Genomic DNA, 144,179 nt, shown 5'->3' with positions numbered 1-144,179 from the left:
CCCTCCACTAATGAGTGCATTCCCATCTAAATCCAAGGGGGGTGGGATCCTTCAATGAAGAAATCTGCAAGAAATCTAACCTGTGCAGCTAAGTAGTTTTTTTTAAGATATGGAAATCCTCCCAGCCTGTAGTCCCATGCCTGTTTTTCCAGTGTGATTCTTGGTACCTTATTACTCCAAAGGAACTGCCTCATATGATTGTTCAGTACAGTACAACTCTGATTATCCAAAATGGTCAGGCCCATTTGGATAAACATTTTTTGGAGAACCTGTCACTTAAAAAAAAAGCCAAGTAGCAACAGCAAACCACTTGTAACAGTGTTTATACAACAGTCAGGCTTTTAAAGCATTTAAATAAAGTTAAAATCTCGCCAAAAATATCCTGGCCATCGCCGATCACCAATACCTTCTCACCGAGGCCCCACTCATGCCGTGAGCCTGAGGGTCCCACTCCTTGAGGTACCTGCTTCCCCCAGTTCAGCTCAGAAACTTTTTTGGATAACTGAGGATTTCAGAGAATCTGATTTTGGATAATTAGAGTGGACTGTAGCTTAAAGAAGTTTTTATGTAATGGAATAGGCAGTGATTGAAAAGGTACTTCAGTCTTGGCATCACTTTAATTTTGACACAATTAACTCTTCCCACTAGAGTAATCAGTAAGTTTCTCCATTTCTGTAGGTCCCTCTCTATCTTCCCAAGAAGGGGAACATAATTTAGTTTATACAGATTTTGTAAGTTGTTGTCAGTCGCTATTCAAAGATACTTTATTCCATCTGTTTTGCATTTAAATTTACTTCCTTTTCGGTATCTTTCATATTCAAAATTTGTTAATTGCATTATCTTGCTTTTGTCCTTATTTATTTTATAACCTGATGTTCTTCCATATTTTTCAAGTGTTCCTTGTAATTTTTCCAAAGATTTAGCTGGGTCTGACAGGCAGAGTAGCACATCATTAGCAAATAATTTGATGTTCTTGCCCAATTTTGAAGCCTTTATATCTGGATCCCTCTTATTATCTCCACCAGTGGTTCAAGCTCCAAAATAAAAAGCACTGGGGACAGGGGGCATACCTGTCTACTCGATCTACACAAGGGCAACACCACTGATATCTGATTATTGGTTATAATTTTAGCTTGTGGTTTATGGTATAAAGTTTTATCAAGTTTATAAATGTTGCACCTATGCCAAATTTTTCTGTGTTTTAATTAGGAAGGGCCACTACAAATGGTTGAATGCTTTTTCCATGTCCAGGGAGACTGTAATATTTCAATTCTGTTCAAATTTTGCCATGTATATTATACTAAATAATCTTCCTAGACTATTTGAGGAATATCTTTAACACATCCTGCTTGATCTGTATGTATCAAATTTTGTAAATATTCTCCTAACCTATTACCCAATGCTTTCACTAGTATCTTATAATCAGCATTTAACAGGGATATTAGTCTAGATGATAAAGTTTTTAATGGGTCCCTTTTTTTTTGGTAACACTAATAATCGTGGTTGAGAATGATTCCAGGAGAGTCTATGTTTCTACTGCTTGGTCTAGAACATCCATTAACAAGGGCTTTAATAGTTTCTTAAATTGTCTTTTTAAATTTAAATTTTCTTAAATTGTGTGCTCAGGTAGGAATCCATCCTCCCCCCAGTGATTTATTAGCCTATGGGGTTTTTCAATTTCTTCCCTTGCAAAAGGAAGTGTCTAGTTCTATCCTTTCTCTTTCTTCTAGTTTTGGAAGTTCAACATTCAGCAAAAATTCTTCCATTACATTCTCGCCTACTAGTAATTCTGATTTGTATAATTTTGTGCAATATTGTCCAAAAATATTATTGATTTCCTTTTGTTTATATGCTAGAGTATCTGTATCTGTTTTATAGTATTTAATAGCTTTAATCTGCCCATTCACCTAGTATTGATGTTTAATTTTTAATAGAGCTTTTTCTGTTCTATATATTTGCATTGTATTACATCTTAGCTTTTTATTCTCCAGTAATCTGCATTCTTCTTGTAGTCCTGTTCTTTGATTAAAAAAAATTCTAGAGTATCTTTCTCCAGATTGTTTACTTCTGCCATATATTCTCTCTTAAGATTCTTTGTATTGGATATAATTTGTTCCCTCAAATATGCTTTAATTGTGTCCCATATCAAAAACTATTGTTAGTAGATGGCTGAATTGTTTCATAAAATATTTTTATCTGTCTCTATATAAATTCGTAGAAGTCTGTTATTTTAAGTAGCGTGGTATCATGATGCTATCTGTATGCATTTTCTTGCTTTTCCATTATTGTAATAGTCCACGCTGCTGAAGATCCAGCTGCGCTGGATGGGTCACGTCTCCAGAATGGAGGACCATCGCCTTCCCAAGATCGTGTTATATGGCGAGCTCTCCACTGGCCACCGTGACAGAGGTGCACCAAAGAAAAGGTACAAGGACTGCCTAAAGAAATCTCTTGGTGCCTGCCACATTGACCACCGCCAGTGGGCTGATAACGCCTCAAACCGTGCATCTTGGCGCCTCACAGTTTGGCGGGCAGCAACCTCCTTTGAAGAAGACCGCAGAGCCTACCTCACTGACAAAAGGCAAAGGAGGAAAAACCCAACACCCAACCCCAACCAACCAATTTTCCCCTGCAACCGCTGCAATCGTGTCTGCCTGTCCCGCATCGGACTTGTCAGCCACAAACGAGCCTGCAGCTGACGTGGACTTTTTACCCCCTCCATAAATCTTCGTCCGCGAAGCCAAGCCAAAGAATAGTTAATATTAATGGAGAGTGGTTTGATAGAAGCCTCGCTAGATATTCTGTTTTTATCACTTTACTTTTTAACTGGGCAGACATTAAAAATAAGTTAGTACTCGTATGCAAGTTGTGCACCCTTGAGTAAAAGGAGTAGTTTCTCTCTGTGGGATTTAGTTGCCTCAATATATCATTAAGATTTAGATCTTTCATGTATGAAGTTGTGTTTTTTGCTGCTTTTGCTTTTGCCCTCATTACTGTTTTTGTAGATTTATCTCATATTGGGTCCAAGCAAAAATTACAATCTCCTCCAACCAATATATTTTGTCTTCCTTCTGCTGTTTTTTAAGAACATATCCTTCATCAATGCTTCATCATCATAATTTGGAGCATAAATATTTATAAATGTCCATGCTTCCCCCTAAATTTTACAATGTGCTATTACATATCTTCTGCTTGATCAATCAAAGTTTCTTCTATTAACACTGGAGTATTTTTATTTATTAGAATTGCTACCCCTCTTGCCTTTGTCCCAAAGGTCAATGATATCATTTGTTCTACCCATCCTATTTTTAATTTATCAAGTTCCAATTTGGTAAGATGTGATTCCTGCAAAAAGATTATATCTGCTTTTAATTTCTTTAGGTATGCCAAGACCATTTTCCTCCTCACTTTCCCATTTAACCCATCAATATTAATAAACTTTATCGGAGTTTCCACCCTTCTACATTCTCCAGCACTTTGCTTTATTTCCAGACCTCTCCATGTAAATTACTATTATTTTTTTCTTTTAGCAGTAAAAACAAGATGGCTCAGTACTATTAAATATAAATTTAAAAAGATACATCTTTATATTAGTCTTGTTTTAAAATGCCTTATCAGTTTTCTCATCTAGTGACTTAAATCTTTTCATAATTTTATTAAAAATTCTTCCACTTCTTTGTTCTTGAAGATTCATCGATTACCTTCTGAGACATTGTTGGGTAAGCTATTGAATATTTAAAGTTTTTAGATTGCAGTTGTCTCTTTACTTCATCAAATTCCCTTCTTTGTTTGACCAAGGCAGGACTAAAGTCCTGAAAAAAAACATTACTTTTGCATTATCCAGCACTAATGGGCCATTATTATTTTTTGAATGTTCATATGCTGCTCCCAAGTTCGCATCCCTCTCCCAGTAATTTAAAAGTCTTACCAGGACTGGTCATGGTTGCTGTTCACCGTTTCTTCTGGATCTGAGAGTCCGGTGAGCCCTTTCAATTTGTAGCTTTGCATTTAACTTATTTTGTCCCAGAATTTGTGGGATCCATGTTTCAAAGAAATTCACTGTCTATATTCCTTCTCTCAGTCCAATATTTCTTGTATTGTTACATCTGCTGGAATCTTCCATATGATTGATTTTGTTCATCAATCCTTTTCTGTCTGTGACCCATGTTTTTGCTTTTTTTGGTAGAGTCTTTAGCCTGTCTTTTGTTTTGTCCAGCTTAGCCTCCACTTGAGTCATTCATTCCATTAAATCTTCCATGATTTCTTTAACTTACAACATATTTTCTGATATGTCTTTTATTGCTGATTCAACACTCGTTAAACGAGTGCACAAAGCTTTCATCTTGTTCAGGATGGTGGCTGTATATTGGGCTGACCCCCACCCCCCCCAAGGTCTGCTGGATTCAACCAGTCCCAAGGTCCCTCCTGAGCCACTCCTCTTTGGGCTTTCAATCGATGTTCCTGGCTGGGCTGTTGCTTCTTCAATTTTTATTTTTGGTTGCCTCGGTCATTTGGCACTAGTTTTATCCATTTTTGATGATAAAATTATGATTTTTGAGCTTTCAGACTGCCTTTTTAATACTTTTTATGGAGAGCTCTTTCAGATCCTCAGCATGGCAGCTCTTTTGATACTCCCACTACTCTCTGTGTGAAGAACTTCCCCTTGAATATTCCCTCTAACTTCTCCCTTTTGCCCTAAGCCCATGTCCTCTGGTTTGTTTTCACCTAACCTCGGTGGAAAAATCTGACTTTCATATACTCTATCTAGACCCACAATAATTTTGTTTATGCCTATAAAATCTCCCCTCATTCTTCTACATACCAAGAATTAAAGTCCTAACCCACTTAACATTTCCCTGTAACTGAGTTCCATATGTCCCAGCAACATCCAAGTAAATTTTCTCTGCACTCTTTCCTGTAGTTAGATGATCAAAACTGTACACAATTCTCCAAATTTAGCCTCACCAATGTCTTGTATAATTTTACCATAACATCTCAACTCCTGTACTTAATACTTTCATTTATGAAGGCCAGTGTGCCAAAAGCTTTCTTTATCACCCTATCTATCTGTGCCACCACTTTCAGGGAATTATATATCTGAATTTTCAGATCCATCTGCCCTACCCCTTAAGTCTTCTGGTTCCTCATCAATCCTTGATGGGCACCCATTTTTTGTTTGTCTTACCCCTATGTGACTGACTCTCCATGAGTCACCATTAGTGATTAGTTCTCTAATGGCAGATCTCATGATTCTCCCCTGAGAATACACCAATGGCCTTTTAAGCCCGACACCAATAAAATACAATAAGACAATAAGATGCATGAAGTGATCCATTCTCCCATTCAGCCTCATTTCCCTGCCTTTTTCCCATAACCTTTGATACCATGATTATTCAGATATCTCTGCGACAAGGCCTCCAGAGCCACCCATGGCAGCAAATTCCAAAGATTCACCACTCGCTGATGGCCTAGTTGATATAGCAGTTAGCTCAATGCCTTTACAGTGCCAGTGATCAGGATCTGGGTTCGAATCCCGTGCTATCTGTAATGAGTTGTAGATTCTCTCTGTGTCTGCGTGGGTTTTCTCTGGGGGCTCCAGTATCATATAACCATTCAAAATAGGTTAATTGGGTCTAAATTGGGCAGCAGGGACTTGGGAAATGGCATGTTACCATGCTGTAGTCTAAATTTAAAATTTAAAGATATTTCTCTGCCTCTCTGTTTAAAATGGCACCCTTGAATCCTGAAGTTGTGCCCTCTTGTCCTAGACTTCTACAATGGGAAATAACTTTTCCACATTGACTGTCTAGGACTTTTAACATTCAAAATGCTTCCATGAGATCCCCCCTTATTCTTCTGAATTCCAAGGTGTAGAATCCAAGAGGCATCAAATATTCTTCATATGCTAATCACTTCATTCCAGGAATCATTATTGTGAATCTTCTCTGAACCCCAAAGCCAACACATTGTTTCTGAAATAAGATGCTCAAAACTGTATTCCATACTCTGAAATGAGGCCTCATCAGTGCCTTTTAAAACCTCAAAATCATATCCCTGCTTTTACATCATATTCCTCTAAACCTGAATTCCAAAATTGCATTCACCTTCTTCATTATTGATTCATCATGAAGGTTAACTTTGTGTATCCTGCATGAGGAACCCCCGGCCCCTTTGCACCTTTGAATTTTGAATTTTCTCCCCATCCATCTATCCTTTTATTTATCTATTATAGTCTACCAGACCCCCCATATCTCCATCGGGCACACAAAACTCAAAACGATCAAGCAGTTTACATATCTCGGCTGCACAATTTCATCGGATGCAAGGATCGACAACGAGATAGACAATAGACTCGCCAAGGCAAATAGCGCCTTTGGAAGACTACACAAAAGAGTCTGGAAAAACAACCAACTGAAAAACTTCACAAAGATTAGCGTAAACAGAGCCGTTGTCATACCCACACTCCTGTTTGGCTCTGAATCATGGGTCCTTTACTGGTATCACCTACGGCTCCTAGAACGCTTCCACCAGCGTTGTCTCTGCTCCATCCTCAACATTCATTGGAGCGACTTCATCTCCAACATCGAAGTACTCGAGATGGCAGAGGCCGACAGCATCGAATCCACGCTGCTGAAGATCCAACTGCGCTGGGTAGGTCACGTCTCCAGAATGGAGGACCATCGCCTTCTCAAGATCATGTTATGGCGAGCTCTCCACTGGACACCGAGACAGAGGTGCACCATAGATGAGGTACAAGGACTGCCTAAAGAAAGGTCTTGGTGCCTGCCACATTGACCATTGCCAGTGGGCTGATATCACCTCAAACCGTGCATCTTGGCTCCTCACAGTTCGGCAGGCAGCAACCTCCTTTGAAGAAGACCACAGAGCCCACCTCACTGTCAAAAGACAAAGGAGGAAAAACCCAACACCCAACCCCAACCAACCAATTTTCCCTTGCAATCATTGCAACCGTGTCTGCCTGTCCCACATCGGACTTGTCAGCCACAAACGAGCCTGCAGCTGACGTGGACATTACCCCTCCATAAATCTTCATCCGTGAAGCCAAGCCAAAGAGAATGAAGAGATAGTCTATTCTTTTATTTCTTCTACCTCAGTGCATGACCATACAATTTCCAACATTGTAATTCATTGGCCAGTTCTTTTCCCAATCCCCCAATCTAATTCTCTCCGCAGCCTGTCCATTTCACTTCCTACCCCTCCACCAATTTTTGTATCAACTGCAAACTTAGCCATCAAGCCATTTATTCTGCATTCCAAATCATTGATATACGACATAAAAAGAAGTGGTCCCAACAGCGATCCCTGTAGAACACCACTAGTACCTGGTAGCCAAACAGAATAGGATCTCTTAAGTCCCACTCTGTTTCCTGCCAATCAGCTAGTATCCTTCCTGTAATTCCATCGGCTCTCATCTTGTTAAGCAGCCACATGTATGGCACCTTGTCAAAGGCCTTTTGAAAGTTAAAATATACAACAACCACTGTACCTCTTTTGTCTAACCTGCTAGTTGTTTCTTCAAAAAATTGCAGTAGGTTTTTCAGGCAAGATTTTCCCTAAAGGAAACCATTGGCCTATCTTGTCATGCACCTCCTGGTACTCTGTAATTTTAACCTTGACATTCGACTCTAACCACCTGATATCCACTGATGTTAGGCTAACAGGTCTATAATTTCCTTTCTGTTGTCCCCTCCCTTCTTAAATAGTGGAATGACCTTTGAAATTTTCCAGTCCTCCTGAATCATGCCAGAATATATTGCTTCTTGGAAGATCATTACTAATGCCTCCACAATCTTGATAGTTACTGCTTTTAGAACCTGAGGGTACTTTGCTTCTGGTCTGGAAGACTTATCTTCCCTTAGACCTTTCAGTTTCCTAAGGACCTTCACTCTGATTATCGTGACTGCACTCACCTCTTCCCTGACACCCTTGAAAGACTGGAACAATGCTCATGTTTTCCATAGTGAAATCTGATGGAATATACTCATTCAGTTCCTCTGACATCTCCCTATCTCCAATTTTAATTTCTCCAGTATTATTTTCTATTGGTTAAATATCTACTCTTGCTTTTTTTAAAAACCATGTTTAATAAAGCTTATAGTATCCTTTTTGATATTATTTGCCAGCCTCCTTTCAAAGTTCATTGATGACCTTTACTTCCTGATAGTTGCCTTCTGCACACTTTTCAAAGCTCCGCAGTCCAATATCTTTCCCACTATTTTTGGCTTCTTTGTTTTTCCTTTTATTTTGGCTTTGACTTATCTTGACAGCTGCAGTTTTGTTATTTTTCCATTTAAATATATCTTGTATTTTGGAATCTTCCTTTTCTGCACCTTCCTTATTTCTCACAGAAACTCCAGCCATTGGTGCTCTGCAGTCCTCCCCGCTAGTGTGCCTTTCCAATGGACTCTTTCCATTTCCACTCTCATACCTCTTTAGGCCCCTTTATTCTACTGGTATACAGACATCTCTGATTTTAGCTTCTCCCTTTCATACTGCAGGGCAAATTCTATCATATTATGATCACTGCCTCCTAAAGATTCCCTTCAGCTCCTTTGTCAACTCTAATTCGTAACACAATACCCTATCCAGAATTGCCATTTCCCTGGCTGGCTCAGCCACAAACTGTTCTTAGAAGGCATTTGATAAATTCCTTCTCTTGGAATCCAGCACTAACCTCCTTTTCCTAATCAACCTGAATATTGAAACCCGCCATGACTATTGTAACATTGTCCCTTTAGCATGCCTTCTCTATCTTCTTCTGTAGTTTGCAGGCCATATCCTGCCTACTGTTTGGAATCCAGTATGTAACTCCTATCAGGGTCTATTTACTCTTAGTTTCTGAATTCTACCCACAGGGATTCTATATCTTCTGATCCAATGTTTTCACTCTCCAAAGAATTAAATCCATTTTTTTAACCAACGGAAGCACCCCACTCCCTCTGCTCACCTTTCTGATATACTGTGTATCCTCAACTTACAACTTACACAAGTTGTGTCCACCCGCACATTCAATCAAATTTTATTTAAAAAAAAATACTGGACATATGCTGGATTCTTCATTAAAAATTCTTTTGTTGAAATTTGTTTGGAAAAATTGTTTTAAGACCTCGTTAAGACATGCAAATCTGACTTGTGACCAATCCAAATTATGACCAATCCTTCGGTCCCAATTACGGTCGCAAGTTGAGGACTGCCTACAGTTCCCAGCTGTCATGGTCTTTCAGCCATGATACAGTGAAGGCCACAATGTCATACCTGCCTCCTTCCAACTAAGCGACAAGACCAAGCATATTTCTATTCTCTTGTTTAATCTTTTTTTATTTGTTTTTTTTAAATAAGAAATACAATGCAATGAAGAAAAGGGAAATAAACTGAAAATATCACATATGTATGTGTGTGTGTATATAAAGATAAAACTTCAAACAGTATAAACTTGGTTCCCCCCTCCACTGCAATGGGTCTTATTTCTTATACCGCTGTCATTGAAATACAAGACCCTCAGTGCTGTATTCATCACCCTTTTCAATTTTGTTTCCAAAGTACCCCAAGTTAAATCCTCAATCTTATCTTACACTTGCACTTTTGCCCTATTGGTTGCCTTATCCTTCCTCATGATCTGACTACACAATGCATCTACTATTGTATCTTCTGCCCTTTTCACTGCTTTCTCATTCTGATTTTCAACTTTGAACCCTTCCCAACAGCTCGAGTAAACTTACCCACCAGGATGTTCGTCCCCCTCCTGTTCTGGTGCAACCTGTCCTTTTTGTATAGGTCATGCCTTCTCCAAAAGAAACCCCAATGGTCCACAAAACTGAATCCCTGGCCCCTGCATTCATCTGCCACAAGTTCCTATTCCAGCCATCAATGGCATGTGGCACTGGTAGCAATCCAAAAATTACTACACTTGTTGTCCTGCTTTTTACCATCTTTCCCAACTCCCTATATTTCCTCTTCCTATCTATGTCATTGGTACCAATATGGACCATGACAACTGGCTGCTCACCATTTTCTTGAGAATACTGTAGATTTCATCTGAGTTTTCCCTGACCCTGGCAACTGTGAGCAGCATACAATCCAAGAGTCTCAATCTTGTTCACAGTACCTCTATTCCCCTAACTATCAAATAACCAATCACTATACCTCTCCTCCTCTTCCCCCTTGAAGGGCCAGATTCTATGCCAGAGACCTGACCACTATGACATCTCTAGTAAAGCAGTATACAAAACGGTATACATTGCTGAGGGAAATGGCCAGAGGGATACTTTGCACTTACTACCTATTTCCCTTCCCTCTCCTAACAGTTATCCAATTGTCCCTTGCCTTTTGGGTGTGACTGTGAGTGGGAAGAAAAAGGTTGAGAACCACTGCGCTAAATGGTTCAAACTCTTTCTTTAAAATATTTTATTTGTAAATTTTAAATCATATAACATCAATTATAACATTCATACGGACATTATATAAATGAGCAAGCCCCACCCCAACCCCCCTCATCCACCTTCCAGCCACAAAGAAAGTAGAAAGGAGATCATCACTTAAAAACAACAATAATCAACTTTTTAAGTTGTGGAAACCAAGACATCCACCAGAGCAGGTTGAGAGATTAAATCTTCAAACCAAACATTTTTTAATATGGGCTCCATACTTTTACAAAATAAAAATGATATTTATCTCTCAAATTATACATGCTCTTTTCTAAAGGAGTACAGAATTTAATTTCAGTATGCCACCGTTGCATTCCTAAAACAAAATCAGATTTTCCAAGTTGTAGCCAAACATTTTTTTTAGAAATGGCCAAAGCTAAACGTAAAAATTCATTTTAATACTTAGTCACTGTTAGTCCTAAAGCAATTGACTAATGTCCCCTAGTAAAAACAACATTGGACCCAATTGTAGACTCACTTTTAATACTTGTTCCAAAAACATTTTAACTTGTATCCAAAAATTCTTAATTTTAGAACAAATCCTAGTAACTATCCCTTGTCCACATCTAAAACACAAATCCAAGGAAATTAAATCAAATTTCTTTAATTTTTGAGGGGTTAAATACAATTGATGTAAAAAATTATATTGTACTAATCTATATCTTAAGTTTATAACCTTAGACATGCTATCCTTACACAAATTTCTCCAAACATTCTCGTCTTTCTTCCTATTTAATTTAAGTTCCATTTTTATTCTTGATTTATGAACATTCAACCTAGGCATTTTATTTTGTAATAACTTGTACATCTCAGAAATACACTTATTTGTTTCTTCCTTAGCAAGCAATCATTCCAAAGCAGATTGTCTTGGTAATTTTAAACTATGAACTAAATTTCCCAATAAAAGAGTTTTTACCTGATCATAACAAGAAAAAGTATTACTAGGAACTTGAAATTTCTCCTTCATCCGATTAAAAGATACAAACTTCCCTCCTTCAAAACAAGCTTCAACTTTTTAAACCCTCAATTGATTTCATCCGTATCTTTAAAAATTGATGAGTAAAAAGTAAAAGGAAAAAGTTTATTTTGATATAAAGGCATTTTTGCTGAAATCTTTCCTTTTCCACCTATAATCTCTGAGCAATGTTATCCTTCCAGTAGGTTTTGACAAGTGTCAATGCAAATAACTCAACAATGCAAATTTTTTTCACCAATTTGGGGGTAAATTCCCATGGACAAGGGCTTTATTACTGCCATGAGCTTTGGTGTCATTCCAGAATTAATGAGAACAAGGATATCCTACACCAATGATTTTAATACAAAATGGAATCCAGTTACAAAACAGCCAGTGACATTTAGAAACTCTAGAAATTGCTGAAAATAATATAACAAATGAAAAATTTGAAAGCAGTGAAACATTTAGTCTGAGACTTTCCATTAAAACAAATGGAGCAGTTGATTCTTCATGGGTTCTGAGTGGGTAAGTACATGAGACCCATCAAAACTGGATCCGGTAGCTGGAACGGAATGGCAGCTATTCTGATATCCTCCCCTCTGTACCTTCTGGACGTACTGTGGCTTGACTACATGTAGCGTGTCTGAGAATAGCTCAAAGTTGTTAGATGCCTTCACAACATGAGCACAATATTTTAACACCCACTGGCAGCTGCTATGAGGGATCAGAATTACCCCTAAAATTTCCGGATGTGAAATCAGACAGAAGAACTAATGCTCCTGCCAAATATGCAGACAATGACATTAAAAGTGAAACAATAATTGAAAGATAACAATTGTGTGATAAAGGTTATCATCAAAATGCAGTACCATTTTGTCACAGTGTGAAATAAATTGCCAACATGTTTCTTTTAGAAGCCAAACCACAAGGATCAGAAAAATAATCAAATTCTGTGTGTGTGTGGGTGTGTGTATGTGTTTAGTTATGACTATGTTTGGCACTCAATATGTGATTGTATTATATTGTGAAGAGCAAGGTAGTTAATTTTCACCCTGCATTTACACATACTCCGGTTACCTTGATGGAAATTAAGGGTAAATGGTACACTTGAAGCAAGGAAATATTTTTCTAAACCTGATGCTGCTGCCTGTAATGGTGCAGCCTAATGCAATTTAAGCTCTTCACTGGTTGATAATTTAATTTCCTGCATTGCAAAGATAATTGGTTCAAAGTACCCTGGATGATATTAGAGATGCAATAAATGCTTTAAGAGCACTACTTTTAGCAAAAAAAAAACCCGAGCATAATCCTTGAAATAACTGAGAGAATGAAGCAGCAATCTTCACTCATTAAGGCCTTTTGGCAACATACACATTACACAGAAGTAAGAACAATTTGGACCCAAAATGGAAAAGGAGAAGGAATGGAAGGAAAATTTGCAAAGAAACAACAAAATAATGAAAGATATAGTAGGCAAAGAAGCAAATGGATGCACTGTTTCGATTGGGTGGTTGTCGTACCAGCCAAAATAAAAGAAGTAGAGTTGACAAAGGAAATTTAAATTTAGACATATAGCACAGTTACGGACCCATTCATCCCATGAGCCTGTGCCTGCCAAATACACTAATTAACCCCTGCACATTTTTGTAGGGTTGGGGGGGAAACCGGAATACCCAAAGGAAACCGTCGTGGACATGGGAGAAAATACCAACTCCTTACGAATTGCACCGGATTCAAACCTGAGTCACTGGTGCTATAATTTCTTTCTCTGGCTTGGCTTCGCGGACGAAGATTTATGGAGGGGTAAAGTCCACGTCAGCTGCAGGCTCATTGGTGGCTGACAAGTCTGATGCGGGACAGGCAGACACGGTTGCAGTGGTTGCAAGGGAAAATTGGTGGGTTGGGGTTGGGTTTTTCCTCCTTTGTCTTTTGAGAGTGAGGTGGGCTCTGTGGTCTTCTTCAAAGGAGGTTGCTGCCCGCCGAACTGTGAGGCACCAAGATGCACGGTTTGAGGCGATATCAGCCCACTGGCGGTGGTCAATGTGGCAGGCACCAAGACCTTTCTTTAGGCAATCCTTGTACCTCTTCTTTGGTGCACCTCTGTCTCGGTGGCCAGTGGAGAGCTCGCCATATAACATGATCTTGGGAAGGCGATGGTCCTCCATTCTGGAGACGTGACCTACCCAGCGCAGTTGGATCTTCAGCAGCGTGGATTCGATGCTGTCAGCCTCTGCCATCTAGAGTACTTCGATGTTGGAGATGAAGGTGCTCCAATGAATGTTGAGGATGGAGCGGAGACAACGCTGGTGGAAGCGTTCTAGGAGCCGTAGGTGATGCCGGTAAAGGACCCATGATTCGGAGCCAAACAGGAATGTGGGTATGACAACGGCTCTGTATACGCTAATCTTTGTGAGGTTTTTCAGTTGGTTGTTTTTCCAGACTCTTTTGTGTAGTCTTCCAAAGGTGCTATTTGCCTTGGCGAGTCTGTTGTCTATCTCGTTGTCGATCCTTGGATCCGATGAAATGGTGCAGCCGAGATAGGTAAACTGGTTGACCGTTTTGAGTTTTGTGTACCCGATGGAGATGTGGGGGGACTGGTAGTCATGGTGGGGAGCTGGCTGATGGAGGACCTCAGTTTTCTTCAGGCTGACTTCCAGGCCAAACATTTTGGCAGTTTCCTCAAAACAGGATGTCAAGCGCTGAAGAGCTGGCTCTGAATGGGCAACTAAAGCGGCATCGTCTGCAAAGAGTAGTTCACGGACTAGTTGCTCTTTTGTCTTGGTGTGAGCTTGCAGGCACCTCAGATTGAAGAGATTGCCATCCGTGCGGTACTGGATGTAAACAGCGTCTTCATTCTTTCATTCTTTGGAATGATTTCAATAAATTTGTATGTCACAAAATGAGCAAACGCTTGAAGTAATTGATTTAGGAACTGAAAGCTCTGCTTGACTTTTTATATGTTGTAGCAGTGCAGTGACGGAATATGATTTGAGAATTACCCCACAATCAACTGGCAAGGGCTTGATGACAGGTTTTGAAATTTTACTTGTTTTTATTACATTTGAGAGCATCTTTATTTGGCATTTTCATTGGTCTTTGTTCTTTATTCTTCCATTGACACCTGAGGTGTGGCGTTCATCCATCACCTTTTCACCAGATCAAGACTCACCCCATGGATGGACTTGTCCCGACCTTATGGAGTAATCTATATGGCTGCCAAGGAACCTGATGGTTCTGACACTCAACTCTCTTCTTCGCGGGGCTGCAGTTCCTGCCCAGTGGGAAAGAAACAGTGTTCTCTGCTTCTGAAACTGACATGACAAACATTTCGATGAGCCTGTTTTGGGGATGGTTGGAGGGGACCGATTGGATTAGTGGGTCTGATTTTATAACCATCCCCAAAAAAATTTGGGCAGACTTTGGGTGAAAGTTTAAATCAAAAAATGATTGACATCTCATTCTGATTAACAATCTAAATGGTTAGGGATATGAAAATCAACAAAACCATGCCTCCATTAGTCCTGTTATCTCATCATCACAGGCATACATTTACATACAGGCACACACAAATATATGAAAAATGTGCACGCACACACTCTCCCAACCCTTTCTTCCCTGACTTGCGGCCACTGATTTCTCTCAAATTAAACCATCTTTTATCTTAGTGGAGAACTTCCAAATATTTCTTCCTCATCTCAAGTGGTGGATTAATCATTAGACTGAAGCCTAGGGGTAAAGGGACCAGAGAACCAGGCTTCAGACTACTCAGTAATGTGTAGGCACCTGGTCTCTACTTATTGCTCGTGCAAGGGTGAAGCTGATGACTGTGAGCCAGAGTTGGTGTCATGCTATTGCCATTTTTGGGAGCCAACAGCGCCAGGCCAGCGGCCTCAAGATTTGCAGCATGTGTGCGATCCTCCACCTTTCCACCAACTATTAGATTTTTTAACATTCAATTCAGTCAGGGAGACATTAAAATCTAATAGTTTGGTGGGAAGGTGGAGGATGATTGGAGGTTGGGGGTTGAAAGCAGCTCGCCTTGCACAGAGCACCCAGAGGGGGGCAGACAGTTAAGGAATTAGTGACACTCTGGTGGGTGCTTCTTGGTGATGGACTGAGAAGCCCCCTTAGTCAGCCACTCCCCAGCGCCCACCAGAGTGCCACTAATTCCTTAACTGTCCCCAAGTGCTCTGGGTGAGCTGTTTTAATTCAACCCCCACTCCCTAATCCTCCACCTTCCCACCAGCAAACTATTAGATTTTTAATATTCAATTTATCAGAGAGACATTACAAATCTAACAGTTTGGTGGAGGATTGGGGGGTGGGGGTTGAACCCTGCCTGTAATCTCCGTTATGCTGAATAACAAGGAAGAGTTTAGAAGCCCCAGATGAAGACCACAACATGACCTGGCAGCAGGCACTGAATTACCACTTGGGACTCATGGGGGGCTCCTAAACTCTTCCTTGTTATTCCAGCATACTGGATCCCAGCAAGTCGCTCGCTTTTCATACCAAGGGAACACCAATGGAATAAAACATCTGTAATGATTCATATAACTTTCTGATATTTTATTATGCATGTACAACTTTAAACATAGTAGAGGAGTCGTAATTCTCCTCTAGTTGCTCAATCAAGGCGGTGCCTCACAGTCATGGAATCGTGTTCACCCAATCAGCAGTGGGATCTCGGGCTCGGCTGGTACCAATGCTACCTGTCAATCAATGCTCGCGCGAGCCTGAGGTCTGCCTCCTGAAGCAGAGGTCGACATGCTGCAGCAGCGTCACTCATGGAAATGCCGGGGACAACTGATTCAATTGGACTCTCTGCCACAGGAGCTGAGTAAGTGATCACTTTAATTATTTTATTCATGCTGTTTAAATTATGAACGACAGAACAGTTTCTGGAAGTTGTATTATGCACAGAGTTTGCAAATTGCAATGGTCGCTGAATGAGTATTTCAAGGCAAATTGTGTGTGGGTCGTATAACGTCCACTGCTGGCATCCCTATGTCCTTCCATCTTCGTTGTGGGTTAAGAGATCCTGCCCAAGGAGTATTTCTGAGTGGTGGCTGTTGGTGAATGGTTGTGGATTGAATGCCTACCAACCAGGCTGATGTATCATGTATGTTGTCAATTTTCATGAGTGGCAGCAGGTTACGTGATGAGTTAACACACTGCATGATTTGTAGCTTCTCATTCTTGTGCAGAAGACCAAGACACCTCAGTTTCTAATCAATGTTAAACCCCCCTGATGTAGACACTGGGGAATCAGTAACCATTAGGCAATTTACATGGTGTGGAGTGAGAGCTGAATTTCTTGGGTGGTTGGCCTGGTTGTGGCTGGTTCAAGGTGGGTGGGGAGGGGCTGGGCATTGTGCAGAAGGGAGCTGAACAAGGACAAACTTGCCCAAAGGCAGCCCTCTGTCAGAGTCCTGCGATGAGGTCCATGCCAGTGGCTGACACCAAGGCATCCAACCACTGCCCAATACCTCCTCTCCTCATGCACCACTCTCCACTGAGCTATTGCCACCCGGCCTATCAATTCTATCCTGCCACCAGTGAGCACAGCATACACACATACACCCAGAGTACATATCCAATGGATAAATTTAGAATATTTGAGGAGAGGGCATCACCCGAAGGGGCAAGGCCAGGGGAGTCTTACTAATGCTCAGCCTAGGGGTCTGGGTGGTAGTTAATCTGCCCCTGCTTGTCTCCATTCCTCTTGATTTTGTTTTATTGTATACTTTGGGCAATGACAACAATTGATAAGAATATTTGTATTATGAGGTGCTTCAAAAAGCATATTTTAACAAAGAGAGCATTTTATTTCAGAATATACAGTAAACAAACCAATAAATTTACTTAAGTTTTAAAAAATATTTTCTTTGTCCATATTGTCATGAAGCTTACTGGAATACCTTGCAACACGACAGCCATTTTGTGCCTCAATTAGCTAGTACCAGCAGAGGAACATGGAGTTAATCATATGAATTGTGGGCACAAAGTAATCTAACCAGTAATAGCAGAACCAATTTGCTTTATCAGCTCCACAGTTGCAAAACAACTGACTGTTTGGTTTATTATTTGTTTGTAATGTAGGCAAGATTGTTATGGATTCTTCAGATCAATAATAGCATGGTTAGTGACCCATGTGTTGCACGAAACTCTGCAGTTGCTACAAAAAGCAATTTAGTTACAGAATGATTAAGTAGACTTGGTGGCACTTCGTTGTGACCTTCCACCCTCTCACAATAGCCGAAAGATATCACCAAATTGTGCTGTAGTTTCCAATAAAATAGAAGAATGCAGTAAATTACACAACAAAACCTTTCACAACATGATATAGTTTACATACGAGTTACTAGCTGAAAAATATAATGTTGCAATGAATCTCGGCAGATTAAACATGAACAAAGACAATCCAAATTGCAGAGCCCAATTTTCTTGGTTGAATAAGCAGAGCCATTTAAAAGTACTGAAGTGTTTACACAGCAAATTATAATGACATTCTATTTCAGAGAAACAAATGGGTAATAATAAGAGAAATTAATTTGGAATTGACTTAAAATTAATCTGGAAGCAAAAAGATGCAGAAAAGAAACATATCATTTTGTAAATCAAAGGCAGCCCTTTCTATTTAACAGTGCTTGAGGGTGAGTCAAAGATAAAAATGATGGCTAATAGTTGGTGCAGAAAAATCTTCAATTTCACAACATATAAATATTTTATTTTCTAGCACAGTGTTAGACTGGAAAAATCAGGGTAATATCCCCACAAAATGTGGCGAAAGTGCAATCCGAAACATTGGAAAACGAAAGCTGCTGCTGCTCTAACATGGTCATTTTGTACAACAGAACAAACCTATTATTGGAAAAGAAATTCAGTGAATATCATTCCCATGAAGCCAGGACCCTTTGGGATCAGGATCAAGAATGTGGATGTCACTATCTGATAGACTAGTTCTAGATAGGTATTTGAGCTGACAGATGGAGCAGGGAGGACTGAAGGATCTGTTCCTGTGCTCAACAAAAGAGATTGTAGATGCTCAAAAACCTGAGCAACATGCAAAATGGAAAGGCTCGGCTCAAAACAATGACTAGCTATTGCCTTCCAGGGATGCTGCTTGGCCTGGTGGGTTCATTCAGTATTTTGTGCTGTTCCTGTACTTATTGCCTCCATGACTCATTGTGTTCATCTGTAATTGTCACCACTTGCAAACTCTGATTTTCACAAAATACTTTTTAGCTACTTTTTGGCTAGGAATTCTTCATACCACTATCTCCAAATAACACCACCCTCCACCTACCTCCACCGATCAACACCAACTCCCATTCCACCTCCACCGATCAACACCAATTCCTCCTCCAGCTCCACTAAAAGGGCTGGGCCAAGCCTCCACCAATGAGCCCTATCACCACCCCACTTCCAGCCCACTTAACCTCTCTCCCATTTCCTTTCCCAGTGAATGGGAGATGGAGTAAGAATGTGTGACAGCAGTATGTTAGTGGGCCAGTGGTGAGTTGAAGCTTTGGCTCAAGAGGCTTCAGCAAGAAGAGAGGTGATGACCAAGGTGAAACTCTAGCAAGAGGTCATTATTATTTATTATCTGACTTTATATTAGTATCAAATAGAATATTCAGAATAGCAACAGGGTTAGTGAAGTGTTCATCTTGTGAGATCTGGCAATTCTGGGAGACTTGCCACCTCCCTAATAGCTACATCTGCATGAGATGCATCGGGTTGCAGCTCCTTACTTGACCGCATTGGGGAACTAGAGCTACAGGTGGATGACCTTCATTTCAGCTCCTACAGGATAATGAGGAGATAGATAGGAACTGAAGGGAGGCAGTCACACTGAAGCTGCAGAACTCCAGTAGTTGGATGACTGTTAAGAGAGGGAAATCAAATGTAAGCAGGCAGATGGTACAGGGTACCCTTGTGGCGGTTACCATTCAATAATAATTATACTACTTAGAATAATGTTGGGGGACAAAGCTGCAGTGACCGAGTCTCTGGCACGGAGTCTGGGCCTATGGCTCAGAAGGGAAGGAGAGTGGTAGTTATAGAAGATTCAATAGTTAGATGGGCAGGCAGGATATTCTATGGACACAAAAGCAACACATGGATAATTCATAACCACCCAGGATCCAGGGTCAGAGACATCTTCGATTGGGTCATGGCATCCTGAAAAGGGAGGGTGAGCAGCCAAAAGTCATGGTACACATTGATATCAATGACATAGGTGGGAAAAGGGATGAGGTTCTGAAGAGAGAACTCAGGGAGATAGGTAGAAGTTGAAAGACAGGGCCTCAAGGCAGTAATCTCAGGATTACTGAGGGTAAGAAGAGGATGAATGTGTGGCTGTATAATTGGTGCAGGGAGAAGAATTTCAGGTTTCTGGATTATTGAGATCTCTTCTGAGAAAGATAAATTCTGTTGAAAAATTATGTTACACTTGAATTGGAAGGGGACCAATATCCAGGTGGAGATGTTTGCTAGAGCTGATGGGCAGAGTTTATACTATTTTGGCAGAGGGATGGGACTCAGCATGACAGGATAAAGAATAGAACAGATAGTGGAAAGGTTGATGCAATGCGTAGTGAGATTGTGAGGAAGGACAGGCAGTGGATGGGCAAAAAATGAGTCAATTGCAAGGATTGAAATATATTTACTTTAATGCATGAAGATGAGGAATAAGAGAGATGAGCTTAGAGCATTGATCAATGCATGGAATTATAAGGTTGCGGCCATCATAGAGACTTGGCTGATCCAAGGACAGGATTTACTGATGTAGATTCTGGGCTTTAGATGTTTCAAAAGGGAGTGGAAGGGATGTAAAAGTGGAGGGGGAATAGTATTACTAATCAGGGATAGCGTCACAGCTGCTGAAAGGGAGGATGCTGTGGAGGGAGTGTCTACTGAATCGATGTGAGTTGAAGTCAGAAACAGGAAGGGAGCAATCACTCCAATTAGAGTAGTCTACAGGCCCCAACATAGCCCTCAGGACACTGGGGAGCAGATAACCAGGCTCATTTTGGAATGATGCAAAAATAACAGAGTTGAAGTTATGTGAGTCTTCAACTTCCCGCACCTCCTTGCGGCATGGACAGAATTTGTCAGGTGTCCAAGAAGGATTCCTGACACAGTATGTGGATGAGCCAGCTGGGGGAAGGCCATACTAGATCTGGTATTAGATAATGAATCTGATCAGATGACAGACCTCTTGGTGGGGAGCATTTTGGTGACAGTGTCCATATCTCCCTGACCTTTAACAGAGTTATGGCCAAGGATAAGAGTAGGTAAAATGGTAAAGCATTTAATTGGGGATGGAGAAATTATGATGGGATTAGGTACAAATTTAATCCCATTATATGAGTATACGGGCCCTGCATTTTGTAAAAATTACAAGTAATTTTTTTCCAAAGGGATACAATTTTGAACTTCAACGTGGCACCTTGGCACAGTTAAGGATCTATCCAATTTCCAAGTGATTGCAATAACATTTATTTTCTACTGTTAAGACTAATTTCACAAATTTCAATTGATAAGTTGATAATTCCAATTTAGGAGTTGCACTTTCAATATTTCTTAATAAAAACAGACTAGCATTTAATGGAAAAACAGCTCCTGTGACTTGTAAAAAAAACCTTTTGGACATCCAAAAATGTCTCACATTTGGACAAGACCATGTTGACAGTGTGACAGAGTATATAAATATGTTTTTGGGAGATAAATTAGGAAAGGTTTGTTAGAGTAGGTCATATACAAACACTTTAAAACAGATCTTATTTAAAATAGTGGAGCTCTGCTAATGCTAGACATGTCAGGGCCTCACAGCCTTTGCAAGAGCTTTGGATAGTGCCCAAGAGATTTCACTAAAGGATTGTTGTTTACAAAAAGGCAACAGATGAAAGAGCTTGTTGGAGCCACCTTCTGTCTGGAAGGGAACTTGCTATTCTAAAAGGGTCAAGTGGTTTTGCAAGCAGAGAGAGTCAAATAGGTTTTCTCTCTGAGTGAGTGTGTGTGTGTGTGTGTGTGTGTGTGTGTGAGAGAGACAGACAAAGAGACAAATATCATTTCTACAGTGTTACAGACAGCAACAGCAGCTGGGACTGGAACAGGACAAGCTGGAAAGCATGTGGAAAGCCCCATTTGGAAGACAGGATTTGAGTTGTTGGTTCAGCCTGGTCAAAGCCCTTGTGGTTCATGCAAGAGGAGAGGACTGGCTGCCTAATGTTTCACTTGGAATAAAAGTAACAGAAAGGAACTCTTTGGTGACATGAAAGAAAGAGGTTATCATCTGGAGAACCCTGAAAGGGCAAGACACTGAAGTGGCTGATCAAAAAGGAATCAGTTGTGGAGGACCTCAAAAAACAAATCTCTCTCTGAAAACCAACAAGAACCTTTCTGAATGGTAACCATTTACCTTTCAAGCACCAAAGCCTGGCGAATTTTATAAATGTTAAATTCTGTGCACAGTATAAGAATTGCCTGATAGCAGTGAACTTGGAAGAGTGAGAAGTGAGATTGAACTTATACACATTACATATATGTGCACTTAGAATTAGAAGGGGTTTAAGTTAGAGTAGTTGTCAATAGTGATAAGTTAAAGTGTGATTCTGTTTTCATGTTTAAAGATAATTAAAAGCAACTTTTGTTTAAGTAACCATTTGTCTTGGTGAATATCTATTGCTGCTGGGTTTATGGGTCCTCGGGGCTTGTAACAAAGGTATGAAAGATCCTACATCCTCAACACATCTAAAATATTGATCTAATAAATTTGATTTCAATCTTTTCAACTTCTGTTTTGTAAGATATAATTGATGTAAAAAATTGTATTGAATTAATCTGTACCTTAAATTAATAGTATTAGTCATAGAATCTTTACATAAATTTTCCTAAGCTTGTTGATCTATCATAATATTCAAATCTGTTTCCCATCTCTGCCTAGAACTATACAATCGTAATTTAGGAGTTCTACTTACAATAATGAATAAATCAAAGATATAACTTTTTTGACTTTCCAACTCCTAATATTAAGTTGTACCTCAGTACAATTATAGAAAAACATTGCTGGCCCTAATTTATCTCTCAAATATGTCCTTATTTGAAAATAACAATAAAAGAGTAGTACGTGGTGTATTATATTTGTTCATCAATTGTTTAAACAACATTAATTGTCCTCGCTCATAGCAGTCTTCCACATTAACAACTCCTTTATGATACCATATATTTAAGAACTGTTTATCTCTTGAAAAGGCCAAAAGAGAATTAATCAATGGCATTTTAAGTGATATAGATCCTCCCCCAATAACTTGATTCATTTTATTCCAAATGTTGAGTAAATTCTTCAATTGTGGTGTGTCTTTATCAGCAACCAACCATTTTGATTCTCACTTGTATATAAATTCTTTTGATTTCTTCTCCAATTTTTATTCAGTTCTATATTAACCCATGCTGGTTTCACATTTCCAAATAAAGAAGCAAGGAATCTCATTTGTGCCGCTTGATAATAATTTTTAAAATTAGGGAGCTGTAATCCTCCTAATTCATATTTCCACATTAACTTCTCTATAGAAACTCTAGCCATTTTACCTTTCCAAAGAAATTTCCTTAATTGTTTATTTAATTCTTGAAAAATATTTGAGATATTAATATTCATCCTTCCAACTAAAGTTATAGGTAAATTTATCCATTAAAAAAATCTTCCTCAATCTTTTTAAGTAAAGATAAATAATTCAATTTATAAAAATTCTTCAAATTGTTATACGTACATATTCCTAAATACTTAATACCTTCCTTTGGTCATTTAAACAGTGTATCTCTCTGACACTGAGTATAGTTATCTACTGTCAAAGGCATAATTTCACTTTATTCCAATTTATTTTACAACCCAAAACTTCCCCATATTCTTCCAGTTGGGCAAACTATCTATTCAAAGATGACTCAGGTTCTGTCAAATATATTAAAACATTATCTGTAAATAAACTGATTTTGTGTTCCTCTTACCTACTCTAAAGCCCTTAATTTGTAAATCTGAGTGAATCATCTGGGCAAACTGTTCTTTAGCTAACAAATAAACCTAGTGTCAAGAGACATTCCTGTCTACGTGATCTTGTTAAATTAAATGGCATAGATACCTGTCCATTTCTTACTACTTTAGTTTTAGGACTATTATATAATGCTTTAACCCAATTTTAAAAAAAATAATCCAAATCCAAACTTTTCTAATACTTTAAATTAAAAAAATACCATTCTAATCTATCAAATGCCTTTTCTGCATCTAAAGCCACTGCAACACTCAAGTCACCCCTTTTTTATGCAAAATGAATTATGCTAAGCAATCTAGATACATTTTCTGAAGATTGTCTTTTTTTTAACAAACCCTGTCTGATTCATATTAATTAATTTGGGTAACAAATTGTTCATTCTATTTGCCAAAACTTTTGCTATTATTTTATACTAGACATTTAATAATGAAATAGGTCTATAAAATGAAGGCTTCAAATGATCTCTATCTTTTTTAGGAATCACAGTAATTATTGCCATCGAAAATGATTCTGTTGAAGTTTGTGAAGCTTGATCCAATACTTGCATAAATATAGGAATTAATAAATCCTTTATAAAATTCAAATGAGAAACCATCTTCTGGAGATTTATTACTATGTAAAGAATTCATTGCTTCTCTTCTGCATCAGTAAACAGTGCCTCAGGTTTAGTTTGTTCCTCTAAACTTAGCTGAGACAATGTTATCTGTGATAAATAATTATTTATTTTAGTTTCATCTCCTAAAGATTCTGAAATATATAATTTCACATAAGCATTCCTAAAAGATTCATTTATTTCGAGGTTTATATGTAATTACATTAATATCCTTTTTTATTGCATTAATTATTCTCAAAGCTTGCTCTGCTTTTATTTGGCAAGCCAAAACTTTATACAATCTCTCACCCAATTCATAATATCTTTGCCACAACCTAATAATAACTTTCTCAGTCCTATAAGTTTACAAAGTATTATAATGAAGCTTTTTATTAATCAATTGTTTATGTTTGTCTTCAGAAACTAACTTTTTCTCAAACTATAATTTCTTTTTTCAATTGATCAACTTCTTTCATATAATCCTTTTTAATTTTAGATGTAACACATAATTTGCCATCACAAATATGCTTTTAAAGCATCCCTTATAATAAATTTATTATTTTTCAAATTCAAATTTGTATCAAAAAATTGTTGACAAAAGAGGTGAGATAGCTATTCAAGAGGAAGAAGGAAGCATAAATAAGGTTTAGCAAGCAAAAATCAGGAAGGGGTCATGAGAATTATATGGTAGCCAGAAAGGAACTTAAGAAAGGACTTTGAAATGGACACGATAAGGCCTTGGGAAGTAGGATTAAGGAAAACCCTAAGGCCTTCTATGGATTCATGAAAATCAGAAGGATAACCTGACTGAAATTAAGGATAAAGGAGGAAATGTACCTGAAGGTGGAGGAGGTCATAAATGAATACTTTGCTTCAGTGGTCAGCAGAGAGGGGAGCCTTGGTCAATGTGAGGTCAGTATAGACCAAACATGTGCTGGAGAACTTTGAGGTTAAGAAAGAGGAAACGCTAGATCTTTTTAAAGACATTCAGATTGATAAGTTCCCAAGACCGGACTGGATAAAACCCAGTTTACTACTGGAAGCGAGGGAAGAGATTGCTGGGGTGTTGGCCACAGTGGAGGTACCAAAGGATTGGAGAATGGCAAATGTTGTCCTCTTGCTTAATAAAGGTAATGGGGAGAATCTTTGGAATTATAGACCGATGATTCTTACATTAGTGGTAGGCAAACTATTGAAGAAGAATTTTAGGGACAGGATTTATGAGAATTTAAAGCAATATAGTCTTCTCAGGGATAGTTGGCATGGCTTTTTGAGCGGAAAATAGTTCATCATGAGTCTAATTGAGTTTTTGGAGTAAGTGTCAAAAACAATTGATGAAGGTAGGATGGAATATGAGGTATATATAGTTTTTAATGATACATTTGACAAGATCTTCTACAGAAGACTCATTCAGAAGATCATAAGGCATGGGATTCATGGAACCATGGGTGTGTGGATTCAGAATTGGCTTACCTGCAGAAATCAGAGGGTAATAGTAGATGGAACATATTCTGCCTGACGGTCAATAACTAGTGGATTTTTATAAATGATCTGGACAAAGGATTGGAAGGATGGGTCAGTAAGTTTGCAGATGACATGAAGACTGGAGATGTTGTGAATAGTGTAGAAGTTTATTGTAGGTTACGGCAGGAGTATAGTCAGGATGCAGAGTTGAGTGGTGAAATGCCAGATGGCAATCAATAAGTGTGAAGTGATGCATTTTGAAGGGTCGAACTTGAAGGTGGGTTAATGGCAGTACAAGTGCAGAAATGTTGGAGGAACTCAGCAGGTCTCGTAGCATCCATAGAAGGTAAAGATTTATAACCGACGTTTCGGGCCTGATCCTTCTTCAAGAAATGAGCAAAAAGCAGGCAAGTGCCTGAATAAAAAGGGCTGGGGGTGAAGGGAGGAAAGGGCAGGAGGAGTAGCACAGGCCAACAGACTGAAGGCGATAATTGGACATGGGTAGGAGGACTGGAGAATATAGGTGAGAATTGATTGGGTGAAGGGATGAGTATGAATGCAGAACTGGAGGAAAGGAGAGAGGGAAGAAGAGAGTGACAGAGTAAAGGATAAATGAGATAGGGAATGGGGAGAGATGGTGGGGAGGAGGGGACTAATGGAGAGCAGAGAAGTCAATGTATTGAAGTAAAAAATGATGTAAGGTTAAAAATTTGCTTGGTACCTCTCAAATAGCAGAAACAAAATCGATAGTCAAGAACATATAAGGTTGCTCAATCTCTTGTACTGATCCAGTTCACAGACCAAATGGAAATGTCATCACTTATTCTTGGATTGTTCCTTTGGCTCAAGGCTGACTTGCTTTCACAATGGTTTTGCAGGATTTGAGGTGGTGAATATTTTTTTAAATGAGGTAGCAATGGCCATTTTGGCACCATATAACGGTCAAATCCCCTACCCTCCATGTCTTGTTTACCATTGTGAAACACAAAAAGAAATAAGAAACATGACATGGAATTTCTATCTAGAGGATTAGGCTGATAAGCTATTGAATAGTTTTAACTTGCCGAAGCAAGAGAGCCAGACTGCAGTAAATTGCGGAGTGGATCGCTGGAGAGATGGAAGGGAGGCCATCAGAAGTGCTGTGTGAGAAGGCAGAATCGTGGCAAATGGGACAGCATTGAAATTTGACTGAGAATTAACCGGTTAATCTGTGCTCCCCAACAATCTTATTCACAAATGTAAGACAGCTGGAAATAACAATGGATTACCAGAGACTGCATATGGACCAGAAAGGACTACAAGGCTGCTGTGCTCTGGTGATTACAGAAAGGTGGCTCCAGGAATCCAGGCCAGATTCAGCGATCCAGCTGGATGGCCTTAGGGGAGGCAGAGATGCTGCTGCTTCTGGTAAGACTCGAGGAGGGTGTCTGTGTGTTTACATCAGTGAGAACTGGTGCACAAATCCCTCTGTTGTAAAGACTCCACAGAGTTGGAGTACTTGATGGTGAAAGGCCGACCTTTCTACCTGCCCAGGGAATTCACAGCCACACTGATTATAAGAGTTTACATTCTACCTTTGGCAAATGAGGGCGAAGCAATGAAGGATCTTTGGTGCTATTTGTGAAGCTCAGACGTCCAACCCTGATGCTGCCTTAATTGTAGTAGGTGACTTCAATCATGCCAACCTAAAACGTATTCTACCATGTTTTCAACAGCATGTCAAATTCACCACCAGAGGAGGGAACAGCCGAGATCAAGTGTATACCAATGTCCCTGGTGTGTACAAGGCTGCCCCTCGCCTCAACCTTGGATACTTGGACCACTCATAGGATCTGCTAACTCCAACAAAAAAGATTGCTGGCAAAATGAACAAAGTCATTTCGCAGGGCGATCAGGATGCGGCGGGGGTGTGGGGAGGGGCAGGGCCATAGCAGCATTACAGGATTCCTCTGAGACCATGGACTGGAGCTATTTCAGGGTGGAGCCACCCACATTGGCCACATAAATTCAAAGAGTACATGAGCTCAGTGGCAGGCTATACTACCAACTGCACTGAGGCTAACTAGAAACCATGAATGGACTCAGAGGCCCATGCCCTTTTCAGAGCTCGTGATTCTGCCTTCAGGACAGGAGACAAGTTGGCATTAAGATCAGCCAGGGCTGAACTTGCCCATGCATCTGAATGCAAAGCATGAGTATGCATAGAGGAGCCATAGTCAGCTGTGTAACACCAGTGCAATGAGATGCCTGTGGCAAGGGATACTGGACAACACATTTCTTTTCAAAAGGTATGTTTCCTGAAGAAAACATGGGGATTATGATAGACAACTTCAAGCAGAACACAAAGATAATTTCAGATTTGCTATAGGAATTTGGAGAAACACTAAGTTAACTTTTTATTGAACTTAGCATGTTTAATCATATAATGACATGGGTAGGAGGACTGGAGAACCCATTAGTTCAACTGACCTAAAAGTAATTTGCTGCTGATTTTCATTAGTACTTAGCATCTGATGCCTCTTGTGTCAGTGTTCAACAATAGATGGCCAACATCGATGGAATCCAGTTGCCCTGATACCACTTTTCCATGGTCACAATGTCCTGGTGAATCCTTTCACCATTTTTGTCACTGCCTGCACCAAGATCAGCCGGGAAGAAATCCAAGTGCGAATGGACTTTTCAATGATATACTTCCTGGTTTTGTATGCTTGAAAACACTTAAAATATGACAGAAAATCACAAAAAAATAGGTAAGGTCTAAAAAACGATATGTGATGGGAGAGTTTTAAGATGATTTTAATGATCAGCAGCCCAAAATTCATGAAACGTACTCAAAAGTGTTCATGAAGCAAAATCTTTGATGTCCAGTGGTATCAAAACAATAACAGGTCACAAGACAACCTTGTGAGTCGATGATAATGACACCTCACTTCAGGAAAAACTGATCTTCTAAGCAGTTCGACATGAAGAACATGCTGATGCCAAAGAAAGCTTAGTCTCTCCCTAAAGATCAGATCTCTTGCATAGCTGTGGCTAAGGTGAGGAAAATCCTATCCATAGTAAGGCAACGGGACCAGACCACATACCTAGTCAGGCATTGTACAGACTAACCAACAGAAATCCTTATGGAGATCTTTAACACGTCACTGCACCAGTCCATCATCCCCTCTGGTTTTAAGACTATCATCCTGGTATTAAAGAGGGAGACAGTAGCAGGCTTCAATGACTACCACCCAGTGGCACTGACCTCCACTATTTTGAAATGCTTGAAGCATCTGATGGAATGTATAAAAGTGCATCTCCCACAGATACTGACAATACTGTAGGCTTGTCCCTCCACTCCGTCCTGACCCACCTGCAGAATGATGCCTCATTTACTGAATTGACTTTGGCTCAGCATTTAATACAATCAGGCTGGGACTCAACATCTCTCTCTCAAACTAGATTCTGGAATTCCTCACAGAAAAAACAAAGTCTGTCCGGATCGGCAGCAGAATGTTGAGCACCATCATGCTGAGCTCTGGCGCACCTCAGGGCTGTGTGCTCAGCCCACTCCTGTTCATGCTACTGACCTATGTCTGCAATGCCAGATCCAGCTCCAACAGAGTCATCTTGACAATAGTTGATGACACACAGTAGTTGACCTTATCAGCAACAATGAGTCATAATATAGAGATGTGAACAATCTCATGAAATGGTGCGAGAATAATAACCCAAGTCTCGACGTGGACAAGACAAAGGCGATGATTGTGGACTTTAGGAGGACCAGAGATGACCATCCTCCACCACACATTAATAGCTTGCTGGTGGAGAGCAAGGAGAGCACCAAGTTCTTTGGAGTCAACTTAAGAAGTGGCCGATCCTGCACACATGACATCTCCTCATTTGTCAGAAAGGCACAACAGTGACTGCATTTTCTTGGGGTGTGGTTGGCAAGGCTACTGGCCACTATTGTCAACATTTTACAGGTGCTCTATTGAGAACATCTGAGCTGACAGCATTACGGTGTGGTCCAATTGCTGTAAGGCATCAGTTTGGAAGTTAATCCACGGGACTATAATGGCAGCAGAGAGGATTACAAGAGTCTCCCTCACCCCCATCAATGTCATTTACTGGGATTGTCGCAAATTCTGTGAGAACCCATACCACGCCGCATAGGGCATCTTCCAGCTACCCCGGTCAGGAAAGTGATGCAGAAATATTTAGAGCCAGAGCCACCAGGCTGAGGAACAACTTCTTCTCATGGGCAGAGAGACTGCTGAATGACTATTGAACAGTGAAAACAACTCCCTATGACTCTACTAATTAAAATTTATTTTTGATATTTGTATATGACATGTATGTATGCATTTTTTTGTATGGGTGGTATGTTTGTATGTGTGTTTGCACTAATTTTTCACAGTCGTCTGGAGAATGATGCTTTGTTGGGTTGTACTGATGCGACCGGATGATAAATAAACTTCAATTTTAACTTGAATGAGCCCAATTATGGAAGCTGCAGATTCTGTTATTATAATCTTCAAAATGACTTTGTGAAGGGAGTCTCAAATCTGGACCCAGTCTCTTTTTCAAATACATTTTTAATTGATAATATGAAAAAATTGTATTATTATGTATATTGTATTTATCTTTTAGTTGATCAAAAGTTAAGAAAAAAGATCCTAAGAAACAATCTTTTATTCTCTGTAAACCTTTACTATACCAATAATCAAATAAAGAATTATTCAAAGTGAAAGCAAGAAGTTGATTTTATACTGGGAAGAAATATAAATTACTTTCATTCTTCCTTCCATGTATTCATCTATCCAAGTTCATATTCAGGATTGCTTTTCTAAATATGGGTCTGGCACATTTTAGAGGCTTTTTTTTCTCTCTTGTGGCCTTCTGAACGTTGAATGGATTGCATGCTTCTCTTCTACAAACAATCTATACCAAGACAATAATTGCTTATGAAATATGTCATTTTAAAAATCTGAATAGCATTGTTTACAAAGACATGAATAAATGCAAAAATTATTTATCTCATGAGGATGAAAATGCATTCACAATTTATCCTCAGAACTCAATAAAAGACTTAAAGTCTGTTCTAGAATGCATTAAGAAGTCAATTTCATTCTCTTTATGAAGAGCACCATATTGTGGGTGCTGGTAATCTGAAACATGAACAAAAAATTCTGGAAGAACCCAACAGATCAGTAGAGTCTTTCATTAGAAATATTAAAGACATAGAGGAATTAATTACATAGTATTATCAGCCATGAAATATTTTCTTTTGTGTCAGTGCATCTAGAAGTCTTTGATCATTTGCTTCTGTCAGTTTAAAGAGCACACACCAGTAATGTGGATAGTCCAACAACCTGCTGCTGGTATTTTGGGCTACATTGCCCTGTAGGTACACAATGAAGAAAAAGTTTTATCAGGGTGGACTAAGAACTACCAAATTTTAAGAATTATTTTAAAGCAGCTCAGTAGAGGTTTTTGTCCTCCTGTTATCCAGCTTGGATTCAAATAGAAGTGAATAAAATTGGTGAAACTATTCCAGAATTAATTTTGTATAAATAGAATAGTGAGTTGTTTAAAGGAACTAAAGATTTTTCCGTATTGAAACATATTTTAAACATATGGAATAGAATTTATATTGAGAGAGGAATCACCAAAAAAATTGTTAAAACAAAATCAACTTTTTCCTTTTGCTTTGAAGATATAATAACAGATACATTTGTTGTTAAGAAATTTATTTCTAATATGCATATAAAATTACAAGAGATTGTAAAGAAAAAATATTTATAAAAATCAAAAATCTGATGGGAGAAAGATTTAAATGTACAAATTCAGGAGGAGATTTGGTCAAAATTATGTTATGAAAGTGTTCTTTGGCTTGGCTTCGCGGACGAAGATTTATGGAGGGGGTAAATGTCCACGTCAGCTGCAGGCTCGTTTGTGGCTGACAAGTCCGATGCGGGACAGGCAGACGCGGTTGCAGGGGAAAATTGGTGGGTTGGGGTTGGGTGTTGGGTTTTTCCTCCTTTGTCTTTTGTCAGTGAGGTGGGCTCTGCGGTCTTCTTCAAAGGAGGTTGCTGCCCACCGAACTGTGAGGCGCCAAGATGTACAGTTTGAGGCGATATCAGCCCACTGGCGGTGGTCAATGTGGCAGGCACCAAGAGATTTCTTTAGGCAGTCCTTGTACCTCTTCTTTGGTGCACCTCTGTCTCGGTGGCCAGTGGAGAGCTCACCATATAACACGATCTTGGGAAGGTGATGGTCCTCCATTCTGGAGACGTGACCCACCCAGCACAGCTGGATCTTCAGCAGCGTGGAAAGTGTTATGAATACAGTAAGTGTTATATATCAAATGGTTCAATATAATTTTCTTCATCAATTGTATGATACTCCACATAAGTTAAATGGACTTAATCCTAATTATTCAAATAAGTGTTTTCGACGTACGAAAGAAATAGGGACTACTTTGCATTCAGTGTAGTCTTGTGAAAAAGTGGAAAGGTTTTGGAATGAACTGAGTTTATTATTAGGGCAAACTATGAAGATAAAGATACCAAAGGATCCAAGAATATTTTTACTTGGAGATATTTATGAAAACGATATAAAATTGAAATTGGACAAATACCAAGAAATTTTTAAAAGTACTGCAAAGAAATGTATAGCAATATCATGGAAAGATGATTGAGAAGTGTTATTAAGTAGATGGTATAATGAGATGCAAAATTGTATACCTTTGGAAAAAATTAGGCTTAGTTTAAGGAATCGAGTTGAAAATGTTTATAATATTTGGAAACCATATATCGATTTTATGGATAATTTTCCAACCACCTTTTCTATCTTATCCATTCCACTTAATTAGTGATTTTTAATAACAATTAATGATTGCCTATGCTAATATTATTATATATTAAATGGTAGACTTTTCTTTTTCTTACTTTTGGGTGGGAGGGGGATGGCGAGAAAAATATAAAAGTATATTTTTGAATCATTGGATATGGATATTTGATTAATGTTTTATTCATTTTTTTCCTGTAATGATGCAAACAATTAAATAAAATCTAAAAAAAAAAGAAAAAGTTTTGGTGTTGAACAGAAAAGCAATTTGAAGGAAGAAGAGCTGATGATGTCCATTTTTGCAGGGATCCCCATAACTAGAGACATTTGTGGTGTCAGATCAGCCACAATGATGGGTCATATTTCCAATCATTATTCAGGTGAAGTCCTCTGTATTTAATTGAGGGGCTTCTTGTTGCTCTGGTCCTTCTTCTGAGAATCCACCTCTACAGCCAAGATGTCTAATCCAGCAGGAGAGAATATATTGTATAAGGTTTAAGGTTATGTGATGGCATAATTTGATCGGCTGGCTAGAGAGGCCCGGATAAAAGGTTAATTTGTACGATAGGCAGGAGATAAAAGTATGGATAAGACTGATCCAGGTGCCTTGGTATAGTAAGTGTATAATTTGTATCTGAAATATGGTAAAGAATTTCAACAGCTCTCAGCAGCACTTAACAAATCAACTGGGTAACGAGGCATGACCAGTCAGAGGAACATGGTCCATACAGGATACAGAAAAAGCAGAACAGCTATTATGGGGAAAAAAAACATAGGAAAGAATTGGGGAAAGTGCTATGTACAAAGGAGGATGCACCCAAAGACAGAGAAGCCCAACAGGTTGAGTGCGAGTGGTATAACAATCAGGAGAAAAAACAGAGAGGATGAGAGCAGAGCTGGGCACCAAATGGTTAACAAATAGAAGGTGATAAAAGAAGATCCCAGAGATTCATTATTAGGCATGGCAACCCTATTCTTGCAGAATGATGAAGATGAAGAATCAGAAGACTCCTTGTGGACAAGACCACCACCATACATACCCCAGCCATCACCAGAACCCCCCCCCCCCTCACCAAGACCCAGAGGAAATACCCCAAGCCCCGTCTCTCACAAGTTAAAATGGAGAAGGAGGAGTACTAAGGAGGTTGGAGAATTGTTGCTTCTTTTGGAAAAAGAGACGAAGAAGTTTCCCTCCCACCTTCCAGGCTCCTCAAGCACTTTGTGTAACGATATTGTGCAAGATGTGGGGAAGAAGGGAGTTTAAAACAAACTCAAGCTGAATGAACCATTAGCAGCAATTTGAAATCTACCCTCTCACTCGTCATGGAATGAATTTCCTCTTTCACACATAGCAGCATTTTCAATGGGCAGAGTTGATTCTTGGAAAGCACCAGTGGAGCATTCTTTAGCTGACAAAGAGAAGTTTTCTAAAGAGCACTGATGTGCTATGTAACATGCTGTAATGTGTCTGAAACAAAGACAAGATCTGCTGCACAAGAGCTTTGTAGAATTAAATTGGCAGACTAAGTAATGTGACAGAGTATTTAGAACTGTTTTGGGAAGGATTATTAGAGCACATTGCACACAAACATTTTAAAACACAGAATATTTGCAGGACTTTTGCAGAGTGCTTTTTGCAAAAAGAGCAACAAAGTTGCAGCATACAACTTGCCTGGGAGAGCATGTGATTTTTGCAGGCAGACAGAACAGTTTTGCTCTCAGAGAGGGAAAGTGTGAAACAGAGAGTAAGGAGGCAGAAATCAGTTCCAGAAGGACAAAGCTGGCAAACCTTTGGAAGACTGCCTTGTCAAAGGAGAAGATTGGCTGTCTGAAAAGTGACCTGAAAGAAGGAGGATCATCTGGAGAACCCTGAAGGGGGAAAGCTTCATCAGTAAGACTGATTAAACAGGAATCAGATACAGATGTCCTGGAACAAAAAGGAGCCCTCCTGAGTGGTAACCATTTGCCTGTTAAGCACCAAAGACTGGTGAACTTTGTTAATGCTAACTTCTGTGCACAGTACAAGAATTGCCTGCAACCAATGAGATTGGACTGTGATCCAAAGAACTTTTCTAATCTTAAATACACATTACACATACCTGCACTTAGTATTAGAGGTGGGGGAGGGGGGGTTAAGTAGGTTAGGTAGATTAAGTAAGTAGGTTAAGTAATAAGTTAAAGTTTAATTCTGTTTTCATGTTCAAATACAATTAAAAACTACATTTGTTTAAGTAACCCTGTGTTGTGGTGCATATCTATTGCTGCTGGTTTTTGGGGTCCTTGGACTCTGTAACAGTAAGATCACAGGACAACTATCAATTCAACATCAAAGCCAATTCATGCAGCGGCTTCACAGCTATTGGAAATTAAAGTGGCAGTCAAGAAATGATGTTCCCCTCCTTTGGTGTTTACAGTTCCACTTGCAGTCTCAGTTACTAATTTGTACAGCAGAAACGCAGAACAAAGAGAATTAGAAGAGAAAAACTGCACTGAAGAAACAGTTTGAAAGCTATAAATATCAAATTTTTGACCAATTTGAAGATAATTTTAATTTGCTTACATTTTTAATTTGCTTACATTACAAAGCCATGGACATGATATTTTACTTTGCAGCAATTAGGCTAAGAGAGCAAGGAGGAGCAGTCCTGAAATATCTTCTTAAGCAGGTAGAGATAATTAGATTATGAAGCAGGGATGCATGTACCTGAACCAGTGCCACCAGAAGATGCAAGTCAGCTTTTCTGGGAAGAAGAAGCAGTGGTCCCTGAAAACAAATCACACATGCCATTCTGAAGTCATAAGCACGTCTGAGCTGTTGTGAGCTCTGTCTCTTAGTGAACCCTTATCTGACCTTCCATGACTGTACTACTGTCACCCCGACAGCTTTTTCAACACCACCACCAGATGAACTAAGATTGGAGGAGTTGTGGACAGTAAAGAAGGTTTTCAAAGCTTGCAGAGGGATCAGGACCAGCTGGAAAAATGGGGTGAAAAATGGCAGATGGAATTTAATGCAGACTTGTGAGGTGTTGCATTTTGGAAGGACATACACAGTAAATGGTAGGGGACAAAGGAGTGCAATAGAACAGAGGGATCTGGGAATACAGATACATAATCCCCTGAAAGTGGTGTCATTGGTGGATAGGTTTATAAAGAGAGCGTTTGGCATATTGGCCTTCATAAATCAAAGTACTGAGTACAGGAATTGGGATGTTATGTTGAAGTTGTATAAGACATTGGTGTGGCCAAATTTGGAGTATTGTGTGCAGTTTTGTTCGCATCACTACGGGAAAGATATCAATAAGGTAGTGCAGAGAAGATTTACTAGGGTGTTGTCTGGATCCAGGAACTGAGTTACAGGGTAAGGTTAAACAGGTTAGGACTTTATTCCCTAGAGCGTAGAAGACTGAGGGGAGATTTCATAGAGGTGTCTAAATTATGAGGTGGAGGGTCTATATCACCTAAAATGCCATTGATTAACTCTCTTTTAGTTTTTTCAAGAAACAATCAGTTCTTCAATATATGGTGTCATAAAGGGATTGTTAATATTGAAGATTGTTATGAAAGAGGTCAATTAATGTCAATTGAGCAATTGAGAAATAAATTTGCTATACTATATAATACCCTGTTTTACTTTCAGTTAAGAGCCTATTTGAGAGATAATTGGGACCAACAATGCTTTTGTCTAATTGTACTGAGGTAGAACTTCTCATTAGGAGTGGGACTGTTAAAAAATATTTCTTTGATATATTCACTATACAAGCAGGAACTCCTAAACTAGGATTATATAGATCTAGGCAGTTCAGTAGCAGCAGTTGGGACTGGAACATTACCAGCTGGCAAGCTTGTGGAAAAACCCCATTTTGAAGATGGCTTGTGAGTTCTTAGTTCAGCCTGGTCAAAGCCCTTATGGTCTAACAAGAGGAGATGGCTGGCTGTATAATGTTTAACTTGAAATAAGGAAAACAGAAAAGGAACTCTGTGGTGACCTGAAAGAAAAAGATTATCATCTGGAAAACCCTGATAGGGCAAGTTTCTTCAGCAAGAAACTGAGGTGGCTGGTTGTGGGTATCCAACGAGCAATAAATCTCTGCAAACCAACAAGAACCTTCCTGAATGATAACCATTTACCTTTCAAGCACCAAAGCCTGGGGAAATTCATAACTGTTAAATTCTGTGCACAGAATGAATTGCCTGCAACCTGTAAACATGGAGTAATGAGAAGTGAGATTGGACTGTGAATTAAATAACTTTTCTGAACTTACATATTACATACACATGCACTTAGAAATAGAAGGGGGTTAAGTTAGGTTAAGTAAGTTAATAATAATAAGTTAAAGTTTGATCCTGCTTTCATGTTTGAAGATAATTAAAAGCAACTTTTATTTAAGTCACCATTTGTCTTGGTGAATTTCTATTGCTGATGGGTTTTGGCGTCTTCTGGGCTCTTAACAATTCAATTTTTTACATCAATTATATTTTACACCACAGAAGTTGAATAGATTTAAATTGGATATATTGGATCAATGTGTTAGGTGTGGTGAAGATGTACGATCTTTTATACATTCAACGTGGTCTTGTCTCAATGTGAGACCATTTTTGGGTGGCTTTACACAACTTTTTGGAACAAATTACAAAAATTGCTTTTCCACTAAGTCCTGGTTTATTTTTATAAGGAAACATTGAAGGTACAAATCCTAAATTGAATTGATCATTTTATCAATTGAAATTTGTTAAATTAACATTGGCAAGGAAATATATTGTGATTACTTGGAAATCAGATATATTTTTAACTATGCCAAGGTGGCGTGCTGAAATTCAAAGCTGTATTCTTTTGAAAAAAAAACATAATCTTGGAAATGAATGCTCTCCATTTTTACAAATTTAGTACCCATACACTCAAATAATAGGATTAAATTTGTAATGATATCCTTTTTATCCCTCTAGCCCTGCGGAATTCTCCTCTGTATGTTTATGTTAGAACTGATAATGTGTACTGAACGACATCTCTCTCTGCAATCCAATGTTTTTTTCTTTCTCCTTTTATTTTTACACTGATAAAGTTTTTCTTTTTCAGTTTTTTGAGGAGGGTGGTAGGGTGGGAGGGAGGGGTTCTTGGGGCAGGGTGAAGACCATCATGTATATAATCAATTTGTTCTTTTTTGATATCTATAGTATTATAATAGTTACTGCATGTATGGAATATCAAATAAAATATTCAAAACAATTATGAAGAGGAGAGAAGGAGTAAGTGTAGATAGGTTATTTTTTCCACTGAGGGAAGGTGGGATGCAAACCAGAGGACATGGTTATGAATGAAAGAGGAAAGGGTTTAGGGGGAACATGAGGGGGCATTTCTTCACACAGAGAGTGATGGGGGTGCGGAATGAGCATCCAGCTGAAGTGGTGAATGCGGGCTCGATTTTAACGTTTAAGAAGAATTTCGACAGGTACTTGGATAGGAGAGGCATGCAGGACTATGGACTGGGTGGGACTAGACAAAACAAAATGGTTTGGCGTGGACTAGAAGGGCTGAAAAGGCCTGTTTCTGTGCTGTAATGTTCTCTGGTTCTAATCTACCCAGCAGCTTTCTCTTTATTCAGGCAGTGCCTTTGGTTCAGACCTTCCACTTCAACAGCACCCAATGGTTGGCTTGCTATTTCAAGTGACTCAAAAGATAAAAAATGCCATAAATGATCATAATTATGATTCGGAAACATTGTGTGCATAGCACCATGTGCAATGACTTTAAAAAAATCCAGCAGATGCTGGATATCTGAAATAAAAACATTTACTGCTGGGAACACTCAGTAGTTCAAGCAACATCAGTGGAATAAGAAACAGACCTTATGCTCTGATCTGAGTACCATCATTGGAAATAAAACATGGACTCTGTTTCACTTTCCATGGATGCTGTCTGACCCGATGAGTATTTACAGCATTTCTGATTTTGGATGCTGTGTATGAAATACCCACAGGAAAATAACTTTGCACAAAATGCTAGGAGTCTCCACAGAGCATCATTTACCCTTATTCCAGACCAACAAGTTTCAATATTGTAGCATCTTGATGGTGACTTTAAGAAACGTGTTTCTAATGTTCTGCTCCTTCTTTTGGATGGATGATGACACAATTAATGTACCATTTGCTGAACAGTGAGTGCCTCTACTGTATATTTACATGTACTACAGGATATGGTGAATATACGTGGAGTGGCTTCAGCGAAAAAAGTAAACAAAAGGTAAGAGTCATAAATGGTCTAAAAGCAGAAGAAGGTGTAGAGCAGATGGAATTGGTAATAGGACCAGTAGCGGAAACAAAGGTGGGACTGGAGGAGGTGTTAATTTCTGGACTTGGAGAATAGTGACGCGGTTCTGAGCTGTCTGCTGCAGACTCGTGTGGACTTGAGCTACATGTTGTGGACTGGTGTGAACATAAGCTACATGTTGTGGACTGACGTGATCCTATGCTATTTGTTGTGGACTGGAGTGGCCCTGAGCTACATGTTCTGGACTGGTGTGGACCTGAGCTACATGCTGTGGACTGGTGTGGACCTGAGCTACATGTTGTGGACTGGTGTGGACCTGAGCTACATGCTGTGGACTGGTGTGGACATGAGCTATATGATGTGGACTGGTGTGGTCCTGCGCTATATGTTGTGGACTGGTGTGGACATGAGCTACATGTGGTGGACTGGTGTGGTCCTGGGCTACATGTTGTGGACTGGTGTGGACCTGAGCTACATGTGGTGGACTGGTGTGGCCCTGAGCTACATGTTGTAGACTGGTGTGGTCCTCAGCTACATGTGGTGTACTGGTGTTGACCTGAGCTATATGTTGTGGACTGGTGTGGACATGAGCTACATTTTGTGGACTGGTGTGGACATGAGCTACATGTGGACTGGTGTGGTCCTGGGCTACATGTTGTGGACTGGTGTGGTCCTGGGCTACATGTTGTGGACTGGTGTGGCCCTGACCTACATGTTGTAGACTGGTGTGGTCCTCAGCTACATGTTGTATACTGGTGTGGACCTGAGCTATATGTTGTGGACTGGTGTGGCGCTGCGCTACATGTTGTGGACTGGTGTGGACATGAGCTACATGTTGTGGACTGGTGTGGTCCTGGGCTGCATGTTGTGGACTGGTGTGGTCCTGAGTTGCATGTTGTGGACTGATGTGGTTCTGAGTTGCATGTTGTGGACTGGTGTGGTTCTGAGTTGCATGTTGTGGACTGGTGTGGTTCTGAGTTGCATGTTGTGGACTGGTGTGGTTCTGAGTTGCATGTTGTGGACTGGTGTGGTTCTGAGTTGCATGTTGTGGACTGGTGTGGTTCTGAGTTGCATGTTGTGGACTGGTGTTATCCTGAGCTACATGTTGTGAACTGGTGTGGTCTTGGGCTACATGTTGTGGACTGGTGTGGTCCTGGGCTACATGTTGTGGACTGGTGTGGTTCTGAGTTGCATGTTGTGGACTGGTGTGGTCCTGGGCTACATGTTGTGGACTGGTGTGGTCCTGGGCTACATGTTGTGGACTGGTGTGGTCCTGGGCTACATGTTGTGGACTGGTGTGGTTCTGAGTTACATGTTGTGGACTGGTGTGGTCCTGAGCTAAATGTTGTGGACTGGTGTGGACCTGAGCTACATGCTGTGGACCTGCGCTTCATGTTGTGGTCTGATGTGGTCCTGAGCTACAAGCTGTGGACTGGTGTAGATTAATTACCTGAAATGTTTGAATTTATTGCTGCATCAGAATATCTAATCTTGAGGAAAGCCTGGATATTCTTTGGAGCCCAGAATGATTTTTCTGAGGCTCACTACTGTGGCATTCTACTGCATTGAAGGCCCACTGCTATTGCAAAGTAAGTGGAGGAGACAGGTAGGTGGTGCATCCAGTTTGTGGGTCATGAGAACAAAAAGGTGCATGGGGTTTATGGTCTGTCATCCTCTTTTATGAGCTAAGTTTGGTGGTGGTCTAAGACTTCAAGGGTTAACTCAGGACATTAGACTCTGATAGGTGGATGCACACAATCAAATGCATGAGTAGAAAATTCTTGGAATTGTGACTGGAGATCATTGTAGGTGTGGGAATGGGAGTTGAGATTAAGAGCACAGCCATCACAAAGTTGTGAAGCTCTAAAGCACAACTGGCATGTAGTGAGACAGACTTTGCATGTTCTGAGAGAGCTGCTCCTGGATGAGTGGCAGATGTCTGGCATGGGAACTGACATCGGCAAAAACACATTGAGCCATGAAGCATCCAACATTGTACATCATGGCACATGGCCAGGCATCTGTATGGTCAAAGCATGGCTTGCAAGCCACATGCAACTTTGACATATCATATGTGGCTCACAAAAATCCATTGGCTAAGACAGGAATTGTAAGAGCGGGTACTCACCATAGGAGTTTTATTGGGAGTGGCTTGCGGTCATTTCACTGGGTGAAAACCCTGGAACCAACAATCTAACACACAAGAACTGCAGTAGCTCAAGGAGCTTGTTCACCACAACTTTCTCAACCAAATCAAGGATGGTTTAAGTGGAGTTTTGTCACTGATATTTACCATGTGTATTTAAAAAATGTCTTCCTTATGTTACAGAGTTCTGTGTTGTGTATTGGCCTATGTGGTGTGTGGTTTTATCTTAAAAAGTGACAGTTTGCCTTTAAGAGCCAAGGTGAAGGTGGACTGCTGAGAGAGTGGGAGACGAACTGTGCAGAAAATGATTAAAACATTTCTGGACTTAGATGATAAACCACCAATGGGTGGTGCTGTGGAGTGGAAGAAGGCCCAGAGCGTGAGTCATGGTCTGGAGGACAGTTTAGAATGTTGGGATTTCAAAAAGGATGAACATTCCAAAGGTAGCCAGAAGGATCCAGACCTAGCCAGTGGTTCCCCTCTCTGCAAGCAACACAAGAAGACAACTTTGAATTTTGTGCTCTTTCTCTCTCTCTCTCTCTCTCTCTCTCTCTCTCTCTCTCTCTCTCTCAAAGATCTTTTGGCTTCAGTTTACCAAACAAACTGAATTTTGTTTATGATCTTTGCTTCTGTTGAGATCAAATTTTTGTGAGTCTTGACTGTTTTGTGTTTGTTTTGTGTCTAAGTTTTTCTGTGGGCTAGTTGGAAATATAACAGACTTTAATTACATATGATATATTTAGGCTGGGGAATTTATTAGTTTTACACTGTTATAGAAATTTGCATAGTAACCAGTGGGCATTGTTAAAAAGGGGGGATTTTAAATGAAAGTTTGAAAGTGAATTTTTGTTCATAAAGAAATTGTTCATCTTTCATCTTTGGCTTGGCTTTGCGGATGAAGATTTATGGAGGGGTATGTCCACGTCTTCTGCAGGCTCGTTGGTGACTGACAAGTCCGATGCGGGACAGGCAGGCACAGTTGCAGTAGTTGCAAGGGAAAATTGGTTGGTTGCGGTTGGGTGTTGGGTTTTTCCTCTTTTGTATTTTGTCAGTGAGGTGGGCTCTGCGGTCCTCTTCAAAGGAGGTTGCTACCCGCCGAACTGTGAGGCGCCAAGATGCACGGTTGGAGGCGATATCAGCCCACTGGCGATGGTCAATGTGGCAGGCACCAAGAGATTTCTTTAAGCAGTCATTGTACCTCTTCTTTGGTGCACCTCTGTCTCGGTGGCCAGTGGAGAGCTCGCCATATAACACAATCTTGGGAAGGCAGTAGTCCTCCATTCTGGAGACGTGACCCATCCAGCGCAGTTGGGTCTCCAGCAGCGTGGATACGATGCGGACTCTGCCAGCTCGAGTACTTCGATGTTGGTGATGAAGTCACTCCAATGAATGTTGAGGATGGAGCGGAGACAGCGCTGATGGAAGCGTTCTAGGAGCCGTAGGTGATGCCGGTAGAGGACCCATGATTCGGAGCCGAACAGGAGCATGGGTATGACAACGTATCTGTACATGCTGATCTTTGTGTGTTTTTCAGGTGGTTGTTTTTCCAGACTCTTTTGTGTAGTCTTCCAAAGGCGCTATTTGCCTTGGCAAGTCTGTTGTCTATCTCGTTGTCGATCGTTGCATCAGATGAAATGGTGCAGCCGAGGTAGGTAAACTGGTTGACCATTTTGAGTTTTGTGTGCCCGATGGAGATGTGGGGGGGGGGTGGGTCTGGTAGTCATGGTGGGGAGCTGGCTGATGGAGGATCTCAGTTTTCTTCAGGCTGACTTCCAGGCCAAACATTTTGGCAGTTTCCACAAAACAGGATGCCATGCACTGGATAACTGGCTCTGAATGGGCAACTAAAGCGGCATCAACTGCAAAAAGTAGTTCACGGACAAGTTGCTCTTGTGTCTTGGTTTGAGCTTTCAGGCGCCTCAGATTGAAGAGACTGCCATCCGTGCAGTACCAGATGTAAACAGCGTCTTCATTGTTGAGGTCTTTCATGGCTTGTTTCAGCATCATGCTGAAGAAGATAGTAAAGAGGGTTGGTGCGAGGACGCGGCCTTGCTTCACGCCATTGTCAATGGAGAAGGGTTCGGAGAGCTCATTGCTGTATCTGACCCGACCTTGTTGCTTTTTGAGCAGTTGGATAAGCATGTTGAGGAACCTGGGAGGGCATCCGAGGCGCTCTAGTATTTGCCAAAGCCCTTCCCTGCTCACGGTGTCGAAGGCTTTGGTGAGGTCAACAAAAGTGATGTAGAGTCCTTTGTTTTGTTCTCTGCACTTTTCTTGGAGCTGTCTGAGGGCAAAGACCTCTGTTTGCGCGAAAGCCACACTGTGATTCTGGGAGGACATTTTCGGCGACACTAGGATTTAGTCTATTATGGAGAATCCTAGCGAAGATTTTGCCTGCAATGAGGAGCAGTGTGATTCCCGTGTAGTTTGAGCAGTCTGATTTCTCGCCTTTGTTTTTGTACAGGGAGATGATGATGGCATCACAAAGGTCCTGAGGCAGCTTTCCTTGGTCCCAGCAGAGCATGAAAAACTCATGCAGTTTGGTATGCAGAGTTTTGCCGCCAGCCTTCCAGACCTCTGGGGGGGGGGGGGGATTCCATCCATACCTGCTGCTTTGCCACTTTTCAGTTGTTCAATTGCCTTATATGTCTCTTCCCGGGTGAGGACCTCATCCAGCTCTAGACTCAAGGGCTGTTGAGGGAGCTGGAGCAGTGCAGATTCTTGGACTGAGCAGTTGGCACTGAAAAGAGATTGGAAGTGTTCTGACCATCGGTTGAGGATGGAGATCTTGTCGCTGAGGAGGACTTCGCCATCTGAGCTGTGCAGAGGTCTTTGGACTTGGGGTGAGGGGCCGTACACAGCCTTTAGTGTCTCATAAAAACCCCTGAAGTCGCCAATGTCAGCGCTAAGCTGGGTTCATTTGGCGAGGCTAGTCCACCACTTATTTTGGATCTCCCGGAGTTTGCGCTGAAGATGGCTGCATGTGAGATGGAAGGCTCATTTTTTCTCTGGCCTGGAAGGCTTTGTAAGGTGAGCCTTGTGGGCAGATCACTTCTTTGCCAGCAGCTCCTGGATTTCCTGGTTGTTTTCGTCGAACCAGTCCTTGTTTTTCCTGGAGGAGAAGCCCAGTACCTCTTCAGTGGATTGCAGTATGGCCGTTTTCAGCTGATCCCAGAGGGTTTCAGGAGATGTGTCCATGAGGCAGATTGCATCCTCGAGCTTTGCTTGGACGTTAGCCTGGAAGTTTCCTCTCACTTCATCTTTACCCCTGTGTGATATCCCTTCTTTGTGGTTGCTGGTTTGATCTTGTAACACTTAGCAATGTTATATTCAATTTTGGTAATCTGCCTACCTGTAATTAACTGCCAGGGCACAATTATGACTCCACTTTTATATGGTGACTAGGTTAATTCTAAAACTTTTGTGGCCTTTATATCAGAAATAAGTGTTAAAAACTCATGAGACAAAATTACATCTTTCCACTGGGATGGTACATTGCAAGGTGTTAATGCAAACCAAACACAGGTTGGTAGACGCTATTACAGCCCTTCAAAAAAATATACATTGCTGTGGTAATGAGATGTGTGTTTGGGACATGTTTAAAATAAGAAATAGAAATGCAGGTCAAACAATTTTGGTTGTGAACTGCAGTGTTAAGTGCATAAACATTCATACTTCCTTCAGGTTTCCTGAGTTAAAAGCCAAACTAGTGCAGATAGAAAAAAATCTAAAACAAACCAACAGACCCAAAAACAAATAGAAACCAAGGTGGCAGGCATGGAATTGCTCGTGGGCTGAATGTAAGTTTCAAAAAAATGAAAGACCCAGCGACTATCCACTAGTAGTTTGCAGTGCAGGATCAATGAATCAAAACGTTGATGGGGCTTCACTTCTAAACCTTACCCACTTTACACACAGGGCTGATCCATGTACTGGAGTCTAAGAGAAAGGGAGGGTTTCATTTCACAGTCAAGATGGGAGACTGCCTTGAAATGAAATATTGAGAACTGACTGCATACAATTGTCAAAATACTTATCAAATAATCCATGTTATATTTGGGGAAAAATAGGTGGCCTCTGATCAACCTATGCAAAATATGCATGTAAGAATAAAATCGTGGATGCAATATTTTTTCATGCCTTGCAGTTCTTTTGAAGTTTATTGTAAGTGAACCTTGCGTTAAGCAAGTTTGTTGACCCCTGAGCTAGAACATGTACCTGCCAAATTTGCAGATGGGTAATCGTGGATATTCTGTTTGGTGATCCTGTAATGGATCACAATGGCATGATCTGTATAAGCAATCGGCTGGGATTCAGTGGCTTCATTTTGTGCTGAGCTTCAATAGAAGAAAGTAAAAAAGCAAGGATGGAAGGCCAGGTTTGGAATAGTTTTAATTTATTCCACTCTTTTTAGTTGCACCCTTAAAGCAGGAAAATAATATCAAATGAACATGTCTCATTTTGATAATGCTGTTATATATTCAAGCTTGAATTTGGAATCCCAATGCAAACAAGACCTATTTATTTTGGGAGAAGTAAAGCAGACACAAGGGATCAGTGATCACATTACCTGACATCCCCAAATTCATCCAGCCACCCAATCTGAACTCATTCCTCCAACTATCAGCAAAAATGGGACCACGGGAAGAAATAATCAACAGTTGATAATCAGTTTTCTCAAGGGGCAAAAAGAGCGATGAAAGTTCAAATGTAATTCAATTGCGTATTTTGTACGTAAATTTTCATAAACCTTTTATTATGTTTTTGAAAATAGATTGATTAATTAAATAAAAAGAATATAATTTAGTCACTAAGTATCCATGAGCCAGAGAAAGACCTTCAGGCTGGGATACCCCTGAGTATGAGTCCAAAGATGCCACTTACAATTGTTTGGCAATTAAGTTTATAATATACTTTTTATTAAACATTCTCATGTAGTCATATTCAAGGCTTGACATCACAGTGAACTGCTTCATAAATTCTAAGTAATAAAGTAGTAATAAAAAGGGATTTCAATAATATTGTAAATCATATAACCTTAGTGTATTTTTCAACATTCATAATTATGCATCAAAAACTAACATGAAGGATAGGAGTCAGTATCATGACATAACATTACGTGTGGAGGTGGTAACATTCACCAATCACAGTAAATGAAAATAAACAAAAACTGAGCAGCTAGAAATTTGGATCACTTTTGGTGCACTAAGCATATGTTGTATGTAATGTGATCACCCACTCCTTGCAAAACGTGTGAACAAATTTGTTAGTAGTAGCACAGTGACATTTTGGATTGGATATCTGCTGTCCCTGCTGGAAGCTGCATTCAGTACTTGGAGCTATTGCATCACTGATCACTGAGAATACAGTCAGCTCTAGAAGAACATTCTTCCAGCCAGCACAGAATAGTTGTGCAAAAGGTGCCATAGAGGGATGAAAATCCCAGGGGAGAGATCGGTGCACAGCACACTCCTTTGTTCCTGGCCAAATAATGGTCTGGAGCAATAGACTTTTGTGCTGTGGTTGAGGTTTGAGCTGATCAAGGGGGTCAGTGATCACAGCATTCAACAGCAAATTTATTTGAATAAGGAACATGGTCAGTGAAGAAAGCACCGCAGATGCATTTACCATAAGGGCAGCCACTGTAAATTGAGACTGGTGGTTGCTGTGAGCCCAATGTCCGTGACACAATGTAAATCCTTTAATTAAGGATTTGCATTGGTGGCACAGTTAGTGTAGCAGTTAGCACAACGTTATTACGGCGTCGGCGACTCGGGTTCAAATCTGTAAGGAGTTTGTAGATTCTCCCTGTGCTTGTGTGGGTTTCCTCCCACTGTTCAAAACATACAGGATTTGTATTTGGGCAGCATGGGTTTGTGGGCCGAAGGGGCCTGATACAAACTTTTCTGGGAGTGAACATTAATGATTTTGGGTTGTCTCACAGCTCTAGCTTCTGCTGACAGTGGAGGAAGCATGCATTATGTGACGTGTGATCTCAGACAGTGTGCAACTAATGCCTGGAACGTGTCGGCTATACTGAGGTATATTACGCACAAAATGCCAAGGGCAATCGTGATGATTCTGCTTTCCACTGAAAATAATTACCAGCACAATTTAATCCAGCAAACAACACTTGTATGTGGGACTTACTGTTGAAAAATGCACAAAATTGATCGTGTATTTAGGCTTGCAAATTTATTAGGCTTTCAGCCTTAAGGGAAAAAAGCACGAGGTTCAAATGTTCATGTATTTGATGTGTATTAAGTTAAGAAAAACTGTAGGTAAGAAGCTTAAAAGAAACACAGAGGAGACTGCAGATGCTGGAACCTGAGGCTGAACACTAAGGCCCTTTCAAACTCTTGTGTAAATGGAGTTAACCGGGCGATTTACACAGTTAGCACCTCAGTTACACAGCATTTTGAAAGGGTCCATCCAGGTCAATGCTGTCGGAACCCAACAGGGTCCCTGACCTACCTGAGGTTGTCAGGGAACTCAGTTAAACTTACCAAGGTCACGTCTGTGGTGTAACACTATTGGGGGGACATCAAGTGGGCCGATAACATCACGGGGTGGGACATCCGCATCCGGGAGAGTTATGCATCTGGCAGGCTCAGGGACGGCAGGCAATGCCTGCACATGTAGATATTCACCAAGGGTATGTTAAAATAAAGCAAGTTATGAACGCAACTCCAGACTCAAGGTAGCTTTTATTACAAAAGTGTTTGAACCTAACATGGCATGGTGTCAGAGTAGAGCTTTAAGCCACAGAGAGGAGGATGGGCTGCGAAAGGGTAAAAGTGAAAGAGTTGAGCTAAGACAGAGAATGGGCCTAAACATGTGGAGACACCCCAAACAGTAACTTTCACGATAAAACCTCCAAAATCCTTCTACTTCTCAAATCCACAGGAGTGGAGAAGTGGATAAGAAGATTCAAGCGCTTTGCGCTTCAGGCAGGCAAGTAATTTAAATAATTTCTCTGAAGCTAACTAGGTGAATACACTGGTATACTGCATGGGGGATGAGGCTCACGACATGCTACGGGGCCTAGACTTAAGAGGTGTGCAGTGGCAGCAGTACAATACTGTACAGAGAGGGTTCGATTATTATTTTGTGCCTAAATTTAACAAGAGAATACAGCAGCCTGCAGAAAGAGTAGACTCGTTCATTACCGCCTTGTATGGAGTGGCAGAGAACTGCGAGTATGGAGATCTGCACGATGAGCTGTTTCGCTATTGACAGAGTATTTAGAGGTGGTTTGGGATGACTGTTAGTGCAGGTTGCACACAAACATTTTAAAACACAGAATGTTTGCAGAGTGCTATTTTGCAAAAGGCAACAAAGTAGCAACATACATCAGCAGCTTGTCTGGAAGAGCAATAGAGCTTTGCAGGCAGAGGCAGAACAGTTTTGCTCTCAGAGAGGGAGGGAGTGAGAAAGAGGAGAGACACAGACTTCAGTTCCAGAGGGACAATCTGGCAAACTTTGGAAGACTGCCTGGTCAAAGGGGAAGACTGACTGTCTGGAAGGAACTCTGTGGTGACCTGAAAGAAAGAGGATCATCTGGAGACCCTAAAGGGGGCAAGTTTTGTCAGCAAGACTGATTAAAAAGGAATCAGGTCCTGGAACAAAAAGAATCTCTCTCTGATAACCAACAAGAACCCTCCTGAGTGGTAACAATTTGCCTGTTAAGCACTAAAGCCTGGCGAACTTTGGTACACAGTACAAGAATTGCCTACAACCAATGAGATTGGACTGTGAGTCAAAGAACTTTTCTATACTTATTACACACATGTGCGCTTAGAATTAGAGGGGGTTTAAGTAAGTTGATAGTAATTTTAAAGTTTGATTCTGTTTTCATGTGCAAAGATAATTAAAAACAACTTTTGTTTAAGTAACCCTTTGTCATGGTGCATATCTATTGCTGCTGGGTTTTGGGGTCTTCTGGACTCCGTAACATTTTATGTCGGGTTCCTTTCTTAATTATTTTCAAAATTTGTAAGATTAATTAGTTTCTGGGTTTTGACCCCATTGTTTCTCTTCTTTTTTTAATTATTATTAGTGGTGGGCTGTTTGTGTTAAGCCAGTAGCCTCCGAAGGGAGGGGATTGATAATTAGATAACTTGTAGAGGTTTTTTTGTTTCATTTTACTTCTTTTCAATGTAATGAATGTTTCAATACCATTGTTAGTTAATTGGTTTTTATTTCAAGGAACTATAAAAATATTGAAAAAGAAATCTAAAATAAACTCACGCCTGCACAACACGAGTTGCATTTCACTACTTGAACTCTTTTTAAGGAGTATGAAGGTGAATAATTAGAATATTCTCAAATTCATCTGCAGTAAATATTTTTAACAATAATTTTTCTTTTAAACATCTTCTGAGAAAAATGGAGGGATGAGATATGATGGTGCTCTAATTGCAGACTCGTATAAATTTTATTTCATGACCAATCAACTTTAGAAAATGAAAAAGACTGAAGAAAGGGAATAGAATGATCTTAACTGGGTGATAGAGAATTGAGGATGAAGTATAGATTATATAAAACATGATAAATTCCATTTAAAACATAATAATATTCCATTCATGAATTCCTTGTGATAACAATAATTAAAAATAAAAGAATGAAAAATGGTAAGTGAAAATAACTCTCAAACCTGTTCATTTTCTATCAGTGTAAAAAAGAACATTTTACCCACTCTGATGGGCTTCTCTAAAATTAGCAGGTGAATTGCCACAAATTTCCAGGTTCTGATATCATAGCTCTAAAGTCGATTAGTTCTCCATACTACAGCATCCTAATTACTGTAACACAGAACTTGAGCGGTACAACGTCTTAGAAAATGTAATGCACAAAATTGGTCTCAGTTGTTTCCCATATGCAGCAATTACAATAGTGTGTTTCCGCTGTAGCATCATCTTTAAAATATTGTAAAATTCAGGTTTTATTGGTTTTAGAAAACTCAATTGACCATTGGCAGAGATCACAAATATATAGTTAAGTAACAGTGGAATTCTAGGGTTTGAACAAATTGTGGCTGCAAAGGGCATCACCATCCCACAGAAACATTTCCTCAGTGTTGTGCAGCAGGTTCTTGAGAAGAGAAGATTCGAGAAACCAATCAATGGCATCCTCATCACAAAAAGCACATTTATTTTCCTTCCACAGGAACATTCACTGATGTTCTAAGGTAAAGAAAACAAACATTAGTAGTACATGTAGTGTGAGAAATAGCAAGGACACAGAAAATAACAGCTGCAGCAGGAGCTTCTTTTGAGCTTATTAATATATTGAAATGATCACCTCTCCATGATCTGGCTCTGTTGAAATTTAATTTCAAAAGAGTTAAAATTAATATTAATGACAAAAATTGACAAATCTCCTTTGCACTTGCAATGAATTTAATCAGATTTTAGGGCTATAAAAGTGCAATTCCTTTGAAATGATTTTTTAGCTGTTCTCACATCCTCCTAATGTAATTATGGCAGGAGTCAGGGAATGCAAAATAATGTTCCTGAAGCTGGCTGCTTAGTTCGTCTGCTGACTCACACCCCAGGGTTTGATCCTGACCTTGGCAATATCTTGGCGGAGATTATAAATTCTCCCTATCTCCGCGGGACATTCCTTCAGGTTCTCCAGCATCCTCTCCCATCTTATGTCATTGCCTACTACAAACTACCCCTTTTGTGGAGGTGAGAGGCAAAAAGGGGAATTGATGTACATATGTGAGAGGGAGTCAATTGCAGGGCGTGTGACCATGAGAGAGGACAATGGTGGATCTCAGTGGGTCAGGCAGTGGGTCGAAGTGGTAAATCAACATTTCAGTTTGCAAGCTGTTATTGACAGACAAGAGTAAAAAAGGAGTGATATTATGTAGATGAAGGGGGAAAGAAACTGGCGAGGGAGCAGGAGGTGGAGAGACATACTGAGGGAGGGACTATTGGGAGAGAATTTAGGGAGAAAAATAAGAACAGGAGTAGGCAAAATAGAGATGGGAACAGTGGAACCAGATAGAGGTAGGGGGTTACCAAAAATTAGAAAAAGTGATGTTAATGCTGTTAATTTTAAGTCTGTCCAGGAGGAATACGATGTGTTGTTCCTCAAGTTTGTTTATCCTTACGCTAATGATGGATGAGGCCAAGGACAAACATTCCTGTATAGGGAATGATTGGGGAAATTGAAATGGTTGGCTACAGGAAATTGAAGTTCAGACCCACAAGAAGAGCACAGATGCTGAATAAAGCAGTCACCATAATGGCTTTTTACCAGCACAGAGGGGCCACAACGAGTAAGGAGAGAGGGAATGGGACTGATGGGATTGCTCTCATGGGAGTGCTCATAGATCAAATGGTCAGAATATTATTCTCTGGATTATTACAAATAGAAGACTAATGATAGTTCTTACATAACTTATTGACTGGATGGGCACCAGTGAAGGAAACAAAAGGCATTTAACATAGAATATACAACAAAATCAGAACAGTGTGGGCCCTTCAGCCCACAGTGTTGTGCTGACCTACATAAAATGACTCAAAATCAATCTAACCCTTCCCTCCCTCACAGCCTATAACTTTCCATTTTCCTTGCACCCATTTGTTCGAATGACACATGGAATGTAGAACTCTGATTTTGTGGATGACCAGAGAAACCGACCTAGTTGCCACCCAATAGAGATTGATGGGAGATTATGTGAAAGTACTCATGAACTACTTAGCCTTTGTAAGGGAAAATTTGACTTGAAAGTCATCATCTCTTTGTTTCGCTCAAGTCAAGTCAAGTTTATTGTCATCTGATTGTACAAGTACAACTACAACTTGATGAAACGACATTCTCTGGTCCTCGGTGCAAAACATGCAGACACACATTCAGACATAATACACATACAGACAAATAATACATATGCAGGACAAATATTCACATAGACAAATAAATAAATATTGTTTCATGAATATGACAGACTAGAATGGTTAGTGTGAGCAGTTCCTTTGAATATTCAGTATTTGTACTTCTTGTGGAAAGAAACTTTCTCAGCCAGATAGTACTAGCTATGATACTCCCGTATCGCCTTCCTGATGGGAGCAGCTGAAAGATGCAGTGTGGAGGGTGGAAGGGGTCTTGAATGATTTTGTGCATCTTCTTCAGACAAAGATCCCTATAGTTCACGTCGATTGAGGGGGGAGGGAGACTCCATTGATCCTCTCTGCCACTCTTATGGTCCTGTGGATTGACCTCTGATCCATAGGTTATACAGATCACAGGCTTCAATAGAATAAACCAAGTTATGCTGATCTGTGGCTTAATTAGTGGACAACAAGAGGACACTGATTTAAAGGCAGTTGGCAAATACAAGGAAGGTTTGCTCGAGTGCAACAATTTGGAATACACTGCCTGAAAGCATAGTAAAGAAAAGTGTAATAATAACTTTTGAAAGGGAATGAGCAAAGGGGATCAGGTTCAGTGTAGAAAGGCTGCCTGGGTAGCTGGTGTTGGATGGGCTAAGTGGGATGTGTGGTGCAGCTACTTATCACTGGAATGGGGTTCAGAGCTGCACTCTAGCCTACACAGTGGGTGCAGGCCAGAGCTGTGAATTGGCAGATCCTGCTTTATTGACTGGTTGCCCTGTTCCTGCCGTTTCCCTCCTCACCTAAAGCTGGATGTGACGGAAGCTCCTGTTTCCTACTCTTCTTGTTTGTGTGATCAAGCTCATGGGCCAGTTGCCATGGAGAAACGAGAAGGCAATAGGAGAATAAGGAAAATGTTGGATGTTGTAGGAATGTTGTCTTATAAAGAGTTGAAAATAAGAAAACAGAAATGGAAAAGGAGGAAAGGTAATGATGGAAAAACGGAAAGAGAAGATAAACAAAATATAAAAGGGCTACGCTGAACTATATGACTTTAAATATTAATGGAATACATAACCAAATTAAAAGGAAGAAACTACTAAATTTAAATGAATAAATGTATTCCATTAGAAAAAATAACATATAGGTTAAGAAATAATATTGAAATATTCGAACAAGTATAGGAGCCTTACATTAAATACAATAGCGAAAACCTACCGGGGACAAACATTACCTAAGTTGATGGAAGGAGAAGGAAAGAAAAGAATGGACTCAGTAGAATTTCTGGTGTATTTTTGTTGAATGACAACATTGTCTGACTGGCTTAATGCAACCTAGATTGTATACCTAAAATGGATGAGAGGGGGGGGGTGGGGGGGTGGCTTGGGAGGAGGGGTGGGGGAGAAAAAGTCACTGTATATGTGTGAAAAAGAAATAGTGTATATCATGGCTAATGTGATTTATGGTGTGAAAAATAAAAAATTTAAAAAAAAAGAGAAACGAGAAGGCTGTGCTGTCAAACAATGAGAAGGAAAGGCAGCAGCTTCCATCACATCCAAGGAGAGGTGAGGAAAGAGGTTGTAGATCCAGCGTTCTGTCAACACATGGAGCAGCCACTGCCAGCACCAGCAATGACCTGTGAATAATTCATTGATGGAGCCACACTGGGTTCCTGGTACAGCAGTGTTATTACTAATGTATCTCTAATGTAATGACCCTTTGAGCACATTCATAAGATGTCGTCCTGAGCACTTCACAATATGCCAATGTGGATGTTAAGTGGGCAAAGTTAATTTTTGTGGATAATATAATGAAATCCATTTTGGCCAAGTATTCACAGTAACCTTAGTGATGTTGATGTGCAATGGGAAAATAATTTTACTCTGGTTCATTCATTCCATTGAAGACAAATAGAGCATTGGGAGAAAGAATGATAATTGGTACAAAGATTCAAGAAAATAGGAATCAAAAGCCAAATTCAAATTTGAACACATGTTTAATATCTGCATGCTTTGAGGCAGTTTCTTCCCTCCATACCCACTCTTCCTCCACTGCCCACCCATAGGTTCCCTTGGAGAGCCCCTTTCCCAATATCTGTTGGCTCTTTGGAGGTTCATTGTTATTCAAAATTTTGAATGGGGAAATAAAGGTGCAGTCCGCTTTGAATTGGGGCTTTAGATATCTGCCTCAGACCCCAACAAGATGATAAGACAGGTCAGACATCAGTTAGAGAATAGTACTAACCTGAATTGTTTATTTTCACATGCATCAAGCTGTAATGAACAACTAGCAAAAGTCACACTTGCCATGAATTTGATATCAGGTCAATCTATGCATCTCAGGTAAACATTTCTCTTATCAATAGCTCAAGTGGAAAGAGTGCATATGGAATTTTTTATATATTTATTTTGCTCTTATGTCCTGACCATGAGTACGTATTCACTACTGATTTCAAGTTCCAGCTTGAAATGATGATTACCATTGACTTCCAATGGATGCTGCATGACCTGTTGGGTTTCTCCAGCATGTTTGTGTATTGCAAGTTCATGTTTATTGCCACATTTATCAAGGTGGAATCACCAAAATAAAAAGTAGAGAGAGAAAAGATTCATTGCCCATGGAAACAGCACAAACAGCAGTGAGGAAAGCCCAACAACGTTCATGGGAGACGTTCCTTCCATTGTTGGTATCAAGCAGTACAGCAGAGCATTGAAAAGAGTTAAACACCTCAAGGTAGATTTCCCCACATGCGTTCTCACCAACAGTACATCTTGTTGGAAAATCTAATTCAGCCTTCTTCAGCCATGTTGAGCAAAGAATGGCATGGTTTGATTTGCGAGCAGTTGGAGACCCCATACATGGAACCGAAATTAAGATTGAGTACAGAAGTGCAGAGTTACAGAGGGAGTGATCTTAAGCCTGTCAGCTTGAGGAGAGTGTTCTTGGAGAGTGAAAAGACATGACGTCCTGGGAGCTGCTCATAAAATGTGGCTACCATCCAGCACCATTGCTTTCAACCTGTATTTTGCTGTCAGAAACAGAATTTAGGTTTTCTGAGTGTATAACAATAATTTTCCTCTCTTTATCTACCTAAAGAATCAGGAGACAGGCCTGCACGACTGTCTACTGTGATGAAATGCTTTGAGAGGTTGGTCATGGCCAGAATTAACTCGTATCTAAGTAAAGATCTGGACCTACTGCAATTTGCCTATCATTACAATCGCTCACAAAGATTAGCGTATACAGAGCCGTTGTCATACCCACACTCCTGTTTGGCTCCGAATCATGGGTCCTTTAACGGCATCACCTACGGCTCCTAGAACGCTTCCACCAGCGTTGTCTCCGCTCCATCCTCAACATTCATTGGAGCGACTTCATCTCCAACATCGAAGTACTCGAGATGGCAGAGGCTGACAGCATCGAATCCACGCTGCTGAAGATCCAACAGCACTGGGTAGGTCACGTCTCCAGAATGGAGGACCATCGCCTTCCCAAGATTGTGTTATATGGCGAGCTCTCCACTGGCCACCGAGACAGAGGTGCACCAAAGAAGAGGTACAAGGACTGCCTAAAGAAAGCTCTTGGTGCCTGCCACATTGACCACCGCCAGTGGGCTGATATCGCCTCCAACCGTGCATCTTGGCACCTCACAGTTCGATGGGCAGCAACTTCCTTTGAAGAAGACCGCAGAGCCCACCTCACTGACAAAAGACAAAGGAGGAAAAGCCCAACACCCAACCCCAACCAACCCATTTTCCCTTGCAACCGCTGAAACCGTGTCTGCCTGTCCCGCATCGGACTTGTCAGCCACAAACGAGCCTGCAGCTGACGTGGACATTACCCCTCCATAAATCTTCGTCCACGAAGCCAAGCCAAAGAGAAAGAAAAGAAGAGACAATCGCTCCGCAGAAGATGCAATCTCTCTGTCTCTCAACTCAGCCTGGACATCAGCAACATACATCAGGCTATTCTTCATCAACTCAGCTCAGCTGTCAACACCATCATACCCTGCTGGTCAACAAGCTCCAATACTTGGGCCTCTGTACCTCACTTTGCAACTGGATCCTTGACTTTTTCATTGGAAAACCATAGTCAGCATGAATTGGAAATAATGTCTCCTCCTCACTGACAATCAACACATGTGCACTTCAAGGATGCGTGCTTAACCCACTGCTCAGATCGCTCTATGCCTAAGACTGTGTGGTTAGACATCTTCAAATTTGCCAGTGACACCACAGTCATCGGTAAAATCACAGATGGCAACGAGGAAGTGTACAGGAGTGAGGTAGATCAGCTAGTTGAGTGGTGTCACAACAGCTACCTTGTACTTGATGTTAGAAAAAATAGGGAACTGATTGTGGACTTCAGGAAGGGGAAATCAAGAGAATATGAACTACTTCTTATCAAGGAATCGGCAGTGGAAAGGGTTAACACTTCAAATTCCTGGATGTAAACATCTCTGAAGATCTGTCCTGAGGCCCCCATGACAATGCAATCATGGAGAAGGCTCACCAGTATCTACAGTTTGTGGGGAGTTTGAGGAGATTTGGTCTGTCATCAAAGACTTGCAAATTTCTACAGGTGTACCATGGGGAGCATTCTGACTGGTTGCATCACTATCTGGTATGGAGGTGCCAATGCCTAGGACAAGAAAAAATCTACAAGAGTTGTGAACTCAACCAACACCATCATGGGCATAAGTCTTTACTCCATTGAGGACATCTAGAAGAGGCGGTGTCTTAAGAAAGCAGCTTCTACCCTCAAGGATGGTCACCACCCAGGCCATGCCCTCTTTAAACTGCTACCATCAGAAAAGAGGTAGAGGAACAAGCCAAGGTTAACACCCAGCAATACAAAAAACAGCTTCTTCCCATCTGCCATCATATTCCTGAATGGACATTGAACCACAAACACTTTCTCACTTTCTCTTATTTTTGCATTAATTTATTTATGCTTTCAATGTAATTTATAGCAATATTTGCACCTGTGATACTCCTGCAAAACAGTAAAGTTCATGACATGTTCATGACAATAAATTCGGATTTGGATACAGAATTCTCTGATTCTGCATCTGTTGCACAGATCATAATAAAAGTAATTTTAATTCCAAAGACAGATAATAAACTGCAATAATCTCACTCTGAAACCTTCTATTGTGTTTCAAAGATCAACAAAGAAATCGGCAGATGCTGGGGCCTAGTGCAATACGCAAAAGTGCTGGAGAAACACAGCAGGTCATGCAGTCATCATAGAATGTAAAAGGCAGTTGAATTTTTGGGCCCGACCCTTCATCAGGAATGTATTTCATATTTTTGTTTCGCAACCTGTAGTTAATGTCAGTTCCATGAATCTGAAAGATTAATGGCTTAACACATGGTTCTTTATTAATGGATGCTTCAAGAAATAAACATTGAATTGAAGTTTAGCCGATTGAACATGTAGTTCGTTTCTATGGATATTTATGTTGTTAATGAACAGATCAAATGATCTGTGTAATGGGCTTTCACTTACATAGGATTGCCTGTTGCTAAGTGGCAATTGATTGTTGGCAATATAAGGACCCTCATGCGCATCATATGGAAAGGCAAAGGCTCGAGGGTCTTCCTTCATTAGATACATTTCATTGATTAAATTCCAACTTCTGTTATCGACCAAAGTTTAGACTCTAAAAGCGGATTGTAGTGATAAAGTGCTACCACCAGGAGGAGTCAAAGACAGAGTGTGTAGCATCTGGGGAATGCTGTTGCATCTTGGGTGAATTCATGATGGATGCCTCCACGAGGTCTGGTGTGTGTATGTTCTCTCCTTAGTGCTGGGTTGTTTGGTTAATAAATCTAGTTGTTTTAAAAAGAACCCAAGTTTCTTTATTGCAGTAAAAGAAATATCACATGGTAACAGGAGTAGAAGAAACAGCCAAGTTCTGCTGTGCACAGGAGTGAAAGAAAAAAGTGTGCATGGTAACTGTTGATATTAGCAGAGGAAATATGGAGGGTTTAAAAGCTCCTAACATTGTAAATTGGACTGGAAATGTTGACTACGAGTGGAGGCTGTTTAAGCAAATGTTTATGCTTTACCTGCAAGCGATTGGAATCAATAGCCATCTTGATACACAGAAGATTGCAATCCAATTACCATGGCAGGACCTCAAGCTCTAGAGGTTTTCAACACATTTGTTTTTTGCTGAGGTAGAAGACCAGAGGAAATTCGACAAGGTTCTTGGAGATGTTTGATGAACACTGTTCACTAAAGAAAAATGAAACCTTTGAAAGGTGTTTCGCTCATGCATGCAGCTGCAGGGAGAGAGCTCTGATACTATTTTAACAGGTAAAATAAAAAGCAAGAACATACAATTTTGGACCGCTGCAAGATTCAATGATCTATGATCAAATTGTGTTTGGGATTAATGATAAGAAAGTGAAAGAGAGGTTGCTGTGAGAGATAGGGGTTACCTTAGCTGGAGCTGTGAAGATATGCCAGTGAATTAGCTCTGAAGCATGTGAAAAAATTTGGTGATAGTGCAATAGCCAGTGAAAATGAAGGCATAGTCGTAGCCATACTGTCTGGACACACACAAACAAAAAATGAGAGAGAGAGGAACCAACAAAAAGATGGAGAGACATTCAATTGTAATTGATGCAGCACTAAACATGCGCCAAAGCAATGCCCAGCTTATGGGAAAGTCTGTAACAAGTGCAAAGGGCAGAATCACTACACAAAACAATGCTTTTTCAAAGGGAAACTAAACAGAAGTAAAACTGTACACCCTATAGAAGAAACTGCTCTCAGTGATATACTTTGCATGGGCATGGTGATGCAGGAAGTGAACAATGTCGAGCAGGATAAATGGACTGTGTCATTGCGTACAAATGGAATAAATATTCCTTTCAAGTTAGACCAGGAGCAAAGGTCAATTTGATCTGTGAGCATGACATCAGGGCAATGAAGGTAAAGCCATACATCCATGCAAAACCTGTACTGCTCAAAGCCTCCAATGGACAGAGCATCAACATGAAAGGTACATGTAAATTCAAGGTGAAAACTAATGACAGAGCACCACTGCAAATTCACAATAGTCTGAGATGGACATTATTTACTGCTTGGTGACAAAGCATATGGAAATTTAAACCTTGTCACATTATCACTGACCATGCACACAACAGCACCGAGGAAATACTGAATCAATTTCCTGACAACTTCAAGGTGCTTGGAGTTCTAACACTCACCTATAAGATACAGTTAAGAGGTCACACAACCAGTAGTGCATCCCCTAAGGTGGATTCCAGCACCACTAAAAGATGAGCTGAAGCAGGAACCCAACTGAATGACAGTACTAAGGGTCATAAAGAAAGTGGAGGAGCCCACAGAATGGATAAGTTCAATGGTGTATGTCAAAAAGAAGAGCAGTGCATGGACCTAAAAGACTTGAATGCCAATATAAAGAGGGAACATTATTAGATTCCAACCAGGGATGAAATTATAAGTGAAATGGCCAGTCCAAAGTTTTTCACTAAATTGGATGCATCTCAGGGCTTCTGGCAAATAAAACTGCATGAAAATAGTACAAAATACTATACATTTAATACACCATTTGGTCGAATCTCCTGTCTGAGGATGCCTTTTGGAATTTCTTCAGCTCCGGAAAGAGATGCCCAGACCCACTGACAAAAAAAAGGCATATTGAGAGTGATGGGAATAATCAATTTCATTGGCAAATTCATACCAAACCTGTCTTCCAAACAATGTACCTGAGGAAGTTGTAACAGGAAAAATGTGAATTCAAGTGGACAGACAACCACAAGGAAGAATGGAGATAACTGAAGACCATTCTAACTACAGAACCAGTGTTTTTGACCTTCTTTGATGCATCCAGAAGCAAAAATATCTTCAAAAAATACTATAGATGCTGTACTACATCAGGTTATAGGAGAAGATTGAAGGCCAGTAGTGTACGCATCAAGGACGATGACAACATCTGAATGCCGATATGCACAGATCGAGGAAGAATATCTCAGTTTGGCCTATGGACTTGAGAAATTCCACAGTTTTGTGTATGGTCTACCAACATTCATGGCAGAGACAGACCACAAGCGATTAATAGCAATAATCTAGAAAAATCTCAGTGAGATGTCACCGAGAATCCAAAGACTGAGGATGAAGCTACAACGTTATGACTTTGAACTGGTGTACACACCAGGGAAACTTATTATGTTAACTGATGCGTTATCCAGGGCAACGACAGTTTTTTAATATATTTTTTTATTTTTCACACTGTGAACCATATCAACCAAAATACATACAAACATTTCCCTCTTAAATATACACAGTGGCATTTTCTCCCCTATTTTCCCCCCTACCGTCCCTCACCCCTTCCCACCCCCCTCCAAAACCAATAAAAATTCAACATATACAATACAATAAAACAATTAAACAATGTCATCACACAATGAAAATAAAAAAGAAAAATGTGTCATCTACTTTTACACACTGGATCAAATCATTTTGTCTTCTTATCATTTTAGGGGGTGAAGGTCCAAGGCAAGCCGTCTCTATTATGTTCCATGTACGGTTCCCAAATTTGTTCAAATTTTTTCTAATGGAATATATTTATTCATTTCCATGTACCATTGCTGTACTCTCAGACTCTCTTCTGATTTCCAAGTTGACATTATATATTTTTTTGCTACAGCTAAAGCTATCATAATAAATCTTTTTTTGTACTTCATCCAGTTTGAGGCCTAATTCTTTACTACTTATATTACTTAGAAGAAAGATCTCTGGAATTTTTGGTATGTTGTTTTTTGTGATTTTATTTAATATCTGATTTAGATTTTCCCAAAACATTTTCACTTTCTCACATGCCCATATTGCATGTACTTTTGTTCCCGTTTCCTTCTTACAGTGAAAACATCTATCTGGTAATGTTGGATCCATTTTTTTTTTTAACTTTTGGGACATGATATATAACCTGTGTAACCAATTATACTGTATCATGCGTAACCTTGTGTTTATTATATTCTTCATAGTTCCAGAACATGACTTTTCCCATGTTTCATTTTTTTTTATCTTTGTTTAAATCTTTTTCCCACTTTTGTTTGGGTTTATAGCTTATTTCATAATTTTCCTTCTCTTGCAGCTTGATGTACATGTTTGTTATAAATTTTTTAATTATCATTGTGTCTGTAATCACATAATCAAAGCTGCTTCCTTCAGGTAATCTCAGTCTGTTTCCCAATTTGTCCTTTAAGTAGGCTTTCAGTTGATGGTATGCAAACATTGTACCATGAGTTATTACATATTTGTACTTCATTTGTTCAAATGTTAATAATTTATTTCCCAAAAAACAATTTTATATTCTTTTAATTCCTTTTCTCTCCCATTCTCTATAGGTAAGGTTATCTATTGTAAAAGGGATTAGCTGATTTTGCATCAATAATAATTTTGGTATTTGGTAATTTGTTTTTTATTCCTTTCTAATTTAATTTTCTTCCAAATATTGAGTAAATGATGAAATACTGGTGAGCTTTTATTTTGTACCAGTTTTTCATCCCACTTATAAAGTATATGTTCCGGTACCTTCTCCCCTATTTTATCTAGCTCTATCTTAGTCCAATCTGGTTTTTCCCTTGTCCGATAAAAATCTGATAAATACCTTAATTGTGCTGCTCTATAATAATTTTTTAAAGTTTAGTAACTGCAAACCACCTTGGTTATACTTCTCTGTTAATTTATCCAACGCTATCCTCGGTTTCCCCCCTTTCCATAAAAAAATCCTTATTATTCTTTTTAGTTCATTAAAGAATTTCTCTGTTAAGGGAATTGGTAAAGATTGAAATAAATATTGTATCCTTGGGAAGACATTCATTTTAATGCAATTTACCCTCACTATCAACATTAGCGGTAATTCTTTCCAATGTTCTAAGTCTTCCTGCAATTTCTTTATTAGGGGCTGATAATTTAATTTGTGTAAGTGGCTGAAATTATTATCTAACCTAATACCTAGGTATCAGATTGCTTGTGTTTGCCATTTTAAATGATGATTCTTTTTTTGAAATTCTGTATAATCTGCATTACTCATTGGCATCACTTCACTTTTATTAGCATTGATCTTATACCCCAATATTTCTCCATATTCCTTCAATTTCTTATGTAGTTCTTTTATTGATATTTCTGGTTCTGTGAAGTATACTATGATGTCATTTGCAAATAAACTGATTTTATATTCCTTTTTTTTATCCCTTTTATTTTCTGTTCTTATCAGTTCTGCCAATGGATCTATTGCTAAAGCAAACAGTGAGGGAGATGGTGGACATCCCTGCCTAGTTGACCTACTTAATTTAAATTGGTTCAATACTATACATTTACTGTTACTTCCACCAAAAGTCCATTATATAATGCTTTAATCCAATTAATATATTTTTCTGGTAGATTCAACCTCTGTAATATTTTGAATAAATAATTCCATTCTACCCTGTCAAAGGCTTTTTCTACGTCTAAAGCAACAGCCACCGTTGGCTTCTTATTTCCTTGAACTGCATGAATTAGATTAATAAATTTACAGACATTATCTGCTGTTCGCCTTTTCTTAATAAATCCAGTTTGATCTTGTTTTACTATTTTTGGTACACAGTCAGCCAATCTGTTTGATAATAATTTTGATATTATCTTATAAAATCTGAATTAAGTAGGGATATTGCTCTTTTTGATGCTGGTGTCAGTGGATCCATCCCTGTCTTTGATATTACTGTAATTATTGCTGTCTTACATGAATCTGGTAAGTTTTGTGTTTCTTCTATCTGGTTCATTACTTCCAGGAGAGGAGGAATTAATAACTCTTTAAATGTTTTATAGAACTCTATTGGAAATCCATCCTCTCCAGGTGTTTTATTGTTCGGCAGCTTTTTTAATATGTCCTATACTTCCTGTATTTCAAATGGTTTTTATCAGTTTGTTTTGTTCCTCTTCTTGCAATTTCAGCAGTTCAATTTTAGCTAAAAACTCTTCTATTTTATCATCTTTCCCCTCATTCTCAGTTTGGTATAATTGTTCATAAAATTCCTTAAAGTTCTCATTAATCTCCATTGGATTATACATAATTTGTTTGTCCTTTTTCCTTGATGCCAATATATGGTATCAAAGGTCAGACTCGGGGTCGGAGGAGACAGTGAGTCAGTGCCTGGTGTCGGGTGAGAGGAGGAGGATGTCAAGAGACAGCATCAGAGGGTGAGTGGAATAAATAGCTGGACTTACCAGGGCTTGGGCTCAGAAAGGTCATACTCGGGGTCGGAGGAGACAGTGAGTCAGTGCCTGGTGTCAGGTGAGAGGAGGAGGAGCCAAGAGAAAGCATCAGAGGGTGAGTAGAATAAATAGCTGGACTTACTAATTTGGCTAGTCCAATCTTTATGTTAATTTGAGCTGGGAGTCGAAGGAGGAGAAGCTCAGAGAGAGTGACGTGGAGGTAAGCAGTTAAATACAAGGGCTTACTGGGGCTTGGGCCTACTCAAATCGGGCTGGGAGTCTGAGGAGGCGGCAGCTGGAGTTTGAGCTGTGAGTCAGAGGAGTAGGAGCTTGGAGAGAGTGACTGGGTTAATTGGTCAAGGTTAATTGGTCAAGGGGCCAGTAAAAGGAGTAAAAGGGGAGGGAGCGGCCAGTGAGGAGCGGCACACTGAGTGAGTGGGGCACTGAAGGAGTGGGACTTCCAGCCTTTGGCTCAACAGGCTTAGGTAAAAGCAGGTGAGGAGAAAGGTAAGTGGCATTATTTTAGCTCAGTCATGCCTATGGGGTTAGTGCTTTGTACTGGATGTCAGATGTGGGAACCGTGGGTGAGTCCCACCCTCCCAAATAGCCACATCTGCGTCAGGTGCACCGAGATGCAGTTCCTTAAGGACTGAGTTGGGGAACTGGAGCTGCAACTTGAGGACCTACAGCTGGTAAGGGAGAGTGAGGAGTTAATAGATTCAACTTTCAGGGACATAGTTACCCCAAGACCAGATGTGTCAGGTAATTGGATAACTGTCAGGGGAGGGAAGAAAAATACCAGGAAAATGGAGAGCACACCTGTGAATATCCCTCTCAGTAACAGGTATATTTTGGTGGATGCTGTTGAGGGAGATGACCTGACAGAAGCTGGCAGCTGTGACCAGGTCGCTGGCACTGAGCCTGGCATGGTGGACCAAAAGGTAAAGAGGAATGCAGTGGTCATTGGGGACTCCATTGTCAGAAATACAGACAGGAGATTCTGTGAGCCAGATAGGTCTGCCCGCATGGTGTGCTGCCTCCCTGGTGCAAGGGTGCGGGATATCTCAAATTGGGTCCAGGGTATTCTAAAAGGGGAAGGCGAACAGCCTGAAGTCTTGGTACATGTGGGTACCAATGACATAAATAAAAAGGAGGAAGTACTGAAAAAGGATTACAGAGAGCTAGGATAGAAACTAAGAAATAGGACAGTCAGGGTGGTGATCTCTGGTTTGCTACCTGTGCCAAGTGCAACTGAGGACAAAAATGGAAGGTTAAAAAAAATGAATGTGTGGCTGAGGGGCTGGTGTAAAGGACAAGGTTTTGGCTTCTTGGATCATTGTGATCACTTTTGGGGAAGGCATGAACTCTACAAGAAGAATGGGTTACACCTAAACCCAAAAGAGGTCAATATATTGGCAGTTAGGCTTGGTACAGCCATTGGGTGTGGTTTAAACTAATTTGGCAGGGGGGTGGGAACCTGTATGATAGGGCAAAGGACATGAAAGTTAAAACAGGAAAAGTTAGGTTAGGCAGCGAAAGTAAAAAATCAGAAAGAGCAAGGAGGGTGAAAAAAGCAAATCTGAAGGCTTTATATCTTAATGCAAGAAGAATTTGGAACAAGGTAGATGAATTAGCTGTGGAAATTGAGATAAACAAATATGATTTGATTGGGATTACAGAAACATGGCTGCAGGGTGGGCAAGCCTGGGAACTTAACATCCCAGGGTATACGATATTTAGGAGGGATCGGCAAGAACGAAAAGGGGGTGGGGTAGTACTGATGGTGAGAGAAGGGACCGACACGATTGACAGTAAGGATATCAACTCGGAAGATGCGGAATCTATATGGGTAGAACTGAGGAATAGCAAGGGGCGGAAAATGTTAGTGGGGGTGGTATATAGGCCTCCAAATAGTTGTGTAAATGTGAGGGAAGGGATTAAAAGAGAAATTAGAAAAGCGTGCAATAAGGGAACAGCTGTCATCATGGGAGACTTTAATTTGCATATAGATTGGACTAGCCAAAATTAGTAAAAATACTGAGGAGGAGGAATTCCTTGAATGTTTACGGGACGGTTATCTAGACCAATATGTCGAGGAACCAACTCGGGAGCAGGTCATTTTAGATTGGGTATTATCCAATGATAAGGGGCTAATCAACAATCTTGTTGTACGAGGCCCTTTGGGCGGGAGCGATCACAATATGATCGAATTCTCACTCGACATGGAGAGTGATGAAATTAAAACTGAGACTAAGGTCCTGAATTTAAATAAAGGGAATTATGATGGTATGAGACGGGAGTTGAGTAAGATTGATTGGGTGGTGTTTATGGGGGAGTTGACTGTGGATAGACAATTGAAAGCATTCACAGATCTAATGGAGAAATTGCAAAAATCGTTTATACCAGTTTGGCATAAAAATAAACCAAAAAAGGTGACTCAACCGTGGATAACAAGGGAAATTAGAGACAGCATTAGGTCCAAAGAGAGAGCATATCAATTGGCCAAAAAAAGTACCGCAACCGAAGACTGGGAGCAGTTCAAGATGCAGCAAGGGAGGACAAAGGGATTAATCAAGAGAGCAAAAATAAATTACGAAAGTAAGCTTGCGGCAAATATAAAAACCGACTGCAAAAGCTTTTATAAATATGTCAAGAGGAAAAGATTGGTGAAATCCAGAGTAGGTCCTTTGGAGTAGGAATCAGGGGAATATATAATGGGGAATAAGGAAATGGAAGACCAATTAAATTCTTACTTTAGTTCTGTTTTTACAAGAGAGGATACAAATAACCTCCCAAGGATGTTGGGAAACATAGAGACTAATGCAAGGGAGGAACTGAAAGAAATCAGTATCTCTAAGGACATGGTCTTGGGGAAATTGATGGGATTGAAGGCAGATAAATCCCAAGGGCCTGATAATCTACATCCTAGGGTACTTAAGGAAGTGGCAATTCAGATAGCAGATGTTTTAAGAATTATTTTCCAGAACTCGATAGACTCAGGATCAGTACCCATGGATTGGAGGGAAGCTAATGTTACCCCACTATTTAAAAAGGGGGGTAAAGAAAAAGCGGGGAATTATAGGCCGGTGAGCCTTACATCAGTAGTGGGCAAAATGATGGAATCCATTATTAAGGATGTAATAGCGGAGCATATGACTAGCAGAGAAGGGATCGGACAGAGTCAACATAGATTTACAAAAGGTAAATCGTGCTTGACAAATCTATTGGAATTCTTTGAGATGGTGACAGGTAAAATAGATGGGGGAGAGCCAGTGGATGTGGTGTACCTGGACTTCCAAAAGGCCTTCGATAAGGTCCCACATAAACGACTGGCTTCCAAAATCAAGGCTCATGGGATTGGGGGCAAAGTATTGATGTGGATTGAGAACTGGCTGGCAGGTAGAAGACAGAGAGTTGGGATAAATGGCTCGTTTTCTGAGTGGCAGGCGGTGACCAGTGGGGTGCCACAGGGATTAGTACTGGGACCCCAGCTGTTCACAATTTACATTAATGATCTGGATGAGGGGATTGGATGTAATATCTCCAAATTTGCAGATGACACTAAGCTAGGAGGGGTTGTGTGCACGGAAGAGGGGGTCAGGAAGCTCCAGTGTGATTTGGATAAATTGAGGGACTGGGCAGATACATGGCAAATGCACTACAATGTGGATAAATGTGAGGTTGTCCACTTTGGTAATACAAACCGGAGGGCAGATTACTATTTGAATGGCAATAGATTAAGAGATGGGGAAGTGCAGAGAGACCTAGGGGTACTTGTACACCAGTCTCTGAAGGCAAGCATGCAGGTACAGCAGGCAGTTAAAAAGGCAAATGGTATTTTGGCCTTCATATCAAGAGGGTTTGAGTATAGGAACAAGGATACCTTACTCCAGCAGTACAGGGCCTTGGTGAGACCACACCTGGAGTATTGTATGCAGTTTTGGTCACCTTATCTAAGAAGGATGTTCTTGCAATGGAGGGAGTGCAGAGGCGATTCACCAGGCTGATACTTGGAATGACAGGAATGACTTATGAGGAAAGATTGCGCAAATTGGGATTTTACTCGCTGGAGTTTAGAAGATTGAGAGGGGATCTCATAGAGACATATAAAATTCTGGCAGGACTGGACAGAATGGATGCAGATGGGATGTTTCCAATGATGGGAAAATCCAGAACCTGGGGCCATGGTTTGAGGATAATAGGCAAACCATTTAGGACCGAGATGAGGAGGAATTTCTTTACCCAGAGGGTGGTGAATCTGTGGAATTCATTGTCACAGAGGGCAGTAGAGACAGGTTCATTGAATATATTTAAGAGGGAATTAGATATATTTCTTCAGTATAAGGGTATTAAAGGTTACGGAGAGAAGGCGGGGATTGGGTACTGAACTTTAAGATCAGCCATGATTTGGTTGAATGGCGGAGCAGGCTCGAATGGTCGAATGACCTACTCCTGCTCCTATCTTCTATGTTTGTATGTTTAGTTCTTTTAGCTTGTTCTGTTTTAAGTTGCCAGTCTAATATTTTATGTGTTTTTTCTCCTAGTTCATAATACTTTTGCTTTATTTTCATTATGTTCTTCTCCACCTTATACATTTGTAATTTTTCGTATTTCATTTTTTTGTCTGCCAATTCTCTTTTTGTTATATCAACCCTTGTTGTTAGTTCCTTTTCTGAACTTACTATCTCCTTTTCCAACTGTTCTATTTCTCGATTGTAGTCATTTTTCATCTTAGTTACGTAACCTATTATCTGCCCTCCAATGAAGGCTTTCATTGCATCCCATAATATAAATTTGTCTTTCACTGATTCCGTATTTATTTCAAAGTACATTTTAATTTGGCGTTCAATTAACTCTCTAAATTCCTGCCTTTTAAGTAGCATGGAGTTTAACCTCCATCTATATGTTCTTGGTGGGATGTCCTCCAGTTCTTTTGCTAATAGCAGAGGTGAATGATCAGATAGCAATCTAGCTTTATATTCAGTTTTCCTAATTCTCCCTTGGATATGGGCCGACAACAAAAACATATCAATCTTTGAGTACGTTTTATGCCTACTTGAATAATATGAGTATTTCTTCTCTTTTGGATGCTGTCTCCTCCATATATCTATAAGTTTCATTTCCTGCATTGATTTAACCATATATTTGGCCACTTTATTCTTTTTGCTAGTCTTTTGTCCAGCTTTATCCAACATTGGATCCAAATTAATGTTAAAATCCCCTCCTTTCAATATATTCCCTTGCGTATCTACAATCTTCAAAAATATATCTTGCATAAACTTTTGATTCTCTTCATTAAGTGCATATATATTGAGCAAATTCCAAAATTCTGAATATATCTGACATTTTATCATTACATATCTCCCTGCTGGATCTATTATTTCCTCCTCTATTTTGATTGGTACATTTTTATTAATTAATATAGCTACACCTCTTGCTTTTGAATTATATGATGTTGCCGCTAAGTGCCCTACCCAGTTTCTCTTTAATTTATTAGGTTCCACTTCAGTTAGATGCATTTCCTGCACAAATGCTATGTCTATTTTTTTCTTTTTTTCAGTAAATTTAATAGCCTCTTCCGTTTAATTTGGTTATGTATTCCATTAATATTTATAGTCATATAATTCAACATGGCCATCTCATACCCTGTTTTCACTTCATTTCCGCTTCCTCACCACCACCATCCCCCTTTTCTCCATTTTCATCTCTCAGTTTTGCCTTTTTAAACTCAATGTATGACAACAGATTTAAACTTAAAATACTTCAACAACTCCCAATATTCCCTTAGCCCCAAATATCACCCCCTCTCTGAGTTGCCCCTTATCCCTTGCTGGGCAACCACAACTCTCCTCTCCATTTGGATTGCAAACCCACTCGCAAGCGTCAACTGATTTCGCAGTGACGGTTATTCTCTCCCACCCAAAACCCCTTGAAAAGACTTTTTTAACACCAATAACAAAACTCACCCTGCAACGACACAGAGTGAAGCACACAATGAGAGTTCCACAGAGACAGATGTGAATCTCCATATGAACCTGATCACTGAATATCTATCATGAAATCCATTCAAATCGCAGCTGAAACAGAAAAGGACTCAGTTCAATAGGTCATCAAGAATCTGAATGAAGAATGGCCTAGAGGTGAATGTCAGCCATTCTATTATAATCAGAGCTGAGCTGAATGTTGTCAGTAGGCTTCTACTCAGAGTAGAATTGTCATTCCTCAATCACAGCAACAAGAGGTGCTGAAAAGGGTGCATGAGGGGCACTTTGGAATTGAAAAATGCAAGAGGAGGGCTAGAACTGTTGTTTATTGTTCACAGATAAGTGCTGACATTGACAGGATAGTTTCCAGCTCTGAGACCTGTTTGAAACATCATGCAAAGCAGACAAAGGAACTCATGATAATAACTGATGTATCAGCAGAAACATGCCAGAAGTTGGGACTGATCTGTTCCACATGGATGGAAATAATTACTTGCTAGTTATTGATTATCTATTGAACTATCCAAAGATTGCACTGCTTCCAAGCATGCCTTCTGCTTGGAATATATGAAATCAATCTTTGCAAGACACAGAATTCCTCAAATTGTCTATAGTGACAATAGACCATGCTACAGCTGTAGAGAATTTGCAGAAGAGTATGATTTCTGACATGTGACTTCAATCCTCTGCATCCACAGTCAGAGAAAGGAGTTCACATAGTTTAACAGTTGCTCAAGAAAGCAATAAACAATGGTTTTTGAACTGCCCCTAAACTCACATTTTACTTTAAGCAATCCCTATGCCATAAGTGCTCTGTGATTAGTAAGGGATTTCTTTAGATGGTATGTGAGTGGGAAGAAAAAGTGAAAACCACTGTTTTAATTGTACCTAATTGACTTGTTATGTTCATGGTTTCATAACTCCAAAGGAAATGAGCTAATGACAATATTTCTCAAGCAAAACATTTCAGTAACAAGTGGGTCTAGAGCAGTGGTTCTCAACCTTCCCTTCCCAGTCACATGCCACCTTAAGTAATCCCTTACTAATCACAGAGCACTGATGGCATAGGGATTACTTAGGGGGGCAGTTTGAAAACCACCACACTAGACAGCAGCTTAGATCTGTATCTAGCTCTGTTGAGTTACAGAGCTTTGCCACTTTAACATGGCATGTCACCCACTGAGCTTCTAATGGGATATAGATTATGCACCATACTTCTCTACTCTGGAGACCCAAACAAGAGTTGAGATGTTAAACGGAAACAAAAGCATCTGGCGGGGAGACAAAAGGCAAATATGACAAGTCAGGGAGAAATTTGAGGCCACTGGTTCAACATGACACAGTGAGACTCAGAGATTCCAACACTTGGGACAAACAGGCTACAGTTCTGGGAAATTAAATCTAAGATCCTACACTGTCAGAACAGAGAAGGGTCAAATACTGAGGAGGAATCGAAGGACCCCACTGAAAATGCCAGAGATACTGTAGGAACAGATAAATGAAGAGGATTCAGCCTGCACAGCAACAGAGGAAGCACCACCCATGTTAGACCGTAGTGGACCAGCAGAGCCAACAAAGCACCTGTGTTAAGATGATCCACACGAGTTGTCAAAGCACCTGACAGAGTGAATCTGTAAAATAAAAAGAAATGCACACTTAAATGTTTGTGATGCTGTTGTTCATGTTATGTTTGTGTTGAACTTTAAATTGAAAGAATACTGTATCAATTTGTCAGGTTTGATTAAACATCTCAAGGAAAGGGGATGTAGTGATAGAGTACTACCACCAGGAGGAGACGGAAATGGAATATGTATCATCTGGGGAATGCTGTTGCCTCTTGGGTAGATTCAAGATGGATGTTTCCACATGAGGTCTGGTCATGTTTTCACATGAGGTCTGGTCTGTGTATGTTATGTCCTTAGTGCTGATTGTTTTAAAATAAAAAGAACCCAAGCTTCTTTATTGTAATAAAAGAAATACTCCATGAATAGCATATTATCAGTGTGAGGAGCCAGCATTGATTTGGAGTGTGGTGGTTGTTACGGGGTATGTTAGTATGGTTATGGATAAACATGTCTTTAAAAGAGATAGATTGTGGAGGTTCAGTTCACAAAAGACATCTTATTTAAAATGCAAGAGCTTTGCTGAAGCTAAATGTTAAGGCTCTGGCTGATTTTACAGATGAAATGAAGAATGCTGATCTATTATGTATAGGCAATAAAGTCCAGGCTCAGAGATACTGATAAGATACTTTTAAAGATTGGGTTTGGTGCTTTGGGAGAGGTTTTTGGGTTTTTTACAAGCAGAGAGAGAGAGGGAGGGAGAGAGAGAGAGAGAGAGTGAGAGAGAGGGAGGGAGAGGGAGAGAGAGAGAGAGAGAGAGGGAGGGAGGGAGAGAGAGAGAAGTCTGTTCCACAGTAGCAGTTAAAGCTGGAGGTTTGTTGAAAGATGCTATTTTGAAGATGGTTTGTGGGTTCTGAGTTCAGCCTGTTCAAAGCCCTTGTAGTCCTTACAAGAGGAAATGGCTGGCTAGAATGTTTCTCCTGAAATAAGGAACAAGAGGAACTCTGTGGTGACCTGTATTACAAACCCAGAGGGCCCCAAAATGCAGCAGCAATAAAAATTCACCAAGAAAAAAGGTTACTTAAACAAATGTTGCTTTTAATTATCTTTAAACATGAAAACAGGATCAAACATTATCTTATTACTATTAATTTAACTTAACCTCCTTTTAATTCTAAGCACACATGTATTTAATGTGTGTATAAGTTCAAAAAAAGTTATTTGATTCATAGTCCAATCTCACTTCTCACTTCTCCAAGTTCACCGGTATCAGGCAATTCTTATACTGTGCACAGAATGTAACATTTATGAATTTCACCAGGCCTTGGTGCTTGAAAGGTAAATAGTTACTGCTCAGGAAAGTCCTTGTTGGTTTTCAGAGAGAGATTTGTTGTTCATTGGACACAAACTGATTCTTTCTAATCTGCCACGTCAGTGTCTTGCTGGAGAAACTTGCCCATCAGGGTTCTCCAGATGATAACCTCTTTCTTTCATGTTACCACAGAGTTCCTTTTGTTTCTCTTATTTGAAGTGAAACATTAGGCTGCCTGTCCTCTCCTCTTGTATGGACAACAAGGGCTTTGACCAGGCTGAACCAAGAACTCACAACCCATCTTCAAAATTGGGTTTTTCCCACAAGCTTTCCAGCTTGTCCTGTTCCAGTCCCAGCTGCTACTGCTGCTGCTGAACTGTAGAACTGAACTCCCTCTCTTTCTCTCATACCCCCAGTGAAAAACTTGTTTGGCTCTCCCTGCTTGCAAAACTACATGACCCTCTTAGAACAGCAAACTGCATTCAGACGACCTGCAGCTCCAAACCTAATCCTCCGAGTTCTTTCATCTGTTGCTTTCCAAAGCAACAATCCATTAGTAAAGTCCCTATAGGCACTCCACAAAGTTTTTTGTAAAAGCATTCAGAGCCTGAACTGTCTGGCTTGAGCAGAGCTCCGGCATTTTAAATAAGATCTGTTTTGAAGTGTTTATATGTGACCTGAACTAAAAAAAAAACCTGTCACCATTTATCTCCTTTAAAACATTTTATACAATTTAAGATACAACATATTCTGTCTAGGTTATCATTTTGAAAACCTATGATGGGACAAGTTTCTTCAGCAAGACACTGAAGTGACCGATTTGAGGAAATCAGTTTGTGTGTGTCCAACGAGCAACACATTTCTCTCTGATACCAACAAGAGCGGTAACCATTTAACATTAAGCACCTGAGCCTGGTGAAGATTCATAAATGTTAAATTCTGTGCACAGTATGAGAATTGCCTGATACCAGTGAACTTGGAGAAGTGAAAAGTGAATGATTGGACAGTGAAACAAAGAACTTTACTGAACTATACATATTACATACACATGTGCTTAGAATTAAAAGGGGGTTAAGTTAGGTTAAGTTAATAGTAATAAGTTTAAGTTTGATCTTGTTACCACGTTTAAAGAAAATTAAAAGCAACTTTTGTTTCCATTGTCCTGGTGAATTTCTATTGCGGCTGGGTTTGGAGTCCTATGGATTTTTAACAAGGTCCACTGCAAAGGTGAATGCTGAAACATTTTTTTTGCAATTGATATGTTAGGATATTGGGTCGGAGCAGGGGGTGGTGAGGAAGAACTCATCAGCCAGTTAGGATTGTGAGTAAAAACACAATGCTGGAGAATCTCAGCAGGTCAAACTAGTGTCCTTTACATAACAAAGATACATAACCAATGTTTTGGGCTTGAACCTTTGATGAAGGGTTCAAGCCCAAAATGTTGGTGATATATCTTCATCTTTGCTACATAAAGGACACGGACCTGCTGTGTTTCTCCAGCGTGGTGTTTTTATTTCAATCATGGTGTCTGCAGACTTTTGTGTTTTACTTCCAGTTAACATTGTTAATTGGTTCAACAAACCTTTCCTGATTTGCTTAGAAATCCTTTGGTCTCATGTGTTAATGTGATTGAAGACTGTGAGCAGGTTGCTTGGTCACTACTGCCTCGGGATCATGTAGATTCTTGATTGGCACTTTTGTTTGTTAGCATGCAAATAGTTTGTGTCTACAAACACATGGGGCTTTCAATGTGATTCATTTCCACTTCCAAATTCTGGCCTAGAATTTACTATATGAATGTATCCTGTAGTCCAGTTGTTGCTCAGAAGAGATCCCTGAGTAGATTAATAAAATTGTACATAACATTGTCAAGGGCTCTTGTACATTATTATGATATCATTGGTTCAGTTAGGAGTATACTTCAGGAATTAGCAATTATCTAGGCTGACAGCCTAGTGCATTATTGGTGAAATACTCCAACTCTAATGCTCTCTCCTTCAGATAAGATTTTAGAGTAAAATTCTGGCAGCCAAATTTCAATGTTTTAAATGGGCATTAATGACACAAAATTAATAGGACATTCTACATATTTGAACAGCTTTCCTGCCATGAATTTTTTTTTGCTCTGAGATCTTGCTCACTGTAGAAGGAATGTGGATTTTGTTTACAGATCAGCAGTTGCTGCCTTTCCAAATCATTTGTTGAATTTAGATCTCAAGGAGACAAAATTCACCTGATTCTCTGAAGAAGAATAAGTCTTGGAAGTCAGGAGGCTGGGGGTTTTAAATTGACAGAAGGAATGATTATGATGTTGGTAGCAGGATGGGAGGGGCCTGTAAATATTAAAACATTCTGTTTTTGATTCTTAGTTAATTTTTGAGCCTATCTCTTTAAGACATTATTTTTTGTAGTGTTATCATATTGACAATGATGTAGTATGTCATAATATCCACCCAGACGAACAGCTTGCTTTTTTTCCTACAAGATGTGATGAAAGCGTGAGCATGAGAAATCTTTCTTTGAATTTTTGAATCTCTAGATATTTTTGTGTCTCTGTATATCTATCATACAGTGAATGTTTTGTAATTCACCATTATGAAAGTCTTGTTGCGAATCTATGCAAGATGTTTATCTGTTGTATCAATGAATTAAAACTACAAAAAGTAACAGCCACAGGGTTTGATTTTACTGAACTCAAAAGATCGAAAATTGGGATATCGCAGCTCATGCTTTGGAAGATGATACTTTGAAATTAAGATATAGTAGAACAAGGAAAGTGTTGTCTATTGGGCCAAGCCTATCTAATCTCTCCCCATTACTCAAGCCCCCTGTCTCAGCACTTTCAAAGTCCTGGGGGTTTATTTTACCTTCCAGCAAGTTTTGCATGTGAACCTGTAAGATGAGGATTGAATGGCCTGGTGTCAGGGTGGCCTTACTGGTCAGCTGGCCTCCTATTTGAACACCCATTGTAGAGGGAAATAGAGTTGTCTTAACATGACTAACAGGCAATGGAAGAAGTAAGTACTTGGGCAAATCTTATGGGAAGAGGGGAGGCCATGGGAACCTGGTGTTAATGTTAAAATTGGATCAGCTCCTATCTTTCTGAACACTGGAGGAAGCTGAGGGCACCAATTTGTTTACTCCTGCTCCAATTCATGTACTCGTATGAATGGAGGTTCAGATCAATGTTTAAATCCAATCAGACACCCAATGATGCAGTGGGAAATTTGATTTCTGTAAAATATCACACCCCACTCCTACTGCTGACAAATGGGTCATTCCTGTATCTCGTGTGAGCAGTTAAAATGGTTGTCGGCAGCCTGCCAGATGTACTAGGCTAATATAGTGCTGTATCCTATTACCACTGCCCTGGGTCAGTAAAATTCATTTATCTGAAAAAGTGACTTCAAAGATCTTGACTTCCTCAGTGGACTGATTGGTTTGTGACTTGCTGCTTATACCAGATTTATGATTGATAATTGAACTGGATGGAAGCAAATGGGTTGCCAAAAGATGTAAGTGTCATTCAAAATTACTTTTGAGTCTGAACTTTCATAGAAGGTATAATACCCATTTTTAAGCTGCTTCTGCTAGTACTGGTGGAGTCATTTTGGTGGGAGATTGAAGTATTTTTGCAGTTGCTGCTGGTTGTCTGATCATATAAACTTATTTGGTTCACCTCAACTTGGACTGATTTATACTTTTCTTGTCAGAATTAGGATTTATTGACATGAACAAATCATGAAATTTGGTGTTATAATATCATGGCCTATCTTACACGAAATACCAGGCTGCTAAACTAAACCTATTTTTAAAAAATGCTTATTTAAACTTCTGGGCCAGTAAACTGTTCCCTTTCCTGTTTTGAACACAATCTCTAAGGTCTCAGTAGTTGCATGCACTATATGGGGCTATGCAGTTATCGGAGATCCTGCGCAAGTGAGCAGGTTAAACCCTTCCATTCCCCAACCAAAGTAACCCCACAAATCAAATATTTCAGAGTTCAACTATGGAAAATGCATTATTTATTATTATATTGTGATGTACAATATTTGAATAATAATATTTCCAGGTCTTCATTTTATTTGTAAAACTTAACCATGCTAATGCTTAAGTAAATCAGGATTATTTCAAACCTTGAAAAAGGTTTCAATTAGTTATTTTGTGCTGATGGTAAGAGTCATCTGGGAACTATATGGGGCTATAAACGACTCCAGGCCACACACCCTGATGGACTGATTATTATCGCTGGGGATTTCAACCAGGTGAACCTCAAGTCAGGGCCTCTTAAATTCCATCAGTATGTGGACTTTGTTATGAGAGGGGCCTACGCATTGGACCTTGTGTATACGAACATTTCCGACACGTATGGAGTGGAGCCTTGCCCCCACCTCGGATACTCAGACCACTTCTCTGAAATGCTGATCCCAGCATAGAGACCACTCATCAGATGCTCCAGACCAGTTCTGAAGCAGGTTAAAACCTGGCCTGCGGGAGCCATTCATGAACTTCAAGACTGTTTTAAGCACATTGACTGGCACTTGTTCAAGGAATCAGCAACTGGTCTGCATCAATCTGGAGGAGTATATGGCATCAGTTACCAGCTACATTAGTAAGTGTTCTGATGATGTCACAGTGCCCAAGACCATCATAACCTGCTCTCATCAGAAGCCATGGATGACTGTGGAGATGTGTGTAAAAGGTAAAGATTCCATTATTGTAACGTGATGGAATATTTAGAATGTAGCATACATGAATTTTTTTAACTTTGTCTACCATAAGGAAGACAGAGAATCACCACTTTGTCCAGTGCTCCTCACAGAAATGAGGCCCCAGCGAGGATCAAACTCACAACCGCTGGTTTACAAGGCCAGTGCTCTAACCATTGAACTATTGGAGCCTCTGTGCTGCTCAGGAACTGAAATGTTGCCTTCAGAGTGGACAACAAATTAGCCCTAGCTATTGCAAGAGCCAAGATGTCTAAGGCCATCAAGGAAGCAAAGCATCTGCATGCCCAGCATGTTCATAATCACTTCCTGGATAGTACAGACACACATGTGGAAGGGTATCCAAGATATCACCAACCACATGACTACACCATCTACCTGTGCTGGTGATGCCTCCCTCCCAGATTCATGAGCAACTTCTATGAGTGTTTTGAGGCGAAAAACAATGTTGCAGCCAAGAAGACCACTTCTCCTCCAGATGATCAAGAGCTTTGTCTTGCTGTGGCTGATGTGAAGAGAGAGTTAGGCAAGGTCAACCCATGGAAAGCTGCTGGACCAAATAATAATCCTGACAGAGTGCTCAGGGGATGTGCGGCTCAGCTGGCAGATATTCTCACCTACATTTTTAGCATCTCTCTGAGAAGCGCTGTGGTCCCAACATGCTTCAAAGCTGCCACCACTGTCCCTGTGCTAAAGAAGTTGCCTGTGTCCTGTCTCAATGACTACTTCCCTATGGTATTCATATCCATCATCATGAAGTGCTGTGAGAGGCTCGTCATGGGGCACATCAAGCTCCTGCTGCCCCTGTCACTGGACCCCCTGCAGTTCACATATAGACCCAACTGCTCTATGGACGATGCCATCGTCACCACCCTCTATCTAGCCCTCACTCACCTGGAAAACAAGGACTTGTATATTCGAATGCTGTTTATTGACTTCACTTCGGCATTCAACACAATCATATCTCAGGACCTGATAAGGAGGTTGAGCGAAATGGATCTTAACACCTCCCTCTGCAATTGGATTTTTGATTTCCTGTCGGGGAGACCTCAGGCAGTCTGGATCAGAAATAGCATGTCCAAGACCATCACATTGAGCCCGGGCCAGGGCTGTATGCTTAGTCCACTACTGTTCACTCTGCTGACACATGATTGTGCAGCTAAACCACATCATCAAGTTTGCTGACAACATTACTGTGGTGGGCCTGATTAGTAAGAATGATGAGTCAGTGGACAGAGATGAGGTTCATTCGCTAATGGACTGGTGCAACCTATATATGAACATTAATAAAACAAAAAATATGGTTGTCAATATCAGGAGAGCCCAGGGACTCTATGCTCTGCTGACCATTGACGGCTCCATCGTTGAGGTCATCAAGAGTATCAAGTTCCTTGGAGAACACTTGATGGAGAATCTCACCTGCTCCCTTAACACCAGCTCCATAGCCAAGAAAGCCCAGCAGCGCCTCTACTTCCTGTGAAGGCTGAGTAAAGTTCATCTCCTATCCTCCATCCTCACTACATTCTACAGAGGATGTATCGAGGGCATCCTGTGCAACTGTATCATCATCTGGTTTGGAAGCTGTACCACCTTGGACAGCACGACTCTGCAGAGGATAGTAAAGTCAGTGGAAAAGATAATTGGAGGCTCTCTTCCTACTATGAAGGACATCTACAACACTCGATGCAGACAAAAGGTGATAAACATAGTGAAGGACCCCTCACACCCCTCATGTAAACTGTTCTCCCTTTTGCCATCTGGTAGGAGGTACCGCAGCACTCGAGGCCTTATATCCAGAATGGGCATCAGGTTACCCCCCCCCCCAAGCTGTCAGACTCCTGAATTCCCAGAACATATGTGGATAGGGTACAGTGGACAGTTACTGTATTCGTCTTAATATTTTAAATGTGTTTAACTTCTATTTTAACTTATATTGATGTAAATATGCTCCATGAACCTTGAGAAACGCTATCTTGTCTTTACAGTTCGGGCATGGTATGAATGATAAATAAAGGTGATAACTTGATTAGTTTGCTTTGGGACTTCGAGCACCACAACTAGGTGTAAATGAGGGTGACAGCTTTTCTTTTTCAATATTTTTATTGAAATTGAAATTCACATAAAAAATACAGAGCACATGAGAATACATATTAAAAGTCAAAAAATGGAAAAGTACAGAATACACTACACTCAAAATTCCATCCACAGTACCCCGCATCCTTAATCAAACTGTTTATATTATAGTAATATTTTATTATAAAAAGAAAATCTAATATCACTACCAAAACCAAAGTTGTTTGGCAAAGAAAAAATTAAAAAATTCCCTATGGCAGTAATAAATTGCCCTATTTGCCAATATAGCCAAAATCTCTGCATAAAACCACATTTTAGTAAAAAAAAGATTGAATAAATAAAGCTGATTTATTCAGAGTGGTAGGTTTAGAAGATGAGTCCACATTCAGATCTAACCATCAATTAAAATCTCCTAATGAATACAGGCTCAGATCAGGCAGGGATGGGAAAAAAATTTCAAAAAAATCCAGGGATATCCACATTCGGAACCTAAACATTAGCAAATTCTATCAACTTATATAGTTTCCATGTCCCAATAACAGAGTGGCCATTTGTATCTGACACAAAATTGTGTTGAACAAATGGAATTGTATGGTCTATAATAATCAATACCACTCTCGATTTAGCCTAAGACAAAGAATTAAAATGCAACCCATTCCATCTTCTAAAAAGATGTGTGTTGTCACTATTGTGTACATGTGTTTCTTGCCAATATATAATTGGGATCTTAAATTTTTTAATGTAAGCAAAAACCTTATTTCATTTTATAGGATGATTCAAACCTTTAACATTAAAAATAAATAAGTTAATAATTTGATTCATTTTAACTGTTTAAAAAAAAAGAGACTGGCAATTAAGTGGCTTGTTCCAGTTACAATGAACAGGCATTGAAAGTAAGATAACTGAAAACAGATGTGATTTTTCAGAGCCAAAACAGCTTCCATAATACAGACAGAATACTACTAACTAAATTTCCCATGCCAAAAATTTCCTGCTGGGAAAACTCCAATATTATAATGAATATTTTCCAGACAAGATAAAACACAATTACTGCAGCTCATTGCCAAGGACAGAAATTGAGAAAGGAAAGAGTTGTAAAACACGAGGTCAGTCTCTGCCAGCTTTTACAGAGAGAGCATCTCTGTGAGGCTCTGGGCAGATAACTCATAATTCTGCAGAATAAAGGAAATCTGACCAAGACTAAAGTTTGGGTTATAAGTCATTTCGTACTGTCCACTGAAAGAACCAGAATCCACAAAATAAAGATAATCCATTATGTTTTCACAATATTAATAATGCACATTAATCATTATTAACAAGGGAAAGACCTTAAAGTATAGACTACATAAATATTAAAATATTAATTTATGTAGTTAAATCAGAATCAAAGAGCCTAACATTTTATAAGCTAATTGACTGAAATAATATAGATGTCATAAAAATAATTCTTATCAATATGTATAAGCACTTAATGCATTAAGTTATTAAGATCTTTCTCTATTGGTTAAACACTAAAAGAATCATGAAGTGAAACATCTTCAGAGAATTAGAGAAACATTTATTCAGAGAGATAATAGATGGCTGATCTTCCAAATGTTTTTGGGGTTCTTCGATAGAATTGAACCAATTCTTAGAATTGTCCTTCAGCCTGATCTGAAGACATGTTGAAAAAATCAGAGAAGGCTTAACACCTTGATTGTAAAATTTTGACATGATCTTATATTTAACATATTCACTCATAACCTTGGGAGAAATTTTTTTTCGATAATCCAAATCTTCTGATCTTTGTAGTTGATCATTCCTCTGCGATGAGATTCATTTATTGAAAGTTCTTTAGTTTGAAATTCATGAGAAGATCGTAGAACTGATAGAGGTCTCTAACCCGGTAGCTGGTTTAGGAGCGAACAATCTGTGTGCATGATCTATCACAGGGAGAGTCAGTAAAATTTTAGGTCCAAACAATTCTGACAGAAAACCTGTAAAGAATTTAATAGGTTTTCCATCCTTAGTTGATTCTTCCATGTCCATAATTCATAGGTTATTTCTTCTGCTTCTGTTTTGAGGTTAATTATCTTCTGCTTAAAAAGTTTGATAACTTTTTACAAAAGTTTTGCATATCATCCACTCTTCCATCCAAAACCTTCACAATAGCTTCATTATCTTGAATATGTTTATCATGTTCTTCTAAGGTTTTTGGAAAATAATCTAATTTTGCATTCAATTGCTTAAATTCATTTTTGAATTGTTTCAATTCATCAGATAATTCTTTTCTATGTTTTCAAAGCAATTTCATGATAGATTCCAAAGACACAGGAAAGTCCTATTCTTTTCTAGCACCTTTAGCATTCCTTGTAATCATATTGAAGACAGTTACAGTCATTAATCCAGATAAATTCAGTAAGCAATGTGAAGTTTAGGAATAAGGACAAAAAAAAATTGGAAACAGTAAGGTAAGTTGAAGCAACTTCAAAAAGCTGCTACTCCATCAACGGCCAGCAGGAAGTCCAAGGGTGATAGCTAAAATAGCTTCAGATAGTCTGCCAGAATTTAAGAAAAAGGAATCCTTCATTGGACAATGTCAAGGCATCAGTCATACTGTAGTTACAGAACACATCTGAGAGTGAATGTTCAGAGACATTCCCTTGTCCTCTTTTTGCCCTTGACAAGGGAAAAATCTTTCTGCTTGTTATTACCTTTCAGAACTTTTGTTCTACTTCTACAGAAAATGTTTATAAAATGGGCAACTGTAAAATTTGTTTCCAGAACATGTTTGTTGGAAGCCACCGGTGCAGAACTGCGTGCAAGTGAAATGCAAGTTTGTGGTGGGGCATGCTAGAGGCCATTTTCATTTAAGGGTCAGCAACTAAATGATGGGGCCAATACAGAGATCCCAGTTCAGAATGAAATCAAGCAAAGCTGTGTCATCATATACCAAACCTCTTATTTCAGCATTCCTGCTATATCACCGTATCTTATCTCCAACCATCTTCCCACTCGAGCTAATCCGCAGGACACAAGGGAAGATGTTTGACCATTATCACAACAGGCAAATCAATATCAGTATCTTTTTTAAAGATCTTGAGTGAGGCTCCACTTCTTTGGCTTGGCTTCGCGGACGAAGATTTATGGAGCGGGTAAATGTCCACGTCAGCTGCAGGCTCGTTTGTGGCTGACAAGTCCGATGCGGGACAGGCAGACACGGTTGCAGCGGCTGCAGGGGAAAATTGGTGGGTTGGGGTTGGGTGTTGGGCTTTTCCTCCTTTGCCTTTTGTCAGTGAGGTGGGCCCTGCGGTCTTCTTCAAAGGAGGTTGCTGCCCGCCAAACTGTGAGGCGCCAAGATGCACGGTTTGAGGCGATATCAGCCCACTGGCGGTGGTCAATGTGGCAGGCACCAAGAGATTTCTTTAGGCAGTCCTTGTACCTTTTCTTTGGTGCACCTCTGTCACCATGGGTCCTCTACCGGCATCACCTACGGCTCCTAGAACGCTTCCACCAGCGGTGTCTCCGCTCCATCCTCAACATCCATTGCAGCACTTTCATCCCTAACGTCGAAGTACTCGAGATGGCAGAGGTCGACAGCATCGAGTCCACGCTGCTGAAGATCCAGCTGCGCTGGGTGGGTCACGTCTCCAGAATGGAGGACCATCGCCTTCCCAAGATCGTGTTATATGGCGAGCTCTCCACTGGCCACCGAGGCTCCACTAATACTCAACTAACTGCGATGAGCTGGTCAGTGTTCAGATGGCTGACAACAGGTTTTCAGTTCAGGTGCTCAATATCATTGCAGCAAGAGATCAGACTGTGTTATAGAGTGTCTATTTTAATGGTAAGGGAGCAAATTCACTGTCCCCTATGATTTGTAACTTGCTCAATATACCACAGGGCACCAGTCTATCTAAATTGTCTGCTATTCTAGGCTCAACTCTTCTTTAGGTTGGATCATCATTAGATCATTCGCCAGTCACAGATCCTCTTAATGGATATTTTACACATAAGCATGCATTGGGCAAATATTAACTGCATCTGATAGTTCTGGAAACTACAATTATTTGTAGATCTCTCTTATATAAATATATATCATTGAAGTTAAAACAACATTGGAGAATTGCACAGTTCAGTGACTGTTTCATGCATTGCTTGTGATAAATACAAAGAAAATTGGTGCTAGCGAATAAACTATTGTCACTGCTTTGAGTTGCCTGTTCAAATAATTTAATAGGAAAGGGTAAAATATATTTTCTGCTATGTAATTGCTTTTTAATCTATCACATTCAGACTTCAGCATAAAGACACATGTTTTGGTCTGTTTGAGAGTCCAAAATCAATAAGATTCTCTCAAACAACCATAAATTTAATTAATTTCCTTTCCATCCCTAAAGTTTATGTGAAAAATTATTTCTGACATTTCTGCTTTAGTCTACCTCCAGCTGGTGCATGATAAACACCCCAAAATGACATTAACTCAAATTACCTGAACAGAAGTCCAAATTATTTTCCATTTGAAACATTTGTGCTTATAAACTTTTAACTTGATAAATCTCTCGCCAATTATCTCATCCAATAATGTTCCTTCAGATTCAGAATAATAATTGTTTAATCCAGAAAAGTTACCTGTGTGATTAATTGACTGTAATAATTGAATAGAAATTTTCAATCACTTTGAATTCAGAAAGCAAGAAATGCTAAAGATTACCATGCAGGTGATAAATACGATATTGGGAGATGAGACAATGGGGGTCTCATCTTCCATCATCCTGTAGCAGGTATAATGCATATTCTTAGTACAACTCAACAATGTAATACACTACTGCATTATGAGAAATACACAAGTACAAAATCAATAACATAACATAACAATTACAGCACGGAAAGAGGCCATTAGGCCCTTCTAGTCTGCACCAAACCAAACACCCCTCTCTAGTCCCACCTCCCTGCACAATGCCCATAACCCTTCATCTTCTTCTCATCCATATACCTGTCCAACCTTTTCTTAAATAATACAATTGACTCCGCCGCCACTATTTCTCCCGGAAGCTCATTCCACACGTCTACCACTCTCTGAGTAAAGAAGTTCCCCCTCATGTTACCTCTAAACCTCTGCCCCTTAATTCTTAACTCATGTCCTCTTGTTTTAATCTTTCCTCCTCTTAACGGAAATAGTCTATCCACATCCACTCTGTCTATCCCTTTCATAATCTTAAATACTTCTATCAAATCCCCTCTCAACCTTCTACGCTCCAAAGAATAAAGACCTAATCTGTCCAATCTCTCCCTATACTCTAGATGCTTAAACCCAGGTAACATTCTGGTAAACCTTCTCTGCACTCTCTCCACTCTGTTTATATCCTTCCTATAATTAGGCGACCAGAACTGCACACAGAACTCCAAATTAGGCCGCACCAACGTCTTATACAGTCTCAACATCACCTCCCAACTCCTATATTCCATGCAATGATTGATAAAGGCCAGCATACTAAAAGCATTCTTCACCACCCTATTCACGTGAGTTTCTACCTTCAGGGAACGATGTACCGTTACTCCTAAATCTTTCTGCTCTTCTGTATTCATCAATGCTCTCCCATTTACCACATATGTCCTATTCTGATTCTTCTTACCAAAATGAAGCACCTCACACTTTTCTGCCATTTTTCAGCCCACTTTTCTAAGCAGCCCAAATCCCTCTGCAATCCTTGAAAACCTTCTTCATTATCCACTATTCCACCTATCTTAGTATCGTCTGCATATTTACTAATCCAATTTACCACCCCATCATCTAGATCATTAATGTATATAACGAACAACAATGGGCCCAATACAGATCCTTGAGGCACACCACTGGTCACCGGCCTCCAACCTGACAGACAATTATCCACTACCACTCTCTGGCCTCTCCCTTTCAGCCAATGTTCAATCCATTTGACTATCTCAAAATTTATCTGAGATCATAAGATTAAAGAAGGCTAGTATTTTAATGTATTTTCAAATATCTATGATTTTTTTGCTAAATCTAAATTATTTAGGTAAGGTTTATAATAGTCAAATGGAATTAGTAGGCTCATGATATTGGAAGTGAAATTTTGTGCTGAACTTCTTATGGATTGAACATAAAGCTGCTATCTACAGGGAATATTGAGGAGAAGAGAACCCTGAGCACCTCTTAAGCATCCTGGTGCCCTGGTAGGAAGCCACGAAGGAGAACATCAAGAGGTTCTTCTTCATCATGCATTCAGAAAGTTAGACAGAGTCAAAAAGGATTATGTCAACTCCAGACAGGTGCAGCAAGATCTCCTTCCACAGTTGAGGGGAATGGGTGTGATGGAGAAACTCCAAGAGGTGAGGAGCCAGCAAGCAGTGCTCTTCACCTCAGAATCCTCCAAGATATTCTTCCAATCCAAACTTCATTCTAAGGAGCAGGAGGAGGCATGCACACGTTTCTCCCATAGAGCTCATAAGTTGGGGGGGTGGGGTGCGGAGGGGAGCTCTGGGTGCTACAGCCTTAAGGAAGAGGACGTCTCAGGGAAGGGACATCCTTGCACACAGTCATGTTGAGAATCTGATTTGGAAGGGCTGTGGCGTGTATCTAATATAAGCTGAAATATTTTTTTTAAAATAAAGTAACTTAGTTGTGACTTAGTTATTAATCTGAACCACCTTCAGATTAATTGGTGAATTTTATCAAACGTTGATGGGAAGAGATATCTAGTTGTATTTTGATAACTATGTGAAATGAGAAAGTATAGTTACAGGAAAGAATAGATCACTACTTTTGTTTGGAATAGTTTTGTTATTCTTTGGAGAAAATATGCTGAAGGCCTTGAATATTGAAATAAAAGTTGTTAGTGAACTGGTCAAATCTAATGTACAGCTGATATAGGCTTAATTTCTTGGCTTGATCCTCAATGAATTGCCTCACCTTGTGAATATGTAATATCACCCAATGGCACAGAAGCTCAAGATATAAATTCACAAGTGGCACAAAATCAGTTTGGCATCATGCATTTTGCATTGTATCGTAACCTGACAGATTGCGTGTATGATGTGCAAATCAATAAATAGCAAATAATTATTTGCAGAAACTATAGATCAAATAGCCATAATTATTTTTAATCAAAAAAGCAACCTTTACAATTGATGCAGAGGAAAGAATGCTGGATACAGGATACAGGAAGCAGATTGAAAACTTGTCTGAATGGGGTACTAACAACAACCTCTCACTCACTGTCATCAAAACTAAGGAGCTGATTGTAGACGTTAGGAAGGGAAAACAAGGGGCATATGTTCAGTGGGGGAATCAGGGTGGACAGGGTGAGCAAATTTAAATTCCTGTGAGCCACTGTCTTGGAGGAACTTTCCTGGAGCTAACATATTAATGTCATTGTGACAAAAGCATGTCAGCGCCTTTACTTCCTCAAGAGCTTGCTGAGGTACGTTAAGACATCGGAAACCTTGGCAAACATCTGTAGGCATATTGTGGAAAGTGTACTGTCTGGCTGCAAAACAAAACAACCTGGTATGGGGGTGCCCTGGTATGAGGGCAATGGGCACAGCCCAGTACATCACAGACAAAACTCTCCCCACCATTGATAAAATCTGTATGGAATGCTATTGTTGTAAAGCAGCAGCAATCATCTAGGATCCACACCACCCAGGACATACTCTGTTCTCCCTGCTGCCATCAAGAAAAAGGTATAGGTGCCACGAGACTTGTACCACCAGCTTCAGGAACAGTTGCTACCTCTCCAACATCAGACTCAATCAGTGACCCATTTAAAGTCTCTTATTTTCCACATTATTTTATTACTTAATATTTATTTGCACAGTCAGTTTGTTTACATTTTCTCTTTTGTATGTGTATCGTTTTCTTGAGTACAGTTTACAGTTATCAGTAAGTAGAAATTCCACCTGGCCCACAGGAATAAAGAATAGTGTTGTATGTGATATCATATGTACTCTAACAGTAAAGTTGAAGTTTGAACTTTGTTTGGTCGAGAGACCAGAAAGGGAACAGAGATGTGGTATAAATCGTTGAATAATATATTGTCCATTAGATGAAAAGAATTGAGTACTGCCACCAGCAACAGAAACTGAACCTCAGATATCATTTATTTTCTGTGCAACTAAAGCTGTGAATTTCATTTTATATGAAGTTATTATGAAAAGTCTTAATTGTTTTGAAAATGAAAGAAAAATACTGGGAAGAGTTGCCACAATATTGGCTTGTATTTTAGGATTTTTGTTTCTTTCCCATTTTTCCTGAATGTATTGATGTTTTGATATCTGGGTTAAACTTACGAGGAAAAGAAGTATTAAATATTTAGGCCAAAATTATTAATTACACTCATGATTTTTTTCAATGCTATTTACTAATTGAAATGCCAACTCCCAAATTAAACTAAAACTCTGTCACTTGCACATGGTAGATATTCTTCCACCCTCTTCATATTCATGTGTCAATCAAAACATCTCTTAAATCTTACTGCTTTCACCGCTGCCCCTGCACACACCAGTCTCTGTGATAAAATTTTGTCCTGCACATCTTCCTCAAGGTTTCTCACACTCACCTTAAACATGTCTCCTCTAGTGTGTGATGCTTTTACTGTCTTCCCTATCAATGCTTCTCATAATTTCCTCTTTACTGCCTCCGACACAACAACTTCTTCATGGATTGTCACCTTGGAGAACAATGTGCAGTCCTGAGAACATGAGAGTGATGCCATCTGGAGCTATGCTCCTGGTAGGGTCACCCATGGCAGTAAGGTCGAGGGTGACATCTCTGACAAAGAACAATCCAAACAAGTCCTCAACGGTGGAGCAGGTAGACGAAGTTACTCTGAACTCAACGACTGTGAAGGTGGTCGAAGACTGCAACAAATCCATCAGCTCCATTCGTCATGGTTTTTGTACCATTGGAATGAGTTGGTTGATTTGTGAAGGATCATGCGCTTCTTGAAGTGCAGCATCAAGTACACATTAAACAAATACACACACAGGCATCTTTACTCTGTGGCTCAACGGAACGAAGATCATCATCCTTGATTTCGAGGGATGGCCAAGCCGACTTTGCCCAATCACTCCCCAGAATTCATATCCTCTAGTCTAGACAACATCCTGATAAACCTTGTCTGTACCTTTTCAAAAGTCTTCACATCCTTCCTGTAATGAGTTGACCAGAATTGCACACAATGTTCCAAGTGCAATGTAAACGAAAGTTTTAAATGAATGCAACATTACTTCCTTACTTTTATACTCAATAAGCCTAATATTACGCTTACTGGCCCATATCTTTCTTTCTTGTACAAAGATACCACATCAATTATTCTCCAGTTCTCTGGAACTTTTTCTAATTAGTGAGGATGCAAAGATCTTTGTCAAGGACCCAGTAATCTCTTCTCCTGCTTCTTTCAATAACCTGGGATATATCCCAACAGTTCCAGAGGATGTTTAATCTCAAATGTTCTAACACATGAGCATTCTCCACATTATGCTCCCTATGTCCATGTCCTTCACCTTGATAAACACTGATGCAAAGTACTCATTTAGTACCTCGGCCACTTCCTCTTGCTCAAAGCATGTGGTAACCCACTGCTATGCTATGATTGGCTGTTGCTGGCTGGACACAGCTCCCGAGATCGATCCAACCCATGCCCTTTGCATGCTCCCCATTCCACTCTGCCTTGATCAGTCAATGAAGTTGACGGGTGTTCCAGGCTATAGTTAATAAAAACCCATTAGTTTCACAGCTTCAGTCCTTTGTAATTATTGATGGTGCATCAAAGCATAAAATCCGCTTTGACATTTAGGGGTCCTTTCCTCTCCCTAGTCATCCTCTTGATTTTAATATAAGTCTAAAATACCTTATGGTTCTCTTTAACCCTGCCCACCATGGACATTTCATGGTCCCTTTGGCCTTCCTAATATCCTTTCGGCTGTGATGCTCTCCCTGATTTGCAATGCTAAGCCTCCATCTATTACCTCTTTCTCCATCCTGTCTAAAACAATGAAACCCAGGAACAATGAGAAACTAATCCTGTCTCTGTAATGACCACAATACCACAACACGAAATACAGATCCAGGCTCTCATTAATCTGTCTTACCCATAATCCTTGCATTAAAATGGACACACAGGAACCCTTTCATCTTGCCACGACCAATCTCTTGGCCTTCCTTTCAGACTTACTTGCTCTAGCATCCACCATCCCCTCAACTCCTCTACTGCTGTCCTGTTGCCCAGGTCACCACTCCTTTCAACTCCAATTCAAACCCTTCCCAGTAGTACGGTTGAACTCCCCACAAGGATGTTTGTCCCCATCCAGTTCAGGTTCAACATATCCTTCTTATTCAGTTCCCACCTGCCCTGGAAAAGAGTTCAATAAACCAAATACCTGAATCCCTCCCTCCTGTACCAGCTATGCATTAAACTGCACCCCTTCCTATTTTTTGGCTCATTAGCTTGAGGTACTGGTAGTGATGCTGAGATTATAACCCTGGTAAGAGTACAGATGGTAATGTTGTTGCAGCTGTGGGTGACGGCAGCTCTACCTCTGGTCTGGACAAGAGGAGTGGACATGCATTTTTCAGTCCGCCTCAGCATGGTCCTACTGTCCTCTCCAGTCCCATGGTATCATACAGTTGTAGACTAGGTATGGTGGTGTTGTTCTTTTCATGGTGAACTCATGGAGGCCCGTGCCCAAGATGGCATCACCTACATTCAGCACCCCAGGCTCCTCAGGAGTTGCAGACCAGCACAGCACACAAAAGCAGGAGAACACCCACCCAATGAGAGGGAGAAACCTAGGAGAGAACTATTCAGGGTAGACCAGCAAGGAGCCAAATGACTCTCACCAGGCTGCTGGAGACAGGCTGGAATGTACCAAGTATCAGGACCAGGGCTAGTGTGGGTGCCAATGCCAAAATGTCTCGGGTGCTGACAGCTTCCTAATCTTATCGGAATAAGGACCGTTACTTCGATGCCTGGAGCTCGGCTTCACTGCTGGTCGGATGGAAGACCATGCAGCTACAGATGTTCGAGGGGCACTGGAGGCAGCAGAAGCACCAGAGGAGGTGGCAGGATCCACAAACACTTGCCATCTCTGAAGGGACTCTTTTGCTTCTCTTTCTGCACTGGATTCGTTGAGCCCTTTTGTGTGTCTTTATGGACAAACAAAAGTAAGCACATTTTGTTTAGTTGCTTACATGATAGTAAACGAACCTTGAAGTTTGGAAGTCCTCTTTTTAAAAAAAAAATTGCTATCTAGTCCCCTAAAATCATTCCAAAGGACTACATCAAAATGGGAACAGAAATATAAAACCATAGAACATTACAACACATAAACAGGCCCCTTTGGCCCATCTAGTCTGTGCTGAACCATCATTTTTTGTCTAGTCCCATAGGCCCCTGTAGTCCAGAGCCCTCCATGCCTCTCCCATCCATCTACCTGTTCAAATTCTTCTTAAATGTTACAATTGATCCTGCATTCATCACCTCAGCTGGCAGCTCATTCCACACTCTCAGCACTCTCTGTGAGAAGTTCCCCTTCATGATCCCCCTAAATTTTTCCCTTTTTACTCTTAACCCATGTCCTCTGGTTTTTATCTCACCGACCCTGACTGGAAAAAGCCCATCTACATTTACTCTGTTTATCCCCCTCAAATTTTATCAAATCTCCCCTCATTCTTCTACGCTCTGGGGTAAAGTCCTTACATATTTAACCTTTCCCTGTAACTCAGTTCCTGAGGTCTGGGTAACATCTTAGTAAGTCTTCTCTGCACTCCTTTCTACCTTATTGATATCCTTCTTATAGTTAGGTGACCAAAACTGCACACAATACTCCAAATTTGACCTCACAATGTTGTATCCAACTTTACCATAATATCCCTACTCTTGTTCTCAGTACTTTGATTTATAAAGGCCAAGACACCAGAAAGGTCTCTTTAAAACCCTATCCATATGTGACACCACTTTTAGGAAATGATGTATCTGTATTCCCAGAACCCTTTGTTCTACTGCACTCCTCACTGCCCTACCATTCACCGTGTATGTCCTATCTTGATTTGTCCTTCCAAAATGCAACACCTCACACTTTTCTGCATTATATTCTATTTTTTCAGCCCATTTTTACAGCTGGTCCAAATCCCTCTGCAAGCTCTATCCACAATTCCTCCAATCTTAATGTCATCTGCAGACTATTATAGATCATTGATATAGATGACCAACAACAATGACCAGCACCGATCCCAGAGTCACACCGCTAGTCACAATCTTCCAGTCTGAGAAGCAATCATCCACCACTACTCTCTGACTTCTCCCATACACCCATTGTCGAATCGAGCTCACTACTTCATGACTTACCTCCCATGAGAAAAGTTGTCAAAGGCCTTACTAAAGTCCAAGTAGACAACATCTACAATCTTTCCTTCATCAATTTTTCTACTAACCTCCTCGAAAAACGCTACTAGTTTGGTTAAACACAACCTACCACGCATGTTAACTATCCCTAATCAGTTTCTGGATATCCAAATAATTGTATATCCAATCTCTGAGAACATTTTCCCATCATTTACCTATTACTGATATCAGGCTCACTGGCCTATAATTTCCAGGGTTGCCTTTGGAGCCTTTTTTAAACACCTGAATATCATGTGCTATCCAGCATCTCACCAATGGATAAGAACACTTTTCTGCCAGAGCCCCCTACAATTTCTACGCTTGCCTCCCTCAAAGTCTGAGAGAATATCTTGTCAGGTCTTGGAGATTTATTCACCCTTATTTACTTTAAGACAGCAAGCACTTCCCCTTTTAATCTTTATAGGTCCCATGACCTCACTGCTTGCTTTCCTTATTTCCCATGACTTCTGTAATTCTTGAACCTTCTTAGCTTCTTCAACCTCAGGGTTACTTGTCCTATTAGACTGCAGCATGAAACATCACAACCTTAGTGGTAATTTATCAGTATTATTGCTCCCCGTCTGAACATAATACTTGACTGCTGCTCATACAGAATTAACTGCAGTGTTAAAAACCCACAGCAGGCCAGGCAGTGTCTGAGAAAGAGAAATGGAATTAACGGTTCGATTCAAACACCCTTCATCAGAATTGCAAACAGGTCTTCTCACCTTCCAAGTTCTCATAAAAGGTTTTCAACCTCAAAGTTGTTTCTCTTTCCATGAATACTGCTCAGTCTGCTGAGTATTTTTCTGTTTTTATTTTAGATTTCCAACATCTATAGTTTATTGATTTTCATTTAAGTTCAAGGCTTCATTGTTTTATATTATACTTGATGCAAAAAAATTGTTTTGGCCATGGTCCACTTTAGGACTCTGGACACTTTAGGACTTTGTTCAAAGTTTATGGGGCCCCTTCCCTGTGGAACAATCAAGTTTTGGTTTCTTCTGTACTTTTCTCCTATCTCCTACACACAAAAAAAAACCCATTAAAGTATTTATGTTAAATGAGGTGAAGAGAAAAGAAGGTTTTTACTTAAATATGTTGAGTGGAAAGCTTAGGGCCCCCTGTGTGAATGGCTGATCTCTATCATGTGGACATGATATTGACTTAATAAGACACCCACAACCAAGAGCAAAGAGTGAGGAGTACTGACCACCACCAGAACCTCTTTTCCCATGTTTTAAGACTGATATAAATTGAGAAAGTTCCTTAATGGCAGTATTTCTCAACCAGTGTGCCAGGCCCAATAGTGGGCCTATAAAAAAGTTAAATAAAATACTTCACATTAGATAAAGATATGTTTTTTTTTAACAGAGCTGCCTTTCACTTGAAAATATTGCTCAGTCATTACCATAAGTGAGCCATGGCATGTTAGGTCTTAGACTGAAAAATGTTGAGAACCACTGCTTTATGGACATACTACTTTTATCAAATGAATTTCATCTTTGTTCTCTCCAGAAATGCCAAGGTGGGAAAGCTGCTCTTTTTATGCAACATGGTGGAATTACTAAACATCTGAAGACTTGAGTTAATGACCTAGATCTTCCAATCAGCATTATTTCAATGGTGTCATTAGTTAATTTGAAATAAATGTTAAAGTAAAACAGATCAGAAAGTTTGTGCCATTAAGTTCATGTTAGCAGCTGAGGAAGTGATGGGGACCATTAATGCAGATGTTTTCTGATTGTTTTTTCCTTGAAAGTCTTTTCCATGAGGTGGAATTGATCTCAGAGAAAACACACCAAGGAAGGTGACAAGCATTCGACAAAGGAAATCAAATTAATATTTAATGTGAGCAATTCCAACTCTTGTTTGTTTTGCAAATTGAATTTATAATTCAGTTAAAACAGATTTAAAATATAATTTTCTTTTAAAAGATCCTATCCCCAAATCATCTAGAAATATAAATTGTATCAATGTGTACATATGAAAATTGAAGTAATATAAGTGTTGAAAATGCACATAAAGAAAAAATTTGCTTGGTGTTAGCAGGCAAGCAAAATATAAATAATGCTAAACGGGGCAGCATAGTTAGTGCAACGCCTCCACAGCACCAGCGAATGGGACCGGGGTTCGAATCCCACACTGTCTGTAAGGAGTTTGTACATTCTCCTCGTGTCTGCATGGGTTTTCCCCAGAGGTTCCGGTTTCCTCCCACAATTCGAAACGTACTAGAGGTGTAGATTAATGGGGGATAAATTGGGCAGCACAGACTCGTGGGCCGAAAAGGCCTGTAACTGTGCTGGATGTCTAAATTTAAAAAATTTAAAATGAGAAATATTTAATAAACTTATAACTGCTAGCAAATAGGGTAATTTGACACACATTTAAATTTTCACTTTCTACCGAACAGTCAATTAATACTAAACAAACTGAAATATATCATGAAGTTGATATGTTTAAAAGACCACCTCTGAGAAATCACATGGTAAAAAAGCACATTACAGAAACTACAACATCTCTTTCTTCCCTTTTATTGTACACCTCAATTCTAGAAACACATCCAATTGTTTGTTGAACCAATTTATACTGTCTGTTTTAATGCTCTATCTAATGACACTGGACATAGGATTTTGAGTATAAAGTGACAATTGGGGTTGGATAAGATGGACTACAGGTGTGCAATGGGTTCCTGTTTCCTCATTTTTCTAAGTTCTTTCACTACATGTAGCTATAGATGGTCTAGGTATTTTCCAACCATCTTATAGTCGACACTATACCAGATATATGGATTTATTAAACATTATATTCATTTTCCTAATATTCTTTCACTTATCTTTCATTCAATAATTCCTCAGAGTAGATGCAAAATGTTTTGATCTATACATATGAGATATTCCACAATCCATTGCAAAATAGTGAAGAATCATTATGAAATATGTCTCTTCAAAAATGGTACCAAGAAGCAAGAATCCTAGTCTTAAACTCAATAACTCATTCACTATCACAATAAACATTCTGAACCTTTGGATTCAGTGAAGAATTGAAGGCAGATAATTGATTAAAGTACAATAAAACCCCTCATGTCCACTACCTATGGGGATTGGAAGATGCCAGATAAGTGAATTTTCTGGTTGCTTGAGATTGCATGTTGCAATGGTGAAACATGCCAATTTTAAATTCCATATGTTTTAACTATTTTCTGCAGTTTTTTGCCATTTGCTTGAGGCCCGCTGATTGCTCAGAAATCAGGGGTTCTACTGTACATCCTTTGTTTTTCATTCCTATTCATGATTGTTTCTGTCATCAGTGGAGTATTGATGAGCGGGATTTGTTTTCTTCCTTTGTCCTGACAAATATGAAACAACAAAATCATATCTGGACTAAAATTTGGAATGGTAGGCTGCCTTATGAGGAAATGTTGGATAGGTCAGGCTCGTATCCACTAGAATTTCAATAAATGAGAAGGGGCTTGATTACAATATTCTGGTGCTGAGGAACATAAACAGGGAGGATGTAGACAAGATGTTACTTCTTGTGCATTCAAACAAAAACAATGAGATAAAGGATTTTCTCTCAAAATGTTATGTTTTTTTGAATTCTCTTTCTGAAAAGGTGATGCAAGCAAGTGTTTGAATATTTTAAAGTCATAGACAGATGGATATCTGAAAATCAAGAGGATAAGAATTTGCCACAGATAATGTGTAATTTACAGTTGGATCAATCTTGATTGTATTACACAATAGAACAGGTTTGAGATGGTTCATGACTTATACTTACTCCTAATTTACATGTTTGGAAATAAAATTTTTTAAATTCTGCCATTTTTAAATGTCCAATATTTTCCTCTACCTAATCATTTACAACTTATATTTGCTTGGGGAGAAATGTTTATACATACTTTCAACCATCTTATATTTGAAACATGCAAGTATTGGACAACAACCATTCCCAACAAATGAGAGTTCAACCATTTACCCTTGACATTCAATGGTATTACTATCGTTGAGACCCCCGCCTTCTGCATCATGGCACTTGCCATTGATCTTAAACTTAAATGGGCTATCCATACAGTTAGTGTGGTTAGAAGAGTAGATTAGAGACTAGGTGTTCCTTGGTGAGTAACTCATGTCCAAACTCCCTCAAAGGCATGTCAGGTACATACAGCATGTGACAGAGAACACTACTCTGCTCAGCATGTTCTGAACACTTGATCCATGCCCCCTTAGAAGGTTAAAAGTAGCAAGTGCATGGAAGTACCACCATCAGCAGGCTCCCCTCTATAACACATGGTGCACCAATCTGGTAATGTATTGCTCTTCTTTCATTGTCTTGGGTCTAAATCTGTGGCCAGAGTATTGTGGGAGTAATTAGACCAGTAGAATTGCAAAATTTCAAAGGAATAGCTCATACCTCAACAGAAAATAAGAACCAGGGATGCAGTGCTGCTCAGCTCTGGCACTTCAAAGGGTCACTTCAGGCACCTCATGGGGCAACTCCAGCATGACCTTGTCACCGTTTTTAGTGAGCTCCAGTAGCTAAAAAAAAATAGCACTGCACCCCTGATAAGAACCAAAGATAGTCCAATCTCTCTTCATAACTCATTCCCTTTAATCCAGGCAACGTCCTGGTAGATGTCTTCAATATTCCTTCCAAAGAAGTAGCATCCTTCCTGTAATGAGGTGACCAGAACTGCATACAGTATTCCAAGAAGTGCCAAACCAAAGTTTTAATCCCAGCCATTATGCAGTTTGAATGTAGGGCTTGAATAATACAGAGGAGTTTGCTATAAAATTGAGGGAAGAGGCACTTTCCAAGGGAATAGCAACAGCCAAAGAGTAATTACAGTTGGGGGAAATGGAGGATCCTGGAGGGAAGCCTAATGATTCCTACTGTTATTCAATAACTGGCAATGGAAAGATGATGGAATGATCCAAAGTTCCAAGTCAGTAATAACCGGCCCTGTCATTGAGTGCAGGATTAATAACACTTCTGCAGAGAAACCCATCCAAATGTAAAATGATGTACAAATATTTGGTTAACTTTTTGTTTTCTTAGGAAGGAAACTGATGCAATCACTGGTATTTGTGCACAGCTATTTATCACCCAGGTGAAGGCTCTGGCCTTCGAACATTAAACTGGCAGCATGAGGAGATGTGATAATGAGTCAGGCTCAGAAAATAAAGGAAGAGGATGTGATGTGATTGTTCATTGTATACCTGCGTTGGAGTTACAATATGTATTTGAATTTTAGTTCTGTTCAGCTACAGAGAAAGTTATTAAAAGGAGGGTTCAGTGCCTACTATTACCAATGCAGCTGTGTCCATCTTCTGAAAGGAGTGAGGAATCTGAACAGGAACATCTGTAACTTCCTTTGATATTCACACAACTGGCAGAGCTGTGGCAAGCAGGACTTGTAGCATCTTCACATTCATTAATGTCTGAAATTAGGAGTCAAGTCTTCAGCATTGGAAATCTATACATACAAAGTCTGGTTAACACAGATCTGTGGCTGTAACTTCCTGCTTTCACTATTCGATAATTGAACAGAACATCAGCTACTGATGTGCAGGTCGTGTACTTTTGAGGTTTCTGACTCCAGACAACACCTTTATCTGAAATCACCTCAAAAGCTGCTCAATTCATGAAGGTGGCACAGTATAATAATATTCAAGATTCCTTTATTGTCGTGTAGAAGTGCAGAACATATAATATTACATAAAATTATCTTCTGCCTGTCGTACTTATCGAATAGGAAATGTGTGTTACCGTCCAGCTTTTGTTAACAATCCCAAGCATCCTCTCATACCCCTTCCACTGTAGACAGTGAAAATATAAATATCACTCATTTTAATCCCAGCCATTATGCAGTTTGAATATAGGGCTTGAATAATACAGAGGAGTTTGCTATAAAACTGAGGGAAGAGGCACTTTCCAAGGGAATAGCAACAGCCAAAGAGTAATTGATCCTCAATTGAGTTGCAATGATGCAAGTTTAATTTTCTGGCATTGGCTTATGTAATGGAAACTGGACCTGGAGGCACCCGGTTTAGACGTCTGACTTGCCCACACTGTCTTTATTTATTTAGCAATGGGAGAACATAAAACAACTGAAGAAGCAGCTGGAGATGTTTGGCCATAGGCAGCTTCACTGAGGAGCTTTAACCAAGCAATTATCCTTAACATCAGTGAGAGCTTCTATCTCGCAACTCTTGCTGAGTTCACTTTTCCAAGCCGCCATGCACAGCTGTATGTTGCCAATAAGCCATTTGTAGGTATCTCTTGAATTTATGTTCCACCATATGTGACTTGGAAAGGACTAAGCTGGCCTTAGGATATTTGTGCAGTGCTACTAATAGATTAAGGAGACCAACCTGAACCAGATACAACTGATCAAAAGATAAGCAATAATTAATGATAGTCAGCATTTCAGAGTACAGCGTTCTATCATTTCCACACCACTACCTCACATATTGAACATTAAAACTTCAGCTGTGTTCCATTCCAGTGGTTTGCAGATCAACATTCATAAAGCAACCAGTGATTTATTTAAAATCAAATCCTCTCGATTTGAGTTTGAAAATTATTGCTGCAAAGAGCAGCAAAGTATTGGCATTTCACTTTGGTAATTCAGATTAAATAAACATAGGTTATTGAATTTATGCAATTTTTTATGGATTGTTTCAGTTGGTGCATAGAAACTAAAAGTACTATTTTTTACCTGTGCAGACTGGCGGATCACTGCTCCATCCTCCGATGCTGCAGGTCAATTCCTCTGGCCCAAGCAAGTGAAAACCATGATGACACCTATATGAGATGACAGATTGCCCACAACTGGTGCACAGCACCAATACACCATTTTCTATTTCTGGTGGAGGCCCACACGATCCAACTAAAATATATATAAAATGGAGATGACAATTATAAGAAGCATATTCCTCCTGTACTTATTTAAACTTCTTCTATCAAGGAATAACATTTTGGCCTGACTTTGCAACCTGATTTTCCTTTCCTTAAGAGGCTAACTTTGATCTTCATAAAAATATATTTCCTTCTCTACTGTTCATAAATTGTTAAACCCCAGAACTTTCACTGAGATATTTTTATTCTGATAACAGAAGCAAACAATGAGCACAAGATACAGTAAAATCTAATCAACTATTTAACAATTGGTGCATCAAATTATGGTGACTGTAATGGTTAGCACAAAGCCTTTACAATGCCAACGTTTGGGACCAGACTGGAGTTTGTGCCCTGCGCTGTCTGAAAGGAGTTTGTACATTCTCCCCATGTCTGCGTGGGTTTTCCCCGGGGGCTCTGGTTTCTTCCCAGCATTCCAAAATGTGCCAGGGGTGTAGGTTAATGGGGTGTAAATTGGGCGGCACGGACTTATGGGCTGAAGTGACCTGTTACCATGTATCAATTTAAATGTTATTCTGATTCTGCAGTCCTTTCAGGAAATGAGATTTAATGACTTATGAAGCCTCTGACTAAAAGACTTCTGAAGATGAATAAGGTCCAAGTTTGCTTCATTGTATGACTCATATTGCCATGTCAATGTACAGTATTAGCAGATTTATAATGCCTTGGAGAATTGAGCCTGATCCTTCTGTTTAATGTCAATCTGACAACATAGGGCAGGAGCAATGTTAAATCAGTTATATTGGAGAAGAAAAGAACCCTTAACAACACCTATTTACATCCATGCCCAACCTTCCTCCAGTCCCTCACATTCACATTAATTCTGGCTTATGAGAGGAGGTCATAATGTTAAACAATTGTGGGGCAAGAAATTTAAAGGGGTGACCGAACCAACATGGAGCAAATGAAATTAGGAAGGAGGTTAAAAAGCTGCTGGTCCACAAAGATTAATTAATAGTGTCAAATTCTGGAGACACGAATGTTCAGGGCTTGTTCTAATGTTTTGGCCTGAATGATAGCTTGCCACGATAATGGAGAGCACAGACGTGATTAAATGGGTGGAAAGTTTCTGAGAATGAAGGGAAAGCAGCCGCTGACAAAGCACATAAGACCTCAATGACAAAGGTTCGGAGAGTCATGCAACATGAAAGCAGGTCCTACGCCCAGTAAGTTCACGCTGCATCCGATAACAGTTATCCTTTTTATTAATTTCCCCACATTCCCATCAACTCTTTTCACATTCTTCCACTCACCAAGAGATGAAGAGCAATTTCCAGTGGCCAATTAAACGAGCAACCCACATACCTTTAGGGGGAGGATGGAAACCAGAGAACCCGTGCAGTCACAGGGAGAACATGCAATCATAGACATCATCTGAGGTCAGGAAGAAACCTGAGTCCCTGTGAGGCAGCAGCCATTGTGCCACGCCAAAGGTAGAGGCCTTCCACAGGGAGTGGAGCAAGTTAGCCATGAAACGGAAAAATAAAACCAATATAACCAAAATGGTTATCTTATCGTAATGACCGCTTTATTTCTGCTGGCTGGCAGTTTGCTGCTCTTCTGTGAATCATGATAAATCATCAACTGACCTGTACAAGGTCAAATAGTCAAAGTACCTTTTGGAGGATTTTCTTGCCACGCCTGGAGGCCCAGTCCAGGAACCTGATCACAATGCACGAAGTTCTGTGGGTACGGCCCTATTCTAAAAGCATCCAGAGGCACTTCAGCGATTGCAGTGTTATCGCAAATGACACGTGACAGTGAGTGCCGAGTAAGTTCCTGCTGTTGAGCGGACGTGAAGAGACCAGGGTTTTCCCACCAAAACCTAAGAAACACAGGGAAGGTTTTGTAACAGGCGAGGAATTGATGGAATTGCCATCTTCATTTTGTTGGAGGATTATGTGTCACAAGTTTATCATTTGAATTATGGACTAGTTTCAAACCATTGCACACTCCAGTACTCCCACCGTAGGAAGGCTGCTTTGTACATCCAGAGCCCATATTTTCATTTACTTATCATAGTTATGTTTTTGAAGAACAAATGAAGTGTGTGGGAATGTTGAGTGCTGGAAGGTTCCTAAACAATGATTAAAGAATGATTTAGATTGCAGTCAATACTGAAGGCACTGAACCCTCCTTTTAAACACAAACTATTCCAGGGTTACAGTGGTCACTTCACACAGATCCTCATGACAGACTGTCAAGCATTGGAGTGCAAAAGGTGCCATGCCCCAGAGGAGGCTGTTAGTGGCAGAATAAAATAAACTCAATCCATAGTGCATGTTTTCAGAACTCCACTATTGAATTTAGTCAAGGCTGAATGACGAGAAGAAGCTAATTCCATTAAAACACAACCAGATTCAATGATGGGGTGAGTGGGGGGGGGGGGGGGGGGAGGGGGGGGGAGTTCATTTGTCACAGAAAAATTCCTTGGTTTCGAGCAAGTTTCCAAGGACCAAAACCATGTGGGAGCTTAAAGTCACCGTAGATTAGGATCAACACTTGGAATATTCTGGAATAAAATGTCGTGGAAGGGAAACATCAGAGTTGTTTGAGAAACAACTATCTGTCACATTGAGAGGTCTCCAAGGTACTTCTTGATTGCTGAGGGAAGAAGGGAAGAATCTGTAATTGCTTTGTTTCTTGTGGTTAGGGAAAGAAACAATTTGCATTTATTTTGTGGTTATCATGCCTTGGAGCTTCCTAATGAACATGACAGCCAATAAATTGCTTTAAAACTCCAGTCACATTTTAAAATATGATCACATTGTGTTTCATCACAATAAAATTGCAGGGATTGAATCTGCCATAAAACCCCAAGAAATTAAAAAAAAACATGGTAAATTATATCCTGTGCACAATACTCAGAATTAAGCAGTACAACAAACTGCACTGATCGATGTCAATTTTTCACAAATGTGTTTTTGCTTAACAGATGTAATTTTAAAAATATATTAATTGACAAGGCTGCCTTTTATTGCCTGTTTTTAATTGCCCTTAAAGGAAGTCCTGGTGCTTGTCCTCCGACAATGCCCTTGGGCAAGGACTTCCCTGACAAAGTCTAGTGCATCCTTATTGGGGGCCACTCAGCTCCTTCATATATTGCTCTGGGTTCTACACGAATTAGCATTTCCTATTAGATGGCATGACGTGTAATACGTGAAATTTTTGTTCCATGATCTAAACAGAGGTCTTTTATAACCCTTACCCAAAAAACTGCAGGTTCCACCATCAGGGCTTCCACTGGCAAGTTATTGCGAACAAAGCAACATTGCTGAGACTATTAATAGTAAAAGTACGAAACAAAAATAACACTGACAACTTGCATCCTTTTGAAGTCAGTAGCTTTCACTTACCAAGGAAAGAAGCTTGGAATATTTGCCATTTTCTGATTTTGTTTAGTTCTATTTGTTCTGGTTCAAAGATCTCGATTAACCTTTATTAAGGTGGCCAATATATTTTCCAGAAGAGCATGTGCTAACAGCCTGAATATGTGACTGGATTGGGATGGAGCAATACCACAGAAAACTCACCTATCACCTTCTCTTAAAGCTTTCATTTGTTTTCCAATTAAACAAGCAAATAATGGGCCAATTCTGGCCCCAGGGAGAAAATCTTCTGCCAAGCCACCGAGCCAGATGTCGAGATTGTCTGGGTGCCCATAGAGATCCATGATCTTTTCAACAAACTCTAAATCAGATATTGCTTTCCTCAAATTATCTTTAGTTTCCAATCTTTCAAGTTCACAGAATTCCCTCCAGTCATTATATCCTAGAAGTAACATAAAATTGCTAATTTGTTAGCTTTGGAATGACCACAACCAAACTTCAGTTCTGAAATTAAATGATTGGCTGATATTTTGGGGTGGTTAATGGATCCATTTTCATTATGTTAGTTAAAGTGTTTACCCAATCAATAAATCCCAATTAAAATCATAAAGAATATAAAATATGATGCATCTATAAATAATTATGTTATATTCAACTATTAGAATTTGCTGAAACAAAGATTTTCTGGTGGAACTCGGAAGTTCAGACAGCATCCATGGATAGAAATGGTCAGTCAAGTTTTCAGGTCAGGATACTTGAGCAAGATTAAGATAAAGATTAAAAAGCTGAAATACATATATTAAGAGGGGGAATAAGTTGGGAGGAAGTGCCCAGAGGTGATAAGGGTATAGGACAGAAGGTCTGAAAGATGACGGATATAGTTAGCAGGAGAAACCACTGGGAAGGGAGGGAGGCAGTATGAAAGAGATGACATGAAGTAGGTGAAGAAAAAGTAGTAAAGAAGGGATGGAAATTGTGGAACCAAATTGGGATGGGGTTTATTTAAAATTGGAAATATCAGTGGTCACTCCATTAGACTTAAGGTTGTCCAGGAAGGAGATTATTCCTCAAGTTTACATTTGGCCTCATCCTGGCAATAAGAAGCCTAATAACTGGAATATGCCTGAGATTGCCTGATCTCGGAAGCTAAGCAGCCTCAGGCCTGGTCAGTACTTAGAGAGGAGGCCATGTAGGAATTCCAGGTGCTTCTCCTTTAAATGAAGCTGAGGACAAATATATCAGTGTAGGAATAGTAGGGGAAATTAAAACGTTTGCTGCAGGAAGTTCAAGTTTTGAACCAGAGTGCAGTGCACTACCAGTAACCACAAAGACTAGGCTGAGGGAACGATAGGCTTTAATGTACAGAAGAACCTTGCTGGCCCGGATCCAGGTATAGGAATGGTGGGAAGGGAGAGGTGGCTCTATCTTTATGGCCCAGGACCATGGGGGAGGAGTCATAGGGTATGAGTCATCCATGTGCAGGCCAGCTCCATATATATAGTAGTTAATCATAACTATATACAATGAGGGAAACATATCACCACACAGAGCAGAGGGTGTTTGGATTAGGCTACATTTGGCAAAATAAGCAGAGAAAAGAGGAGGAACATCGTTTCATGCAGTGAGTTGAAATGGTAGTAGAAAGTGATATGAATTATATCTTTCAAAAGGGAGCTAGATGAATATTTGAAGAGGAAATCCTCCCATGGCATTATGAAAAGGAGAGGGAAATTATGAAAAGCCAGCACAGTCCTCTTCACCGATGATATAACATTCCATGATTAAGACACATTCAGGAGATTCTTATCTTGGTTGGTCTGACGAAAAGGTGGAATTAATTGAAAGTTGAGTCTTGAACTGTAATAAATATAGTAAATACTTTCTTACCACATTGATTCTTAAAAGTAAACTAGAAGACAGGGATATTAATATTTCCTCTGTAATTTTATTCCAGTAAGATGTATCTGCATAAATAATTAATGCAGTCGCCTCTGCATGCTCTTTTTAAAGTGGAGGCCCCAACCCATTTCACAAACAGGTATAAACAAAGCCCATGAACAACCCCAAGAGTTAACAGGTGCTGACACCTGAGGCAAAAACCAAAATGTTGGAGGGATTCAGCAGGTCAGGCAGCATCTTCAGAAGGGAATGACATTGAATAATTTAGTTTGAACCGATGAAGCATTAAACTGAAACATACGTCTTCTCATTACATCTGAGGTTAGTTTGAGGTACTTCTTATTTGTGGAATGGAGTTAAAAATATCAGAGATAAATTTTAATCGTATTTGCATGTTGAAACAGTTCTGGCTTTTCATTTACCAGGAAGTCCATGGTCACGTCCTCTTTGAAGGTTCAATGATGCCAGATCCAGAGCTACACCATTTGTCAGAGCAAATAATTTCTCCGTCAACTCTTCAATCATTATTTGATTCGACACTTGCCGTTTTGCTGGTTTTGCCAAAAGTCCCCTAAGCAGGGGATCTAAGCCACCTATCAATCACAACAAAAATACTGGCTTAGAGCAGAGGCTGTCTGACATAAACACAGGGAGTTAATTATTATATCAGAAAAGCTGACATTTGGTCTTAATAAGTCGGATTGCTGTTTTCGTTGTGACCAGACGGCTAATACTTTTTTGCATACTGTTTGGTTTTGTGATCGATTGCAACAGTTTTGGAAGGGTATTCAATATATATTTAATAGTTTATATAATATTTGTCTTGTATTAGATCCTGGTATATTTTTATTAGGGAATATGCAATCATTAATTGATTTGGGCCTACATGATTATCAGATTTCTTTTATCTATTTAGCTTTAGCTGTGGCCAAGAAATGTATAGCTCTTACTTGGAAAGATAGAAATATATTAACTTTAGATAGGTGGCATTTGAAGATGAAGTTCTGTTTGACTATGGAAAGGATATCTTTTTCAATTCAGGATAAGATGTCTTTTTATAGGTTGAAGTGGACTCCGTTTGCTAAATATATGCATTTAAGTTTGATTTAAATATGTTTTTAAGTTTAATATTTTAGTATTGATAATTTTTTTTTCTTCTTTTTTTTGATATTAGTATCTTTATTTGTTATGTTTTATCTTTATTTTCTGTGTAAGGGTTTTTTTTAAATATATAATTATTGTTCATTTTATTAACTCTTCACTCTTTCACTCTTTAATTCGGGGGGGTGGTGGGGGTTAGACTAACTTTAAGCTAGGTCATTAATGTTGTGTAGAACTTGTCCTTTTCTGCTGGTTCTGCCTGGAGGGTTGAAGCATAGACACTGATGAGGGTGATGTGACGCTTGTTTTGAAGGGGGAGTTGCATGGACATGATCCAGTCCGAGTGGTCTGTCGGGAGGTTTTCAAGTTTGGAGGCAATGGAGTTCTTGACCATGAAGCCTACACCAGATAGGCGTCGTTAATCCAAAGGCTTGCCAGACCAGTAGAGTGTGTAGCCTGCGCCGCGTTCTTGGAGGCGGCCTACATCTGCCATGCGGACTTCACTGAGAGCGGCTATGTCGATGTCAAGTCTGAGGAGTTCATGTGCAATGAGGGCAGACTAACGTTCAGGTCGGTGGCTGTCAGCCTTGTCTAGCATGGTTCTGACGTTCCAGCATGCTAGCTTGAGTTTGTGAGCATCTTTTGGCGTGGAGGGAGAGGATGTGGAGGGGGAGGACATGGACCTGTCCTCGGGCCTGCGCAAAGGAGCTTTTAGGTGGAGTGCAGTGCGCGCAGTACTGGCCCCACCCTTTACACCCATGGTTCGTGTGCCGTGGCCAAGCAAGCTGGGACATGGCAGCGAGGTCCTTGGGTCGTAGGTTTTATATCGGAGTGGCCTTCTCCTATACAGTTTTATTACCCGGGCTGGAGGGGTCTGCCTCCCCTCTTAGGTCGGTCCATACTGCCAGGATCGGGGCCGCCACCGCCTACACTCTGCCCGGACCGGGCCCGGGGCTGCCGCTGCTTTCCCTGTGCCCAGACTGGGGATGCTGCCTCAAACTCTCTGCCCGGACCAGGACCTCCACCTGCCTCAGGACAAGTTCTACATTGACCTGCGCAACCTCATTCAACGCACCCCTACAGCCGACAAGGTTGTCATCCTTGGCGACTTCAACGCTCGCGTCAGCAAAGACTCAGAAACCTGGCCAGGAATCCTTGGCAAGCATGGTGTCGGCAAGTGCAACTACAATGGGCGCCTCCTGTTGGAGCTTTGCGCAGAACAGCGGCTTGTCATTACAAACACCCTTTTTCAGCAGAGGGACAGCCTGAAGACTACCTGGATGCATCCCCAATCCAAACACTGGCACCTACTGGACTATGTCCTGGTGCGAGAAAGAGAAAACGAGATGTGCTCCACACCAGGGTCATGCCCAGCGCGGAATGTCACACTGAGCACTGGCTGGTTCGCTGCAAGCTCAACGTTCTCTTCAAGCCAAAGCCCAGGAACAGTAAAGCCCGCAGAAAGAGGTTCAATGTTGGAAACCTGCAGTCAGACGAAGTGAGAGGAAACTTCCAGGCAAACCTCAAAGCAAAGCTCGACAATGCAATCCACCTCACGGACTCGTCCCCTGAAACCCTTTGGGATCAGCTGAAGACTACCATACTGCAATCCACTGAAGAGGTACTGGGCTTCTCCTCCAGGAAAAACAAGGACTGGTTCGACGATAACAGCCAGGAAATCCAGGAGCTGCTGGCGAAGAAGCGAGCTGCCCACCAGGCTCACCTTACAAAGCCGTCCTGTCCAGAGAAGAAACAAGCCTTCCGTCACGCATGCAGCCATCTTCAGCACAAACTCCGGGAGATCCAAAATGAGTGGTGGACTAGCCTCGCCAAGCGAACCCAGCTCAGCGCGGACATTGGCGATTTCAGTGATTTCTACGAGGTCCTAAAGGCTGTGTACGGCCCCTCACCCCAAGTCCAAAGCCCGCTGCGCAGCTCAGACGGCAAAGTCCTCCTCAGCGACAAGATCTCCATCCTCAACCGATAGTCAGAACACTTCCAATCTCTTTTCAGCGCCATCCGCTCAGTCCAAGATTCCGCCCTGCTCCAGCTCCCTCAACAGCCCCTAAGGCTAGAGCTGGATGAGGTCCTCACCCAGGATGAGACATATAAGGCAATTGAACAACTGAAAAGTGGCAAAGCAGCATGTATGGATGGAATCCCCCCAGAGGTCTGGAAGGCTGGCGGCAAAACTCTGCATGTCAAACTGCATGAGTTTTTCAAGCTTTGTTGGGACCAACGAAAACTGCCTCAGGACCTTCGTGATGCCATCATCATCACCCTGTACAAAATCAAAGGCGAGAAATCTGACTGCTCAAACTACAGGGGAATCACACTGCTCTCCATTGCAGGCAAAATCTTCGCTAGGATTCTCCTAAATAGAATAATACCTAGTGTCGCCGAGAATATTCTCCCAGAATCACAGTGCGGCTTTCGCGCAAACAGAGGAACTACTGACATGGTCTTTGCCCTCAGACAGCTCCAAGAAAAGTGCAGAGAACAAAACAAAGGACTCTACATCACCTTTGTTGACCTCACCAAAGCCTTTGACACCGTGAGCAGGAAAGGGCTTTGGCAAATACTAGAGCGCATCGGATGCCCCCCAAAGTTCCTCAACATGGTTATCCAACTGCACGAAAACCAACAAGGTCGGGTCAGATACAGCAAAGAGCTCTCTGAACCCTTCTCCATTAACAATGGCGTGAAGCAAGGCTGTGTTCTCGAAACCAACCCTCTTTTCAATCTTCTTCAGCATGATGCTGAACCATGAAAGACCTCAACAATGAAGACGCTGTTTACATCCGGTACCGTACGGATGGCAGTCTCTTCAATCTGAGGCGCCTGCAAGCTCACACCAAGACACAAGAGAAACTTGTCCGTGAACTACTCTTTGCAGACGATGCCGCTTTAGTTGCCCATTCAGAGCCAGCTCTTCAGTGCTTGACTTCCTGTTTTGCGGAAACTGCCAAAATGTTTGGCCTGGAAGTCAGCCTGAAGAAAACGGAGGTCTTCCATCAGCCAGCTCCCCACCATGACTACCATCCCCCCCACATCTCCATCGGGCACACAAAACTCAAAACGGTCAACCAGTTTACCTATCTTGGCTGCACCATTTCATCGGATGCAAGGATCGACAACGAGATAGACAACAGACTCGCCAAGGCAAATAGCGCCTTTGGAAGACTACACAAAAGAGTCTGGAAAAACAACCAACTGAAAAACCTCACAAAGATAAGCGTATACAGAGCTGTTGTCATACCCACACTCCTGTTCGGCTCCGAATCATGAGTTCTCTACCGCATCACCTCCTAGAACGCTTCCACCAGCGTTGTCTCCGCTCCATCCTCAACATTCATTAGAGCACCTTCATCCCTAACATCAAAGTACTCGAGATGGCAGAGGCCGACAGCATCGAGTCCACGCTGCTGAACATCCAGCTGCGCTGGGTGGGTCACGTCTCCAGAATGGAGGACCATCGCCTTCCCAAGATCGTGTTATATGGCGAGCTCTCCACTGGCCACTGTGACAGAGGTGCACCAAAGAAGAGGTACAATAACTGCCTAAAGAAATCTCTTGGTGCCTGCCTCATTGACCATCGCCAGTGGGCTGATATCGCCTCCAACCATGCATCTTGGCGCCTCACAGTTCGGCGGGCAGCAACCTCCTTTGAAGAAGACCGCAGAGCCCACCTCACTGACAAAAGACAAAGGAGGAAAAACCCAACACCCAACCCCAACCAACCAATTTTCCCCTGCAACCGCTGCAACCGTGTCTGCCTGTCCCGCATTGGACTTGTCAGCCACAATTGAGCCTGCAGCTGACGTGGACATTTACCCCCTCCATAAATCTTCATCCGCGAAGCCAAGCCAAAGAATGTTGTGTACTAATTTGGGGTTGTTTAGTTTATTTACTCTGCCGATGTAGTATTGTAATTTTTATTATCTTATGTTTAATCTTTTTACTGTAACTTTCTTTTTTATTCATGTTATTAGATCTTAAATAAAGTATATAAAAAAAAAGCTGACATTCACCTTCTCTGATGATTCGCCAAGGACTGAAGAAGGTCTCGTGGAGATTTATGCTTGGATAAGTGGGATGCTCCTTGTAATTTTCATCAAGTCTTTGTATCCTGGGGGTGATGGTTGCATGACCAAAGCGGAATGCTGCCGTCATGAACACGTTGGACAATGTGGGATTCACTGTTTCATCGTAGCCTTTATATTTTCCAATAAACCGATCAAATGCTTGAGAACCAAAGATTTTAGGAATATAGTCTCTCATTGTAATAATCTAAGCAAAATACAGCAAAATCCTTCTATGAATAACTGTTAGAGCAATGATATTATCACTTTATATGTAGATCATTTTTGAATTAGAAGGGTTAAAATGTCAGTCTGGAATTGGACTTTTTATTACTGGATAGACAAGAGTCATAGAATACATAGATCATAGAGATGGAGCCATTCCCCTCTGTACTGACCCCATTTGCACATATTAAGATGGTGTCCTTAATGCCTCATTAAGTGTCTGTCCAAATATCTATTAAAAATGGTCATATCTGATAGTACGACTTCCTCTGGCAACTCGTTTCCATTATCAATCATGCTCTGAATTAAATAACTTGCTTCACATTTCCCCTTAAAACACCTTCCTCTCATCTTAAACTTGTGCCCTGTTGTTTTTGATATGGCTACCATGGGATAAAGGCTATCAATCCTATCAATGCCTCTTGTTACCTTGTACATTGCCATTAGATTAATCTTTAGCCTCTTTCACTACTTATGGGCACTTTTCCAACTTGAACATCGATCATTTCATTGCATTCCCTGCAATCAAAAATTACTCTCAGTGAGATAAACATAGAAAAGACTGGGGGGAAAAAAAAATCAGCAGGTCAAGCCACATCTGTAAAAAGAATGTTGACAACCTTTCATTTGTGAGTACAGCTCGATGCCCAACATTTCTCTTGATTTGTGAAAAATGGATTGAACATTAGCAAGGGAGCTATCACGAATACCCACAAGGACCAGGTGGGAGAAGATATTGAAGGGATCATCACTTAAGAATGTATCTAGCCTGAGAACGGAGATCCATGCCCTTAACCAGATGTTGCTGAAGGACAATTTTTCTAATGTAAAAAACCCTTTTAGATTAGCCTTCAGCTACTATCTCAAACATCTCTTCACTGAATTGAAGTCTATATTGCTTATTTTTTCCCCATTAAGCACCCTGGAATATTTCAGGTATAAATGCATTGCTCAAATATAACTGTTGGTTCCCTGATTTTGTTTGTATTCTCTCACTCCTGATACACCTGTATTTATATCCTTTTAAGTCAGTTCATACATGCTAGAAATTAGCTCCTTTGAAACTGCTTTTACTTATTTTGAATTTAATGGGGTATCTTTTCATCTTTTCAACAATTGGATAGTTAATTCACTGTCTAATATACAGCTGCTTTTTATTCATTGTCTGATAAGAACTAAAAATTCGATAATATACAATATAATAACTCAACATTAGCAAGATGACAATCTTGCCTTTGGTCACTCGATGTTTATTGCAACCTTTGACTAAAAAGTCGAACATTGATTGCAATGAAAATGAATACCAGGAATCCTAAAAAAGAAAACTGCTCATTTCTAATTTCTACATGCTGAGACTGAATAGATTTAATATAATGGTTATAGCAATACTTCATTAACTGGTGGATAGCAAGATATCAAGTCTTAATTAGCTGAGCAAATAGTGATAGCAAAGAACATTTACCATATAACCATTTACAGTGCAGAAACAAGCCATGTCGGCCCTTTGAATCCATGCCAGTTCACTTGAACAACTCCACTCGCTTCCCCCTCCCGCTCTCCGCCCATAACCCTACAACCCCCTCACATCCACATATGCATCCAACCTTCTCTTAAATGACAGAAGGGACCCTGCCACAACTATATCTTCTGAAAGATCATTCCATTCTGCCATCCTGAGTGAAAAAGCATCCTCTAACATTTCTCCTAAGGTTTTTCCCCCTTACCCTTAACTTATGGACTCTTGTACCAACTTCCCCTGCCCTCAGGGGAAAGAGTCTATTTATGTCTAGTCTATCTATTTCCTTCATAATTTTAAATACCTCTATCAAATCCCCTCTCAGCCATCTACATTCCAATGAATAAAGTCCCAGTCTCCTTAATCTTTCTCCATACTCTAGATGCTGTAAGCCAGGCAACATCCTTGTAAATCTTCTCTGCACCCTCTTCACCTTATCTATATCCTTTCTATAATTTGGAGACCAGAACTGAACACAATACTCCAAACCTGACTTTACCAATCCTTTAAACAGCTGCAGCATCAGTTCCCAGCTCATTATTCGGTGAGAAATATTTAAATAATCAAGATTTCTTGAATACAAGTGCATTGATAGTATAGAGGAAAAATTGTATAAAATTAGCTCCATCCTTTTCGTTCATGTGGAAGAGTAGAAATCTATAATGGCTCTTAACTGTGGTGCATACAAGAGCAAGAATACATTAAACAACCAAGTGCACCACAAGTGTACAAGTGAACAAAGAGAAGCTGTGGGTCAGACAGCAGCCATGGAAAGAAATGGTCAGTCAGTGGGTCGGGACCCTTTATCAAGACTGAAAATTTCTCTCCACAGATGCTGCCAGACTTATGAAGTGCCTCCTTATGGCTCTCTGTTCACTCAAGATTCCAGCATCTGCAATTGTTGTGTTTCTCCATCACCTTGATACACTGTATATCATTACAACAGATACCAAGGCTAAAGTTGAGAGCTACTGCTAATATACCTCTACTCTGCGATTTTCTTTTGCAAGCGGCAACATTAAATGGCAAACAGGCCACAATGAGGATCGTCATTTCGTAAGATCTAGAAAAAATCTAGATTTTTGAAGACAAAATTAAATAAGGTGAGTCACTTTCCCTGGAGCTTAATGAAAGCAGAAGGCAATACCCTTGTACTTGTCCACCTTGCGGCAGAGCAGGACTTCCTTCAGTGTGAGGGCATCTGCCCCATTACTGTATCAGCAAATATTTTATGTTTACTAATATGTTGCAAATTGTTGGATCATCTTTCAAAGAGGATTCACAGAGACTCCCAATTTATTCAATTATACACAAATAGAAATTAGAATCTACAGCTGTTTAGTACAGTACAAGCTCTTCAGCCTACAATGTTGTGCCGATATCAATAAACTACTCCACGCCAATCTAATCCTTCCCTACCTCATGGCCCTTAATCCTCTATTTTTCTTACACTCGTGTGTTTATCTAAGAGCATTTTGAATATCCCCATTGTACTGACCTCCGGCTCCGCCAATGCAGCCCAGGCACATCCCCCCACCCTCTTTCTCACTCTTAGAATAGATGTCTTCTCTAAACTTTGATCCAGTGTCTTTGGGTATTGCTATTATTGCCCTGGGGATAAAGGTGTTAGCTGTCCACCCTTATCTCTGCCTCTTATATTATATTCCTTGATAAATCACCTCTCATCCTTCAGCACTCCCAAGAGAAAGGCCATAGCATGGTTAACCTTGCTTCATAAGACATTTTGTCCAATCCAGGAAACATCTTGGTAAATCTTCTCTGAACCCTATCTAAGGCTACAATGAGGTGAACAAAGCTGAAAACAATTCTTTGTGTGGTCTAACCTGAGTTTTTTTCTAGAACTATTGAACTATTGAAGGCCAGCACTCCATACACTTTCTCATACACCCTATGAATATGAACAGTGATCCTTGAGAGATTATGGATTTGTACCTCAAAATCCCTCTGATCCTCCACATTATTAAGAATCCTGTCATTAACAATGTATTCCAACTTGGTCCAACCTTCCAAAATGCATTACCTCACACTTATCCAGATTGAACTCCATCTGCAACTTCTCTGTCAAACTATGCATCCTGACTATATCCTGTTGTAAGAACAACTGTCTGTATTCTCCACAACACCTCCAACATTCATGTCATCTGCAAACTTTTTGTTCCACCCCTCCAGTTCTTCATCCAAGTCATTTATAAAAATCACGAAGCAGGATTCCCTGAACAGAACCCTGCAGAACACTACTAGTCACCGTCCTTAAGTCAGAATACATTCCACCGACTACTACCTTCTGCCTTATGTTGGAAAGCCAATTCCAAATCCACACAGCAAGGTTGCTATGGATTCTATGGCTAAAATCGATTCACAGCACATTCACTTCATCACCTCCTTTAAAATGCAATTAGGCTCGTGAGGCATGCCCTTCACAAAGCCCCTAAGGATTCTATGTTTCTCTCAAGGCTCACAAATCCTGTCCCCAAGAATCCTCTCCAATCATTTGTCCCCACCATTTTGGCTTTGCTAGATCTTCCCCTAACAGCTGGCATTGGCTTAACTTGAACCTTGAATCTTGTTCAAAATTGTAGAATCTGAGGGCTCATACTTTACAAAGACTCTGTCTGTACCAACTTTGGAATATTGAACCAACTTACCTGATGCAAGGCGCCAATAATCTTTCGCGCTTCATGGTAGATGGTTTCTGAATTCCAATGAGGGTTTATTTTGTGCAAAGTCTTTGCTAAACGATTATGCTCACGCAACCACAATGTGTGCATTGAAGCAAGAGTAAGAACTTCATTTGCCCTGCTTTCTCCTGCGAGAAAACATTCTACCCTTTCATTTTGTGTCGCATTGGGCTCTTGAGCACATGATGATGGTTCTTGCTCCACAAATGGCAGAAGTTCATGTTCCCCATCTTTGTATTTTGTGTTCATACGAAGGAGGCCCTCCTTACTTGCATAGTCCCTTAACTTTCTTTCTTGAATGGAAGTGCTTCCATAGACAGTTGAGGCATCAATAAAAGAAGTTACGGCATTAATCTGTTGTCGAGAGTTCAGGATTGACAGTGTTTCAAGGTCAGTTCCTTGATCAGCTGCTCCACATGAGGGAGATGAACGATAAAATGTGATGCACTCATTGATTCTGGAACGAGGATCACTTTCAGGTACCTGTTTGATCAATATTAAAATAAAGTGTGGTTTTAAAGTAGCAGGGCCTCTTGCAATCAGTACACCAAAGAAATCTTAACAACCCTTACTGTGGTCAAAGAATCGCATGGTTATATAACACAAGAAAGGTCCTTCAACCCGCCATATCCATGCCAGCCTTTTCACTACTCTTATTTGCCCACATGAAATCTATATTCTTCTTTGCTTTGCCCAGTTAGGTGTCTGTACAATTGCCTCTTAAGGAGAAGTAATTTCATTTGACTCCCCCACCTCCTCTATCAACAGCACTGTGTAATAAAAATGATCTCCTCAATTCTTCTTTAAAATTCCTTCCTTTCACCTTAAATCTATGGGTTTGTGTTTTTGATAGCCTAACTATTGGAAAAAATTAGTAATCACATCTTCCACATTCATATCTAAGTTGTTAATATAATCATAGACAGCAAATGTCCCAGCACTGATACCTGTGATACACCACTAGTCACAGAAAAAAACACCCTTCCGCTATTATTCTCTGCTCCCTATCACAAAGCCAATTCTATATTTAATTAACAGCTAGCTTTGAACCCTGTGTGCCTTAAGCTTGTGGGACTTTGTCATATAAAATCCATTTAGACAACATCGGCTGCTCTGCCTTCATCCGTCTCCTCAAAAAGCTCAGTCAAGTGAGACAGGATTTTTCCCCACACAAAGCCATGCTCATTATCCCTAATCAAACCCTTCCTTTCTGAATAAACATATTCCTTACAGTGTTCTCCATTAATTTCCTGACCACAGACGCAAGGTTCTTCAGCCTGGAGTTTCCTGGTCTCTCACTGTCACGGTTCATAAATAAGGTAACATAATTAGTCATCCTCCATTTTTCTGGTACCTTACCTATAGCCTATAGCTGACAAAGATGCAAAAATGCGTGTCAGGAACTTCCTCTCTAATTTCCCATAGCATTCTGGGATAGATCATACCTCCGCTTGTTGTGGAATTATCTGCCCTTATATGTTCGAAGATGTAGAACACCTCCACTCTTGGTCAAAACAATCAATGTGTCCCTCCTCGGGATGCATTACATTCCACTTCCTTCTCATTGATGAATATGGATGACGTTTTCATTTCAGATCTCACTTACATCCCCAGGCCCGGTTGCTCTGTAAGGGACCCCATTCTTTCCCCAGTTACCTCATGGCCTGAATATACTTAGGATTATCCTTTGCCTGTAAATGAGAGTTCATAACTTACTTTCACCCTCTTCATTTCTTACTTCTCTATTACATCCTTTATATTCTACAAAAGACTTGTTTGATTGTAATTGTCCATATCTGCCAAATGTTTCCATTCATTCTTGATCAAATCTTCAATCACTTTTGCCAGTCAAGGAACCCAAATTTTGTCATCCTTGCTTATACCTTTACCAGAACATCTTGTCCATAAACCCTTGCTCACTTTTTCAAAAGACTCCCACTTATCAGATGTCATATTTTTAACAACAAACTTTGCTCTGAATCTACTATCACTAGGTCTTCTTTTACAGTTACCATCACCTTAACAAGTTTGTGCACATTACCAGCAATCTCCTTATCGAAGCAGCAATTGCAGAAACTAAAGATGTCTTAGAAGGCAGTTCAAGATTTTTAAAAACTAATTATTGCTTTGCACATATAGGAAACAACATTTAATTAAAATATTCATTTGAACACGTGGTTCCTTAAAATAGAGTCCTAGAATTTTTATGATGTGAAAAACCGACCAGCTTTTTGTACCACAATGCAAGATAAAAAGAAAGTTGGTGAAGGAGGGGGTTCGCTGGGAGGAGGGAAGGTTTGAAATGACAAAGTAAAATTCACTTTCACACCAATAAGGGAAATAAAATCTATGAGCCAAGAGTGATTGAGAAAGCATTAAAAAATGGTAATCAATTCATTTTCTCCCAAGCCCTGAAATTAATCAGAAAATCTGAACCTCATGTCGTTGTTTAAATTCTGGTAATTTCCAGTAGTAGTACAAAAGAGTCTGGAAAAACAACCAACTGAAAAATCTCACAAAGATAAGCGTATACAGAGCCGTTGTCATACCCACACTCCTGTTCGGCTCCGAATCATGGGTCCTCTACCGGCACCACCTACGGCTCCTAGAACGCTTCCACCAGCGTTGCCTCCACTCCATCCTCAACATCCATTGGAGCGCTTTCATCCCTAACGTCGAAGTACTCGAGATGGCAGAGGTCGACAGCATCGAGTCCACGCTGCTGAAGATCCAGCTGCGCTGGATGGGTCACGTCTCCAGAATGGAGGACCATCGCCTTCCCAAGATCGTGTTATATGGCGAGCTCTCCACTGGCCACCGTGACAGAGGTGCACCAAAGAAAAGGTACAAGGACTGGCTAAAGAAATCTCTTGGTGCCTGCCACATTGACCACCGCCAGTGGCTGATCTCGCCTCAAACCGTGCACCTTGGCGCCTCACAGTTTGGCGGGCAGCAACCTCCTTTGAAGAAGACCGCAGAGCCCACCTCACTGACAAAAGGCAAAGGAGGAAAAACCCAACACCCAACCCCAACCAACCAATTTTCCCCTGCAACCGCTGCAGCCGTGTCTGCCTGTCCCGCATCGGACTTGTCAGCCACAAACGAGCCTGCAGCTGACGTGGACTTTTTACCCCCTCCATAAATCTTCGTCCGCGAAGCCAAGCCAAAGAAGAAGTACCTTAATTGGAAAACATGGATTCAGGTTCTGGCATATGAGCTTGCAGTCTGCTCCTCCCTGGAAAGCAGCTTGGCTTGTGCTCTGAGGTGTGAATGCAAAATCATGGTCAATATACTGGCCCCACTCAACAAGAATGTGGGAATATAGATTATCTTCTGCCATTTCAGTCTTATTGGCTGTACGTAGGATTTTGTTGGTTACTTCTCGGACCTGTCAAAGAAAGAAATGGTGTAAAACAAAAGCTGATGCACGAAGCTCTCTTGCACATCTTGAAGGGGTAAAATGGCTACTATAATATGCAACACACAAATGTGCTGGAGAAACTCTATTGAATATGAATGTTGTGTGACTGAGGGACTCCTGCAGGTTTGTGCATTGCTCTCGACCCCAGCATCTGCAGACTTTCTTACTGCTAAAACATATATTATAGTTTCTAGAGTAGAAAGCTGAGATGGGCACGTCACATCAGAAAGATTGTGGAAACAAAAATGAGAAGGCATTTCTCCAAAGATGTTGATTTGATAGTATTGGAGGAAGAATTGACATTTCTCTTAAAGCACTTGAGTTTGAGTGAACAAGTGACTAAATTGGATTCTGATATACAGTACAATATTTCTGCCCAGAATTGTGAAACCATAAGAAAAACAATTAATTTCAAGTAACATTACGTAAGAAAATTAACTGAAGGCTGCATGGTACAAAGGAGTATGAAAATCATACATCAGGGAATTTCCAGATGTCATTAAGATCTTTGCACCAAAGTCGGTCATAACCATATTCAAAGTAAGGGTCAAGTGATAATGCTTCATCTTAATGGGGCATTAAAAAGTGAGAGCAAGAGAAATGAAGTGGTCCCACTTGAATTAGGACCCGAGAGATTAATTTTAAGACACCCAAGATTCTAACCAATGGGCAAACTCAGGAGTTTATTTGCAAAACACAGTTTGTGTATTTATTAAGATTGGCTCTAAAATTATTTTTTTAATTCATTAAATAGACAAGTTGATTGCAGAAATCTTAAATTGCACTCAGGGGGATCTTATTTCACTTCTGTGCCTTATAATTGAATTGTAAATCAATAACTCTTGTTCAAATTAATTAAAATTAATATCCACATTGATCTTAGCTTCGCCTGCGCTGATTGTGATAATTTGTTTAATGTCTTTTGGCTTGATTTATATTGTGACAGATTATGTTATATTTTATATCATATGTAGATATGTTTTAAAGGAGATAAATTGTGTAAATTGTGGCAGGTTTTTTTTTTAAGAGGAGGTCACATACAAACACTTCAAAACAGATCTCATTTAAAATGCCAGAGCTCTACTCTTGCCAGACAGTCCAGGCTCCTGGTGCCTTTGCAAATTCTTTGAAGAATGCCTATCAGGGCTTCACAAGTAGGTGTTAATTGGACATGCTGTGGAATAATGGATTATTGTTTTGGAAAGCAACAGATGAACAAACTCAAAAGATTAGGCCCGATGCTGCAGTCTAAGTGCAGTTTACTATTCGAAGAGGGTCATGTGGTTTTCTGTGTGTGTGTGTGTGTGTGTGTGTGTGTGTGTGTGTGTAAGAGAGAGAGAGAAAGAGAGAGAGAGAGAGGGAGAGAATTCAGTTTCAGTTCTACAGTTCAGCAGCAGCAGCTGAGACTGAAACAGGACAAGCTGGCAAGCTTGTGGAAAAAAAACCATTTTGAAGATGGCTTGTGAATTCTTAGTTCAGCCTGGTCATGGCCCTTGTGGTCCATACAAGAGGAGATGGCTGGCTGCATAAGGTTTTACTTGAAATAAGGAAAACAAAAATGAACTGTGTTGGAACCTGAAAGAAAGAGGTTATCATCAGGAAAACCCTGATGGGGCAAGTTTCTTCGGCAAGGTACTGAAGTGGCTGATCAGAAGGAATCAGTTATGGGTGTCCAATGAGCAACAAATCTCTCTCTGAAAAATGACAAGAACCTTCCTGAATAATAACCATTTACCTTTCAAGCACCAACGCCTGGTGGAATTCATAAATGTTAAATTCTGCGCACAGTTTAAGAATTGTCTGATACCGGTGAATTTGGAGGAGTGAGAAGAGAGATGGGACTGTGAATCAAATAACTTTTCTGAACTTACATACTTAATACATACATATGAACTTAACCCCCTTCTAAACCAGGTTAAGTTAATAGTAATAAGTTAAAGTTTGATCCTGTTTTCATGTTTAAAGATATTAAAAAGCAAATTTTGTTTAAGTAACCTTTTGTCTTGGTGAATTTCTATTGTGGCTGAGTTTTGGGGACCTCTGGACTCATAACAATATGACTGATAAAGCAATATTAAACAAATGACAAATCAAATTAATGTGTCTAAAAATAATAAATTTATTTTTGTAGTTAAGTATTAATATATCTCATTTCAAAATAAATCAACTTTGTGGGACAACCTCCTCAATTTTCTCCCTTTCTCCTGTTAAAAATTTCATTCAGTTAATCATAAATCTGCATGGAGACTCCTTTACCCCTTTTCCTTATATTTAAGTCAAGGAGTCATTCCTTATGTTTGAATACTGGGAACAGGTATTAATAGATTTTGTAACTAAAAGGGATGAAAATTTCTCACTACGTCAGATCTCTTGATGAAGGATTTTGATCCAAAATGCCGACTCTCCATTTCCCTCCACAGATGCTGCCTAACCAGCGGAGTCCTCCTGGAACTCATTGTTGCGTGGATCTTAAACATCAGTTTGAGGGACAAGGTTAGAGTCAAAGAGCCATGGAATTACATTATATAGTGTAAAAACAGGCTTTTCACCTCAACTCACTCATGCTTGTCAAGTTTCTTACCTAAGCTAGTCCCATTTTGTAATCTTCCAGCAGATAATGATTGAAGTCTGCCAGCAAGTGGAAAATAATTTCCAATTAACTTTGTGAAGTGGGAAGGGGTAAAATGGTAGAGTAGGTGTAATGATAGTGATCATGGTTGCAATGCCGCTAGCAATGCCTTACTGTTTGATTATACTTGGCTGCCAGCAGGGCCAGACACAGAGCAGGACACACAGTATGCTGAATCTATAATGGAGGCTTGCAGCCTCATGGCCTGCTTCATGGTGCTGTTTACAACAACTTTAAAGTAAATAAACTTTTCTTTCATCCATGTGTTGTCTTAAGAACTCACACATATGAATATAAGATAAAACATGGTGTCAGAAGTGGGATTAAGGAAATTAGAAGGAAATATTTTAAAAGGTAAAATCCAAAGACAGTAACTGATCAGTGAAGGGAAGCGAACATAGTGGGAAAATGGAAGGATTACATCCACCAGCGAATCTTCAGCTGACATGTAATATGGCTGAAAATTGGAACAGATTCAAACTGCAATTTGGATCGTATTTAGTAGCAGTCGGAGCTGACAAGATAAGTGATAAAGTGAAAGCATCAGTGTTTTATCATTTCATGGGTGATGAAGCCTTGGGGGTGTAAAATAATTTCACATTTGCTACAGAAGGAGACAAAATGAAATTGGAAAAAATAATGGAACAGTTTGAGGCATACTGCATACCTAAATGTAACGTGATGTTTGAGAGGCACATATTTTTCACATGTGTACAGAAAATGGAAGAAAGTATTGATCAGTATGTGACTGAATTGAGAAACAGAAGCAAAACATGTGAATTTGGTGGACTGACTCACTGATAAAAGATCGACTTGTGTGTGATATTCCAGACAATAGTCTAAGGGAAAGACTGCTAAGAGAGCAAAATCTAGGCCTGGAAAAGTCCATAGCACTCTGTAGGGCTACAGAAATTGTAAAAATGCAGGCAAAAGAGCTATTCAGTGAAACTAGCGGCAACGTGGATGCAGTGAACAAGATCAGACATAAACGATTTAACAAAAAGCACCAAAGTGTAAAGAGAGGCGTGGCCAGCGAACAAAAATGAAAAGGACAATCGAAAGCCATGTCATCCATGCGGTGCACAACATCTACCAAAAAAGTATCCAACATATGTTAAAACATGCAATATGTGCCACAAAAACATCTGTAATGCCCATTGATGTAGGAACCAAGTGCAAAAAAGCAAGGTTCATGCAGTAGATGTTGTGACTGAAAACAAGAAAGAAAATTGAGTCTGGATTTTGAAATTAAAAGTAAATACATTTCAGTTTAATAGGTACTGGAGCACAAATTAATGTAATATCAGAGACTGATTTTAAGAAGATTAGATCCAGACCAAAGACGTATGGAACAAAAATAAAGGTGACAGGAAATTCAGGTACTGATATACCAGTGCAAGGAGAATGCATGGTCAAAGTGAAACACAAGGACAAAGAGCACATGCTAGCATTCATCATGGTACCAAAGGATGTACAGGTCATACTAGGTTTAACAGCCTGTGAGAAACTGAACCCAATAAAAAGAGCCCTCTTTGTGGAAAGCGAAGGAGAGACAGTCTATGATAAACTCATGAAAGAGTATAATGTCCACTTAGAATACAAAGAATGATGATTAGGCTGCAATGCTATACACTAAGTGTGGCTGTAGAGCTCGTCGAAAGAACCAAAGACTTGTTGATCCAAACCAAGGCTTTTATTAGCAAAAGACCGGAGCTCTTCACAGGTGGCCGACCAGTCCGGAATGATCCGACCTGGCTAGGGACACAACCCTTTAAGGCCCAGACAATAGGTGTGGCTTAGCTCTCAGCCAATCACTGTAAGCACAGTCTAGATACAGTAACTATATACACTATGTACATTGGTGATAGATCTGTACTATCACAGTGGCGTACACTCAGGGTAAGCTAATGTACACAGCAGACACGTTGTCTAGAGCTGTTGACACGAGCGAGCCCGCAAACACCAAAATGGATGAAGATGTGAATGCATTTGTGGACATGATCACAAGTGCACTGGCCCATATCAGATGCAACAATGGAGTTCATAAAGTCAGAGACAAACAAAGATGAAACACTAATATAACTGAGAAAAAAACATCTTGGATTGGTGGCCCAACATAAAGCAGGACTGCTCACCTGACGTTTCAGAGTACTGGAATGCAGGGCAGAACTATCGGTGGTTGAAGACATCATCTACAAAGGAAGCAAAATCCTTATCCCAAAGAAAAGAGATGCTAAAAAGGATCCATGGAGGACATCTTGGAATTGAAAAGCATGAGAAAGGTGATGTACAGGTCAAGGATCAACAATGATATAACAAATGAAGTCTCAAACTGTACAATATGCTGGAAATATCAAGCAAACAATCTTGCAGAACCACTAAAGCCACACGCAGCACCAGGCAGACCTTACCAGAAGGTAGGCGCTGACCTATTTGAGGGTCAAGGGAAAGACTATCCGGTGGTCACAGACTATTAGTCTCTGTATCCAGAGGTGTGTAGACTGAGCACCACCACTGCAGATGCTGTAGTAACAGATATGAAAGCCATATTCTCCAGACGTGGTGTGGCAAGTGAGGTCTTCACAGACAATGGACCCCAGTTTTGTAATTCAAAGTTCCGAAAGTTTGCCAAAGAGTGGATTTTATACACACCATGCCAAGTCCTCATTTTCTACAGTCTAATGGTCTAGTGGCAAAATCAGTGCAGACAGTGAAAAGACTGAAGTACAAGGGAAAAGACAGTGGAACGGACTTCTACCAGAGCATGCTAGTATACCACACAACACTGCTCGAATGTGGTATGTCACCAGCACAACTCCAGATGGGATGTATGCTAAGTTCAAACCTACCCATTCAGGGGAACCTCCTAAAAACAAAAGAGGGGGAGAAAGTGAGGAAATTCAAAGAACAACAGAAAGAAAAGCAAAAGTATGACTTTGACAGAGGAACAAAAAACCTATCGGAAACCGACACTGGTGACTAAGTAAGCCTGAGACAAAACAATCTTATGGACTCAGAAAGGAACTGTCCTTAGTGAAGTCCAACTAAGATCATACACCATTCAGACAGATGAAGTTGCTGTTCTGTGAATAAATTGTCGAGATCTTCAAATGGGACCAGCCACAGTAGATGGAAAGACGGATTCTGTTGAACAATCTTAATACACATCTGAGAAGACATCATCTGAGGCAACAACTCAGATTCAAGGACAATCAATCAGGAGATCATCAAGACATGTGATTCCTCCTAAGAGATTCATAGAGCAAATTTAAAGACTCTTGTTATAGAATGAAGTAGTGCTATCTTTTTTGCTCTTAAAGTTTTAGTGTAGGTAAATGTGACACACAAAACAAGTTTAAAAAATATTAACAAAGTTGATAATAACGAAAATGTAAGTTCTTGGTGTTAAAGTTAAAATTACAGAATTATACAAAGAAAATGAAGTTAAAAGTAAAAGTAAAGTACTTTTGCTTTAAGAAAGGGATAGTGATCATGGTTGCAATGCAACTAACAATGTCTTACCATTTGATTATACTTGGCTGCCACTAGGGGCTGACTCAGAGCAGGACACACAGAATGCTGGATCTGTAATGGAGACTTGCAGCCTCATGGCATGCCTCATGGTGCTGTTTACAACAAATTTAAAGTAAAGAAACTTTTCCTTCATCCATGTGTTGCTTAAGAACTCGCACACATGGATACAAGATGAAACAGTAGGAATTCGGAAATTAATTTGGTTCATTTGAATCTGCCAACTCATATGGTATTTCCAAGATTTGCTAAATATACACCCATGCTCAGTTAAACTGAATATACATAATTTTCAGTGGGAATGAACGACGTATGATCAGAAGTATTCCTGACACTGCACTGACACTTTTGACACTAAAGCCAAAAGTAAGAATTATTTGAAGTGAAGGTAAAAATCATACTGTCAAACAGAAGAAGCTGGGGCACTGTCTGTCCCTCTGCAAAATGATCCCCAAATTCCTGAATGGCAAGATCCCAATCAGAGCGGATTGGCAACAACATCTCTTCATCACTAACCATCCACACAAGGGCACCTCAAGGCTGCATGTCTAATCCCCTGTTCATTTCCCTTGACACTCATGATCTGCAGCTAAGTTTTCCTCCAACCCAACCAACAACGTCACTGACAACATTGACAAATTTTTGGCCTATTAATGGGAAACAGAATATAGGATGGTAAAAGAGAATCTGGTTGGATGATGCCATAACAACAATCTTATCTTACTCTCAATGACAACAACGCCAAAGAGCTTAATCTTGATTTTAGAAGGGAAGGTGAGAGGACACACATCTATCTACATTGATGGGACGGAGGTGGATAAGTTTAGAATCTTCATGTTCTTGGGTGTTCACATATCGGAGTCCCTCTCTTGGAGCCAGAACATTGAAGCAACTGTGAAGAAGGCATACCTGCACTTCGACTTTCTAATAAGTCTGGGGAAATTTGGCATGTTATTGAATTCAAACTTTTCCGGGTATACTGTGGAAAGTGTAGTGACTAGTTGCATAATAGCCTGGTTTGTTAACTTGAGTGCCCAGGAATGTGGAAAGAAGCAAGCATAGCCCATCATGTCCTCTAATCTCTGAATCACTGAAGATATCTTTGTGAGGCTCTGTCTTGAGAAGCAACCACCATCATAAAAGATCACTATTGTCCTGGTCACAATTTCCTCTCACTGCTACTTTTATGAAGAAGGTACAGAAGTCTGAATTCAACAGATCTACATATAAGGACAATTTTTATCCGATAGTTATCAGGCTCTTCCCCTTACCTCCCTAATCTTAAACTACTCTGGAACCAACAAAAAGTCCTGTCTATCACTTGTTTCAATGGTAACTATGACTATTTTTTTTATATCTTATGTATTTATTGTTTCTTTTCATTCAATTCAATCCTTTGCATTTCTTATTTCTTTCCGTGCTGTAGCCAATTAATGTATATATTAAAGGGACAACATGGTTGGCATAGCATTTAGTGCAACACTTACAACACCAGCAATCAGGGCTGGGGTTCGAATCCCGTGCTGTCTGTAAGGAATTTGTACATTCTTCCCATGTCTGTGTGGGTTTTCCCCAGGAGCTCCTTCCGCCATTCCAAATGTATTGGGGGTGTAGGTTAATTGGAGGTAAATTGGGTGCCACAAACTCGTGAGCTAAAATAGCCTGTTACCGTGCTATATGTCTAAATTTTAAAAGAAATTAAATTTAGATTTGAACATTTTAAATTTAATGTTTTTGCATGTTGCATACATGCAAGTAAGAATTTTAGTGCATGTAGATTATTCTTATATCATTATCAAGTACATTTATTTCCAAGTTAACTGTGAGAAACAAAGTAATAGAGGTCATCAAACGAGGGTCATCTCACCTAGCTCATTTTACTCATGTTATGGAATGTTTATATGTATAACCTTATCAATGCATAAATCAGACTTTTTATATCCCAGCAGTTGCGATGAAAAAATGCTTTAGTACATCAGGTTGCTTTTCATCGATTACAGCTCACTTTTCAACATCCTCAGCTCCTCAGTACTGATCAGTAAGCTGCAAAACCTGGACACTGCAGCTCCCTCTGCAACTGGGTCCTTGACTTGCTCATCGGAAGATGACAGTCAGTGCGATTCGGTAAAAACTTCTCCTCACTGACAATCAACACAGGCACACCTTGACAATGCGTGCTTAGCCCACTGCTCTATTCTCTCTACACTGTGTAGCTAGGCACAATTCAAATGCCATCTATAAATTTGCCGATGATACCTCAGTCATCAGTAGAATCACAGATGGCACTGAGGAAGAGTACAGGAGGGAGATAGATCATCTACTTGAGTGGTGTCACAACAACAACCTTGCACTCAATGTTAGCAAAACTAAAGAACTGATTGTGGACTTCAGGAAGTGGAAATCAGGAGAACTGAAACCAGTCCTCATCAATGGAAAGGATAATAAAGTTCAAAGTCCTGTGCACCTTTGCAGCACCTTATCAAAAGCCTTTTCAAAATCCTGAAGATCTATCCTGGGCCTTCATGTCGCCAGTGGCTATACTTCATTAGTACTTCTGAGGAAATTTGGTGTGTCACCAAAGACTCTTGGAAATTTCTACAAGTGTACTGTGGAGAGCATTCTAACTGGTTGCATCACTGCCTTGTATGGAGGTGCCAATGCACAGGACAGGAAGAGGGTTGTGATCTCGTCCAGCATTAGTCTTCACTCCATTAAGGACATCTACAAATGGCGGTGTCTCAGGAAAGCAGTCTCTATCTTCAAGGACCCTCACCACCCTGGTCATGCCCTGTGCTTACTGCTACCATCATGAAAGTATAGGAGCCCGAAGACAAAAAACTGCTTCTTCCACTCCGTCATCAAATTTCTGAATGGAAAATGAATCACAGAAACTACTTCACTTTCTCTCTTATGTTGCATTAATTTATTTATTCATAAAATGTAATTTGTAGAAATTTTGCACCTGGAATGCTGCAGAAAAACAACAAATTTTGTAACAATAAATTCTACTTCTGATTTTGGGGTAGAGCAACTTTCAAAGGTAAGCACCAAGCTTTTGAAAGGGCAGGAGCAAATGATGTTATTTTATGTGTTCATCAAAGAAAGGGATCATTTGCAAGCAGAATTATGTCCTGTAAGCTTTGTAGATTTTTAGCATTGGTCCTCAGTCTCAAGCAATCTCACAATTCCATTGATGGGTCACGGTTGGCAGGCTGAGATGAAGGCCGTATATTCCCACAACTGATCTGATATAGTAAGCTACTGATGGAATCCACAGTAATGGGTGGAGCACTACATTAGAGCAAAACAATGCTGGGCTGAGGATTTTGTGTTTGTGGTACCCTGTTAATAAATAACAAGATCACAAGAAAAAGGAGCAGAACCAGGCCACTAGGCCCATTGAGTCTGTTCCGTAAATCTATACTAAGCTACGCTACACTAGTTCCAATTTCTGACCTTTTCCCCATATCCCTTGATGCCCTTACTAATGAGATACTTGTCTATTTCTTGTTAAAATACTCCCTGTGATCTGGCTTCCACTGCTGTATGACTCCTTGTCCTCGATTTACCCACCAAGGGAAACATCTTACCCGCATCCACCCTATCTAAACCTTTCAAAATTCAAAATGCCTCGATGAGATCTCCTCTCATACTCCTATACTCCAATGAATACAACCCAAGAGCTGCCAAATTCTCCTCGTATGTTAGCCCTTGCATTCTGGGAATCATCCTAGTAAATCTCCTCCTCACCCTCTCCAACAACATCACATCCTTTCTAAGATAAGGGGCCAAAAACTACACACAGTACTCCAAATGAGGTCACTTGTACACTATTCCTCTTGAAATGAATGCCAACATAGCATTTGCTTTTTTCACTACCAATTTCACCTGGTCGTTAACTTTTGGATTTCTCTGCACGAGGACACCCAGATCCCTTTGCACGTCCGAGGTCTGAATTTTCACCCCATCCAAATAGTATTCTGCCTGTTTATTTCCACTGCCAAAATGTACAACTGTACATTTCTCTATGTTAAATTTCATCTGCCATAATTTTGCCCAGTCTCCTAATCCGTCTCTATCCTTCTGCAACTTTACGGTTTCTACTCCACTTCCCACTCTGTCACTTATCTTGGTGTCATCCACAAAATTGGCCACAAAACCATTCATACCACAATCTAAATCATTAACATAAATTGTAAACAGCAGCGGCCCCAATACTGACCTCTGCGGAACACCTCTAGTTTCAGGCAGCCATCCAGAACGGGAACCCTTAATTTCAACCCTTTGCTTCCTGCGTGTCAACCACTTTTCTATCCAGTTTAAAAACTTGCCTGTAATTCCACGGGCCCTCCTCTTATTGAGCAGCCTAATATGCGGCACCTTATCAAAAGCCTTTTGAAAATCTAAATAGATAACATCCACAGCCTCTCCTTTGTCTATCCTACTTGAGATTTCTTCAAAAAACTCTAATAGGTTAGTCAGGCAGGATCCACTCTTTAAAAAACCATGCTGACTTGGACCTATCCTGTCATGGTCAAAGATAATGTTGGTGGTATACTAATTAATGGTTTCAGCCTGAAACTCTGACTATCTCTTGTCATCCATGAGTGCTACCGAACCTGCTGATTTCCTCCAGAATTTTGTGTGTTGCTGGTGGTATGCAGCTACTCACTGGCAAAAAAGCTAATGCTGATAGGACACTTAATGGAAAGAATGGGAGCACTTGGTTCTTTTGATAAGCAACATTACTCCTTGCATCATTGCAGTAACTGTTGTGCACTTATGCTCCTGCTATGAGTTCCCAGCACAGAGATTCTGCTAACACATTTAACAAGGGCTGTAAGGTTTTGACAAGTTAATCAGAAAATAGCAATAGAGTTCTGATTAGAAAAAAAAGACGTTGATAAACGATAGGCCGACAAGGTACACGTGTGTTACTACATTTAATTCAAATTTAACACTAGAGGTAAAGATTTGCATGTTACCAGCATTACACAAGGTTAAATGTTTTAAATAGATATGGACAATTTCTTGATAATGGGCTTCTGAGCTGGATGGACAGATAATTTACAAATACTGCAATTTTAATGTTATTTGTCCGGCAACGGGTTGTTTGATTAGTTTGAATGAGAAATGGGAAATAAATCTACTTTCAGTTTGCCGCTGATGTTGACGAAGGCAAATATATAACTTTCACAGCCTTTTGGGGCACCACGGTTGACGAGGCAGTTAGCACGATGCGTTTACAGTGGTTCGAGTCCTGCGCTCTCTATAAAGAGTTTGTACGTTCTCCCTGTGTCTGCAAGGATTTTCTCAGGAGCTCAAGTTTCCTCCCACCTTTCAAAACGAACTGAGGTTGTAGGTTAATTGAGCATAAATTGGGCAGCACGGACTCATAGGCCAGAATGGCCTTTTACCATGCTGTATGTTGAAATTTAAAAATAAAAAGTAGAATTGTGTTCAAACTTCCTGAAGCAATTATTTTTCCATGGCAATATTAATAGAGTAGGAAATCAACTATTCCTTTCTTTTTTTCTTCTTTTTGCAATATTTCTTTGCCAACAAGAGTTAAAAGTAATTATTCATGTCTGTTGTAAGAAATTAACTATGACAACAACTGATAATGATAATGGTTTTTGTGGTAAACCACTGTAATATATAATTATCTGGTCAAGCATGCCTATTGGCTGGTTGTACCTGTGGCCCCTCCCACAGGCTCCTGTAGAAAGGTGGCTGTTCCACAGCCCCCTGCAACCCAGTGCAGGTCAACCAAACAGCAGGGTAATGTTATGTTCTCAAGTGAATTAAAGCCTATTGGTTTCTCCACAATAGTCTGCTGAGTGATTGATGGTGCATCAATTTAATTCACTTGAAAGTTTTCTACAATGGAGCAGATCCTCAAACCAGAAAAACTGGAAATCGACCCTCAATTGCCTGAGGCATCTACCAATTTAGAACTCTGCTATGCTGTTTTGAGGCATTCCTGCAGACCTTCATGTGATCAGAAACTGACAAACTGCAAGTACTGCACTCTTGGTCGGCACCCTAGAGTACTCCATGATTAGGGATGCCGCAACGTATCAGGAGGCCATAGACACCCTCAAAAAGCAATACCCGCAGAAGATCAATGATGTCTATGCTAGACTCCTCCAAGTGACCAGAAATGTTGAGTAAATGGTGCAGTACTGGTGAACTTCTATATTGCACCAGTGTTTTATCTCACTTATAAAGTATATGTTCTGGTACCTTCTCCCCTATTTTATCTAGCTCTCTCTTGGTCCAATCTGGTTTTCCCCTTGTTTGATAAAAATCTGATAGATACCTTAATTGTTAGCCCTTGCATTCCGGGAATCAATATAACACTATAATAATTTTTAAAGTTTGATAGCTGCAAACCACCTTGTTTGTACCATTCTGTTAATTTATCTAGTGCTATCCTCAGTTTCCCCTCTTTCCATAAGAATTTCCTTATTATTCTCTTTAGTTCATTGAAGAATTTCTCTGTTAAGGGAATTGGTAATGATTGAAATAGGTATTGTTTCCTTGGGAAGACATTCATTTTAATGCAATTTACCCTCCTTATCAATGTTAGTGGCAATTCTTTCCAATGTTCTAAGTCATCCTGTAATTTCTTCATTAATGGCTGATAATTTAATTTGTATAGGTGGCCTAAATTATTATCTAATCTAATCCCTAGGTATCGGATTGCTTGTGTTTGCCATTTAAATGGCAATTCTTTTTTAAACTCTGTGTAATCTGTATTATTCATTGGCATCACTTCACTTTTATTTGCGTTGATCTTGTACACCAATATTTCTCCATATTCCTTCAATTTCTTATGTAGTTATTTTATTGATATTTCTGGTTCTGTTAAGTATACTATGATGTCATCTGCAAATAAACTGATTTTATATTCCTTCTCCTTTATTTTTATCCCTTTTATTTTATTTTCTGTTCTGCCAATGGTTCTATTGCTAAAGCGAACAGTGAGGGAGATAGCGGACATCCTTGCCTAGTTGACCTACTTAATTTAAATTGGTTTGATATATATCCATTTACTGTCACCTTTGCCAATGGTCCATTATATAATGCTTTAATCCAATTATTATATTTTTTCTGGTAGGTTGAACCTCTGTAATACTTTGAATAAATAATTCCATTCTACCCTGTCAAACGCTTTCTCTGAGTCTAAAGCAACAGCCACTGTTGGTATCTTATTTCCTTGTACTGCATGGATTAAGTTAATGAACTTACAGACATTGTCCGTTGTTCGTCTTTTCTTAATAAATCCAGTTTGATCTAGTTTTACTATTTTTGGTACACAGTCAGCCAATCTGTTTGCTAATAGTTTTGCTATTATCTTATAATCTGAATTAAGTAGAGATATTGGTCTATATGATGGTAGTGTTAGTGGATCTTTCCCCTTCTTTGGTATTACTGTAATTATTGTTGTTTTACATGAATCTGGCAAGTTTTGTGTTTCTTCTATCTGGTTCATTACTTCCAGGAGAGGAGGAATTAATAACTCTTTAAAATGTTTTATAGACTTCTATTGGGAGTCCATCCTCTCCAGGCATTTTATTGTTCGGTAGCTTTTTTAATGTATCCTGTATTTCCTCTATTTCAAATTGTTTTATCAATTTGTTTTGCTCCTCTTCTTGCAATTTTGGTAGTTCAATTTTAGCTAAAAGCTCATCTATTTTGTCTTCTTTCCCCTCGTTCTCAGTTTGGTATAATTGTTCATAGAATGCTTTAAAGTTTTCATTGATCTTTGTTGGGTTATATGCAATTTATTTGTCCTTTTTCCTTGATGCCAATACTGTTCTTTTAGTTGTTCTGTTTTAAGTTGCCTGGCTAGTATTTTGTGCGTTTTTTCTCCTAGCTCATAATACTTCTGCTTTATTTTCATTACGTTACAATACGGCCACCTTGTGGTCACCCCAGTCGCAGCCATCCTGGGATGCGCCACCACCCCTCCGCTCCACTAATGACCAGTCTACAGCAGTGCTCCGCAATACCCTCCCGACGCTCTTGACCGGCTTTGGTAACGACCCAACCACAGCTGCAGTGTTCCAGGAACCCCCCAAAGTGCTACTTCTGTGGCCTGGGAAAGCATCAGAGGAAACACTGCCCAGTGAAGTATTAGATCTGCTCCAGCTGTTTTCTCGGGGGGCTCCAATTTCCTCCCATCCTTCAAAACGTACCGAGGGTGTAGATTAATGGGCTATACATTTGGCAGCACAGACCAGGTGAAATTGCTGTATGTCTAAATTTAAATTTAAAAAATAGAATTGTGTTTGCACTATCTCAAGGAATGATTTTTCCATGGCAATATTCTTCTTTGGCCTGGCTTCGCGGACGAAGATTTATGGAGGGGGTAAATGTCCACGTCAGCTGCAGGCTCGTTTGTGGCTGACAAGTCCGATGCGGGACAGGCAGACACGGTTGCAGCGGTTGCAGGGGAAAATTGGTTGGTTGGGGTTGGGTTTTTCCTCCTTTGCCTTTTGTCAGTGTATATATAGAGTAGGAAATCAACTATTCCTTTTTTTCTTTTTGCAATACTTCTCTACTGACAAGACTAAAAAGTAATTATTCATGTCTGCTGTAAAAACATAACTATTGACACAGCTGATAATGACAATGGTTTTGTTCAAAGTGTAGGTATGGATAAGTAAGTTAGAGAAAATGAGTTGATCATGTCAAATCAATAACGTTTTATGACAAAAATCTTTGCTTTATGCTCCTTTGTGAAAGGTTTTGTAACTTAAGCTGGATTCCTAACTATAACCATTCGGACAAATTTCAAAATATGTGAAACAAGCTATTCTTTCATTGATATAAATAACATGCCAACTCGTGGCTGGTGAAGATCAGTTGAGAAACAAATGAAGTAAAACCATTGGCAACATCAGATTTATACTGCAGTAAGGATCTTTAACTGATTTTTGAACTGTTTTGGATATGATCTACAGAACTCATCCTCAATAATTCATTCTGTCACCTGGGTTACCATAGTCACAAGATATAAAACAGCCAGACTTGACAATATGTTTCATATGCTGCTTCTTCCCATTGTCTGAAGTGCAGATTTTAGATAAAAGTATTTTTTTTAAACAATTTAAATATCAAAACCTAACTAAATAATTCCAAAAGCCTTCCATCAGTTCCATGTATGGCCTCGATGGAACTTAAGAGGTTAAGGGGAGACCTAATGGAGGTTTATAAAATCATGAGGTTTATAGACATGTCGAATGATCTTAGTGTTTCTTGCAGTGAAGGAGACTCAACAATTAGAAGATACAGGTATAGATTTAAGATGAAGGGTAAAATATTTAAAAGGGATTGGATGATCACCCTTTTCACACAGATGGTAATAGGTATATAGAGTGAGATGCCAGAGCAAGTGGTAGAGGTGTGTACAATTATAATGTTTAAAAGATATATTTTTAATTTAGAAATACAGCACGGTAATAGGCCATTTCGGCCTAAGAGCTTGTGCCATCCAATTACACCCAATTAACTTACAAGCCCCCAGTATGTTACGTACAGTGGGAGGAAACTCTGTTGGGAAAATGTACAAATTCCTTACAGACAGCACGGTATTCAAACCCCGGTCTTGATTGCTGGCACTGTAATGGCATTGCGTTAACCACTACGCCTACCATGCTGCCCGATACAAAAAGTTTAGAGTAGTGGTTCTCAACCTTTTTCTTTCCACTCACATCCCACTTTAAGTAATCCCTATGCCATCAGTGCTCTGTGATTAGTAAGGGATTGCTTAAGGTGGGATGTGAGTGGAAAGAAAAAGGTTGAAAACCACTGTTTTAAATGTACCTAGTTGACCCATTATGTGCATGGTTTCATAACTCCAAAGGAAATAGGCCAGTGAGAATTTTTCTCAAGCAAAATATTTCAGTAACAATTGGGTCTGGAGTGATGGTTCTCAACCTTCCCTTCCCACCAATATCCCACCTTAAGCAATCCCTTACTAATGACAGAGCACCGATGGCATAGGGAATACTTAAAGTGGTATGTGAATGGAAAGAAAAAGGCTGAGAACCATTGACTTTGAGGGATATGGGCTGAAAACAGGCAAATGGGATTCACCTTATGTTTTACATTTTTCATTTTTAATTTAAAAAAAATGTAGACATAAAGCTGAGCAACAGGCCATTTCAATCCATGACCCCATGCGGAAAGTTTCAATAGCACGAGTTGATACTGGAGAGCCATCAAATATAAATTACACTTCTTTTACGAGCTTTGCTATCTAGGCACACCAGAACTGTGTTAAAACACTGAAAGGCTGGAGGAACTCCTCTGGTTTATTCAGCATCTATAGGGCCCAACATTTTGGGCCTGAGCCTTTCTTCAAGGAAAATCAGAAAAGGCAGAAGCTGGATATATCAGGAGTGGAGGATGTTGGGGAGGGGAGGGGGATGGGTGGATCAAGAGGTTGAAGGTAGGAAGGGTCCAAGGGAGGATGTGGAAGATTGGGAAAGTCAGAGGGTGGAGAGAGAGAGAGGCCTGTGCTCTCCCAGAGCCAGAGTGAGAGATCGCGATGGAGGCTTGGTCCTGTAGGTCGCATGGACCAAAGTGGAAACCCACATTTGAAGCTCGGTTCTATCAGTCGCCGAGTTCAGAGTGAAAGTTCATGTTGGACGCTCAATCCTGCAGATCGCCAGGGCCGAAATGGAGACTCGCATGTGAAGGCCGGTCCTGTAGGTCGGCGAGTTTGGGGTAAACCCACCAGCCCAAGTGTAAACAGAACTGAACAATGTGAACTAACACAAAGCTTTTGCAAATAAGCTGTCAAATTGTCTCATCTAATAGAGGCTGCATCAACTTTTCATTAGATGCCCCTGACTTTGCAAACAACATCCTTGAAAGACTTCAGATGAATGTGATTCTTTAAAAAATACAACAGATGCAGGAACCTTTCCCAAAATATTCAACAGTTACATAAAGATCCATGAAGGTGCTTTGTCACAACTTTGACAAAATCCTGAGAAGTAAGAAAATTGATTCAATCAGATTATTTTCTTGCTCTGAAATATATTCAAAGTCAAACAAGACAGTGCAGTGATGATGGTTGGGAGGGGGCAGGGAGCAGGGAATTAGAAGCCCCTCATCCTAATAAATAATCATAAGGCACTTTATCACCCATCAATGGGTGTAGTATGAATCTACTTAAAGTGCCTCTCACAAAGCAATCAAAGTTAAATTCCTCCTCAAACCATGCGAATCAAGTGAAGGTGAAATACTCACAAGAGGCAACTTAAACCCTCTGTATGTGTGTTCAGAATTCCATCCTTTTGGCTGGCTGAATCCATCCTCATAATCTGGAGCGAGCCATCGTATGAGGGCAGTGTTTGAGGCACCCCACTTGGTATTATTTCTGAAATAATTCAAATCATGTGACATAAATTTGCGGGTCTGTATTTTTTTTTAGCAATCGTATTATTTTGAAGAATTCCTAATTATTTTGGGAATTAGTATCATTGTTCTCACGCTCGACTTTCAGCCACCTGTTGCTTTGCTTAAAATGGAAACGATGCCTAGGGTGGGTGTAAGTGATGCGTGTATTCAGCCACATTGTTAGGTATTCAAAGCATGGTCCACGTTTTCCTTCCTGTTTAATGTCTGGAACTGGTCTGACCTACAACTGGTGTTTTCCAACATTCAGTGATGATCATTAGACACCCAACAATTATGAGCTGCTGACCACAATTTGCTATCCTTTTTGGTCTTACACAAAATGCATAATGTTTAATTCTGTCCATAATGACATGGCACATTCTGTGATAAACGAGACTTAAAGAAAACATTATCGAGTGTAACATGGAATAATTCAAGTCATGCATTTCTTGGAACTGTCCCAGATGCTCTTTCTTTTGCATGTTATTTTGAAGTGTGACATTATTGAATCCAGAGTCCTATCAAAGCAGCTGCAACAAATGCATTAAGGAAGTAAATTAATACAGTGGGGAAAAAAATCAAAATAGTTTTTAATCAATCCAAAGTTTTATGCACTTTTATCATCAGTTTTAACTTCAAGATTTATGAATTTATTAGTCATGTGGAATTGAATTAGCAAATTAAACTATAACATTTCTTTGTGCAAGAAATTTCTCTTAACAACGTGACGCACGATTGTCAATGTCTGTTATTTTCCTACAACCCTTTGAAATGACCTGTCAAAGTGTATCATTTTGCTATTTAAGCCTGATGCCACTGCAATGAGAATGACCCATAATGTTTCTTACCTCGATCTCAATAGATTTTTGACAAGAAAAATATATCGCTCATGAAGGCAGAAATCCTTTTAAAAAAAAGACTATTTAAAAGAAAATAAGAAACTTTGGTTGAATGGAAATGCTGGTTGTCCAAGTTATCATCTGGGTGGAAAAGAGTACGTCTGACAAAAATGATCAGTGGGGTTCTTCCTACAAACTAATTGACTGTGCACCATAAATATGTAATGACATGTGCTGTCTGTATCATGATAAACTGACATGGTTTGAAAATTGACCATAATTTCTACCCTAGCTTACTGTAAGTGAACAAGGAACTCTGTGATGCATTTTGACATTGGTGAGAAGATATATTAAGAATGATGTCTGCACAAATGCAAATAGGATGGAGTTGGAATCCAACTATCTCCATTAATTTCTGTACTCCTATCGTGCAGCTCTTAACAATCAGGAATGATGGCTGTACACGATCATAGTCAGGTTCTGTTCCCTACAACATTTTGAAGGGGTGAACATTAGAACTGTCGGTCCAATAAATCATCACTTATGTTTCAGAAACCAAGACTTAATGGCCATTAAACAACTTGAAAATCACACTAAGGCTCTATCCATTATTCAGCATGATAAAGGATAATGCATTTGTTTAAAAAGCTTCAAGGAACACAAAATCACATAGAATGATAAAATAGACAAAAGAGTGTGAAATTCCAGTCTTTGGGAATAAGATCAACAAAAATGGGGACTGGAAGCAATGGTTGCCGTGGGAATACAAAGCCTACCTTTGGAAAACTGGCTTTTTGACATGGGATTGAAGATTGGTTTAATGGATATTTGAAGTCTTTTTCCATTGTTTTGGTTTCTCATTCTGGCCTGAGGTCAGGGGACCAGCCAATTCTTGATACATAGAAAATCAATATTTCAGGTCAAGGAAAATTCACAAGAACTGGGTGAAACTTCAGGGGAGGGTTAAAGTCACCTGGAGTGATCACAGGGCTAAGCTGTATCAAAGGCATCTGGTGAGTGAGTGAATGGGAGCAGCTAGAGAGTGAAAACATGGACAAATCCAGGATGAACTAATCATGCGTACTAGGGGGTGATGAAGTAATGTTTGTTAAAAATAAGGGAGAATAAAGGAAGATTAGCTAAAAGAAGCAATACCTGTACTTACATCAGTAGAAGCCCAGCAGAGAAAATCTGCATGTTTGAGGCCAGTAACCTAAGAGGTGACTCTGGAGTGAAATAGAAACTTTCCTTGTACTTTTCACAAGATAATGTCCACAGGGATGGACCCACTGGTTTTATTTTTTTATCCATTTCAGCCAAAGGCAAGTGAAATAAGGGAGGAATCATTCTTCAAAGTGTAAACACCATCTAGCTTATAAACAGCTCAGGCCAAGCTGAGACCTGTTTTCTTGCTGCTTGGGTCAACATCACAATTTGGACTTGTAACCTACTAGCAAGGGTTTCAAGCATCATCCTTTGCCACATGGTTGAATATAATAGGTTTGTGTCCTAGCCATCAAAGCACATTTTGACATATTGTAAATGATATTCACAAAACCAAAGGATTTTTGTGATGTAAGAAAAAGGGAAGCCTATTTATGTACAGCAAGGCATCAAAAACAGAAATAAGTCAAAACAACTGTTGAATCATTTATGTTTGTTAACACCATAAATAACTCCTCTGTTCTTTTTCAAAACAATTCTAATGGACCATTTGTTTCCATCCAAGAGTACAATCTTGATATCGTACTTCATCCAGAAACCTTATCTTTGAGAGTACAGCACTGGAAATTTTGCTGAACTGTGTTCAAAGTGTCTGGAGTTAAATCCACATACTTTTGTATTAAAGGAAAGAGTGCTCCCAGCTGAGTTACATTTGATATCCTTATGGCATTGCATCTGACTTGAGTTTCACTGCTTCTTTTCTCAAGTTCTCTCTGGCCTTTTTTAAAATCAAATTTAAAATAGCTTGATTTTTAGGTCTACTTTAAAAAAGCCACGGCAATAGATATAGAAACTATTTATAAAAACTAGAGATAATTTTTGCTGGTCCTTTGACATTGGCATCTGAGATGTCAATGTTAGCACTTTCCACCACTGTGAAGCAAAATTCACCAAGCTTGAAATTTTTCAACCACTCAAAGGAACACAAGCTCTTTATGAAATGATGCAAGAAGCAGGCAGGTGGAATATTGGTTGTTGGAAAAGTCTAGCAAAGTACCTGGCCAATATCAATAGCTAAATAGCTTAACATCTTTGAAAAGGACAAGATCCAAGCATAATAATAACTGAGAGTAAATGAAGGGAATTCCAAATACCTGTTGTTGCAGTTCCCATTAATTAATCTGTACTTTCTGGCTAGACATCCACTGGAGCACGTTGGAGGTTGCATATGAGGTAAACAGCCTGATGCAGACGCAAGAACTTTCAACACGTTCGGAGAGAGTAGACCTGAACCAAAATGATAAAAGCCTCTTTTGACAAAAGTTGACAGGGTTTCTTTTTAGACTCACAGGATTTATATCTACAGGCTGTTACAATATTTTTCAAAACAAAATATATTTTTTTGAAATCACCACCATATCTCTAGTATTGTATCAGAGAACTGATTATCTTATGGAGGATTTAAATTAATAACAGCATTTTGTCCTTGGTTTCCTGACACCCACAATGCTGAACTTTGAGAAAGAGATTTGGACCAACTTCCACCAGGAATTAAATCTGCTTGAAAAACACCTAATTTGATGGTGCTGCATTGATATTGTAGGCACTAAATGGGCACTGATGCCTTTGATGTGAAATATGGGCTTATTACAAGCCGGAACTGCTCAGCTTCAGATTAAATAAACTGAAATAGAGCAGGTGTCTGAAATGAGCATTGGACTTCTTGCATTTACCAGTAAGAGTTCCAGCAGCTATTTGAGCACATACTAAAATATAGGGTTATCTCTTGGTCAGCTGACTTAACTTAGTTTAAAAAAAAAATCAAAGTCTGTGTGAGTCATACACAAGAGTCCTGGAGAAACTCAGCAGGTCAGGCAGCATCTATAGGAAGTAAAGGGTGACCAGTATTTCAGGCCTAAGCCCTTTGTCAAAGTATGAGCAATAAGCAGGCAGGTGCTTGTTACATGTGGATTGTGGAGGATCATGTGACTTCCTTGTGTAGAATCTAGTTGGAAGTCGCAACACCTGCTAATGGATGTTGGACACCCATTAGTGCACACCTCACCGTTGGCTCATTTCAAATGACGCAGTCCAGCTCAGAACCATATAAATTCTAACACGTGTGACAGTTTGGGCTCTTCTGCCTCTTAGTCCTGGCCACAAACGCTGCTCCATGCCATGTCGTTACTGTGGACGTCGCTGGAGGAGTCATTGGTAAGGTGTGCTCTAAACTTAGCTGAGCCATAGCCATAGATCAGTGTTTGCAGGGAGCCGCACCCCTGTTGGTACAGGGAATTGGGAGTGAATTTGGAAGTCCCTGTCCCTGAGTGTGTACACATATGGGAAAGTGTGATAGGGTAATCAGTCACTGGTACTGGGGATCCTTGCACCTGATGTGCTTGCTTACACTGTTATAGTTTTAGTCTCGCACTGTGTAGAGGATAGGCGGTCACTGGTATTGGAGTACAACCTGGATCTGATGTGAATGCCTATAAAGTTATTAAGTGGTGAGAGTGATCAAGTATCATATGATGCTGTCCCTGTCTGATTCCCGTCTCATCACTCGAAACCCACTGAACCTAATACTTTTCCAAATACAACACTGTCTGAATAAAAAGATGGGGGAAGAAGAGGAGAGGATGGAGGAAGGAGCAGAGGGAGGAGCAGACACTAGCAGGTAAGTGATCATAGGTGGGTATAAATGGGAGGGTAGAAGACAGATGGAGATTTCTGGTAGATTTCTGAATGGAGAGAGAAGGGAAGGAGATGGGGAGCTGAAGGACAGGAGACAAGGGGAGAAGGAAAGAGAGAGACTTGAGGGAGGGATTTGACAGAAGCCAGAGAAGTCTATGTTAATGCTATCTGGTTGGAGAGCACGCAGACGGAATATTAGGTGTTGTTCCTTCAATGCCCAGATAGCCCCAGCTTATGTTTCTTTTACCTTCCCACCTATATCCACCTCATACCTGTGTCGATACTGCTCCCCCTGCCTCTTCCTCTCCTTTTCCTCTCCACCCCCCACACCTTTTTATACAGATGCCTGCCTGTTTTCTGCTCAAATCTTGATGAAGGGCTCAGGCCCAAAACTTTAGTTACCCTAGACTTCCTATAGATGCTCTGTGACCTGCTGAGTTTCACCAACATTTTTGAGTATTGATCTACAATCTCAATGCCAGAAGACTTTTCTGTTTGTCTACATGTGTTCATTAATGTAGCATGATTGCACAGGTATGAGTAAAGTACTGCATGCTTGTGGAGCCAGGAGGGATGCTGAGAGCCATCACCGCTCTCCCTCCCAATCACACTCTTCTCCCCCTTCTGATTACCCCTTTGAATATCATTTGGAGCATCTTAAGCCCAGTTCTCAGGAAGCCAAGATACTTTTTTCTTGCTATGTACCCATATCAGTTTGTAAATTGATTTTTAACCTCATTGTGCTCAGAATAAAAATAAAACAACAAGAAACTTACTTCATGCTGTTGACTTGAGAAGTGGCCTATTAATTCTCACAATAGAATGTTGGTTTCCATGTCAACAAGTGACCTCACATTCAGTTCACTTTAAATGTTGTAAAGACAATCACCATTTACCATTTTAATTTTAAGACACAGGAAGAAGCCATTCAGCCCATTAAATTCAAGCCAACTCCTAGGGAAGCAGTTTGGCCATTTTTCCATTCTGTCCCCAGATACCTGCAAGTTATTCAATATTCAGTGACAATGGGTTTCACTTTTGAGGACCTTGATTGATTTTCTTTTTACTTTCCTAACAGGCAATGAATTCTAAGTCATAAATACTTGAGTGAAAACATTTTTTTTGTATGCTTCCTTGTATCTTTTAGTAAAAATTTAAATCTGCCTCCACAGCCAGATGTTAAACTAGCACTAACAGTTCTACACTCCGTGATCATCAAACATCATACTGAGCATCCTAATGACTTCTCAGTCTTTGCTGGGGACTTAAACCAGGCAAGCTTAAAGAAGATCCTCCTAAACTACCACCAGCATGTCTCCTGCAACCCCAGAGGATTGAACACTCTCGACCACTATCGTGTTACTATCAAGAGCACCGACTGCTCCATTCCACTCTTGAACTGTGAAAAGTCGGACCACCTGGCTGTGCTCCACCTTCCTGTAGTCAGACAGAAACTGAAGAGCACAGAACCAGCAGAAGATAGAGTTGAACCGGGCAACCTTCGAAGAATTGGTGGTGAATATGCTATAGTGGCCTAAGACTTTATCAGGAATGTATGGACTAAGACTAGTAGATATATCTAAATCAGAAGCCATGGATGATCCAAGAGATGGACGCACCACTAAAGACCAAATAGATCCATGGTCTTTCAGTCTAGGGATTCAGAAGCATACAGAAAGTTCAGGTATGACAAAGGGACAATTTCAGACCAAGCTGGAATCTCAGACAGACACCAGACAGCTGTGGCAGGACATGCAAACCATTATATCCAAAAGAGAAAACAAGACAATATCATCAATTGCGAATCATATTTTTTGGATGTGCTCAATGCCTGCAATGCTCACATCAAAAGAAAAAACAATCAAGAACTCTCAAAACCCCCATAGTCCCTGGTGACTTTGTCTCCCAGTCTCAGATAGCGTGAATCCTCGAAAAGCATCCAGCCGGGATGTTATACCTGCCCAGATTGGTAAAACTTGTGCAAACCAACTGGCCATAGTTTTTGCAAACCTCTTCAACTGCTCACTATAATGGTCTGAAGTCCCCCCCCCCACCCCACCCTCCTCTTAAAGGACATCCACCATTCTGGTGTCCAAGATGATCAAGATGACACACCTCAAAATAGCTGCTGGCCAGTGGCATTGACGTCTACCCTGATGAAGTTGTTTGAGAGGTCAGCTATGGAGTGAATCTACTCTCAGGAGGGCCTGAATCTACATCATTTTGCCTTCTCGTCATAACAGGTTAACAGCAGATGTCATCTCACTGGTTCCCTACTCTGTGTTAGCTCACCTAGAACAGAGGAACACCTATAGCAGGCATTGATTGACAGCAGCTTGGTGTTCAATACTATCATACCAGCATAATGCAAAACCAAGCTAAAGATCCATCTGCAATTGGATCCTTGACTTCCTCGTTGGCAGACCGCAATTAATGTGGATCAAAAACATCCCCTCCTCCATGCTGACCTCCATTGGCACCCCAAGGTTTTATGCTTAGTCCCCTACCCTATTCCATATATGCCCTCCCCTGTGTAGTGAAGTTCAGTTCCAACTCAATCTACAAATTCACTGATGACACCAACCTTGTTTGCCAAATAACTGAAAAAGATGAATCAGAAAAAGGATGGAGATCGCAAACCTGCTTGGGTGGTGTCAGTATAACAACCTTTCTCTCAACATCTCCAAGAAATTATTGTTGAGTTTAGGAAAAAGAGGCTGAAGGGCCTCACACCTATCTGCATTAAGGGGAAGGAGGTGGTTCGTGTCAGAACCTTCAAAATCAGGGGAGTCTATTTCAGAAGACTTTTCCTGGAGACAGCACATTAAGGCAACCATGAAGAAGGCACATCAACACACCTACTCTCTGAGGAGCCTGAGGAGATTTGGCATGTCATTTTATAATCTATCAAATTTCTACTGATGTGCCGTGGCTGGTTGCATCATCGCCTGGTTTGGGAATTCGACTGCCCAGGAATCCAGAAGGTCGCAAATATAGTCAGGTCAATCATAAACTCTGACCTCCCATCCACTGAAGATATCTATGTGAGGCGCTGCCTCAAGAAGACAGACAATATCAGAAAGGACCGCCCCCATCACCCTGGGCACCACCTCTTCTGAATGCTGCCTTTGAGCAGAAGGTACGGAAAGCGGAAAACCAGAACCTCTAGATTCAAGAACAGTTTCTTTCCAACAGCTCCCAGATTCTCGAACCTTCCTTGGTACACAAATCATGGACTACTCCAAAATCGTAGAAGGACTGCTTGCATTACTACAGGTCACTTTTTTTTTTGCAGTGGATTAAGTGTGAATATTTATATCTATTTAATTTATTTATTTAACTTTAATTCAATTAGTTTACCATTACAGTTTTTCTTTACAAGTACCATACCTGTTTAACTGCAGCGGGTAAGAATTTTGGCACACATGTCCGTTGTACAACATGCACGACGATAAACTCATTGTGATCAAATTCATTGGATATGACATGGCTCCGATTGTGAATACATTCTTAAACAAGTTTGATAATTTAATCTATTTCTGGGTTTAGCAGCAACATATTTACTTGAGTTCTAAGAAACAATTGACATAAGGACTGAGGACATAGTTGAGTGATTTCTAATGAAAATCAGTATACCCTGGAAGAGAGGACAAAAACTGGATTTGATTTGATTTTATTCAACCCTTATAAAGTGACAAAATGAATAGCTGGAGTTTATGTGATTCTGTGCAAAACTGCTTGGCTTTTAAGAATTTTAAAAACACAGACGCTTTTGTTTATTAGATTGTAATGTTGAGTAATTAGATTTATCGATAGCAATAATCCAAGCAAGTTTAGATACTATAAGTTTATGTAATGCACAAGGATTCAGATCTTGTCATAATTTTATGCAATAAACCCCTTCATGTTTTGAATCACCATACAATCCCAGAGCGTGGTTAAAGCACAAGATTTCATTACTAACATTCAGAGGCGGTCTGGTAAGAGTGACAAATTATTTAGCTGCTCTCAAATAATCTCTTGGAGAAATGATGTCACCCTGTTGGGAAATATCTTTTTAAATTATTTATAATGTACAAAGATATCCAATGGGAAAATTCATACAGCAGAGCATGGTTCATTTAAAATAGATAGTGCGCTCCTTAAATATTCCTGATTTGGCTTAACAAATTAAATTTTGGAAGAATTGCCATTGTAACCCCTGAAAACGCAGTGGTAGCTGATGAACGGCAAATAACAACACACAGAGTTACAGGTAAATCAGAGCTTGTTTACTCAAGTTATGCGCATATTCTTTTAAAACACTGAGCTATGATGTTAGGATGTCCCGTGCTGGCTCGCTAGACTTCTGAGAGTTGTAGTCTGTCTATAGCTCTGCTACAAGGACTCTCCAGGACCGGCAGTGTCACCTGATAGATTTTTGGGAAGTCAGCCTTTGTGTCGGACTGCTGGCTGTTGAATATGGGTAGTTTTGTCAACATGGGCAGGTTTGAGCCTATCAATTGTGAATGACAGAGGCTGCCCGGCAATGTCCAAGATGCAGGTTGACCCCTTTTGTCTTATCACCCTGTATGCTCCTTTGTATGATGCCTGCCAGGATTGTCAATGTGATCCTCTATGTACGAACATGTATTCATAGTCCTTCAGTTCATGTGGTACAAAAGAATCGTGTTTACCATGTGATGATGGTGGTACAAGGGATAATTTGCCTATGGTATCCCTTAGTCTGCTCAGCAGCTTTTTGGGATAATCATCTTTTACTGGATCCGTGTGGAACAAATTCCCTGGGACCACCTAAGGTGCACCGTTTACAACCTCCGCAGGTGAAGTGTGAAGATTTTCTTTTGGAATTGTCCTAATTCCAAGCAACGCCCATGGTAATTTGTCTGCCTAGTTGGGACCATCCAAACTGGCCATTAAGAAGGATTTAAAATGATGAAGGAATTGTTCAACCATCCCTTTGGACAGTGGGTGATAGGCATTTGTATGTTGAAGCTTAGAACCGAGCAGCCAAGATTAGGCCGTCAATAATGAAGAAGTAAATTGAGGTCCTCTGTCAGATGTGGTGTGCGCTGGTAGGCCAAAGTGACCCACCCAAGAATTAAGGAATGCTCGTGCACAAGAGTCCGTAGAAACATCTGCCATGGTGACTGCCTCAGGCCATCTTGTGAACCTATCGATCACTGTGAACAGATAGCGGTAGCCTTGTGAAACTGGAATTGGTCCCACAATGTCCACATGGACATGGTCGAAGCAGTGAGTTACCAGTAGGAAGCGAGGTAGCGGTGATTTCGTATGCCGATAGATTTGGACTTTTTGACAAGTTACACAAGATTTGGTCATTTGATTGATGTCTTTCTTCGGACTATGCCAAACAAATCTGTCTGAAATCAGATGAATGGTCGATCTGATAGATGGATGAAAAAGAGCATGGACAGAATCAAAAATGCGATATCTCCACGAAGCTTGAATTACTGGCCGTTGATGTCCTATTGACATGTCACAAAAGAGCAGCTTGACGTCGGCATTGATTTGCACATCCTTCCATTGTAGGTTGGTTATCGAGGTGCGAAACGACTCCATCTCACTGTTTTGTGCTTGAGCAGTAGCGAGAGCCGTGATCCATAGCTGATACCTCGAGTGCATCTGAGCGGGAAAGTGCTTCAGCCACTACATTGTCTTTTCTAGAAATGTTCGTTATTCTGGTAGAGAATTCTGAAATGAAGGATAACTGCTGCTGTTGTCGAGTTGACCAGGGATCCAACACATTTGAAAACGTGATGAAGTGTCAGCCTTCCAAAAAGTAATGGGAGTAATGGATGGACAAATATGTG

The 144,179-nt window shown here is 40.1% G+C and overlaps 1 protein-coding gene across 6 annotated transcripts; it reads right to left on the bottom strand.

Moving 5' to 3' along the window:
* Nucleotides 1–30,341: 30,341 nt before the first annotated feature.
* On the bottom strand, nucleotides 30,342–139,159 carry tpo (thyroid peroxidase). 6 transcript variants are annotated; one of them, XM_069886183.1, is made up of 12 exons: nucleotides 139,122–139,159; nucleotides 136,806–136,938; nucleotides 133,499–133,628; nucleotides 115,828–116,037; nucleotides 112,617–113,132; nucleotides 108,159–108,417; nucleotides 103,449–103,619; nucleotides 101,332–101,569; nucleotides 99,415–99,623; nucleotides 97,599–97,769; nucleotides 96,187–96,318; nucleotides 30,342–30,435 (listed from the first exon to the last, which is right to left on the bottom strand). In XM_069886183.1, the coding sequence occupies exons 2-12, from the start codon at nucleotides 136,877–136,879 to the stop codon at nucleotides 30,425–30,427; spliced, it is 2,121 nt and encodes a 706-aa protein (XP_069742284.1). In that variant the 5' UTR covers nucleotides 136,880–136,938; nucleotides 139,122–139,159; the 3' UTR covers nucleotides 30,342–30,424. The 6 variants fall into 6 exon arrangements, with proteins under 6 accessions (XP_069742284.1, XP_069742283.1, XP_069742281.1 ...); XM_069886182.1 differs by lacking the exon at nucleotides 30,342–30,435 and adding an exon at nucleotides 49,413–49,942; XM_069886180.1 differs by lacking the exon at nucleotides 30,342–30,435 and adding an exon at nucleotides 77,664–78,024.
* Between the last annotated feature and the right edge of the window lie 5,020 nt (nucleotides 139,160–144,179).

The sequence above is a fragment of the Narcine bancroftii genome, chromosome 6 (genome assembly GCF_036971445.1).
Source record: "Narcine bancroftii isolate sNarBan1 chromosome 6, sNarBan1.hap1, whole genome shotgun sequence".
Taxonomy (NCBI): domain Eukaryota; kingdom Metazoa; phylum Chordata; class Chondrichthyes; order Torpediniformes; family Narcinidae; genus Narcine; species Narcine bancroftii.
The sequence above is the reverse complement of the archived record's forward strand: the minus strand, read 5'-3'. Positions and strand labels throughout refer to the sequence as shown.

What these genes read in the sequence shown, in the direction of transcription:
- tpo (XM_069886179.1), bottom strand. Translation starts at nt 136,879, where the DNA reads ATGCAACCTCCAACGTGCTCCAGTGGATGTCTAGCCAGAAAGTACAGA. An exon ending in ATCCATGTTTTCCAATTAAG is followed by an intron (nt 113,133 to 115,827) that starts GTACTTCTTCTT and finishes TTGATCAAACAG; the next exon opens with GTACCTGAAAGTGATCCTCG. An exon ending in TTGGCGAATCATCAGAGAAG is followed by an intron (nt 103,620 to 108,158) that starts GTGAATGTCAGC and finishes TGTGATTGATAG; the next exon opens with GTGGCTTAGATCCCCTGCTT.